Source organism: Strongylocentrotus purpuratus, unplaced genomic scaffold, assembly GCF_000002235.5.
Source record: "Strongylocentrotus purpuratus isolate Spur 01 unplaced genomic scaffold, Spur_5.0 spur5_scaffold_20, whole genome shotgun sequence".
In the NCBI taxonomy this organism is placed as follows: Eukaryota; Metazoa; Echinodermata; class Echinoidea; order Camarodonta; family Strongylocentrotidae; genus Strongylocentrotus; species Strongylocentrotus purpuratus.
The window spans coordinates 22,673,213-22,805,094 of NW_022145606.1; the positions used below are offsets into that span (position 1 = coordinate 22,673,213).

Consider the following 131,882-nt stretch of genomic DNA (forward strand, 5'->3'; position numbering starts at 1 on the left):
ACTGCATTTGAAAGATAATACTAATTTAGAACTTCCCTAAAAAAGGTGGGGCTTGAAAATGTCTTCGAGTGGGAAAATAACGACTATTAGTTGTCAAATCGACTTTAGGGCTATAGAGCCCAAAAGTAATAGTCTTGATTTTCAGACAATTATAATGAATGGTCATACGTTTTATGCTGCGCAAAGATTCAATCAGTTTAATCTTGGCCATCACAAGAAGTGGGTTATTGATGTACCCTTTACATGTACAACTCTTTTCATGTATGTTATTACCAAAGAAGAAAAAAGCCAGTCAGTCACTCAATAGTGTCTGACAGTGAAGTCTAGCAAGTAAACGGGTTTCCTTGCATAATTTGAATATGAGGACACTGCTAACGTTTAAATTTCACAGATAGGACATACATGACATATTCACAATTCCTGCAAAGTTCTACAGAATTTGAGGTTGGCTGCAAAAGGGACATAGTACCTTTAAATAGTGGGGATGATATATAACTTGAATCTTTGCATAAGGGAACATATTTAGGTGATACGTACGTAGACGTATCACCTTTTGATTTCGTCAAGATTTTTATTATTTATTTATTTATTATTATTTATTATTATTCTTCCTCGAATTTGTTCGCAGGATATCTCAAGACTGAATAAAGCTATTATCATGAAACTTGTAATGATGATAGATATTAGTCTAACTTAGAACTGCGTGACTTTTCAGAGACTCAAGATCATCATGACGTCATCCAGGCGCCATTTTGTGAAAATCAACTTATGATCATATCTTCATAACGGAAAGTAATTTATCATTCATATTTACCATGATTAAGATCAATATCCGTCCGGTCAATTTCAGGTCAAAAAATGCGCGCAAAAATGCGCGTACGCTTTTGTCCGCGCGTTTACGCGCGCGAAATTTTTTTAAATGCTCCAAATCATCCCAAATTTTTTTTACATACGTTTCAGGACATATGGAGCATTTGATAAAAAAAATACGCACACGCGCATGCGCGCGCGTTTTCGCGCGTACTGGCATTTTGCAACATAGAATCGCCGATTTTTTTCTGTCATCATATTTGGTACATTTTTCCAAGCGTTTTGATAACTTGTTCACTTTTTAATAACGCAATGAGCGTCCGTCAAAGTTGACAGCACGCGCGGATTTGCGTTATCTTTATCCACAATACATGGGCAAAAACATGCCTATATAAAATTCATTATAACTCTTCAGAAAAGATAGAAACTCCTAATATTTTTTCATATTTGGATAGATTATGAGTCGGAGATATGATTTCATGTCTCATTTGATCCTCAATTAACTCATGACGTCATCATAATGGCCTCCAAACTCAAAAATTCAATTTGCATATTATGACGTCAGCATATTTTTGGAAATTTGATTGTATCTCTGTAAATATGGATCAATTTTTTTTCGAATTTTGATATGTTCTAGCTGAGACAATTTATTACAAATGCAGTATCCACAATTTTCCAGTTTGACAAAGGTATCATGGCATATTTCTGCGATTAAAGGAGGCATGTCAATTTTTCACATTTTGCGTGTATTCTCTATGGGACATGACTATTTCTCAAAACTGGATTCTACATTTCCCTCTTTCGCGAGCAATATCTCTGTTGTTTTATCTTTGTTTACGCTGAGCTTCAAGTATGTTGTAGCGGAGACAATAAGCTATCTCAAATGTGTATTTTATTTTTTGATCAGATGCCGGGATCATGCTCATATTGCACTTGCAAAGTGGAATTTGAGAATCCCATTTTCCGTTTACGTGTAATCGCTATGTGAATTGTTTTGGTATATCGTTAACGCACTTGAATTCTATCCTCGAGGTCCCTGGTTCGAGTCTGGGCGTCTCCAACCACTTGTTTTCCTTTACTTTTTTTTTTCTTTTTGACCTTTTACTGTACCATCTCCTTTGATTATTAAAACACGTACATCTGCGAATAAACTATTTGCTTTATTATTACCCTATTTTCACTTAAACGATTACTTTTTGTGTCTAATCCCTATGGGAGATGACTTTTCCTCAAATCTGGATTCTACATTTCTGTCTTTTGCGAGCAATATCGCCGTTATTCCAGCTTGGATTTTGTTGATATTTGAGGATGTTGTAGCTGAGACTATATGCTATCTAAATCACCCCTCATTTTTTCAATAAGATATCAGGATCACGCTCATGATCATGACCATCTTCATTATCATAATGATGGTAATCGTTTATCAATTACATTTTCATTTCTTTGAATAAGATAAAAATCGTCAAAAGGTGTTCTTTATGATGTAAATTGAAGTCAAATGTGTAACTGGTTACTGCACAGGGTCAAAGGTCATATATTGTTTTAATCTATCTTCCCTAGATCCATGATGATAAAGGAGACACAATTTAATCTTGACATATGGATAGATCATAATGGGAGAAGCATATAAATGGGAGAAGCATTTTATAAAATAATATATCGTGTAATGCATTATTCGTTATGTAAACCATTATCATACGTATCACCTAATTCGTCTAAGTGACGAATTAAAGTCTAGTTGTAATTTGTTTATATATGATAACTTAAGTGTACCTAATTTCTTTAATAGTGGGGATGATATATAACTTGAATTAGTACACATACGTATTGCTTTTTTCTGTAATATAGTTTAATTCTTGTGAGTGAGTACAAGAAGTATTTCTCCAAAAAGTATTGCAGTAAGAAAAAGTGGATAAAATAAACGTTTTGTGAATATTAAATAAGACATATGCAGTTAAAATATTTTTCAATGGTTTCGAATGGTTTCGAATGGTTTTGAACCCGTATCGCCAGAATACGAGACCATTGCTCTACCAACTGAGCTATCACTCTCGACTAGTTGATCTTTAAAATGTCCAACAACAAAAACTGTTTTTGCAGCTGGGCCGAGTTGTCTTTGAGCCGAGTTAGCCCGGATTCCCTCAGAGAGCTCTAAAGAGGGCGTTGTTGTACATGTAGTTCTTCTAGTACAGTATGGCTTAAATGCACACATTTCACTCTCGACTAGTTGATCTTTTTGATGAGGGCGAAGGAGAAAATCAAGATCAAAATTGCGGCATCCATACAGGCCAGGACCTGGAAGCGACAGCAAATGAACCCGTTAACTCGAAGATGAGTCCTGTAGAGAAAGTCAATATAGAATGATCATAAATGTTATAACTAATGTTCTTTTTCCTACTTCTTCTTCTTCTTCTTCTTGTCATTCATTTTCTTCTTTGTCGTCTTCATCTTCTTCTTTTCTTCTTCTCCTCTCTCTATCCATCAGCTTTTTTTTCGTCTTCTTCCTCTTCATTCTACTTTATTTCTTCTTTCTTCTTCTTCCTGCTCCTCTTGCTCCTTCTTCTAGTTCATCTTCTTTTTGTTCTTCTGCCTCCTGCATGCTCCTCCCCCTTTCTTCTTTTTTTTTTGGTTTTCAAGTGATATTTAATTTGGTACTAAATACAATATAATATGATAAAATATAATACAGAGTTGTGACATGATTAATAAAAAAAATATATCATTTAGACATTCTATAACAACTTTTAAAATTAAACAGAGGAAATCAATATTAAATTCTTCTTCTTAGTATTATTATTATTATCGTTGATATTGCTCCCTTTCTTCATTATTTTGTCTTCTCTTTTATGTATCGAAACAAGGCGTTTTTCATTTGTACGAGTATTTGATTCCCGTGCATATTTTTACATATTATGCACTTAAGTTTACATGGACGTTTCAATATGCAAACATTGGGTCCTTAAACAATTTTGTATTCACTTAAATAATCCACTTAATTGGTAAATTATTTAATTTCAAATGAGATCAGGTCAATCTGTATTTCATTGCAGAACTGATTTGTAGATTAGAAAATTTCCATTTTAAAGCGTTATAATAGAAATTTATGCCGCAACTTAGAAAGAGAGAGAGAAGGGGTGTAAATTTAGGTCAAATAATGGATTGTAAGTATAATATTTAAAAACGAAGAGATATTCCAGTTCTATTGATGCTCTTTCTTTTTTTTTGTTCCTTATATTTTTAATTATTCTTTCTTTTACTTTTTCTTCATTTTGTTTTTTACTTTCGGCTTTTTTCTTTTCTTTTTTGTTGTTTCTGTTGGGTTTTCTCTTTTGTATGTCTCTTGTGTTTTTTTTAATGTTTTTTTTATTTTATTTAATTTTTTTGAGGGGGAGTTGATTTTTCATAGTTTCGTTTTTCTTTTTCGATTAAACAATCATGAATAATACTGACCTGTTGCATAGCCTCCGGTAGCCACACCGAACCCCCTAATAAACGACGTGAAAGCGATGATCCCAGAAAAGTTCTCTTTCGCAACCGAGTCATGAAGGATAGCGTAAAAAGACGTGAAGGTCGCAAAGAGACCAAAACCAGCGAAGAAAGTAGAGATAAACTGTGATATGTGACTGTGGAGTAGTCCGAATATTAGTAGCCCAACCGAGGAGATGATGGTACCGGATACCAGAGTCCGTTTTCCCCATTTGGGGCGGAGGTAGAGGACGCCGCCAGCGGTCAATCGCCCAAAGAGACCACCGATAGCTCCAGTGACTGGCAGGTATGCTTCACGAGAGGGAGACATCCCGAACGAATGGACATAAGGGACCATGAAGAGCGCCCATCCGATATAGGCAATTTGATGTAAGAATACGGAGGGGAGAATTAAAGTACAGTATACTTTCTCAGCTCTCAATGTCTGAAAGTATGTCACATCTGCAAGCCAGCTTCCGGTTCGCAAAAGGTACCCTTTAATCAACCCCTTATGTTTCGGGCCAGCTGTCTCGTCTCGCGTTTGAATGTTTATATTGCGAGAGGGATGATTATCGACCGGACACGACGTATCTACTGCTATGGCGTCTTCTTCAACCCCGGTTACACGCACCTTAATCGGTCTTAGCAATGATGCAATCACAACAAAGTTCAGGAATATGACGCCTAGGCAGAGCAGAGCGCCCTCTACGCCATATGCAATTAGTACGTGTGACGTCACAATAGGGAGAACGATGCCTCCAGCCTGTGCTCCAGTAGAGGCTAGGGCGTTGGCGGCGGCATACCTATGATTAAAGTATTCGTGTAGTAGAACATGCGATGTTTGAAACACCGGTGATGAAAGAGCACCTAAAACAAGCAGAAAAATTGCAAAAAATACATTAATGACATAGGGATGATGTTAGCACAACAAATTATGTTACAATACATACAGTTAGCAAGTGAACTATTCATACCCCTCGTTAATTTGATTTTTTTTGTGCACTTTTCGTAACTGTAGAATCAAAGATGGACCGGTCGAATGTGGACCTTTTTCGGACATCTTTAGATAAAAGCTTGAATATGACAATGACAATACCTTCGGGTTTGGTAATTCGTATGGGGACAAATTCATCTGTTAACTGTACATACATACATATACATACATTTTTTATCAATTTTCTCCATTAGTAATTGAAATTGTATCATTATTAAAATTAATATTACTATTTCCATTGTCATTGCTTTTTTATCGTTATTCTCTTAATTATTGTTATTTTTTTCTTCTAATTATAGGTATCGTCAATATTAATTTAATTTTGTATTGTTCTTATTATTTTTATGATTATTAATTTCAATATTATTATTAGTGTTTTTATTATAATAATTATCCCATTATCATTATTATCATTATTGTCATGATTATTATTATCATTATTACTATTATAATTATCGTTATTATTTGTATCGTTATTATCTTTATCATTATTGTTATCATTAATACTATTATTATTATTATCATTATAATCATTAATATTATTATTATTATTCTTATGACCTGCTGCCATAAATAAAGCACCGATGACCCAGACTGATCGCACAGCAGAGGTGAGCATCATGCACACCGAGGATAGGAGGGCGCCCACAACGGCTAGGGATCGGGGTTCGAACCTCTGCGACAGTAGATGAACAAATGGACCTAGGGATAGCAATGTATGAAGAATATAAACACGGGTAAGTATGTGTGTGTGTGTGTGTGTGTGCGCGTGCGTGTGTGTTTGTGTGTTTGTGTGTTTGTGTGTGTGTGTGTGTGTGTGTGTAAATATATATATATATATATATATATATATATATATATAATCACATGTGTGTATATGTCTATCAACCAAACGAATCCGAGCTGACTCGGCCCTGGGGACAACTCGGCCCAGCTGCCAAAACGATCATTTTTTTGGTCATTCTACCCTAACCCTAACCCTAACCCTAACTCTAACCCTAACTCTCCCCTACCCCTAACTCTAACCCTAATCCTACCCCTAAACCTAACACCAACCCTAACCCTAAACCTGAAAAACTGCCGTTTTTTGCAGCTGGGCCGAGTTGTCTTTGGTCAGAGTAAGCCCGACTCCATATATATATATATATATACGAGGTAAAAGAAAACCCACGCGTTGGAAGATGAATAAAATAAAGCAAAGAATTCTTGCTAGTTTTATGCTTATATTATTGAATTGGTTATTATTCAAGCAAAATTTTGTTTGGATGACTTCTACCTTCTCAATACAATATACGCGGAACAATAGAACAATGAGGCAGAGAGAGAGGGTTGTGGTGGTGGAGGGGTGAAAAAGAAAGATGAATTTTAATTCCATGTCGACATTTTCTTATCCCACGTTTCACTCGGTCACCAAATAGATTCTATTTTTTCTCTGTGGATGTAAAACCCTATGGTAAATGATTCACATAGCTCTTAGTGTAAAGGTTGGAGATTTGCCAGATCCCAGCCTATGCATTAACGCCATATATGGAAAGACATTAGTCAACATTTGCCCTTCTCTACTCAGGTGCCAAATGTGCCATATGGGTACCCGATCATGTCGGTAAAATACGGTAGTCATTGTAGCTATCAAATGGTGGCTGGCTTGAAGTGAAGAACGTTCAAAAAATAGATATTGTTTGCGTGGAAAGCCTGGATCCGATAAACGGGTTATTAAAAGCGCTTAAAGACATCGTCGATGGATTAAGTGCCTTTTAAACCCAGAAATAGTGTATTTTTGCTATTTATATCATTATTATTATAATGACGATGATGATGACGATGAAAAGGAATATTATCACTTTAATTAGTATCATTGTGTTTGTTATCATTGATACTATTTTTACTGTTAGCATGTAGAGGTGTTGTGGTCGAGTGGATACGTCACCGGACTAACGATCACAAGGTCCGCGGTTCGAGTCCCACCACGGCACTAATGTCCTTTGGCAAGACATTGATCTACATTTGCCACTCTCCACCCAGGTGTTAAATGGGTACCCGGTAGGATGCGAAAGCCAATGCGGTATGCTTAGCAATTCGAGCCTAGTAGCTCTTGTTGGAATGCTCCCCAGGGAGTGGAGAAAGTGCATACATTGTGTGCGGGCGAGCCAGAATCCGATGACCGGGGGTAATAATGTAAAGCGCTTAGAAACTCGTACATTCCCGACGTATTAAGCGCTATATAAGCAATATTATTATTATTTATTATTATTATTATCATTGTCACCATTATTATCTGTATTTGCGTTTATGATGTGATGATAAAAAAAGATGACTTTTAAAAAAACATTGACAGTTTTCGTACTCACTCGTCATCATGAAAGCGACATACTCCATGGACAGAAACTATCTTTCTTGATATCATATTCATTATCATAGCCACCATTATTATCTGTATTTGCGTTTGTGATGTGATGATAAAAACAGATGGAATATTGACAGTTCTCGTACTCACTCGTCATCATGAAAACGACATACTCCATGGACAGAAACTATCTTTACTGTTATCATAATCATTATCATAGTCACCATTATTATCTGTATTTGCGTTTATGATGTGATGATAGAAACATTGACGGTTCTCGTACTCACTCGTCATCATGAAAACAGCATACTCCATGGACAGAATAAATCCAACCGTCTGGTAATGAGAATCTAATCTAAGGACGAGAGACGGCATGAGAACACCGAACGATTTCACCGCGCCTTGCTGAAGCGCAGACAGGGTAAACCTCGACAGAAGAATCACGAAACGCCACGGATCGGTCGCTTTGTCGCCGGGGTGGATCCCAGAAACCGCCATGCTAGGAGCTAACTAGTTAACAATAAGGTCGGTAGCTTCACAGTAAAGCTCGTGGTGTTAAACTCTCAGGTTGTTTTGTAGTTAAGGATCGCGGGGACACGTTGGAGTATGTACTTAAAGTAATAAAAACAACGTGTTATGATTATCACAATAACTTCAATGCTGACTACAGACGGTCTTCCTTTGAAGTTGATGTGCTGCGCGGACGCAATTAACTTCGGAGTTTCGCAAGGCCTATGTTACAATTAGTGACCGTTTGATTAGCTTCATTGAAGGTTAAAACTTTGAATATTCTTCGTTGGGATCCCTATGTGAACTTGCGTAGTTGTTCATATATCGTTAGAGCTTTCAAAAATTAGTTAACGAGTACGACGTTCACTTGGTCAGCTCAAACTGGCTCAGATGACACCGGTTCGAAGATAAGTCACCCATTTCGTTAAAGGTCGGTCCCCAGACTTAAATAATCATATCTGGTTGATTCACTTCCACAAAAACCCAATTACATACACAGACACACGCGCACACACGCGCACACACACACGCACACACAATCTATCGTAGGAGCCTAGCTGCTTGACGTCAATCAGCTCCTTACCTGTCTGTTGGTGTCATTGGAAACGGCATGTCAAGTGGAGACCTTTATACGAAACCGTGTTGACCTCTTAAGACGGTCACTCTTGACCCATGCATTGACATCTAATCTTCATGTGGGGGAGACACTGGACGTTGGTAAGTTTAATAGAGAAATAAACTCCTTGACCTTGGAGGAAAAAGTACTTCAGTTTCACAGTAAACGATAATCCTCATTTCGTTTTCCTATTTTTTTCTTTAGTTTAATTACCTTGATGAAATACGATACAAAACGTTCTGAAAGGATATTTCGATGCGGGCAATTCAGGGATGCCCTTGAATTATTCTTAAAATAGTCTTCAAGCCTGGACGACAGGAACCTTTTTGACAAATTAGTCTAGGATACAACAGCATTATAATTATAATAATAACTGTGATTTATATAGCGCATAATAATCATCGATGACAATCGTCTATGCGCTTTAGATTATTACATTCATACAAATTACATTATTACATACATTAGGCCTACATTATTACGTACAAACTATAGATAATTGTATTATCACGTACAAATTACAAATTAAATTATATCAAATGGTATTCCACTACAACAAATAATAGTTACTTTTAAAATAGATAAGTTTTGACAGCAGTCTAAAACATTGCAAATTAGTTAATTTTTCTTATTTATATAGGTAGAGAATTCCAGAGTACAGGAGCTGAGACTGAAAAGGATCTGTTGCCATGTGTCTGTGTGTTAGTAAGCATATCAGCGCCTGTTATGAGCCTTGCTTCTGTTCTCTGGATTCTCTGAACACGATTCAATTGCTTTTGGGTAGACCATAGAATAGAGCATTTTAATTATCAACTTGGGATATGATTAAGGAGTAAAGAAAGATTGCAAAAGATTTAAGATTAAGATCATCCCTAATTTGTCAAATTTTGTGAATAGCGGAGACAGCGGATTGACAAGTCTGGGTGATGTGATCTGACATTGACAGATGCATGTCCATGATCACACCAAGGTTGCGGGCTGTTGGGACTGCTAACTCCATCAACATTGACAATTAGAGCATGTAGTGTATTAGGAAACAAGTCTAGACATAACATGTATCGCCTCAGTCTTAGAAGCATTGACAAGTCACATGTTTTTAGTGGACCGTAAAACTATTATTTCTGTAATGCAGGTATTGATGCGACAAACAGCTATCTTTCTACAACTTGAAGGGAAAGAGAGATAAACCTAAATATCACCTGCTTATACCATGGAGAAAAGACCAAGTGCCTTGATGACTTCATACATTGGAACACTATACAAGTTGAACTAAATGGGCTCCATAACTGAACCCTGAGGGACACCTGCATGAATCATCTCTTACGTTATGAGAATAGTCATTTCCAATCTTTACTACACATGTGATATTTCCAAAAGGTACGAATACAACCATTTGTTAACAGAACCCTCAAATCCGTATCGTTCATTAAACCTCTTCAGCATTATGGAATGGTAAATGATGTCGAAGGCCGAAGTGAAATCCAATAACACCAAGAGGCTGTTCACACCGCAATGAGATAGCGCGATCTATAGCACCCCCCTTTTTCTAGCGCGCGCTAGACCGCGCTATCTCTCGTGGACCACCCCCAAGAGGTGCTCCAGTGGCACGCCGTTTTTGGCTCGCCGTGGCTCGCTGTTGGGCGGACCGAAACGACGTTGTACCTTCCACATCGCAGAGATAGCGCAGTCTAGAGCGTGCTATCTCTGCAGTTGTGAACAGCCTCCAAGAGGGTTTCCTTCCGCTGGTCAAGGGGAAGTGCGGTATCATTCTGCCCTCCGATGAGAGTAGTCTGAACACTATGTTGTTTTGGTATGCTGACTGAGAGTAGGAACAAGCAAATTGTTTTCTATTAGATAATCCCAAATTTGTGTTGTTTACACTTTCTCTGTCACCTTACTCTTCCTGTAAAGACCCAGTTTCCTTTATAAGAGGAGTAACAATAGCTATTGTTGACATGGCACAATTCCTGAAGATAAACTCGCATTCACCATAGCAGTTATAACTGGGAGTAGTTTACTGACACATTGTATTATGAGACTTCCCTCGGCTAAACTAAATTAGGAGTACATGTAGTAGTAGTAGTAGTAGTAGAAGTAGTAGTAGTAGTAGTAGCAGCAGTAGTAGTAGTAGTAGTAGTAGTAATAGTAGAAGTAGTAGTAGAAGTAGTAGTAGCAGTAGTAGTAGTAGTAGAAGTGGTAGTAGTAGTAGTAGCAGTAGTAGTAGTAGTAGTAGAAGTAGTAGTAGTAGTAGCAGTAGTAGTAGAAGTACTAGTAGTAGTAGTAGCAGTAGTAGTAGTAGTAGTAGAAGTAGTAGTAGTAGTAGTAGAAGTAGTAGTAGAAGTAGTAGTACTAGTAGTAGGAGTAGAAGTAGTAGTATATGTAGTAGTAGTAGTATACACCCACAACAAAAAGTGAGTCATTTGACACATTTAAGCATAATTTTCGTGAGTCAGGTGTAAATTGACTCATTAGTAACAACCAATGAGTCTCTATTGACTCATTTATATTTCACCAGTGTGTCAATCATGAGCTGACGCATTTGCAAAATGCTTCGACTGACTCACATGGTCGTAAAAAATGAGTCAAGATCGACATAAGAGCATTTTAGAAGAAAAAAGTGAGTCAACTTGAAAGTGAGGCTGTATGCATGCGCGCGCATGCTTTCGTGACGTCATCCAAAATGCGCATTCTCGAGCCATATTTGAATTCCCGATCGACGACGCGACGTCGCCATCTTATATCTTGGATTCAGAAGAGTTTTGACTGCAGCTAGTGAAAAATTGGTACGCATAATTATTCATATGGTTTTAAACGATGATTTTTATGACTGGATTCGTGGGCTGAATCTTCTGATTATTATACAAATGATGCATGCGTTCATTTTACGATATCCGCACTCGAGTTGATGAGGCTGTGTGTAACTTAACTATCACTATGAACATGACTGACAATGAGAGCGGACAAAATATACAGTTCCTCAGGTAGACAAAGGAACATCCCTTACTGCTATTATGTAAAAATGTGTAGAACAGGTGTCACATGCATATTCACCTTTTTACATAATAGCTGTGAAGGGATGTTTCTTTGTCTACCTGAGGAACTGTATATTTTGTCCGCTCTCATTGTCAGTCATGTTCATAGTGTATAGATTCTACTGTATCGCACGAAGCCGTGTCGAATGAAAACATGCATGATCTTGCATCATTGTTTTATACAACGAAACTCCTAGATCCTTGTTATTTGATGTAAAACGAATTAATTCAAGATTGTTTCGTGACAGTATGGGTGACAAATAAATCTCAAGTTAAGGCTTAATTTAGTGCGAACAAAGTAGATTTTTCAGATTCGGGTAGCGGGACCACCGATTACATCGCTAAAATGTGATATTTTAGGATATATTTTCCATTGCAAATGTGGACAGTGACTCTGGCATGGTATGGTATGTGTGTGATAGGCCTAGGGAGTAGGGGGTCTATGTCATGATGCACCCACAACAAAAAGTGAGTCACCCTTACTCAAATTGATGAGTCACTGGTTTGTCCGTACAGCGAAACACTTGAAGGATCATGTGAGTCACTATGACTCGATACAAATGAGTCTCTTAGATAAATAAGACTCATTTGTATCGAGTCATAGTGACTCACATGATCCTTCAAGTGTTTCGCTGTACGGACAAACCAGTGACTCATCAATTTGAGTAAGGGTGACTCACTTTTTGTTGTGGGTGTAGTAGTAGAAGAAGTAGTAGTAGTAGTAGTAGCAGCAGCAGTAAAAGTATCATAATAGAGTGGTAATAGTGGTGGTGATGGTAGCAGTATAATTAGTAGTAGCAGTAGTAGTAGTATAGTAGCAGTAGCAGCAGCAGAAGTATCATAATAGAGTGGTAATACTGGTGGTGATGGTAGTAGTATAAGTAGTAGTAGTAGTAGCAGTAGCAGTAGTAGTCGTCGTCGTTGTCGCTGTAATAGTGGTATTATCACTAAAAGTAGCCATTTAATTTTGATTGTGGCGGTGGTGATAGTAGTAGTAGTGGTGGTAGTAGAAAATCATAATTATTAATTGTAGTATTATAGTGGTGATGGTAGTGTTAGAAGTAGAAGAGTCCTAAAAGTAGTGGTGGTGGTGGTGATAGTAGTAGTAGCAGTAGTAGTAGTAGTAGTAGTAGTAGTGGTAATAGTGGAAGTATCATAACAGTAGTGGTAGTAGTGGTGGTGATGGTAGTAGTAGTAGTAGTAGTAGGCCTAGTAGTAGTAGTAGATTAGAAGTATATTATTATTAGTGGTAATATAGTGATGAATGTAGCAGGAAAAGTAGAAGAAGTATTAGTAGTAGTTGTTACTGCATTAAAAATCCGTGTCAATCATCGATGTACCTTTATCTCCAAAACGAACTAGCTAGAGATCATTAAAATTGTTACAGAATTAAAGGTAAGTTATAGTACATGCTTTGATGGTATATTATAGTTCTTTTGTATTATAAGCGTTTATCCATTCCATTGTAACCCCTTTATTCTATACATTTTAATGTATCATTATATTCTCAATTTGGGCCAGTGTTCTCGAAGACAATTGAGACATAGTAACAGGCTACGTGAAATCAAGTGTAGGACAGAAAAGGTGCTTTACCTTAATATCTAGTAATGCTTTTGAACCAGCCATGATGTGGCATCCGGTTTGTTCAACTCTGTTGATAGCATAATATTGCCAAACTTTTGGAATTACATGTATTTTTTTCCAAACTTCAATTTCTTCAAAGTATCAAGATAAAAAATTAGGTCATTTTCAGTAACCTCATTTCATTCCCACGATTTTTCTTTCTTTATATGAATTATTGCCAGTTATCTAAAGCCTCTTTTAAATCACAATTTATTCATTATAATTCATTTTAAAATTGAAATTTGTCTGAACACATCTACAATTTGCCAAATCTGAATGCATTATATTTCAGATTCAATTAACTATCTTGAATTGAGCAATTATATTATTGCTAAATGTAGAAACATAATGTAAATATTTACGATACGCTTTACCTCAATTTATCAGTTTTATTATCTTTACTCTTGGTACTGTAAACTATGTATGTCATAATTACATCTGATTATTGAATTGCCTTAGGTTGCTCGTTATTTTATCTTAACACTATTTTACGCAGGTCTGCAATTTCTCTTTTTGAATATTGCTTCGCTGCTATATCCGCCTGTATTTAATTTTGTTTTAAAGAGGTTGTTATCATACCATTTTTAATTTTTCTACTCCCATCTGCGTTAAAAAAGAAAAAGAAAAATCATTTTTAAATTTTTATATAACGTACTAAAGACTTTTTGGTGCGCCATACTATGTTAACGATGTATTTTTGTTCATCTTATTATTAATACTATTCGTAATGTTGCAATGCATACTTTTATCTTTTTATCGTCAATTTGTATGTAATTTGTCATTGTTGGCAAGATCCCCCTTCTCTCGTCCCCGTTCTTTACCTTTTGTCGCTCTCTCTCTCTCTCTCTCTCTCTTTCTCTCTCTCTCTCTCTCTCTCCTTCCTCTCTATCTTTCCTGCTCTTTCTCTCTCTTCACTATATCTCTCGGTCTCTTATCCTTTCTTTCTCTTTTTCTCACTTTCCTTCCCTCTACCCTCCTCTTCCTCTCTCCTCTCTCTTTCTCTCTCTCTCTTTCTCTTTCCCTTTTAAACCTCTTTTCTCTCCATATTTCCTTCTCTCTTCCTCAGTTTGAATTCATATTTTGTTTAGGTACATGTTCCCATTTTCCTTCTTGTTCGTATCTTTGCTTTTGTTTTACATTTGGTACAAAATAGGATAAACATGTGAAATATTCGTGTACTTATAATTATGTAAATGATACTGTTTTTAATTGTACACTTGTTTTTAAAATGCAATGTATCCATGTGCAATTCAGTATATGTAACTGCGATGCATGATTCAATAAATTCCATACCATACCATAATATATAAATAGAAATTTACATTTTTGTCAATAAACGGGACCAAAATGACCACATTGTTGTTGATGGGGATTAATTTGACCCCCTTTTCTAGCATCCGGGCACATTTTTACATAAAATAAGCCCATCACATCTTCTTTGCCTACAATACCGCCCGGGAAATTTACCCCTATCCAAAAGTGACCATAATGGTTAGTTGGGGAAAAAAAGTGGCCAGAATTACCAAAGTGATGTGAAGAGGGTCATAATATGATCGATATTTTTGGAAAAAGCGCAAAGTTGTACTCATTATAAGCTCAATAAACAAACACACCAAAAATTATAATTAAAGTCCATTATCTCAAAGGGCATCAAACAATCACACAGCTGGTATAAATAGACCAGTTCACGGTTATAGTCCGGCAGCCATCTCGATATACCTTGTTTTAGGGTCTATAGTTTTTTTTTCTTCGGATTATAGTTCCTTAGACCATCAATTTGAAGAATTCGATTGCTGACACTCTGTCAGCATTGAGCAATTTGAGATATGTGACGTCATACAAAATGGCCGCCAAAATCCCCCTTTTAACCAAAATTAATGATATAAAAAGTTTTAACAGCATTTTACTACATTAAATGGCAGTCAAATATCTTAATTTTTTTCTAGAATCATCACTAAATAAAAATTGCGATGCTGTATGATCACAAATGATATGCAAATTTGCATAATTCGGAATGGCGCCCTCTATAGACACATTAACTTGAATAGTTGTGGCGTGCGCCTGTAATCCAGCTAACAGTGGAAGTTACAAACTGATTTAGCCGAGGACGCAGGTTCGAAACTGAGTCACGTCTTTCGGATGGTGACGTTAAAGGTCGGTCCCCAGACGTAAATAATCATATCTGATTGATACACGTCTGTAAAAACCCAATCACACACACACACACACTCAAAATGATGGCCAAATACCAATTTCTAACTTGAGATTATCATATGTCATGAGTCAGATGCACTGGATACATTGAGTAAAAATTGTGCTGCACATTTATTTTTATTTTGTAATTTTATACTCGAAGAAAACATGGTTGAATTTTATGCTCTCTGTCCCATAGATATGAGGTGGCATATGGTGATAAATGCCCATTTTCAGTGACAGCGTTAAGAAACTAGATTTGTATTCTAAGGTACTAGATTCTTTTAAATTAACCTACAAATTACGAACTACCGATACGATACAGGACTATATCCGTTTATAAGTTTGCTTCAAAATCTTGAAATTTGTTTAAAAGCCCTCTAAAGTGTTGGGAGCCCTAAAATATTCCATGCGGAAGAGGGTGTCATTTAACACTTAATTCTGCAAAGTGAGGTCGTGACTGTAATGCGTGCTTCCACACGCATGTTTACAAATGAGCTCTCTTTTAATAACATTTTCTACAAACGCTTGAGGTAGTTTGAGGTAGTGAGGCAAGGTTTGGGGGTATTTGGAGCTCCTAGTCTTCGGACCCTTGATAGCCACACGTTGATACGAGCCTCTGACATTCAGTTGGTTGTTGACTGTCCATAACATGAAGTAAAGCATTGAGTAGGTTGAGTGATGACATATGACCATGCTGCATCAACATTGCCAACTGAGTCCTAAGGGAGTCGAATCTTCTGCTTCATCACTTTCAGCATTGTACCCTATCCAATGCCAAAGTATGCCCCAAGAGTGTCGCATCCCGTCAACGCATGTCCTGCCAACATCGATGGAATGATATCTCCTAACTTGTCTACATTAGCAGGAACATCAATAACAGTTCAATTTGTGAAGGGGCGTCTCCATGGTCATTGGCGTTTTATAAGTCCGTCATGTAGATAATGATCGATGCAAAAGTAGTACGTAGACGTCTGTGTCATCCACTAGGACCCTAACATACATCTTCTCATTAGCATCAATTCAAATCGCTTGCTGTACTTCGATGCTGCCTGCTTCATCATAACTATGATGTGGACAGACCTTTCCTTGCCATGACATCACTGCCTGGAATCACTTCAACAGGAACCTCATCTTGACGGTAAAGGCCTGCTTGTGCTTTTGCCTATTTCTGAGCACCCAATCATCCTGCAGACTCGCGCATATAATTACGATGTCGATCAACTTTAGTTTGTTGTCATGAAAAGATAGTGAAGTTAGCAACACTAGAGACACGTTTCAACAACTTCTCTCCCTAGCTTTATTGATCTTTCCAAAGCTTTTGACTGCGTACAACATAAACGCCTATGGAAGATTATGAGCTGGATGGGCTTTCCAGCATATATAATTCAACTCATCCAGTCGCTCTACCAATACCTAGAAGCAACAGTAAGAACAGAGAATGGCTACACCGAAAGGTTCACTATTGGTCAAGTTGTCCGTCAAGGCTGCATCCTATCACCATCTATGCTGTATTCATTATGAGAAAGGCATTTTATGGTCAAGTTTCTGTTGGTGGACGAACGATCACCAACCTAAGATACGCCGACAATACAACACTCTCTGGCGTATTGATGGGGAAGGGTTGGGGGGGGGGGGGTTGGGGACAGTTAAACCCCCAAACAAAATTCAAACTGTTTTTTCTATATATTCGATACCAGTGATTTACAAATGTTGCTGAAATGACATGATTTTCCTGGGTTTTTTCTCACTTTTTAGTAAATTATTATTTGTTAAGCGTATGTTGGAAAATGACAAATCCTAAATTCACAGTCAAGCAAAAAATATGCTTATTTAAAAGCCTACATGTCAGGGTCCGCAGAACAGCGGGGCTCAGGGGACTCGAGCCCCCTCACTTTTTGTATAAAGTATGTTGAAGAGAACTAGAAAGAAAGAAAGAAAGTGACCCGAGGTGAAATGAGGTATCAAAATATGTTCATCTTACAGATAATAAATGCCTGAAACCCTTGAGCTTCCAGGGGCTGTGCCCCTTGAACACCACGCCAATTTGCGCTCCTCTCTTCCTGATCGTAAATACTTCACCCCCCCCCCCCCCACCCCGATTTTAAAAAAGTTCTGCGGGGCCTGCATGTAACATGTATGAGTGGTGGTGATGCAGATTGTTTTTCTGCCCCTCTAAGTGTTTTTGCTCAGTATGCCACTGACAACACTTATAACAAGAACATCAGAATAACTACTAGAACTCTTTAAAAAAGAGTGAAGGATGCAAGTGAATAATTTGGACCCTACCTCAATGGGAAAAAGACCTAGATCATGATTGGTGGAAATTAACTACATGCAACAGAGCATGGTGGTTGATGGAGAAGAAGTTGATCAAGTGGACAAGTTTATATAATGTTCTTGGGTCAATGATTGTCAAGGAGGGTGGAAGCTCGGCAATATCTGCCTTTGAAATGTGGTGTTGGAGGAAGCTACTTGGGATATCATGAAGAGATTACAACACCAATGGACACAATTAATGTCCATCATCGGAGATGAACCGCCACTTGCTACCAGGATTGACGGTACAAGCTACAATAGTTTGGTCACGTTAGCAGAAGATCAGGAGACAACCTTGACAAATTATCATTCAAGGTACCTTTGAAGGAACACGTAACAAAGGAAGACTCAAGCTCAGATGGACTGACGACCTTCGGGAAATCACTAGCCACCCTCTAAATACTAAAGACACTCTACCGGATTGCAGGAGACAGATGCCGATCAAAAGGTCTCATCAAACGGGTCACAATGGTGAGCCATGATCTATATGACGACGACGACGACGACGAATAGTAAGAGATAGTTTCTTGGAGGGCAGCAGTGACGCGGGACTCAGTTGGAAGACTCTCGACCCGTTATGACCTCTAGATACTCTCGGATCTGTCAAACACCAAGCAAAAATCATCAGATTTTCATCCACAGCAGAGCACAACCATCAATGACTGTACAAGGTTGTTCCAGTGTCTCATGCCTGGCTGACATCTCAACTTTTGTCAAATTCTATAAGTCCGTCTTTGACATGGGAGTGCTCGTTTCCAGAATCATCAAAAAGTGCTGTTGGGACTGGTGAAAGCTCTTATGACAAAATGTCCTTGATATTGACCTCTCTTGAACTTGTCTGCAGTCCTATTACTCTGGAGTAGATCAACTTTTCATAGATTTTCGTATCCCAACATTGACTTCTTCATGGCAGCCATGGTTTGAACTTTCTTGGAAATTGTGTCATAGAATCCACCAGGTAATATCTTTTGAAATTCATGCATCTGTCTAGTATAGATGTCAACTGCTTTATCCACATTCACTGACGTTGGAGCAATGCTGGTCTAAATAAAGCCTATCAATTGAATAATAATGTGTGCCGTAAAACCACTTCTCACCGATTTGATGAAAAATGAATTCTTTCATAGCCATTTTTTTTCTTGACATATGTAGGGTAGGTGTAGGGAATTGGAGACCACCAAGCTTGAACCCATCACTGTCTGTCCGTGTTGGCTCCAATATTGATATAGCGACAAATGTGGCCTTAAACAACACTTCTGCATATATCCAATTCATTTCGAAGACTACAATGCGTTCTCTCTCCGAGAAAATTGGCAAAATTGACCAAGATATTAGCAATTTTGATCGTAAAAATTTGCTCTGATATAAAAACACAATATTCACTGAATGTTGTGGTGTATGCAGATATTTAGGGGTGGCTCTTAAAAATTAGTTTTAAAAGGAAGTTTATGAAATGTGCCAACCATCACAGAAAGCTTATGGCCATTGTATGTTGTGAATGGGTGTTGCAATTCACATTATGAATGGTGTCTGATCAGAAATGTGTGTAGGTTATTGGGGACACCAGGTCCAAGATGGGGGCCTACTTCTCCCCAGTTGTCCATTTCATGTTGAAAGGCACTATCATGAAACACATTTTGTCGTACGTGTCACCATTCTAATTTGAATGCATTCAATTTTAAGAAGTTGTTTCTATGCTGTGAGTTTGATCAATGTAAAAGTCATATTGCCAGAACATTATTCTGAAAGTATTTTAACATAATTGAGAACACCTTTATTACTGTAAACAAAAACTACAGAAATATTTTGGGCCACATTGTTTTGAAATCGTTTCAAAATTTCAGTAAGTTCATTGGCTCCATATATCTCTTTCAAAAAATGTTTGAACTAACTATAACAATCCCATTTTCATTCAAATTGTATTTAAAATGTCTTGATTTGTAACTGTCCCTTATTACCTACACATGTAGGTAATGAGAGACCTTTGGTGATGACGTCATTAATCATTGTTATCTTATTAATCAGTTACATCATGACCATAATTTCGTTACAAAATAAAGAGAAAAAATACTAAAGGGAATACAAAAATGTCTGTATGTGTAACATTGTTCATGTTTATGTAAATTATGCAAATGTGCTTAAGGGTCTTCCATTCCCCACACCTACCCTATCTAAATTTGTACCAAACACGATGAAAGATTATGCAGCACAACTGCAATTGTTGTCCCCAAAAAGCATTTAATATGATTTCAACGTGACATAGATTTAAGAAATTGGCATTTGGCTGGCACATATATTTTATTCAAATTAATATGTTTATAGAGGGCGCTATTTCAAAATATGCAAATAAGCTGGTCATCTTTGGCCATGCAACATCACAAAACATTTTTTTAGTGATGGTCCTAGAGAAATACAGACATTTGGCTGCCAAAAATTGTAGAAAAATCCTTATTATATATTTATTATTCATTTTTAAAGGAAAATCATGTACTTTGGCGGCCATTTTGTATGACGTCATATATCTTAAATTGCTCAAGGCTGACAGAGTGTCAGCAATCGGATTCTTGAAAAAGAAGGTCTAGGCAATCAAAATCCATTGAAAAAAAAACTATAGACCCTAAAACAAGGTTAGGCCAATAATCTGCATTTGGCTGCCGGACTATTAGCACATTACGGCAATGACCCCGAATATCCACAGATCTTCAAAACATGAAGAGGTCTCACTTGCTACATTTTGAAATAATCACTACAACAGCGATGGAGGTGTTTAGTATATATAAATATTAAAATAGCCTTTGCTTCCCCTTTTCAGAGAATACTTCCACCTGTGTATTATGCAGTTCACTGCTTGTGCATGAATGAATAATGATGACATAACTAATTTCATGAGCACGTAACCAGGATTTCGTCTCCGTGTATTTCAAAATTTGTTCTGCAATTACCTTTATCTGCTCATCATGCTCAGACTGCAACCGTGAACTGGTTGTCGACTTTTTCCCATAACGAATCACGTAAAAACAACTAAACACTGGTGGTCGCTAGATGGCGCTGTGAATTGTGAACCCACTGTAGTGGATGTTTCATTACAAACCACGAAGTCCAAATACCAATGCACACACTACATAATTACAAACAATTCTTTGAATAGTAACATCATAGCGATAAGAATTTTATTTTACTTTTCGTTTCTCATGATCTTGATTATACAAATTTATCTTAATGAATATTACATGATGCTGCTCTCTATTTCACCTATTCTAAGCATAATATTTAAACTTTTAGAAAAGTTGCACAATGACATAATAAGTAGACATGATTATACACGATCATCCGAATCATTGGCGCAATACACACACGTCCCGTTTACATTAATTGTATAGACTTACAATAACATCAGTATTATGGTTAGTTTAATATTGTAGGTCCTCTAAAGAGAAAAGCTCATCCCCGTCATACATTGTTTTAATGGAACAAATGTGAATGTTTTTCGGCACTATATCACAGTGACATTAACGATACTGCCAATTTGAAGCTTGAATGTGTACAATGATCACAGCTTTCAAAATTTCGTAACGTTTTAATTTTTGGTCCGATTCCCTACAAACTCTAACCAGTCTTCTTTTTTTATCTTCCTCCTATATTTTAGAGTAATTTGCTATTAAGGATGCATTTCCTTTTAACGCTTCAAATTGTATAGTAATTATAGAGGTTTTACATTAAAAATATAAATTTGATCCCCAGTTGAACTATCTCTCCTCGGTATAGGATTTTTGGTCAGTAGGTAAAAAGTGAAGAGCTGGGATTTCATTATAAAAGCAACTAAAACGCGAGTGGGGGTTGGCAACAAGACAAAACAAAAAGTCCAAAACAAAATTTAAGGGGAAATGTTATGTTAGTATTTACTAATGTTATCTATCTATTTGTTATTTTATCTCTTCTGCATAGAGGGTGACTATTTTAATAACGAGTAGGCCTATATACTGCCCTCAAAGGGGCCGTGTCTGTTCTTACCCACACAAACAAACACAATCTGTTAGGGCCAAGACCACTCAAAGAAGACAATAGCTGCTGCATTCATGTTAATGAATGGACGAATAAATGAAATAACAGTTAATCACAAACTAATTAAAAGTAACTTAAAATATTAATCCTAAATGGCCCGTATTCTACTAAAATTTTAAACCGACGCTGCGTTTGCCTAAAATTGGTTTGTAATTTAAAAAATAAAATAAAAGGAACTTTGAGGTCTAAGTTATCCTTTTGTTAAACATGATCGTAGACACGGGGTCGGTTTTATTCAAATGAATTAGAAGAATATACGGGTCATTATGTCTTTGACCACAAACGCCTTTGTAAAATTTCACCCTGGACATATTCTATTTTATATTTATTATTATTATGTTTAAATGTCCCGTGACATTAATCCCCCCCCCCCCCACTCTTCGATTCAAGATCAACTGCTCATCTACCAGAAATGGCTGACAAAGACGGCTAGGAAGCTGCCGCACATCGTAGCTAGAAGACTGACGGTGTAGATAGCCCCGACGCCATTACAAAAATCGCCGGTACAGCAGTGTACGCAGGCCGTCACACCGTCTGCACTAACACATGTGTTATAACACTGAGATGATGGTAATGTATTGCAATCACGGGCCCAGGTCTCGCTGCCACCATCGTTGAGTAACGATGTTTTCTGTTTAAAAAAAAAAGGTCAGATAGAGTAATAAAAACGATTAAAACAAATAAACAAAGTTAGATACAGAAGTAAGAAGCCACTCACAAGAAAAACTGAAACCAAACTGACAACGACCAATAAAAAAAAAAGGTAGTATTCATTCTAATTATCAGCCTTTGAATTGCACACTTTCATACCGTGGGGCAGGACAAATTCTGACCCTTGGATGGATTCTCAAAGTAATTGTGTAAAACAAAGGGAGAGAGAGGAGAAGAGAGAGAGAGAGGAAGAGAGAGAGAGAGGGAGAGGGGATTAGATACAAATGCATAACAAAAAATAACTCTATTCTCATCACAAATTGTTCAAAGTCATATTCATTTCAACTTTTGTTATGTTGATATTGCATTTAGAACTCGCGTTTGGATTGTGATTTTTATGTCATTGTACTCCGTCCAAAGCGAGCGAGAGAAGAAAAATAAATCATGAGACGCTTCATCGAAGTAAAGATAAAAATATACTCCGGCCGAATAGGGGGATTTTCTGGTATTGGTTGCCAAAGTTCATCCTTTTTATATGAATTCGTGAGCAAGTGACGCCAGCGAGCAAAAATGAACACTTTGATAATTTTGAAATGTTATTTCATCATAAAAATTCACAAGCTTGGGTATACAAATAGTATACTCGGGCATCTTCATTTAAACTGATATTTTAGCCACCCTAATATGTCGTTGCCCAAATAATGTGCTTTAATTAAACTGATATTTTAGGCACCCTAATATGTCGTTGCCCAAATAATGTGCTTTAATTAAACTGATATTTTAGGCACCCTAATATGTTGTTGCCCAAATAATGTGCTTTAATTAAACTGATATTTTAGGCACCCTAATATGTCGTTGCCCAAATAATGTGATGATTGCTCGAAAATCGAGACTCTAAAAATCCCGGGGGGAAGCGCGAGCCTCTCGTACGTCTTTGACAGTAGCATAGCAGTGGAGTTGCAAATTTTTGGCATAAACGGCTTTCTGTTCACTTCTTCTTCAACTGATGCTGAAATTAACGCACTTTGGAGGAATATAGTCAAAGAATTTAGCCAGGTTACAGAAGGTTAAGAACTCTTTCTAATGTTGAACCTTTAAAAACAAAACCTTGCATTATATTGCCTACATAAGCATTATAATCAACCGTATCCAATTCCTTCCCCCTAAAAAATCATGTGATAGTGTAATCATACTTATGACAGTGAATCAGCTTTATCATAAACGGATAAGGCCAAACATACTTGATCCCTAGATTTTCACAAATGAAGAGAGCCTAGGTTCCATGTTTTGTTTTTATTTACATAGAAGAGCTATTGGGTAAATTTCAACACACATTTTTGTTAAATAAAATGGCATTTGAACAGGCACTAGAGAGGCTTAAAACTTAATTAATTCATAAAAAAAATTGTTAGATAACAAATGAAAATAAATTAAAGCGGGCCTTAAAAAAGGATAGAGGACAGAAAGAAAAACTGGACTTACAACACAACCATTTTCGCAAGTGGTGACGTTGGTTACTCCTGAGCTTCTGTCAAATGGGTCCACGCACCTCGCGTCATTCGAATTTCCACCGCCAGTGATGTACACACATTGGTAGCATGATGTCGCAGCTTCGCCGACATGAGCTGGGAGTAATAATAACAATAGTAATAATGATAATGATATCAATAGAAATCATTATAATACTAATTTTGTTTACCCAGAAAAGCAATTACAAGTTACCCATTGACACCTTGGTGGAGAGCAGGCGCGGATCCGGGATTTATTAGGGGGAGGGGGGGGGGGGAGGCCCACCTTTGAAATCAGTTTGAAATTTAGTGTGTTGAAATTTGAAAATCGTGCCGGCCGATATTTCGCTCATTTGGATTGGTGGGGGGGGGGGGTAGTGAGTACTATTTTTTCTTCTTTTTTGCCCCCGGAAATTTGAAAATCGTGCCGGTCGCTATTTCGCTCAACACCCCACACCCCACATCCCACCCAGCCCCCCCCCCCTTGAGCCCGCTGCCCCCCCCCCCCCCCCCCCTGTATCCGCGCCTTGTGGAGAGTAACAAATGTGACTTGAGAATTGCACCCAAAACTGTTAAAATTATTTCAAGGAGTGGAAGTATCTTACCGAAAGAAAAGACTGCTGCCAGTAAAAAGATCAACGAAATCTTATCCATTCTGTAGCGTTTTTACCTTGTCTCAGCAAAAACAGTAGAGATTTCTGAAAAGACAACATGTGCAAATGATTAGTTTTTAAGGATCATTTCTAAGATCTATATTTTTTTCATTTAGTTTACTCTTCTAGTACATGGTTCTTTTATAACACAATATCAAACATAATGATACACTCCATATCTTTATGATGTGATTGACGTCATGCAGAACTTTATATTGACATCTTCCCCCCCCCCCCCCCAACCCGGCCCTCAAAAAAGTAAAGCAAAAGCCAAATATGTATAGAAAAAGAAATCAGTCATATTCTGTGTTCTATTCAAATTGTTATGAATTTATATGACAGAAGATGATTCTAAAAAGAAATTAAACAACATCAATACCAAAGGTACCACATTTTTACCATAGTTTTACAATGGCTTCCATGGTAATTTTTCTAATGAGGGATAAACATAAACACACACAAAACTGATGAAATAAAAACACATTTTCTCGAACTTGCTGAATTGTCTTCCACTTAGATTCGTTTCAGCAAGATATGTTTCCATTTCATATGAAACCATTTATAGCTCATTCAATATTGCCAAACAATGGTAAACAGACAGTGCACTTAGCAGAAAAAAAGAACATGTTCTTATCAACATCATAATACAAATGAGAGCACCATCATTACGTCAATGAAAAAACGAACAATTTCTTTTGATTTTTGAGCTTAGTCAGCTTGAACAAGATAACCCACGAAAGCTCGAGAGCTTGCTATCATTATAGAAAAGTAGCTCAGTACCATAGAACTCAGTGGGGGGGGGGGGGGGGGGTAGTGAGCATCATTTTTTTGGTATATGACCCCGAAAATGTGAAAATCGAGCCTACCAACATTTCGCTCAGTGGGGGGGGGGGGTAGTATGCATAATTCATTTTTTGTATTTGACCCCGAAAGCTTTTTTTTTTTTTTTTTTTTTAATGAAGAAGGGTTATTTGTACGTCATATTTGCATCCCTGAATTTGAGAGAAATGATCATTCACATTAAAAAATATATTTCACAAAGCGTGGTGTTCACATTATTAAATTCTTATTTTCTTTTTCGATCATAAAACGTACTCATTAAAGTTATTTTCGTTTCACTTTAGATATATCGAACTCCTTTTTATTCATTGCAATCATAAACTTGTATTTCAAATACAAATATAAAAGCATCGAGCTTTGAAGCCATGCGTGGCACCGAAAAATTAGGTTATGTTCAGTGAAGATGTATTTAGTTATAACATATAAAAAAACAGAATTCACAACATATGACTAATGCAATTTTGGTTAGTTATTAATTGCTTTTTCCGTCCTCGGATAGCTCTACTGAGCCATTTCAACCAGCGAAATCAACCAAGGAAATTGTGAGTTAGAGCAAATGAAAGGTGTTCATCATCATGATTTTCTCATCTAATTATTGACATTTTCCGAAAATTTCCGAAATTTGTGCATAGCTAGGAAGGTAGTCCAAAGGTTTATCTTCGTGAAGAACTAAATGAAATTGTATTATATGTTTGCGCATTTATTGATTGAGGGCTAGAAGTTGTCAAGTTATCACCACTATTCACCCCCAAGTACGGACCGGCAAAGCAAAAGCCGCCGTGCTCGCTGGGCTCGGCTGTGTGTGGAAAGGGAGGACTTAGTGCTACTAGGGAGCTGTGCGTTTTCGGAGGGGGATTAAGGGGATTATGGTAGGGGAAACAAAAGACGCGCGGTGTCACGGATGACTTCAACGGGGCCTCTTGGACGGGATCTCCATTCATTACAGCTTCCTGGTTCTACATACTTTGGTGTCGGCTGCAAAAGGGACAAAATATCTTTAAAGCATTCCTCTCGACTGTCTAGAGTTGCATATTATTGGGGCCCTAAAGGGGCTTTCACACCGGGCCTTGCGTAGAGTTGCGTAGAGTTGCGTAGAGTTGCGTAGCGACTACGCCGATCGTACGCAACCCTACGCCGATCGTACGCAACCCTACGCCGATCGTACGCAACCCTACGCAACTGTACGCGGAGGGACGCGAATGGGTACGCGAGATGAACGCAAAAAATTAAACATGTTTAATTTTTTTCGCGTACCTTCGGCGTAGACTTTACTACGCAACTGTACGCCAAGCCTACGCAACTGTACGCCAAGCCTACGCAAATGTACGCCAAGCCTACGCAACAATACGCTACCCTACGCCAGTCCGACGAAGCATTAAAAACGTATGGCATAAAGATTTTTTTGGGAACCTGGATGTAAACTTGGCAGATATTGATCATTGATCATTCTTGCTTGTTATTCTGTTTGTACCACTACAAGGTATTTCAGACTGACATGTTTTGTTTTGTTATGGTTTATTAAATTTGTGATAATTGACATCTCAGGCTGTTGATATAATAAACAGAGATAAGATTCATAAGCTGATGCCTCACGCGAAAATTTTATTATGTTTTGTGGAAATCTGTATGTATTTGTGTCGGTTTGTTTGCTTGTGTGTACGTTTGTGGTCCTGTTTGTATGTTTGTAATATAATTTTGTTTAATTGAAATGAGCAAAGAAATATTTTTTTCTCACTCTGTTAATGAGACTGAGTGAGTGTGTATGTCAAAAGTATTTCTTTAAATTTAATAAATGACTAACATTTATATCATTACATTGATACACACAAATACGCTACGGACCAAGGATAACAGATATCGTCTTCAAACTTTCAGGAAACTGTTATGGAATGATATATTACAAATGAGTGAAAAAAAGAGATATGGTCAACAAATATCAGACTTCTGTCCACATTTATTCACAAATCAAAATAAGCGCTCTCTTTTGTTGGCGTTTTGAGTTATCAAATCACATCACGTGACCTTGCAATGTTTATCAAAAGAAAGTTCATGTAGTACCCTTTTCAATGATACATAGTACAATAATGTAGTACATCAACAAAAATGTCTGCATTTTTTGGAAAATAAAATCTTGAACAAATTAACATTACTGCAAAATAACCTCAGCAGTTGCTAATACCTACTAAAAAAAACTGAAAATTTAACGGTCAAAAACGTGTACCAAATGCCACTTTTTACTAGTAAAACTTATGGCAGGTTTATAAATGTTATTTTCTGCACTCACTATTTTACGCAAATTGGCGTTTCAGTCCTATTTCACACATGCAAAAGAGACCCACTGCCCCTTGGATGTCACAGTTTGTCAGAATGTTATGATTATACTAAGATCAAGTTATCTTCACATGTAATAACATGTACAATTCTTTGTACACTGCACAGTTCATTTATACAATAAATTGAACTGTCTTTTTAACATATATTTTTATTATATATGTTTATAAAGCGCCAATAGCTATACTCGCGGCTCCTACGAGCGTCTATTGCATTTTTACTTGGCATTTTCTCCCAAAGTAAACAACCGTACGCAACCGTAAGCAACCCTACGCCAGGCCTACGCAACCGTAAGCAACCCTACGCCAGGCCTACGCAACCGTACGTAACCCTACGCCAATTGCCTACGCCGAAGGTACGCGGTGCCTACGCACAGGGTACGTAACTATACGCCGATCGTACGCAAGCCTACGCATAACCTACGCAGGGACTACGCCGAAGCATCAATTTATTCATGAGTACGCAGCTTAACTTCGGCGTAGTCGGTACGCAACACTACGCAACTCTACGCATATCCGGTGTGAAAGGGGCTTAAAGGGGCTTTCACACCGGGCCTTGCGTAGAGTTGCGTAGAGTTGCGTAGCGACTACGCCGATCGTACGCAACCCTACGCCGATCGTACGCAACCCTACGCAACTGTAAGCGGAGGGACGCAAATGGGTACGCGAGATGAACGCAAAAAATTAAACATGTTTAATTTTTTTCGCGTACCTTCGGCGTAGACTTTTTACGCAGAAACTACGCAACTTTACGCCAAGCGTACGCAACTGTACGCCACGCCTACGCAACTGTACGCCAAGCCTACGCAACTGTACGCCAAGCCTACGCAACAATACGCTACCCTACGCCAGTCCGACGAAGTATTAAAAACGTATAAAGATTTGTTGTTGTATATACCTGGATGTAAACTTGGCAGGTATTGATCATTATTTTGATTGGAAATGCTATTTTTGTTTACATGTGTGCGTTCTCACATTTATTCTGTTCATGAAGAAATAGTGTTTCTTTGACTTTATTTTGTATTCTTGCTTGTAATTCTGTTTGTACTACTACAAGAATGTTCAGACTGACATGTTTTGCTTGTTATGGTTTATTCAATTTGTGATGTTGACATCTCAGGCTGTTGATATAATAAACAGAGATAAGACTCACAAACTGATGCCTCTTCAATTCAATTCAATTTCAATTTATTATTTCATAAAAAATCACATACAATATATATACATTGAGAATTGTGCTGGATCATTTACACCCGATAAAGCCGATGGCTTGAGAGAAGTGGGTGGACCCATAACATAAATGACAGATGTGGAAAATACAAAACATTAAAATTCACAATAAAACAAAATGCAAGACGTACACAGGACATTACAAACTAAAACACAATAATAATAATAATACAGAACGACAGAATACAGAATCATAGGAAGTCATATTATATGTGGTAAGAAGACGCAACTTAAATTTGGACTTGAAAGAACTAAGAGTGGTTACATGTTTGATAGAGTTTTCAATATTATTCCATAATTTCCCCCCTTTTTGTTGAATAGAATTTACCTTTCGTAACTTTAAACGTGCATATGGCAAGAAAATGTTATTTTTTTGTGTTGTGTTAACATTATGTTTCTTGTCAACTGTAACAAAGTAATTATCAAACACGGGTGGTAACAAAAAATTTGAATAACGGTACATAAAAACTCCTGTTTTAATTGTTATATTATCAGAGAAATTTAGCATATTCAGTTTCTTAAACAACGGCGGGGTATGGGCAAGATAATGGGAGTTTGAGCATAGACGAATGGCTTTCTTTTGTAAAGTATGTAGCCTGTTTAAATGACACGGGCTGGCCCCTCCCCATACAAGACTACAATAATCTTGCGAAATGTTATTATGTTTTGTGGAAATCTGTATGTATTTGTGTCGGTTTGTTTGATTGTGTGTACGTTTATGGCCCTGTTTGTATGCTTGTAAAATAATTGTGTTTAATTTAAATGAGCAAAGAAATAATTTTGTCTCACTCTGTTAGTGAGACTGAGTGAGTGTGTATGTCAGGAGTAATAAATGACTAACATTTATATCATTACATTGTCACACACATATACGCTACGGACAAAGGACAACAGCTATCGTCTTCAAACTTTCAGGAAACTGTTATGGAATGATATTTACAAATGAGTGAAAAAAAGGGATATGGTCAACAAATATCAGACTTCTGTCCACATTTATTCACAAATCAAAATAAGCGCTCTTTTGTTGGCGTTTTGAGGTATCGAATCACATCACGTGACCTTGCAATGTACATTCAACAGAAAGTTCATTTATTACCCTTGTGAATGAGTATAAAAATGTAGTACATCCACAAAAATGTCTGCATTTTTTGGAAAATAATATCTTGAACAAATTAACATTACTGCAAAATAGCCTCAGCAGTTGTTAATACCTACTAAAAAATTGAACATATAACGGTCAAAACCGTGAACCAAATGCCACTTTTGGCAACCCTACGCCAGGCCTACGCAAGCGTACGTAACCCTACGCCAATTGCCTACGCCGTGGGTACGCGGTGCCTACGCACAGGGTACGTAACTATACGCAAGCCTACGCAAAACCTACGCAGGGACTACGCCGAAGCATCAATTTATTCATGAGTACGCAGCTTAACTTCGGCGTAGTCGGTACGCAACACTACGCAACTCTACGCAGATCCGGTGTGAAAGGGGCTTATGGAGTAACTTATAGGGTCCCTAGCCTGTAGTCTTCGGAGGGCCTATACCATAGTTCGTTGTATCGTTCATTGTGGGTTTTCTGCACCAAACGGAATTTTCAGCCAAATGTTTTGTTCTGAAATGCATAAAAACACTGGCGGGCCCCTAAAAGAAAAACAAAATGGGAGCTTTGGGCACTAATTTTCAAAATTCCATCGGTGACGCTCTTTTGGGCATTACATTTTTACTTATTATTCCGCATTTAAAAAAAAAGATGAACACCATTTCCCTGTCGAAGCCATATGTGTACCTAGCCAGACAGCTAGGTTCGAAACAATAATGTATACGTAATCTACTATTAACATATTAAAATGAACTTTTTCCTCTAATGTCTAAATTTCCTTCACGTTTTCTCCCCATAATACTGTATTTCTCTTTATACAATCGTTATATCAAGAAACGTAGGCATTAATCTTAAAGTCACGTGTCTCTATGTCCAATGGAGCGCTCGAAACACACGCCTCGCTTTTCGGGTTTTCAGCTCGTTCTACTTTCTGTTATCATTAACTGTGCGGGCCTACAGCTACTGATATCTCTGTTGCGGGGCGCCAAGAGTGACATGAGCGGTGCACAAGAACCCATTATCATTAACCACAATTGTAAAAGTAATGGAAAAGTAAAACAATTTGAATACATTTTCCAAATAAATTAGATTTAAAACAAATAATCTAGAATTCCTTACCTGGTTATGTAAGTTTGCAATGAAGAAGAGGACAGACAGACTGAAGCTTATTTCCTTCAAAACGAAAGGTTCCACCAAGACTGAACGCGCTCTATTGAGATGTTACATATCCATATTTTAATAGACTGCACGCAATATGATTTATGCAAATTCAGAATAGATCTCTTCGCCATGATTGGTTGGCAAGAAGGAGCTGTGGAGTGTATGTCATCACAAAGGCGAAGCGTAGGCCTACGTGATCCATTCATGAAAAGGGCAGTGGATCAAAAGGGGTGCCTGGGGCACCGATCTACCTCGGAAAATGAGGTATCCGGCGGGGAGGTGATCGATGCGTCTATCCTTTTTTTGTCTCCCCCCTCTCCTTCTTCCTTTCCATTTCTCTCTTTTCTCGCTTTTACCTTTATTTCATTTTGTCTACCCGTCGATCCGGGAGGGGGCACGTCCCTCTTTGCCACTCTATCTAGCTGTGCCACCATTGATATGAAATGATTGTGATTGGCTCGCTTACAGGCTAGGCCACGCCTCCATAAGACTATATTCGTAATGATTGTTTACCTCTTTTTTTAGCGATGGAGTAATATTTGTAAAGAAATTTTACTGATTTTATCATCTGTAGATTTAGCGCCTTTTGAAATAAAATTCCGTCGACCGTCCGTTTTGTACGTTCAACAAATTAAAATTGAAAGCAAAATACATAGAACTTAATAGCACAGCATGTGTTTTTTCATCTTTGTGGAACAAATTTGTGGAACAAAAAATGATTGAGTAATACAATAAAGAATGATCCCTAATGATTCCAAAAGTCGCTAACAAAAAACTGAAAAAAAATTAAAATGAATTTTTGGAAAGCTAAATACAAGCAATTTATGTTACATTTATTACAATTTTGCATTGATCATCATTTTAGGCTGGTAACTGTAATATATCTATCAAAATAATAATACATTGCCTGAGGAAAAATGTTTTTAATTAGCAAATTTGTAATCGCCTTAGAGAATGTAGTGCCTTTTGGAATGAAACATAAATTTGTAACCAATTGTCTTTTTACCTTTCGAAGAAGTGTTTAGTAACATGCAATATAACGATTTTGATTCCCATGTTTCAGATCCCCATATTTTTCTTTTTGAAAGTTATTTCTATCGAACTCGGAATAGCTCCTTTTTGGAATTCAGCTCTTCATATGTTGACCAAGATACAGATGAAATCATGGATAATAATAGCCTATCGGTAAACACGGATATATGATTATTAAAGCATACACCCCAACCTTTGTTTACCATCATATCATAATTCTCGCTATATTGTGTGTGTCTATAACAAGACGAACGGGGATCTCTGGGGGTATTATATAGAGTATCAAAAGTAATAGAAGAACGATTAACATTATTTTATTTGTTCGAGACATTTTTAATTCAATGTGTTTTACGCCCATTATATTAATTTATTTATCATTTCTTTCTCACAATGGTACCGTATGAATTTACTCAGTGTTATTATTATTATAATTGATGATTTCATACTTAAATTTAAATATTACATTTAATATTTCAATTCTCATTAATATTATCACTACTATTATTATAGTTTTTGTTGTTATTATTATTATTATTATTAGCATCATCACTTTTATTATTATTATTATCATTATTTGTTCCTTTCTTTCTTTCTCTTTGTTTCTTTCATGCAGAATGAGTAATGACCCTTTTCCAATTCTTAGGGAGGCCTAGGAGGATTCTGCCGTTTTACCCCGAATTTCCCCAAATATATGTTTTAAAAGCGTTGTTTTATTAAATAGAAAACTCAAGATTACTCAAAACTTGTTTTCCTTAAGAAGAGATAATGGATCGATATTCTCTGATTTTTTCAAAGATTTTAGAGGACCCTGATGAGAAATAAAGCCTTTTGAATAACAAGGAGGTAATCAGTTTTTTAAAGATTTTATTGGATTGGAGCTCTTTTATCCATGCGCGGTCGCCGAAAGTACCTCTGTCATTTCTGAAAAAATATGCCAATATTTGAAATAAATTACAAATTTAAACGTGCAATCGTGTTCTCATTAGGCCTAAAAATGAAAGTTGTATTGCCCTTTGCGACCGACCCCAAAATCTTGAAATCTAATTTTTTTTTTTTACCGTTTTAAAAAAAAATGTATTAGAGCATTCAAAACTGAAAAGTAATATCAGCCCAAAATGGAAAAAATAAATAAAAAATCCGACCGACCAACCCATGTTTTGGCGCCTGAAGGGCAATACAACATTTTTTTTGGCCCTATATAGAACCAGCAGAATTTTTGGTTTGAAGACACGCATGCTGACTGAAGTGGAAAATGAAGACGATGTATCTCACTATTTCTTTGTATTTAACTTTACCAAATGTTTCATATTGGGTTTTCCTATCACATTTCCCGCCTTCATTGTCAAACTACAAATAGGACATTTTTGACAAGACACGTGAACATATTGACACGGTTGAAAAGTGTATTTATAAAAAGGCACCCTCCAGGCGCGCCGAAAGCAGTTTGGGATTGGGGGGGGGGGGCAAACATTCCAGGGGGCTCACCTTCCGGAGCAGTGACGTAATGAGCAAAAAACGTTTGGAAGGGCTGGGGGGAAGAAAAATATGCATCACCACCACTCTTACACGTTACATGCAGGCTCCGCGGAACGTTTTTTCAAAGTGGAGTATTATACGATCAGGAAGAGCGTAAATTGAAGTAGGGCCCAGGGGGGCGGAGCCCCCGGAAGCTGAGGGGTTTTGAGCAATAAGTTAAGGTCAGATTAGCATATTATGATACCTTATTTGTGACAATGGCAGGTTACGAAGTGGCGTGGGGTCCACAGGGGCTAAGGGGTTTTAGGCAATAAATTACGGTCAGATGAGCAATCAGGGGTCCGCCTTAGGGCCTTTGGTTGGGTTCAGGGAGCAGAGCCCAGGAAGCTCAGGGGTTTAGGCATTTAATAACGGTCAGATGAGCAAATTTTGACACCTCATTATTTTGTGACAAAGGCAGGTTACTTTTTTATATCTTTATTCAGGAATTTGCCATTTTTCCAACAAACGCATACAAAAGTATTACTTAACTAAAGATTGAGGAAAGATCTCGAAAAATTATGTCATTTCAGCAACATTTGCATCGAAATAGAAATAAACCACGTTTGAATTATATTTGGGTAACATCTGCCCCCACCCCAAACCCTCCCCCCTCCCCCTATATGCTTCTTTTGTCTTAAATCCTTTTAAAAGGTTAAGTTGTGCCGCGTGCTATGCTAACTTCTTGTTACATGTTATAGTTCTCTCTGCTCATGTGTCCACTGCACCATTTCACACGCGTAAGGAGCATAAAGTGTGTTTATCTCAAATAGCGAGCAAAAACTCAAACACCACTTAACCCAAATGCAAGAAAGAATTTTTATTACGATAAATATATCGACAGCAGATTGTTATAAAAAAGTTAACATCCCTATACAACATAATTGTATTCATGAAGTATTCATGAAGTAAATGAAAACCCTGATACGTTGATATACAACAACGTTTACATAATTAGCTATAGTATGCTATACTTGAACCTAAGAGGGAATTTAACCATTAAGCTGATGTTGAATACATTGAGAAAACCTTATGTTTACGGATCTTTTGTTTGTTTGACAGGATTCTACATTGCTAAAAGAATAACAGAACTAGATAAAGTATCTCAAAAGCCCCCATCACACCAAACTAGTTTTCACTACGTTCTCGAAAATGTTGCCAAACGGGCTCAAACTGTGTGCGAACGGAGTTGAACGTAATAACAACTGTTTGCGACCTGTTTAAGGACTTTATGGAAAGGCTCGGACTGGACTAATGTCTCTAATACGATCCTAGTTCGTTCATTAACAGTCCACAATACGTCCAACTCGTCTGTACCCCGTCCACAGTCAGTTCATATCAAGTTCAAATCGGATAAATTTGATATTTCCAAGCAGTCCAAACCATTTTTACTAGTTCGGAACTTGTTCTAACGAGTTTATAACCCAACCACCCCGTTCAGAGACAGTTCAACTCGTCCTCATCTTGTTCTTAGTGCGTTCGAACGCGCTTTTATCGTGCTTTGCAATCCCGTCCTGGTTCGAGGGCTATACAAACCCAGCGCGTTCTTCCTCATTGATGCTCGACCACATCACGTGGTAACACGTTCCTAGTAGGATCGAAGTACGGCAATTCCGTTCATAGTACGGCATTTCCGTTCGTTGTACGTCCATCTCGTTTTAAGTACGTTGTCACTCCGTCCAATTGCAGGACGGGGATAATTTTGAACAGGCTCAAAGTTCTAGACCACCCTTCCCGTCCAAGCCAGTCCGAGCCCGTCCTGAAGTCCTTAAAAAGATCGTAAATAGTTGCTAATACGTTCACTCCGTTCACACACAGTTTGAGCCCGTTTGGCAACATTTTCCAGAACGTAGTGAGAAACTATTTTGGTGTGATAGGTGCTTTACTTGGACGTCTTGATCTGCAAAGCCGAAAGCGTTGAAGTTAAACGGGAATGAGGAATGGCGAGAACGCTCTGGGTTTTTATAACTCCCGAGTCAGGACGGGATTGCACACGCTCTAGGAGCGCGTGCGAACGCACTCAGAACGAGATGAGGAAGAGTTGAACTGCCTTTGAAATGGATGGTCGGGTTAAAACTAGTTAAAACAAGTGGCGAACTAGTTAGAATGGGTTTGGACGTATTGGGAACGAGGTATAACTAGTTAATAATGGGTTTAAACTGACTACGGACTGGCTTGGACTGCCTAATCTAATCCACCCGATCTGAACTTAATATGAACTGGCTGTGGACGGGGAACAAACGAGATGGACGTATTAAGGACTGTTTACGAACGAACTAGGATCGTATTATATACATTTTTACCCATTCTGCCCCGACCACAACCCGTTTTACGATTGTCTGCGACGGTTCCAGAACGTAGTTAGAACTAGTTTGGTGTGATGGGGGCTTAAGCATACATATCATCTATATGAAGAGAAAAACATGGGTCCGTATTTGAATTATGAATGTAAGGTGGGTGCGTGTGTAGTTTAAACGGGACATTTGTGTTTGCTGTTCCAAACACAAAGCAAACAATCAGCGAATTCAGACGTCCTTTGGCATTCTGATGGTCATTTTTTAAAACTCTTATGGGGAGGGTCAATCAACTAAATATTGTGCATAAAGAAGATCATTGCTATAAACAACATGGTAGGATTGACTATGTTGACGTGCAAGAGGGAGTATAGTAATATTCTTCAAAATTACTATAGCCACTGAACGATTATGTCATTATCTGACCATGTAGGTAGGAGGCTCTATGTGTTGAGTTGAAGACAAAATAAACACCCTACATTTGACAATTTTACAAGTAACCTTGCTCGCAGCCCAACTAATTCCATTCTCTAAATTAAAAACATTGTTTCTTCTTATTCTTAGTGTATATCATGTAAACGGTATAGGTTTACTCATGGACCCTGGATTTCTTCAGACAAAGAGAGAAAGAAGGAGAGAGACAAAAGAGTGACTTTGCTTGGAAACCACACAAATCAATGTTCGATCCCCATTCTTAGTCATACCATGATATACGGACTGGCACACCTTTTTATCATGTCACAGTGACTCGTAGGTAGATATTGCATACGAATGGGCTTGTAACACGGTAAACAGAAGAAGGAAAAACACACATGAAAGGAAGTTTCTGAAAGGAAACGTACCTTGATTGAAATCATTTGTAATGATGTTCGCGTTGGTAGATTTTACACCAAAAGAAAAAAAATCATTTTGCAATATTTTATTGTCACCGGAGGAGCGTGGGTGATTAGAAGCTCAAAAACATTATTGTCCAATACAACCTTTTGAATAAAATTACAATGGAAAATTATTTGAAGTGTAAGCATGTCTATATTCGGGTATTACTTCGTTTCGTTTTGATAGAAACATTCCTCGCTAATACAAATAACGAGAAAACTCAGACCGACATGATACTGAAGTGAAAAATGGAAACAACATTTTGGTTTTTGTTCATGACACTTTGCATAATATTAAGGTTCTTCTTTAACAAGATTTAACATAAATATATGGAACATAATGTCATTAATGACATAAGTGAAAACCCTAAAATCTAAATACCAAAGTACATTTATGCATTTTGCCATAGTATGCTATACTTCAATCATAAAGGAAATTAAATCGTTAAGCTGAAGTTGAATAGATCGAGAAAACCTGAATTTTACAAAGACAATTTTGAAGTGGAACGCATTGCTGTGGAGGGTGCCAGTGTGTGTGTGTTGTGTGTACGCGCTTGTGCGTGTGTGTGTTCTTTACCACGTGTATGGTGGTGTGTTGTTATGGTTTGAGTAGTAAGGAAATGGGTCATAATTTCATAATATAACTGATTTCATTTTTAAAATGATCGATAGTAACTTGTGAGTTGTAAAAAAAAAAAAAAAAAATTACGGAAAGCAAAGAGAAGAATGTATGGGTGTGTGCGTGTCGAGTTTATACGGGAAATGTGTTATGTTTGCTGTTCTAAACACACCTAGCAAACAATCACCGAATTCAGACGTCATTTGCCCTTTTTTCAAGATGGGAATTCCTTCAAGACTCATGATATTTTGATCGGTCAATAACATTGTGGGCAATTACTTCTTTCACTTGAAGCGGAAGGGTAAATCAACTCAATATTATTCTTAAAGTAGATCATTGATATGAAGGAGATGGAAATATTATCCATATTGACGTTTAAGAATGATTATTTTAATAGTCTTTAAGATTATTATAGCCAGTATATGATCGTTTCATTATTAGGTCATGTCGAAAGGAGGCTCCCTGTGAAAATCTGAATAGAAATTTGACGATTCTACAAGTAACCTTACTTCCATCCGAACTATTTTTTAAACCTCAAATTAAAACATTGTGTTATGAAACTGATTGTATTTTTGTTTCCTTCTTTTTAGTTGATATCATGTAAACGATATGGGTTTCATCGACCCTGGATTTGTTCAGACAAAGAGGGATAGGGAGAGAGACAGAAAGAGAGAGAGAGAGAGACACACACACACACACACACATACACACACACACACAAAAAAAGTGACTTTGCCTGGAAACCACACAAATCAATGTTCGATCCCCATTAGTCATACGGACTGGCAGGCACTATTTAATTCATGTCACAGTCTGATAGGTAAATAAGATATTTCATACGGCTAGGCTTGTAACAAGGTTAACAGAAGAAAGAAAAAACACATTTGAAAGGAAACGTACCTTGATTGAAATCATTTGTAATGATGTTCACGCTGGTTGATTTTAGACAAACACATATTTTGTTATTGTAATCTATGATCGTAACCTGATGAGCGTGGGTGCTTACAAGCTCAAAAACATGTTTGTCGAATAAATTCTTTCTGGTAAAGATACAATGGCACACTATTTGAGGAGTAAGCATGTCCAAATTTGGATATTAATTCGTTCCGCTTTGACACCAACATTCTTTGCTATACAAATATACGAGAAAACTCAGACAGACATAAAACTGAAGTGAAAAATGGAAACAAACATTATGGATTTTGCTAATAGGACCCTTTACCTGATAATAAAGTCCATGATCCTTAACAAGATTTCAGATGTTTATGAAACATAATGCAATTCATGAAATAGGTGAAAACCCTACAACTACATACATGTATGCATTAATACATGGTATGCTATACTTGAACTAAGAGGGAATGTAACCGTTAACTAAGCTGATGTTAAATAAACTGAGAAAACCTGCATTTTACACAACAATTGTTTGGCGGCGTCCTACATTTAGTAAAAGTAAACCAGAACTAGAGAAATATAAATACAGGGCGAGTCAGAAAAAATGTCCCACTTTTTAAAAGTTTTATTGTTTGAAGTTTGACTATCTAATCAGGGGCGTCATGATATGTCTTGATAGAGTTATCCTCCCAGGACATTTAGATACCATTTTCATTTGCATCCCTTCACGCATGACTGAACATCAGACAATCTTTACAAGACTGCCATATTTCACTTGCGCCAACTTACTGGGTGAGGAATATAACAGTGCATTGAACAAAGACAGTCATACAGACAGACACGCAGACACACACACACACACTCATACACACAAACACACACGCACACACGCACATACACACACAAATACACATGCACAAACACAGACAACACACACGGTTACAATTGTCTCATAATTTTCCCCTTTTTTTTTTATTAAGCATTGCTTTTTATCAAGATCCCTGAATGTTTAAGTGGCATTTCCCTGACAATCTTTCCCTTTAATACACATTCACTACCACCATCATATCATCATCTTAGTCTTAATCATCATCATCATCATCATCATCATCATGAAGTGCACATGAATCCTCTCGACTTCTTCTTGTGGGGGCACTTGAAGTCAAGGATCTTCAGCAGCCCACATGTGAACATCGAGGAGCTTCGGAGGAGAATCGTGGACGAGACAGACGTGGTATGCCAAGATGGGGACATGATCCGGCGAGCTTTTCAAGGAATGCCTCACCGTGCACAACTGTGCATCAGGAGGAATGGCGGCCATGTCGAGGATTGAGTACGGAGGATAGAGAACTTTGGGGAAACAGATTCATTGTTGTACCACAATAAAATAGCTCAACAAATACAAAAATTGTTTGTATTTTTGTTCACCGACGTTTGCGGTATTTGTGTGCGAGTGTGTGCCAGTGTGCGTGTGCGTGGGTGTGAAAGTGCGCGTGTTTGAGTTTGGGTGCGTGTGTGTGGGTGCGTGTGTGTGTGCGTGTGTGTCTGTCTGTCTGACTGTCTTTGTTCAATGCACTGTTTTATTTCTCACCCAGTAAGTTGGCGCAAGTGAAATCTGGCAGTCTCGTAGAGATTGTCTGATGTGCAGTCATGCATGACCTTAATGCCAATATTAATCAAGATGAATGTGACTAGATCAGACTGGGGTAAAGTGATCCATCATTACTCTCTATTTAATGCATACATTACAGACGCAACCCTTCAACGTAAGACCTGTCAATACAGCAAATCACTAATAATTAACACAATTTTGATCTATGAATATCTGCTGAACTCCAAATATTAAATGGAAGAACATTCGGTGATACAATGGAAAGCAGTGGCGAATCCAGGTTTGGGAAACGGGGGGCCCGCTCCCCCACCCCTGGAATAAAAAAATAAAAAAAATAGAAAAGAAGTAAAAAAAAAATTAAAAAAAAACTACGATTAATCTCTCGCCTTCTCTCTCTCTCTCTCTCTCTTTCTCTCGCTCTCTTTTCCATTCAGGTTTGCATAAAAGAGGTGTCTCAATCGATGATTACTGTATATGTACCACCTTACTACTTAATCAAGTTATAGCTTTCTAAGTTTGAGAATTCTGTCCTCTACTATCCGATCTTTGCCATATAACGCTTACCCTTCAATCATTTGTATTCGCAATTGATGACAAGGAATTACATGACATACAGACATTTAAATGGACTCGAACAATTGAAATAAATTCATAACAACATTAAAGAAACACAGTTTTTAAACTTATCAGATTAGATTTTTCTAAAATTTGAAAAATTATTTAAAAAGAAAAGAAAAACGAAACAGTAGACACCTTTACTCAAAGCGTTAGTCAAAATACGAGAGTTAAGGTCAAGAAAAAATACAAACCATAGTCTAATTCGATATGTAGATCCAAACTAAGACTGATAAAGAAACTATGTAGAGATCTGAGAAAAACACCGTGGAATTACGTAATTCGGTTAAAAGTTGTATGTTAACAAAAACACCTTCGGGGAATAACACGTACAAATCACAGAGCTTACAAGAACCACATTTTTGATAAATTACTCTTGCTAGATAACAGAGACTCTTCCTCTTTTGGAGACTTGTTGACAGAATGAAAGAAAAAGACACAGATTATACGTCAGTAAATATAACAGCGACAGAATAGGACGATCACTTCATAAAGCTAATGAACAAAGATTACAAACTTAACTTTGATACTGAAGAAAAAAATCTTAACACACAACCTTTGTTACACAAAATCTTAATTCTACTAACACAATTTAGAAGCTTTAAATGCAATTAGTACTCTCAAAAGAAGGAAATCGGCTTGTATTCATAATAAGATGATTATATCCTCAGAGAATTTCCACGTTAAAACATATGTATATATATTTCCAGCTATTTAAAACAGGGGTATCTACCCAAACATTTGGAGGGATAATATCACTAAAACCAATATTCAAAAGAGAAGACAGTAAAAACCTCTCCAATTAAAGAGTGATATCCCTAACAAGCCCCCTCACAAAACTATTTTAAAAAATAATGTATGATATACATTCATTGAAGAATACAACATAACAACCACGAATCAGATAGGTTTAAGAAGCAATGACCATATTCAATCTCAAAACACTGGTAAATAACTATGAGGCGCCGTTTGTAAAACAATTATATAGACAAATTATATGTTATATAATCATTATTTAACAAATAATAACCATTATTTACATATAATGCAAGAAAATGTACATTTTTATTTGTATATAATTCTTAACACATTTTTATTATTTATAAATAATTACAATTCATACTTCATTATTTATAAATAATGACAAAGTACGTTTCATTATTTATAAATAATTACAATTCACACTTTCATTATTTATATATAATGAAAAGCGTATTTCCATTATTTATATATAATTGACATTATTCATAAATAATTACAATTCACACTTTCATTATTTATATATAATGAAAAGCGTATTTCCATTATATAATATATAATGAAAAGCACATTTCCATTATATAATATATAATGAAAAGCCATTTCCATTATATAATATATAATGAAAAGTGTATTTCCATTATATAATATATAATGAAAAGCACATTTCCATTATATAATATATAATGAAGAGCCATTTCCATTATATAATATATAATGAAAAGCGTATTTCCATTATATAATATATAATGAAAAGCACATTTCCATTATTTAATATATAATGAAAAGCGTATTTTCATTATATAATATATAATGAAAAGCACATTTCAATTATATAATATATAATGAAAGGCGTATTTCCATTATATAATATATAATGAAGAGCACCTTTCCATTATATAATATATAATGAAAAACGCATTTCCATTATATAATATATAATGAAAAGCGCATTTCCATTATATATTAAATAATGATTGTGTATGCAAATGTCAATGGTTGGTAACGCCCATAATATGAATATTCATGAGCTTGACTGCCCATATTATCCTCTATTCCAGGCACCTTTCCATTTTGTGTTCTTTGTGCATTCTTATCAGAAATCCTACGTGCGGTAAATAAGTCTCTGTATCACTACTCTCCTTCTTATTTGTATGCAGATTTAGGTATAATGATTGATAACTGTAATCATCCTCATTATTTTAATAAGAAATTATTCTATCTGTGATGGAAGTTTTTATGTACGATTGCCTGAGCTGAAGACAAGACTTTCGCTGTATGCATATTTAAAATATGACGTCACCCACACAGAGTGAGAGTTTTAGTTTTTCTTTGAAAGTTTGATGGTGAGTACAGCTGTAATTACGTTAAAATCTCGTAAATTGAATCATATTTATAAACATATCTGCTGTAGGTATGAATCTGCTGATTTGTCTGTACATTATGAAGTGGTTTAAAATGGTTATATCTGATGAATTTAGGAGTAATCTACACTCGAAATTTTGATTCCTTATTTATCGTCGAGAGAAATATTTCAGCTCGATTGCCAGTCACTCCTTAATCCTTGGCCCAAACTTTCGGGCGAGACCCTCTCTGAAAATTAGATACGCGAGTAGACCTATAGCCATTCTATAGGCAGTAGGCAGCTGGCAGATCACTTCACTAGAGCTAGCTGCATCAATGATCCAAGCTTTTTGTTACTTTTAGGTCCAACTGTTGAATAACTACTTTCATAGTTGGGTCAGAAGAAAGTTAAGAGCTAACAGTAAAAAGCATGGTCACAGTTGACATGAGTTGTGAACAAGCGCCAAAATTTGGACCAGATACCGAGATAGACGAGTACGAGAGTAGAAAATTTGAGGCCTAGGCCTACAGACCAGTAAATAATTGGACTACCTGTGAACAGGCGCGGATCCAGGATTTCTTAGGGGGGGGGGGCCCAAATTTGAAATTATGCAAGCCAAATATTGGTACGTGATAGTGACACCGGCAGTGGCGGAATGAGCAAAAACAGGGGGGGGGTTCAAAAAAATCTGCACCACCCCACTCTTACATGCAGGCCCCACTAAACGTTTCTCAAAGTAGGAGGGGGGGGGAGGTATTTACGATCAGGTAGAGCGTTGTGAAATTGGCGTGGTGTCTAAGGGCGAAGAACCTGCGGGGGTCAAGTGGTGGAACCCCCCAGAAGCTCAGGGGTATAGGCATTTAATTACGGTCAGATGAGCATATAAAGGCAAGGGCCTTTGCCCCCCCCCCCCCGAACTACAACTTGTTGGCAGGAAAATTGCAACTGATATCCCCCTTCTTTTCTTCTTCCTCTTTTTTCCTTCCCTTTATTCCCTCTTTACTTTTTTTCTTTCCCTTTCCTTCCTTTTCTTTTATTTTTTGATGGGGGGGAGGGGGAGAGGTTACAGCTGGGAGGCAAGGCCCTTTCGGCCCCCGATCTCCTTCTTTTCCCCCTTTTCTTTTCTTCTTCCTCATCTTTCTTTCCCTTTCTCTCCTTTTTCCCTTCTTTTCCTTCTTTCTCTCTCTCTCTTTTTTTTTAAATATTTTTTTTTAAAAGCCCCCCTGGGATCCGTGCCTGCCTGTGAATGTGATACTCGTAGTCGTACAGAGTCTTGTAGCTATCTAACATATTAAAACACGATCCCCCCCCCCCCCAAATTATTCAGTCTAGACTACATCGTATAGTATGCAGGGGTACGTATAGTGGTGCCTGTGTGTTGCTTAAACTCTTTGTTGGCTTAGTCTAATTTGCCTCTACTCTAGGCTCTATCTTTGAATTCTTGTTTGCTGTAAACACGATCAAGTTTTCTCTGTCATATATAGATCTAGGTCCATATCTATTTTGCGTTTTTTCAAATTGATAGAATGAACAGTTACGAGACATGGATCTAGATCATCTAGAGACTGTAGATCAACTAGATCTGGATTAAGAAATTGAATATAAATTTCAATGTTAGGGTTAAGGAGGGTTTTTTTGGTAAAGAGAAAATCCCAATTAAAATAGAACAGTTTATTCTGCAAATGATCATCAATGTTTAAATGATCATGCTCATTTCCTTTTATTCTAAGAATTAAATCCCCCCCCCCTCTCTTTTACAGGAAAATGTACAGCGAGACTTGTCGCAGTTAATGTAGTACCAAATGCTTGCTTTCTTGGAGTATGTGCTTGAAACAAGAATGTCCTGGAGAAAACAGACCACTACAAGATAAGGTAAACATATTTACTTTTGATCTAACTTGATCTGTTTAGTTTTTTCAGGTAAAACAAAATTTGAAATGAGTGAGGTCAAGGCCAAGCTGGAGGGGATGCGAAGGGCTGGTTTGAGAAGTATGTATTCATGGGATGGCTATGTATGATTCCACATGAGAAAATTTGAGGCCTAGGCCCATGCCATGGGTGTTGATCCCGGGGGGATGGGGGGATATATCCCCCCAATATTTCAGGTGGGGGGGATGGCCTGTACAATCATCCCCCCCCCCCAATAATTCACCATCCAAAAAAAATATTTAAAAAATTAATTAATGATGAGAGCCCGATGAGAGTAGTTAACGGTTATTACTCGCAAGATGACCATCAATATACACATTTTGCTATCTCATTTTCATAATACATACCTAACATAAATAGAAAAGGAAGTAAATGAGACAACCGTATATGAGACAAGAATAAATTGAATTCTGGTTAACCCAGATTTTCCCCATGTGTTACCCATATCGGCATATTCATATTCTACCCAACAACTACAACACTTGTATTTCTCGAAGTTTCTATTTCCTATAATATCAGAGGTTTAAAATTTTCAGTGAAACTAGATTCAAACACAGATTAAGAGTCAACAACGATACGACGAATCGTCTTCCCTTCTCTATATTTCGATAAAACGCCGAAAAGCGCGGTAGGGGAAAACTGAATTCAGATAAGGATTAAGAGTCGAGAAAGGCACAACGAATCGTCTGCTTTCTCTAATAATATAAGGAAACGTCAAAGCTTTCGCGCGGGAGGAGAGAAACTGATTTCAGACAAGTTAGGTTTAAGAGTCGCGAACGGTACAACGAATCGTCTTCTTTCTATAATAGTTAAATCAATCGTCTAAACTTTTTGCGCTTCTCGCGGAAAGGGGGAAACTGAATTCAGACAAGGATTATGAGTCGAAAAACGGTACAACGAATCGTCTGCTTTCTCTAATAATTAAATGAAACGCAAGACTTCCGCGCGGGAGGGGGAGAACTGAATTCAGACAAGGATTAACAGTCGAGAACGGTACAGCAAATTGTCTTCTTTTTATAATAATTTACTGAAATGTCAAAGCTTTCGCGCTTTGCGCGGGAGGGGGGAAACTTCATTCAGACAAGGATTAACAGTCGAGAACGGTACAGCAAATCGTCTTCTTTTCTTAATAATTTAAGGAAACGTACGTCTATGAGCTTCACCCACAACCCCCTAATGAGCGCACTTCGCGCGCTCTTTAAGTGATTCGCTTACTCACTACCGCCCCTCCCTAAAATAAGATCCTAGCTCCGCGCCTGCATTAAAATATATAGCTATGAGGCTGATTAAGTTGACGAAATAATTTCTATTATTATGTCGTCGAGGAAAATGACCATTTGAGCATATGCAAGTACTATAGAAAGTCCATAGGAAAAAAAAATAGCCTTCGGCCGCGGGTTTATAGGGTTAAATTTGTAGATATTGGGACATTTAATTTTGTCGCTAATTGGTGGCTAGTTTTGTCGGTAATCGTTGGCCTCTACACCCCCCCCCCCCCCACCAACTGAAAAAAGTCTAGCGACGCCCCTGGGTAGGCCTACACTGCAGGCAAGAGTCAGGACTAACATTTAGCATGTTATTAATTTTATTACCACTCTTATATTCTCTGAAATGTTATCTTTATTGAGGGTGAATTGAAAAGGTTAATAACTTGGAAGGGAGGGGTTGCAACCTCCCACACGCTTCTACCTCTTGGGTGCTTTGATCCATTGCCGAAAATATTTTGGCACCTATCATCCCCCCAATAACGGATACAAATCGACACCCCTGCCTAGGCCTACAATGTACATGTAAGACATTTTTTATGTTACAACAGAGATACATGTATGATGTAGGTATCAATGTTTTACTTTCATTCTCTTCTCTTTTCATTCAACAGACATACATGTACAGTATGGACTATGAAGTTCTACTTAGCCTCTTCAATGAACTGCTGGAGCTGCGACTGGGTATCAAAACCATGGTATCATAAACCTCATAACCAGTGGCGGAGATATGTTGTTAGCCAGGGGGGAGGGGTCAGTGCCCCCCCCCCCCACTTTTTCAAGTACCCCCTAAATGCCCCTTTTATGGCCTTTTCACATATGGCCCCTTTTCACTTTTGATAAGTGCCCCCTTCATCTCCGATATTCGCCCCTATTCAAATCTGAGAGATACTCATTTTACTTTGATAAGTGCCCCTCCTTTTCCTGATCAGTGCTCTTTTCATCTCTGATGAGTGTCCCATTTTGTCTCTAATAACTGTCACTTTTATTTGACACGTCCCCTTTTCCTTCCTAATAAATGCTCTTTTTTCTGATCATAATTGCCCCTTAACCTTCTCATAATTACCCCTTTTCATCTCTGATAAGTGCCTTGTTTACTTTAACATGTGCCTCTTTTTCTTTTTAATAAGAGCCACTTCCCCATTCTCATAATAGCTCCCTTTCACCTCCAATAAATGCCCCTATTAAAATCTGATCTGCACCTCCCTTTTTGTCTCACCTACGAGCAAAAAGCGAGACATAGGCGCCGCTTTTCCGGTGACGGTGGCGGCGACGGCGTCAAAAACTTCAAAAACATCCAAAACTTAACCAAAGTTTAAGTTTTTAGTCAATTAATCTTGAACTATAGGGTTATCAAGTATCCCCAATCATGTGAGTAGAATGTCAGGTCACTAAGTTAAGGGCAAAGGTCATTTTAGGTCAAAAAACTTAGACTTTGTTGTGGCATCAACATCAAGATTTTGAATTTTTAGCATATTTTCAAAATTGTTTGTTCCATGATATTCCATGAAACTTGTACCCAAGGGTTATCAAGTATCACAAATCATATGACACAAATTCCAGGTCACAAGGTCAAAGCTCATTTTAGGTCAAAAAACTTAGACTTTGTTGTGGCATCAACATCAAGATTTTGAATTTTTAGCATATTTTCAAAATTGTTTGTTCCATGATATTCCATGAAACTTGTACCCAAGGGTTATCAAGTATCACAAATCATATGACACAAATTCCAGGTCACAAGGTCAAAGCTCATTTTAGGTCAGTAGACTTGTATTATGTTTTCACAACTTAATTAATATGAGAATTAATAAATCAATTTTTAAAATTAATTTGTTCATATTTCATTCAAGTTATCGATCGTGGTACAATTAATAGTAAATAATTCTTCTGATGATTCTTAGTCAATATTTACTTCAAAGTGATGATTATATTCAGAGGATTTCATTTTGGGGGGCCTGCTAATGGGCCACCCTGCCTATAAATAATGTTCAGACCTCAATTTTTCATCATTTCGAATTGCATAATGCAGGCGAGACCGCCGAGAGCGTTTCCCTTGTTTTAAAAGTATTGCAATTTTCCTTTTTTTTAAGTGCCCCTTTTCATATCTATTATCTGATCAGTGCCCCTTTTCAGGCGCAATAAGACTAGTACCTCTTTTCACCTTTTGATAAATTCCCTTTTAACAATGATACGTGCCTCTTTTCTTTTCCAATACCAAAGGGACCTATCCCCTTTTCATAAATGCCCCTATCAAAATCTATTCCATTGAAAAATGCCATTTCCCATTCTCATAAGTGCCTTTTTTCATTCCTGGTGAGTGCATCTTTCTGTAGGTCTAAGAAGTGCCCCATTTTCACCTCCGATAATTACCCTTTTTACATGACCCGTGCTCCTTTTCCTCTTATCCCTTTAGTGTCCGCTTTTCCTCTCATCATTAAACGCACCCCTAATTTCAAGCGTAACTTCCCCCAAAGCTCGCTCGCATTTATAGATGACATAATAACGTTACTTATTAAAGGTTTTTCCAGTCTTCCATTGTGAGAATGTGCTTATAATCCCATCAGGATTGGGTTTTTCCCTCTTAATAAGATGCAATTTTTTGTACTGCGACCTCACAAAACTTAAAATTTTCCTCGCTCGCAAATCAATTTTCAGACCATCACACCAAACTGATACTTAAGCAATATCTTGTATGGTTTATAAAGAGAAACAAATGTTGAAATCGTCCCTGATAATGTAATCACAATGTAGGGGTATATACCATTGTCTAAAAAAATTGATATTTTCGCTTTGAGATTCCCTTTGTAGGTGCCCTTTTTTTCTCCAGAAAGTGCCTATTTTGTTGGTGCCCCCCCCCCCCCACTTTGGAAGACGCTCCGCCACTCCTGGGGGACACATAAGTCAATTGCGCGCACCGGGGGCGGGGGGGGGATGAGGGGTAATGTGCCCCTCAAAGCTGAAATTTTTGTAACTGGATTTGGTCAAACTCCCAATAGATAAATATCATTCACAATTCTCTTCAAGCAGTACGTGTAACTTCACCTTGCAAGCAGTATGTTTAATTTTTTAATCACCTTGTATATTAGGCCCTGTATTTCAGCTCAAATTGTTTAGTGATTGTGGACAGGCGAAGCAGGAAAATAGAAAATTTGGCCTTCATACACACAACCACACCAGTGACACTATGAAACGGAAACACTACTACAATGATTACCGGTACTGAAACATAGTTTCAAACCAGGAACCAAGGTATAATACAATGATGCAATTTTACCCATGTTGTAGTAGTACATGGTAGTAGTATGGATATCCAGCCTCTTCTTTTATGCACATCCTTTCCACTGCTATCGCAAGTTTTAAAAAAAGTGCCCAATGTCTGCATAACTAAGCAAGGTAGGATTTCATTAAAAACATGATGTAAAACATTAAGTATATCACACCAAAGCATCTCAATCTGACAGCACGATGTGGAGAAAAGTTAATGGTGTAGATAAATACACAAGAAATATGTTCATCGGCAGTCTAAGTCAAGCAATCATTTATAAAACTGAGGCTTTGCCAAGGCATCCATTTTAAGTATGCGTCTATAGGGCAAATAAGATGTAGTCAAGTACTCAAGTTACCACCTGTCAGCCAAGATCAAACTTTTGGAATATAAGAGTTTTTGGGAGGGGTCATCTTTTATCAATTTCTGTTTATTGATAATAATTATAACATTTGGGAATGGGCCTATGAGTATGATTTATATATTGTATATAACGAGCAACTTTTAATAAAAGGTCTGATATACCTTGATGCGTGTGTGGACCACGGAGTAACCATCACACTAAAGGATGTTGTATACTATCGTACAGTATTATTGTTTCTCTGGAAAAAATTGCAATCATTGAGTCATAGGTAATTTTTTTTTTTTTTTAAAGAAATCAGCATGTTTTTATTATAAGGGTGCAGGTCATGATACAATACATTCACTGGAGAAAAAAAATAGTGCTCAGATTTAGCATAAGTATGCTTTGTTGAATTTTTAAAGAAAAAAATAATCTACAAATGGAAGTAGCAGATGAGGTAATTTGTGTTTAATATTTGACCATCAATGTTATAATCTGTAAACATATTAGTTTGTTGTAAGAAAATGAATAAATTAAACATGTTTATCATCTTATATATACAGTATTCCCTTCATATATTTTCTTTTTAGTGTGCATATATGGTTGGATCAATGGAATCATATGTGGAAAAAATCTGGAAACGGAACGTGAGAGTTCAGAGAGAGAGAGAGAGAGAGAGAGCAAAAGAGAAAGGAAAGGAAATGAGAGAACTGTTTAATGGTGAGAGATGTTGATGTTGGTGTGAAAATGAGAAATTTATAATGCAGTGAGATAGCGAGACAGAGAGAAAAAAAAGAAAATCCATCTTATAAATGCGTTAATCGCCTCACCGCTATGCGGCTCGTGGGCGATAATCTGCATCGTCATAGGGTCAACCCCCTCCCCTCAGCAAAAAGCTCGATCTGCCCTCTGATAGGCCCTGACAATGAAATCTGGAGAACATACAGATTCACAAGGGCTGGACTACTCGGTGTCGTGGATCAAATAATATTAATGGAAGTTATTATAAAAGTATGTTTTTCTCTCTTGTTATGATAATTGGAATAAAAAAACTGTTAATTAGATTATATTAGTTTTAGCTTCAACTGCTTGATATTAATATGCATGTGGGCACAAATAGCAGCAACTGCGGTAAGTGATATCTACGGTACTCCTTGAGCTGCGGTAAATGATCTTATTGTATATGCCACCTACTGGTTTTCCATAGACCTGTGCACAAATGCTGTTTTAAAAAATTCAATAGGATGGTGTACAAATTGAATATATTATGCCATTCTTTCCACTTAACTTCATGTTATTCAATATCCATGTCATTCAAACAATACAGGCAAACATTCGCTGATGTCATTAAGTTTACATCAATCTATCTTGCTTTTCTCCTTATAAACAAGCCATCTTCATTGGAATTCACATCCTGAAAATATCTGACCTATACCCCTGAGCTTCTGGGGGTTCCACCCCTTGACCCCCGCAGGTTCTTCGCGCTTAGACACCACGCCAATTTTACAATGCTCTACCTGATCGTAAATACCTCCCCCCCCCCCCCACCTACTTTGAGAAACGTTTAGTGGGGCCTGCATGTAAGAGTGGGGTGGTGCAGATTTTTTTTTAACCCCCCCCCCCTGTTTTTGCTCATTCCGCCACTGCCGGTGTCACTATCACGTACCAATATTTGGCTTGCATAATTTCAAATTTGGGCCCCACCCCCCCCCCTAAGAAATCCTGGATCCGCGCCTGTTCACAGGTAGTCCAATTATTTACTGGTCTGTAGGCCTAGGCCTCAAATTTTCTACTCTCGTACTCGTCTAACTATCTCGGTATCTGGTCCAAATCTTGGCGCTTGTTCACTACTCATGTCAACTGTGACCATGCTTTTTACTGTTAGCTCTTAACTTTCTTCTGACCCAACTTTGAAAGTAGTTATTCAACAGTTGGACCTAAAAGTAACAAAAAGCTTGGATCATTGATGCAGCTTGCTCTAGTGAAGTGATCTGCCAGCTGCCTACTGCCTACAGAACCTATAGGTCTACTCGCGTATCTAATTTTCAGAGAGGGTCTCGCCCGAAAGTTTGGGCCAAGGATCAAAGAGTGACTGGCAATCGAGCTGAAATATTTCTCACGACGATAAATAAGGAATCAAAATTTCGAGTGTAGATTACTCCTAAATTCATCAGATATAACCATTTTAAACCACTTCATAATGTACAGACAAATCAGCAGATTCATACTATCGTTAGATATGTTTATAAATATGATTCAATTTACGAGATTTTAACGTAATTACAGCTGTACTCACCATCACACTTTCAAAGAAAAACTAAAACTCTCACTCTGTGTGGGTGACGTCATATATTAAATATGCATACAGCGAAAGTCTTGTCTTCAGATCAGGCAATCGTACATAAAAATTTCTATCACAGATAGAATAATTTCTTATTGAAATAATGTGGATAATTACAGTTATCTGTCATTATACCCAAATCTGCAAACAAATAACAAGGAGAATAGTGATACAGAGACTTATTTACCGCACGTAGGATTTCTGATAAGAAAGTACAAAGAACACAAAATGGAAAGGTGCCTGGAATAGAGGATAATATGGGCAGTCAAGCTCATGAATATTCATATTATGGGCGTTAACAACCATTGACATTTGCATACACAACCATTATTTAATGTATAATGGAAATGCGTTTTTCATTATATATTATATAATGGAAATACGTTTTTCATTATATATTATATAAGTGAAATGTGCTTTTCATTATATATTATATAATGGAAATGTGCTTTTCATTATATATTATATGAGTGGAATGTGCTTTTCATTATATATTATATAATGGAAATGTGCTTTTCATTATATATCATATGATGGAAATACGATTTTCATTATATATTATATAATGGAAATGTGCTTTTCAATATATAATATATAATGGAAATGTGTTTTTCATTATATATTATATAATGGAAATACGCTTTTCATTATATATAAATAATGGAAATGTGCTTTTCATTATATATTATATAATGGAAATGTGGTTTTCATTATATATAATGGAAATACGCTTTTCATTATATATAAATAATAAAAGTGTGAATTGTAATTATTTATAAATAATGAAACATACTTTTTCATTATTTATAAATAATGGAAATGTGAATTGTAATTGTTTATAAATAATGAAGTCTGAATTGTAATTATTTATAAATAATGAAAATGCGTTAAGAATTATATACAAATAAAAATGTACATTTTCTTGCATTATATGTAAATAATGGTTATTATTTGTTAAATAATGGTTATATAACATATAATTTGTCTAAATAATAGGTTTACAAACGGCGCCTCATAGATAACATGTTCAAACATATTTGTACGTGTGCTTTGTGGAAATCTGCAAAGCGTATGATTTTGTGAACAGAAACGCTACGCTCTTTAATTGTGAGTGAGAGGAAAGGGGAGAAAGAGAATCACTAAAATGGGAAATGATAATGTTCAGTGTGTGTGTGTGTGTGAGAGAGAGAGAGAGAGAAAGAGAGATAGAGAGAGAGAGAGAGAGAGAACGACTAAATGGATGGATGAAGGAGGGACAGACAGATTGTTATTGTGTACGAGTTATTTTTTATGCCAAAAACGAATGAAATTGAAATACGTCATGTCTCGAATAGTTGTGAAAAAGAGTGTCAATATCAACATGTTATCACTACCCAACTACACTACACAAGGACCCAATTATGCTTGAACAATTTGAAGAACTATTATTCAAGAGACATCGGTGCTTTCGTTTTCTTCCACACTAAGGCCAAGTAAACATTATTCCTAGTTTTCTCGTCCCTGAAAGCATTCTTTATGCGCCAGCCTCCTGTTTGATTATCTTCTTTTGTGCTATTTGCTATTTTTGATATAAAAATAATTCGGTAATATCTTTAATGAACATCTAAATGAAAGTAAAGGAAAAAAGGCATAGTATTAATAGTTTATAAGCTAAAATATAATTGTTAAATTTATGTATCAAAGTACCAATTTAAAACTTAATTAAAAGGTCTCAAAACACGCATAAAGTTCATGAATACACAAGAGTGGTCAATCCCATCTGTGTCTAAAGGTGTAGTGCCAAGTAGATCTCCTGAAATTACTAGCGGTTTCCAAACTGAATCCTTTTTTTTGGGGGGGGGGAGTTTTGGTATCGATTGTCTTTATCTCAAACAGAAAGTGATAAAAACTACGTATATGAACTAAATTTGCCTTAATATCCTATTGATTAGTCTTAAAGCGTGGTAGAATATCGCCAGTTTAAATGCAGCGCGTTGCCGACGACTCTCCAACTGCTTTAGCTGTAAGGTGTGCGCAAGAAGGCATTAGGGACTTTTAGATTTGCGTGTACTGATACGTGTGACGTCAATTCAAGGCAGTGCATTAAAAGGACGTCGACCGTAGCAATCTACATTGTCTTCGTGTGAATCTAAAAGTCTCTCTCCATCAAAAAGTATGCTTAATTTATCGAGAGAAATTGTGAGCAAAAACGTAGACGATGAGATATTTCATATTGTATATTTTAATCCCCTCAAAGGGGTGTCCTCAAAAGAAGGTATTTGTCCGTAGTCCTCAGGAGACACGAGTCATACACGTACAGAAAAAGTGGTACAGTTTGGCTTGCAGGCCTTGATATTACTCCTTCTGTAGTGTCCGTAACACTGGCTCCTACTCTTTTCTACCCTCGATATTGAAACTAAAACACAATGATGCATTTAATTTGATACTTAATTTCATCTAACTAATATTATTTAAATAAAATATTGATATGGAATTAGTCGTAAGTCATTTTTTTAAAATATTTTAAATTCAATATATGGAAAATAGCTTATTTGTTTGCGTAATATCATATATAGGAGAAAACCTTCCAGGAAAAGAGAATTTGTGTTATTCATTCAGAAGAGCAACTGTTTCAAATCAAATTTGAATTACAAATTCGTAGTATTTAGTTATCAAGCTGTATTTTTAGACCACCACACACTTGTGTAAGTTGTGTTACGGACACTACATACGTTACGGACACTACAATTGCCATTTATTAAATTGCAAAAAAACAAACTGTAATGCTTAGCTGAATTTTATTATACCTCAGCTAGTCCCCGGAGGTAGCTACACAAAGCAAAGTATATAAGAACTTTGAAAACATGTTCACATAACAGGAATTACACTGCTACGGACACTACAGGAAATTCCGGACAAAATTTAATGATCGGAATGTGGGCATATATTTTTGTAGCACTTGTATCTGTGTTTAATTTTTTGTTCCTGATTAAAGGACAACATGTTACTCAGAAAATATATCCAATTACCAATTGATATAATGCTAAAATATATTAATTATAGAGACAAAATTATACACAAAGCTGTTTTTCAAAAAAGCGTTACGCTTGTCTCTCTTCACAGAAATAACCACTGTATCACAATTTTTGGGTCAATTCTCAAGCCGTAAACAAATACTGAGTGGAGATAAAAAGAACTACAAGCTGGCATGAAAATATATGGCATATCTTGTGTAAATCCATGGTAACACCTAATGAAAAAAGACACATTTTCGAAGTGCAAATGCGTAACAGCCAAAAAGTGGTATTTCTTGCCCTCTATTACCATTCTTACACAGCCAACACAAAATAAATTCAAACAAAAGTTGCTGCCTGATGAAGAACTCATATGGTCCAACATTTCAGGCCACAAGACATTTGATTAAACGACTTTGTGTTCCAGGAGAGATGCGTAACACTGTAGGTAAAATAGTTGCACCCTGATTGTGGCTATACCGAGTATATGTAAGATTTAGCTTCGTTGATTGTTAATTATTAAATGAAATATGATCTTTGTTGTGTAGGTTGATGGAAGAGATAACAAATGTTTAGATATTTTTCAATCTTAAACACGGGTATATACCCATACATATTTTGAAGGAATAATCTCATGAAACCATTATACAAAGGAAGAGACAGTAAAAACCCCTCCCTCCCAAAAAAGAATAGCCCTTACAAATTCCCTTTAAAAAAAATTCAAAAATAGTCTATGAATTAAAATCTTTGAAGTAAACAACATAAAAACCACTAATTGAGTTAACCTTTAAAGGGAAAGTCCACCCCCAAAATAAGTTAGTTTCGATAGAGGCAGAATAATAAGAAAATCAGGTGAGTGAAAGTTTAACAAATTCTGAATGAAAATAAGAAAGTTATGAATTATTAAAGTTATGATCAATCAAATACAAATTGGCAACTCTGTGACTTATTATACGAGCTCTCCTTCATTTGCTTTGTGCATAATATTCCATAAAATCATGTTTTCTTCGTTATTGATGACGGAATATATATTTGTTCCTTGCAGGGGGAGAATAGAAACATATTTGCAATTATTATATTTAGGGTGCATGTATGGTTGAAATTTTTCTTGAGGGAAAATGAAAATTTTAGATTTTTTTAGTACTGAGCAAATGGAAGTTGAGCTCGCATGATACGTCATAGAGTTGCCAATTTGTGTTTGATTAATCACAACTTCAAAAATCCTAACTTCCTTATTTTTAATCGGAATTTGCTCAAACTTTCACTGACTTGTTTCTCTCATTTTTCTACTCCTATTAAAACTAACTTAATTTCAGGGTGGACTTCCCCTTTAAGAACTAACGACCATCTATTCACTCTCAAAACACTGGTATATTTGTACGTGTGCTTTGTGAAAATCTGCAAAGCGTTTGATTTTGTGAACAGAAACGTGTGTGTGTGAGAGAGAGAGAGAGAGAGAACGACTAAATGGATGGATGAAGGAGGGACAGACAGATTGTTATTGTGTACGAGTTATTTTTTTATGCCAAAAACGAATGAAATTGAAATACGTCATGTCTCGAATAGTTGTGAAAAAGAGTGTCAATATCAACATGTTATCACTACCCAACTACACTACACAAGGACCCAATTATGCTTGAACAATTTGAAGAACTATTATTCAAGAGACATCGGTGCTTTCGTTTTCTTCCACACTAAGGCCAAGTAAACATTATTCCTAGTTTTCTCGTCCCTGAAAGCATTCTTTTTACGCCAGCCTCCTGTTTGATTATCTTCTTTTGTGCTATTTGCTATTTTAGATATAAAAATAATTCGGTGATATCTTTAATGAACATCTAAATGAAAGTAAAGGGAAAAAGGCATAGTATTGATAGTTTATAAGCTAAAATATAATTGTTAAATTTATGTATCAAAGTACCATTTTAAAACTTAATTAAAAGGTCTCAAAACACGCATGAAGTTTATGAATATACATGAGGGGTCAGTCCCATCTGTGTCAAAAGGTGTAGTGCCAAGTAGATCTTCTGAAATTACTAGCGGTTTCCAAACTGAATCCTTTTTTTTTGGGGGGGGGGGGGGAGTTTTGGTATCGATTGTCTTTATCTCAAACAGAAAGTGATAAAAACTACGTATATGAACTAAATTTGCCTTAATATCCTATTGATTAGTCTTAAAGCGTGGTAGAATATCGCCAGTTTAAATGCAGCGCGTTGCCGACGACTCTCCAACTGCTTTAGCTGTAAGGTGTGCGCAAGAAGGCATTAGGGACTTTTAGATTTGCGTGTACTGATACGTGTGACGTCAATTCAAGGCAGTGCATTAAAAGGACGTCGACCGTAGCAATCTACATTGTCTTCGTGTAAATCTAAAAGTCTCTCTCCATCAAAAAGTATGCTTAATTTATCGAGAGAAATTGTGAGCAAAAACGTAGACGATGAGATATTTCATATTGTATATGTTAATCCCCTCAAAGGGGTGTCCTCAAAAGAAGGTATTTTTCCATAGTCCTCAGGAGACACGAGTCATACACGTACTGGTGTGTGCCCAGGTGTTTATGTGTGTGTGGACATAAAATACAATGAAGTGACTTATACATTTTGTAGGTAGGCAATTAAATCATTAAAATGTTGTATTTTCTCATGCATCATACATATTCGATGACATAGACAGCTTTTACAATGTTAACATTTATTTTAGAACACAGTCATCCAGAAAAAGAGGTACAGTTTGGCTTGCAGGCCTTGATATTACTCCTTCTGTAGTGTCCGTAACACTGGCTCCTACTCTTTTCTACCCTCGATATTGAAACTAAAACACAATGATGCATTTAATTTGATACTTAATTTCATCTAACTAATATTATTTAAATAAAATATTGATATGGAATTAGTCGTAAGTCATTTTTTTTAAAATATTTTAAATTCAATTTATGGAAAATAGCTTATTTGTTTGCGTAATATCATATCTAGGAGAAAACCTTCCATGAAAAGAGAATCTGTGTTATTCATTCAGAAGAGCAACTGTATCAAATCAAATTTGAATTACAAATTCGTAGTATTTAGTTATCAAGCTGTATTTTTAGACCACCACACACTTGTGTAAGTTGTGTTACGGACACTACATACGTTACGGACACTACAATTGCCATTTATTAAATTGCAAAAAAACAAACTGTAATGCTTAGCTGAATTTTATTATACCTCAGCTAGTCCCCGGAGGTAGCTACACAAAGCAAAGTATATAAGAACTTTGAAAACATGTTCACATAACAGGAATTACACTGCTACGGACACTACAGGAAATTCCGGACAAAATTTAATGATCGGAATGTGGGCATATATTTTTGTAGCACTTGTATCTGTGTTTAATTTTTTGTTCCTGATTAAAGGACAACATGTTACTCAGAAAATATATCCAATTACCAATTGATATAATGCTAAAATATATAAATTATAGAGGCAAAATTATACACAAAGCTGTTTTTCAAAAAAGCGTTAAGCTTGTCTCTCTTCACAGAAATAACCACTTTATCACAATTCTTGTGTCAATTTTCAAGCCGTAAACAAATACTGAGTGGAGATAAAAAGAACTACAAGCTGGCATGAAAATATATGGCATATCTTGTGTAAATCCATGGTAACACCTAATGAAAAAAGACACATTTTTCGAAGTGCCACGTCACCACAGTCTCTGATCGAGTATGACATCTATGATGCAAATTGCCCAACATTGCCTGAATGTTGAATTTGGTCTCTTACGACATTAGATCTTAAATCATCACCATAATCATCAACAGCAACGACAAATCTTCAACGGGAAGACCATGTTTAGGTACATTAAATGCAAAGTGGAATATCCTACTGAGGATTTTGGGGGAACCGCTTCGAACGAGATGATGTTCCATCCATTCGTTACCAGAGCCAAAATTCCTTATCTTTGCCCAGGTATAGATTCAAGAAACTTCAGACATGCCAATGTGTGTATATTCCACCTTCTCGTCATTCTCACCATACCAATAACAATTAGTCAAATTGAAATGGAATTTACTAAGGATTAGGGTTTCTGCAATATATACGTATAAACTCTATTCCGATGAGCTTATAGAGTGGCTATCGCTTGGAATAACAAGTTTTAGAGGCAACCCGTCAGAATTATATATAATACTCACTGTTTGTCTAGATCCTACTAAATACGAAATGAATCATGAATTCAGGCGTCGAGTCCTCCGCTCGAAGATATTTATCCAATTTCAACTCGGTTAAAAGGATTCACACTTAACCTTACACAGTTTGAATAAAAGTAACTGGCAACAACTGGTCATGAATCCGGTTTGACAGATGCCGAAACATTCAGTGTGTCGAAGGAATTGACCTAGCAATCAATCGAATGGAGATTTCCTTGCATAAGCATGATTCGATCCATCAGATTTTCATGTAGAATTTACGGATAATCCGCATGGAATGAACGACACGAGCTTCGTGGGTCTTAACCTGATGCATGCAGTTGGATCATGTGAACGAAACCAGATGGAAATACATATAACCAGAGCTAACCAATCAAATACAAGAAGGCCATTTCTAACTGAGAGTCGCTGCTGATGGACATTGTGATGCAAATAATATCACGTGATGAAGTGGCCTTGGAAGTCCGATCCCCTCAACACGTGGAAACCTTAGTCTTTTTCCAGACAAAAAAGAGAGAAAGACGCTACTTTAGATGATAACAGGTGGGAGGGGGTGAGAGGGGACTTCAATACATATACACTGCCATTGCATCTGAGTACTTTTCCAACTATTCAATCACTTACATCTACTAAACTAGCTAATCTAGACAATTTCAAATATACTGTTGCAAATGTAAACATCTTTTTTTTTTTTGGAGGGGAGGAGGGGGGGGGGGGGGGGCTTGTGCCAGGGTTTGTTTCGTGTTATTATAATTGTTATACATATGGTTATTTATTATAACCTAAATCTAAGGAAATTTCTCCTAAAGTTAGGAATTCAAACTCGATGATAATTGCCCAACAATGTTTGAGAAAGCATTTATGAAGTTCAAATGAAGGAGAAAAAACTAGAAGCCTGGTGTAAGCCCTAGCCTTACTTTGTCTTTTCTTTGTCATGTCTGTCCTCAGCCATGCTGATTGTAGGTGTGCATGAAGAGGAATGCATTGCTATGGTGTGTGTGTGTGTGTGTGTGTGTCTATGTTTATATGTGTGTTATGTGCCTGTGTGTGGGAAGAGTTAGAAGGTTGTAGGACAATCATCTAATTATTTTTAACAATAACAATTTCTTATTACAAAAGAAAATTATTTTTGATGAGGAGTTGTTTAAAGCAATATAATATCAGTTCAAGATATTTCTGCTGAAAATGGCATGCGGTCGATATCTCATTTTTCAACATTTGGGGTTAAAAGGAAACAAAATTGTTGATACATGGAATATTGGGGAAGGTATTTTGAGAAGCGGAAAAAAAGGATAACTGGAGTTTAGTGGATGTAAAAGAGTATGATATTTTAATGCAGTTTAACAGTACTGTTAAAGTCCTTAGATATGTATTATCAAGGAAGGTATTTGAATATCTTTTTAGAGAAGTTACAAAATGTATTTGTTTTGAAGATTCAAGATGGACGGGAATTTTCAGATTTTTCAAATGAGATATGTAGGTAGATATTTAATAGGCTTATGAAAGTTACTCTTGTTAACAGACCAAGAGAAATTCAGTATAAAAAACGGCTTCATGGAGCAATATACAACAGAGAACACTTATTCAGAATCGGATTTGTTGAAGATAACTTGTGCTTATTTTGTAGGCAAAATATTGAAACATATTTACACTTGTTCTGACAGTGTGTACAAGTTCAAAGGTTATGGCAGAATGTAGAAGCTAAGTTTGAGCTAAGGGAATTAAGGTCTATGGACTGGGTAGACATTCATTTAGGGTTGTCCGGCAATTCCCCACGAATAAAGATATTTAATACAATTGTTTTTGCAATGACATATTGGATATATAGATGCAAGGGAAAGTCCGTAATATTTTCTTTGGGTGAGTTTAAAAAAGGACTGTTGGAATTTAGGGAAGAAGAAAAGATTATCGAATGGAGGGCGGGTAAATTAGCCTTACACGTATAAATGTGGGAACAAGTGAAGTTTTCATGAACTTTTAACACCGGGCTATTGTAGCCTCGTTTAATTTGTTGTTTTATGGTTGTAATAGAATATTTCTGTCGCTCAAATTTGGGGTATTCTGAGGAAGCTAGGAACAGTGTGTGGTATATTTGTGGAAGTGTGGTCGGGTGGTGTGTTCGTGGCATGGAGGGGGCAATAGTGTGTTTAGTTGTATTGGGTTATTTGTTTTATGTTACAACTGATTTCATTTTTGTTTTCTTCAATCGTACAATCTATTTAATGCAAATATTTTGAACTCATGTCAAGATAAAAAAACAACTGTATTTTATTTCTAAGATTGATTTGTATTTTTTGATATCAATGAAAAAAATATTGAAGAAACAAAAGGGTGTGTTTGTAATTTGCGTGTGTGTAATTTGCATGGTAAAGGTAGTAAGGGAAGAGGTATAGTTAGTCATACCATGAATACCATGATATACGGACTGGCAGACTCTTTATATCATGTCACAGTATCGTAGCTGAATAACATAGTTAATACGGCTGGGCTCGTTACAAGGTTAACAGAAGAAAGAAAACACATATGAAAGGAAAATTCCGAAGGAAACGTACCTTGATTGAAATCTGTTGTAATGATGTTCACGCTGGAAGGTATTACACAAACAAATAATCATATTATAATCTCTGATTGTAACAGGAGGAGCCTGGGTGCTTAGAAGCTCAAAGACATGTTTTCGAATAGATTCTTAAGAGTAAAATTACAATGGAAAACTATTTGAAGAGTAAGCATGTCCAAATTTGCGTATTACTTCGTTCCATTTTAATAGAAACATTCCTCGCTAATACAAAATACGAGAAAACTCAGACCTACATGAAACTGGAGTGAAAAATGAAAACAACATTTTGGTTTTTGTTCATGACACTTTACATGATATTCAGGTTCAACTTCTTTAAAGGTACTATGTCCCTTTTGCAGGCCAAAAAAATGAAAAACTTAAATTCCAACTGCATTTGGAAGATAATACTAATTTAGAACTTCCCTAAAAAAAGGTTGGGCTTGAAAATGTCTTCAAGTGGGAAAATAATGACTATTAGTTGTCAAATTAACTTTAGGGCTATATAGCCCAAAAGTAATAGTCTTAATTTTCAGACAGTTGTACCGAATGGTCATACGTTTTATGCTGCGCAAAGATTCAATCAGTTTAATATTGGCCATCACAAGAAGTGGGTTATTGATGTAGACAAATGCTCATGTACCCTTTACAACTATTTTCCTATACACTGTCGCTCCTAAAGATGGAATAATTTTTTTTTAAATCCCAATTTATGGAATTATTTTAAAAATAATTTAAAAATAAAAGATCTAGATAATAGTATACATTCTCAGTTTTTATTGAATCGTAATTTGCCAATGTGTGTTTTGCGTGACTGCTAAAGTATGTATATGCTTCTATGTTTATCAACTAGGGGACATATGCCCTTAAGTCATAAATGACAGTAATGAGGATTCATGCCCCCACAAAAAGGCACTAATACAGCACATCGACACGGTGTTGATCCTGGCCGTTACGAGGCCATTACTTTGTCACTGAACCATGACTGTACGCAGCGGGGGCTAGGGTAGGGGGCAGTTTCCATAAATTAAAAAAAACACAGAAAATGCAATATGAGGATTCATGCCCCCACAAAAAGGCACTAATACAGCACATCGACACGGTGTTGATCCTGACCGTTACGAGGCCATTACTTTGTCACTGAACCATGACTGTACGCAGCGGGGGCTAGGGTAGGGGCAGTTTCCATAAATTAAAAAAAACACAGAAAATGCAATAAATTTTCAATAATTTATTGCATTTTACCCCGGTCCCCAACATAAAAAAAATCCTCTGGACGGCCATGCATTATGGCTCAAGGCATGGGCACACAGAGGATTATGTTATGGTGTGGGTAGTAAGGGAGGGGTTATAATGTGCCTCATAATATAAATGATTTGTTTTTGTTTTTGTGTGTGTGTTGAGCGTCATATGTGAATTGTATATGTACACAATTAACGAATAATGACATTATGATATGTAAGAATAATTTGTTGAAGAATTATTAGTACTGTTCTTATATTGAATTCAGATAAAAATGAAGTAACGGAAAGCTAAGAGGAGAATGTATGGGTGTGTGCGTATATAGTTTATACGGGAAATGTGTTATGTTTGCTGGTCCAAACACACCAAGCAAACAATGATTGAACTCAGACGTCCTTAGGCATTCTGATGGGCAATTATTTTCTTGACTTGTATGGGGAGGGTTAATCAACTAAATATTCTGCATAAAGAAGATCATTGCTACGAATGACATGGTAAGATTGACCATGTTCACGTGTAAGAGGCATTATTTTAATATTCTTTCAAATTATTGTAGCCATACCACGAATACCATGAATGATATGGGTTTAATCATGGACCCAGGATTTCTTAAAGAAAAGAGAGAAAAGACAGATTGAGTCAAAAGAGTGACTTTGCCAGGAAACCACACTTATCAATGTTCGATCCCCATTTTTAGTCATACCATGAAATACGGACTGGCACCACTTTTTATCATGTCACAGTATCGTAGGTGAATAAGATATTTCATACGACTGGGCTTGTAACAAGGTAAACAGAAGAAGGAAAAACACATATGAAAGAAAAATTCTGAAAGGAAACGTACCTCGATTGAAATCATTTGTAATGATGTTCACGCTGGTAGATTTGACTTAGAAAAAAGAAAATCTGTAATCCCTTATTGTACCCGGAGGAGCGTGGGTGCTTAGAAGCTCAAAAACATATTTGACGAATAGAATCTTTAGAGTAGAATTACAATGGAAAACTATTTGAAGTGTCAGCATGTCCATATTTGGGTATTACTTCGTTCCGCTTTGATACAAGCATCCCTCGCTAATATAATATACGAGTGAACCCAGATACTTGAACCTCGGAGGGAATTTAACCATTAAGCTGATGTTAAATAGACTGAGTGAGTCATGTGTGTATGTATGTGTGTGTGTGCGTGTGGGTGGGTGTGTGTGTGTGTGTGTGAGTGAGTGTGTTTTTAATAATATTTGTTCGTATTATAAGTGAATAATAAGTAAATTGACTTATAACTTATGTTTATGTACTTAAAGTTTATTTTCAATTATTGCTCAGTTATATATATTGCATATGAGTTTTTGTTTAAGTATGTTTGTATTACACAATTGGAGATATAAAACAAAATTACTTTTAAAAAAACTGAGGGTGTGTGGGGGCAGGGAGGAGCAGGACTTTGTACCAGTAAAATAACCTCCAGATTCTGTTTAAAATATAAGTGAATAACATGTAATAATTGACTTATAAAGTATGTGTATGTACTTTAAAGCCCCTCTGCATTATTTTGGCATGGAGGAATTAGACTTTCCTGCAAGGTCACTGGCAGGTGGTTACTTATGAAATCAGCTCTCGAATAACATAAACAAAAATACATCATGGGAATAAACGGATACCGCTGAGGCATTGTTAGCTGTATAAAGGGCGCAAGTAGCTATAAGTAGTGCAGTGGGGCTTTAAGTTTATTTTGTTGCTCAGTTATATATACTGCAAGTTAGTTTTTGTTTAATTATGTTTATGCATAAGTAGTAAATATTAAAACCTTTTTTTTTTAATTCAAAGTATGTTGTTGTTTGTATTACATATTTGGAGGAACACAACAAAACTACAGAAAGAAAACAAGTGTGTGTGTTTGTGCGTGTGTTTCTGTGTGTGTTTCCGCGCAGCCCACATGGGCGATGAAGGTGTACGCATGCGCCGTGAACAATATGCTGGATGGGGTAAATGAAGACAGGGATTAACTGAGTGTGTGCGTCGATGGAGGAGAGAGAGAACGGGGGGGGGGGGTGAGTATTAATTGTGAGTGAATGGGTGAGAGAGAGAGAGAGAGAGAGAGAGGGAGTATTAGAGAGAGAGAGTGAGAGAGAAAGAGGGAGAAACGTTGGTGAGTTAGTTGAATTAGTAGATGTGAAACCAAGAAAGAAATCAATAAGAAACAAGAGAAAATAAATCAAATGAATGATCGAGCAAGAGATTAAAGAGAAAATCCATGGTTTTGCGAAATATTGAGTGAGTGGATTTTGTAAACAATATATGGTTGGATGCTGTTTGTAAGTGTTGGCTTGCATGGTGATGTAGATATAGGCTTGCGGGTGCATCCCGCCACTCATCCTCTCCAAGCGCCATAGTCCTCCTTAGAACTATAAGCTAAGAAAGATAACCAACAGTCTTTTTTCAAGACTATACCAACAGTCCTTTTCAGGACTACAAAAACCTCAAGAAAGATTACCGAGGGTCCTTTTCAGCACTCCTCAATCCTCTCTCTCTCACATGGTGCACCCGCAATTAGCCTACGATATAATATATGGTTGTATTGTGAACTGCTTCTATCTTTACGGATGAGGTCCATGGGAACGCCTTATGGTCCCCCTAGGGTCACTGAGACAGAGCCCCTCGCTGGAAGTCTAGACCGGGGGCAGGAACCCCCTAATGCACTCCACTGTTTCTAATTCATAACCTTCACTATAGCGGTCTTGAGCGATAGAAACTGTAAATATATTCCTTGATATTTGCACTGCCTCTATGATAATATCTTGTTGGAAATCATATCTGTCTATCACATGTTGTTTCTCTCGCTTTCTCCCTCTCTCCCTCTCTCTCTCTCTATCTATCTATCTGCATGATTTTGTTTCAGAATCTGAGACACAGTTACCCAATCGCTTTAATGCAGTGAGAAGTTTCATAATTTTGAAATTATATACACAAAGTATACTGTTTCAGGAAGAGCTAAATACTGAAAGTCCATCATGCTGACCAGTAATATATTAAATGAGCTCTAGCTTAAAATATGACCATGTGATATTTTCGTGGTTTTCTGGTGTCTGGTCACATGTCTCTTCTTATCTTAAATCTAATCGTAGCCTAATCTTTATAAAGCCTAGGACATAGTAAGAGGGCGCTCGACAACAATCCTTTCCAATGTTGTTGACTATAGGACAGTTTGGCCAACCCGGATCGAGCGCGACCAAATGTACTGTTTTGATGGGCTAGCTCATGTGGTGTATTACTAAATCAGTCACAAGGTGGCGCTAGAACAACTCGCCCCTTCATACTGATTGACTCATCAAATGTTTGGACATCTGTGATGAAATTCATGTTTGCTTTTACCACAATCTCGGTAATCAAGTACCAAATAGATCACTTGCCATATACAGCTTCATAATATGTTGTTTATATATCTTCTTGTACAGATGCCATACATGTACGTTTTTACAGTCGTAGATTTGAAACAAAGTAAATTTGCATCATTTCCTATGTACCTTTATGTGTGTGTTATGTATATACACTGTCGCTCATAAAGGTGGAATATTTTAGTTTTACCCCAATTTATGGAATTATTTTACAAATTATTTAAAAATAATAGATATAGATAATAGTATACATTCTCAGATTGTATTGAATAATAACTTGCCAATGTGTGTTTTGCGGAACTGCTAAAGCATGTGTATGCTACTATGCTTTTTAATTAGGGGCCCTACGCTCTCAAGTCATAAATGACAGTAATGAGGATTAATGCCCCACAAAAGGGCACTAATATAGCACATCGACACGGTTTTGATCCTGGGGCCTCACAGTTACGAGGCCATTGTTTTGTCACTGAACCATGACTGTACGCAGCGGGGGCTAGGGTAGGGGCAGTTTCCATAAATTAAAAAAAAAAGAAAATGCAATAAATTTTCAATAATTTATTGCATTTTACCCCGGTCCCCAACATAAAACAATCCTCTGGACGGCCATGCATAATGGCTCAAGGCATGGGCACACAGATTTTTTTTTAATGTTAGGCACCGGGGTTAAATGCAATAAATTATTGAAAATGTATTGCATTTTCTGACAATGAAACAATTTCTGCGATAGTTTATAGACTGACTGTGCTACAGACCCACAAAACACACAAAAGGAGAGATCACACTATGAAAACACATACACCAACTACCTCTCTCTCACACACACACACACATACACACCATCATATGTGCATTATCCCAAGTGTGAATAGGAACAGCTAAAAATTTAGTTCTATCCCTTATTTGGCATATAGTAATCTTAGTAACACAATGTAGTTTTTTCTCCTTATCTACATCTTTGTCCAACTTTTATCTTAGTTGTACCCCTTTTCTCTCTTCTAATTGCACATCATCCTCATCTTGGTCCCTTCTTCATTCGTTCCTTCTCTCTCTCTTTCCCTGTCACCCTTCTTTTTATATGTGTAAGTAAGTTTGTTAAGGGGACCTAAATTATCACAAGCTTCGCTTCTCTAATTGAATTCTTAATTGCATAGTACATACTATGACTGTAAACGTTACATGATAGAACCATGATAAAGCGATGGTACTAATGTTTTCATAGTTAACGGTATTGTTCAATACAACGGTTAAATGGTGACCATGGTGCATGTGTCCCTTTCCTGTTACCATGAGAAACAACACGTTTAATCATTTGCGGGTTTTTGTTATTTTAATGAAGTATACAGTCGTATATCCATAAAGCAGTAATATTCGAAATCAATCGAAATATCAAACTTGAATGCACTCCTAAAATCTTCAGGAGTGTCTTTCATAAATATTATTGTCGCAATCCACAAGCTATATAGTTATTATATTTATATCAATAACATATAAACTGTTCATCATATTGTATTAAAGTACTGTTTATTAAAATATACTTCTTGTTTTTAACCTGAAGAAGGAAGATGCCTTCCGAAAATATGTGTACTTGAAAAACTTGAATACTAAACAATTGGAAAATGGTAGCATGAAACTTGCAATATTTATATTAACACACATATAACACACATATAACACACACATATATATGTATATATATACATATATGTGCGTTAATATACACATATATTATCTATATAGCTAACAACCACATATCCAATATACATCATTGAGGCAACACGTACTTGTAACATGTTAATATTATATTTGTTTAGTACAGGCAGTAAGTTACACAAGTTATAGAAAGAAAATATCATGAATAATCCGAACTGTTATACATGACTAATGACAAAATAACGCAAAAATATATTATTTTCGTCCGAAGGGTACCCTCATTGGGAGAGTCTCAACAAAAGTAAACAAAGCAATTGAAATGTTGAACAAATAAAACAATTAGTCTCTCTATGTAAATCAGACATTTATTACTACCTCTGCTACAACCTTTTTGTCTTCATTTTTCTTTCTCTTTCTTCTTCTTCCTCTTCTTCTTAACATTATATTACATTAAGTTTTAAGTTTTTCTACTTCTACTACTTTAACTCCTAAAATTGCTACTACTATTTACCAACGTTTCTGTGGTGGTACTATATTAATCATACTAAACGATAATGCCATAAGACTGGGTTTGAAAGTCAATTCCGCTTGAGTCCTACTCTGCTTTCCATGAACAAACTGTTAAGGTATCACACGTTCCATCACTTTTACTACAGGAAGAGAAAGGAAAATATTCCTGTGGATCTCACGTCTCCTAACTTTGTAATTTTAGCAGTCTTATATTTTCAAATTAATTTTGTTGTTGAAAATTATGTGGCCAGTTCTAATAACACTGATTAAAACAAATCTGCTTATTTCTACAAGCTTATTTTAACAACCTCATTCGACCAAATTGAACATTATTATACATGTTAACTTTAGTTAAATAGTTCGTCTCGCTAGTTTTTTCTTCCTTTTCATATATTACTACACAGCCGGCGAAATGAGAGTTGTTCTCGAACATTCCCAATGTATGTATCACACATAGTGATTACCTCAATAGACATTCCCCTAAAGGTTTCCTTTAAATGTAGTTTTCTTACAATAGCTCCGGTTCGCCTATATTATCAATGAATTATAAATCATATTGCGTTCTACAATCATATCTTTATGTTTAATACACAATTGATTATCAGTTCACTTGATTTCACGAGAGCATTCATGAGATTTTACATTATTGTTTCCATAACTTTTCATGCAAGAAGAGTTTTGAATTTGAAGGGAAGGAATTATTCATACAAATGCTCGTGAAAATGATAGCCTATTGATGAAATCAAACTTAAAACAATGTTTTTTATCTGAATTTCTTGGATTGTCAGTCATGAGTTTACCCCGTTTAGTTACAGGGTGGAGTTAGCTTATATGGTGTACTTTTACGCTATTGAATTGAATTGAATTGAGTTGAATTTATTTATTCACCACCATTGAAACATTGAAACATAAGACGAGTTTTGAATTTGAAGGGAATAAATACTCGTGAAAATGATAGCCTATTGATGAATTCAAACTTAAAACAATGTTTTTTGTTATCTGTATTTATTGGATTGACATTCATGTGATCACTCCGTTTAGTTACAGGGTGGAGTTAGCTTATATGATATACGTTTACGTTATTGAATTGAATTGAATTGAGTTGAATATTTATTCACCACCATTGAAACATTGAAACATAAGATATATATATATATATATATAAATGTACAATGACAATGTCAATATAACATAAATACATGACATGAATTTAAAAAATACATGTTCTACAGCGATATACATGTACATTAGACAAATATTAAAAAACAGTTATAAGTATAATTTTAGTTTCAAGAGTAAAACAATAAATGACTATTTACAATGAGTTTGTGATCGATGGTAAAATAGAGTAAACAATAGCACATGTGCTAGTCGAGTCTGACTCTCGTTATCTAAAACCTGAAATAAAGTTCATTGACAAATACACAATGTGTTTCCAAATCCTAAAAATAAGATTTGTGTATAATATTACAATTTAAAAAACAAGACTGGTTGCTATTTACATTTACGGTATATAATTACAAGGTTATAATTCTTGGTTTTCACACAAGAGTAATTTTGTAAGTTTGTTACGAAAAAGGGTTCTTGATCTCTCAATTCTTAGATCAGTAGGAAGCATATTCCAAAAATTACTTCCAACAAACGAAACACAAAACTTTCTTTGGTCTGTTCAGAATAAAGGAAGACGTACTTATCGACCCGTTTTTTGTCTTTTGGAATATTCATGTTGTATCATACTGCTGTAATGTTTTAAGGAATGAGGTAATCGTTCATTTATCAAATCAAACACAAAAGTACAAATAGATAATTTATGCAATTTAAAAACATTCAACAATTTGAGGTCATGAAACAGTGCATTAGTATGAGAACGATGTGGCTTGAAAGTTATAGCACGTATAGCCATCTTTTTAGTATAAAATATACAATTCAAGTGTGATTCAAGTGCCATATGTAATATGTGGCTGTATCAGAGCAGTATACAACAGTATCAATATATGTTAAGGGACAATTTTAATTTTAATTTTAATAAAGAGGATACCCAGCATTTATCTCATTACGTATAAATCCTATGACAAGAAATCACAGGAGTAATAACAGGAGTAATATAAAATTGCACTTAAATGGCATAAGATATATACACACCAGAACTGTTGCATAGACTTAAATATGAAATCTAACCTTTAATCAATTTGACCGAAGCATTGATGAAAACTTTTCTGATTCATTCATTACGTAATATACGAGTGTTTTATGTTTATTATCATGGTACTTAACATCATGAACCATAGTGAAACCAATGAAAACAGGCAAACTAAAGCTTTTCGTTTTGGTCTCATCGGAGTAAATCGCATTAACTAATAAAAAGCCGAAACTTGACAGCATAAGTGGAAGCTAAAGGAAAAAGCGCGCGTTCGTTCTTGCGATTTATTCTGAGCAGGGTGAGACGAAAAGAAATTAGTATGTCTGCTTTCTTTTCTATTTTTTCAATTTTACAATAAAGATCGTCCCTTTAAACATAGTGACGTATATCCGCTTGATCGTAGTTATTAGTGTAACTTAGTCAATATAAGACATGATGTATGAGGTCCTTCAACGAGCATAGTGGTGTTTGTCAGGTAGAAGGCAATGGTACAGGTCAGCTTGACCGGTAGTGTGTAGCCATCGCTGAAACTCAACGAGTGTGAGTAATGATATAAGATTTGTCATCCTGAAAATTACCATCCTGAGAAATAAGAAAAGTGATATCATAATAAGGACAACGTATACCATAATTACATAAGTTGTTTTGGAGAAAGAAATTAATGCTGACGGAAACAATTACATTAACAAATGAGCGAATTGATATTTTCAAATTCCTTATTCCATTAGGATAATTGGTAATTGATCTAGGTTATATGACAGGCTTGCTTCATATAGAAACACAAGGTCTTTCTCAGGTAGCATTGCATGCGACTAGGCATTAATATTGGCATCATCGGGGGACTTAAACACCACTCATACGAGTACTGTTTTCACACTGGCAAAATTTTGCTTAACCCCGTACTATAGGTGGGGTTAGGGGGGGGGGTCTTAGCCCCACCTATAGTCCGGGGTTAAGCTCATTCCACTTTTTGTTCAGGCTCGTATTTACCAAATTGGGCTAGCCCCAAATACAGTATGGGATTAGTTAGCCATGCAAAATAGCAGGGCTAACCCCGCAATTGTGTTGCTAACTCCGCAATTGCGGTGCCAAGAAAATGAAATAGAACAGAAACGAAAAATAGTCCGAAACTACGCAATGGAGCGTATCGCAGCTGGCCGGATGCGAAGTAAGGAGCCCACTGTCCAATCAGAGACGACGTATTCATGAATAAGGATTTTACCGTAAAGCACTACCGGTGCGAAAGGTCATGTGAAGCGCGCTTATTGTGCTTATTGTGCAATGTTATTAAAAGGCCCATGACATCGAAATACAAGTGTATTCATGTTGGTGTGCAGTCCTGCATACATCTCATATTTTGATATGTAAATTTTTGAATTTGTTTCATAGATTTTTAAATATTTTTGGATTTTTTCTTTTCTTTCAAACTTGCTAAGCTCCACCCCAAAAACCTCCAGATCTCATTCCCCTTGTGACATCATCTGTCAGTCATCAATGAGTCAACTTGAGAAAGTTGCATGTAACTTTGCCAAAGTTGACCACCTGTTACAATACCACAGACAATAGCAACATAATTTGTATAAGTTCCTATGTCGGACATGTCAGACTAAACTTATATTCTAGAATAGACAATGGTGTGTAATTTCCCCCAGCTTAGCACACGTTCATAATTTAATTGCATGCTTCGATACATTATTATGTACGATACATCATCATGTCTTTGTTTTCCTGGTGATGCTACAGCATGTATGACATAGCAACTTGTATGTTGCTATTGTATTACGTATTGTAACAGGTTGTCGACTTCGGCAAAGATACATACCACTTTCTCAAGTTAGCTCATTGATGACTGACAGATGATGTCACAAGGGGAATGAGATCTGGAGGTTTTGGGGTGGACCTTTAATAGCAAGTTTGAAGAAAAAAATATTTAAAAAAATATTAAAAAATCTATGAAACAAATTCAGAAGTTTACATATCAAAATATGAGATTTATGCAGGACTGCACACCAACAGGAATACGCTTGTATTTCGGTGTCATGGGCCCTTTAAGCGCAGCTGCAGAAAATGCCCTAATGAATATTCATGATATGGAGCTAATCCGGGGCAGTGAGAACAGCGAGAATTTTCTTATTCCGGAATAGGCGCTACTACGGGACTAAAACAGCGTGTGTGAAAAGCCAAACAAAGTTAGTCCGGGGTAAATGATATAGTACGGGGCTATAAAGCAAAGTACAGGGTTAAGCAAAACCAGCGTGAAGGTAGTGTTTGTGGATGAAACGCAAGTTAAAAGGGAAGTCCACCCTGATATTGAGTTGTTTTTAATATAAGCAGAAACATTGAGAGAAATAAATTATTGAAAGTTTGAAAAATAGGAGAGTTATGAATTTGTTAAGTTGCCATTAGTGAAACACAAATTTGCAATACCGTGACGTATCATGCAAGCTCCTTTCTAAGTTTCTCTCTTTAGAAAATGTTATAAACTTTTATTTTCTTAGTTATATATGACGGAATAGATATGTTTCATACAGGGTTGTATATAAACATAATTGCATTATTTATATTTAACTACATTTTCTTGTAGAAAACATAGATTTGTTCCATGAAAATGGCCTCTCTAACATGTGCTCTTCATTTAAAATGACTGAGAGCAATTCTGAAGCTGTCCATATGTGTTGGAAAAGGGGCACCTACAAAGATTTACATTAAAGCGGAAACAATACAATTTTTGTGAAAAGGCATTGTTATATATCCCGGCCTACTTTGTAATTATTGATTTTTGTTTCTCTATGTTGTCCAAGATACTACCCCATACTTTGCAGTTGCATTTTTGGAGGTCTGAACATTACTTTGAGAGAGATCGAAGCGATTTCAAGAGTAGTGAATAATAATAATAATATTCGGTTCTTGTACTTATAGCGCATATCACATTACATATTCCTTTTAAAGCGTTTCCAAACAGCTTTAGGAATTATCATTCTAGCTTTAGTTCCGGCAGCTGTTATAAGCGCACAGTGCGTTTTAAGTTCAAATCATAACAGGTACTTATTTAGGTCATCTGGGTCGATTGCGGCAAATGTAGATTAATGTCTTGCCAAAGGACATTTGTGCCGCGGCTTGACTCGAACCTCAGACCTTGTGATCCACTGTCTGGTGACATATCCACTCGACCACGACAATCTCCACAGGAAGTCGTATTTCGACTGATTAGATCAAATAATTAGATGAAATAACCAATCCTGGTAGAGTTTTAAGCACGAGCTTATGGTAAACTAGATGGAACTTCGACATACATGTCTTGAGTTTGATGGTAATCCGTCCGTCGGTTCTAATGATAATGCGATTACAAGCTATTTTGCATATATAATGAGCCAAATGACCGTTGACCTTTGACCTCATGACCCCAACATCTAATCAGTTCATTGGCTAAGCATGATACAAATGTCCATCGGTTCTAATGATGTGATCATAAGCTATCTATGCATACATAATGAAACCTGTGACATTTTACCTCGTGACCCCCAAATCTAATCAATTCATTGGCTCTGCAAGATACATCCATGACTTAGGTTTGACAGGAATCCATCAATTGTTTCTTGAGATAACGCGATCACAAGCTATTTGTGCATACATAATGAGCACTGTGACCTTTGGCCTTTGACCTCGTGACCCCAAAATCTGTTCAATTCATTGTCTCTACAAGATACATCCATGACTTAGGTTTGGCAGGAATACATCAATCGGTTCTTGAGATAACGCGATCACGAGAACGGGACGTACGGACGGACGGACAACCCGAAAACATAATGCCACCGGCTACTTCGTAACGGAGGCATAATAAAAGAATTGATGAGACATTTAATATATAATATTACATGTTCGTGATAAGATAAAAAGCATAAAATGTTGGATAAAATTCTAGATCAAAGAAATGCTCTCAGTTGTTTTAAAAAGGGGGTACATAGGAAGTCTAGGTTTCGGGTAAACAAGGAGTGATAAAAAGAGTTTTGAAAACCTCTTCATTATCTAAAATGTAATATTCGTGAACATATGGCAATTTATTGCTTTAATAGTCTACGGAGTTCCAAAGGGCGTGATTTAGAAACGAGGATATGTTCGAAGACGCCTTGATAGCAGTTAAGTAGAATATGTCATGGTACCTTTTAGGGACAAAACAAAAGTGTAGAAAGGGCACACTATAAAAACAGCGAGCTGGAGAAGGGACATTTGGTGGCGTTAAAATGAGAACGTGGGAATTCGGGGCATTGCCTGGGATTCACTGCCTTTCACTGTGCAAACTATGCAAACTATGCAACCTATACCATAGCACTATACCATGGATGACGTCATATATATGCGATCGATCAAGATCAATGTGCTGTCGGTCGTGGTCGCGGTACTGTCGTCTGCGCTGCTCTCACTGCACTCTACACTTCTTCAGTGACAGTTAACATAACTATTATTAGTATGAAGGTTGGTTTGAAAAATATAAAACAAATATATCATGCACTTTTTCAATCCACTAGTTAAAATGATGGTTTCCTCGGCGACAGTGCTATTCCTGCCACCTCGATCCATAATTTTAACTAGAGCCTCTCAGTGCATGGTATATTTGTTTATTATACATACGAAATTAAGAAATAGTGAAAGTGTACAATGGACACAACGTGGATCAATACTTACATGATAAACATGCACATTGAGGTCGCCGCGTGGAGATGTGTGAAGACCTTTAAGATGAGATTCTAGTTTGCCGCCCTTTTTAGTACCACACAAGTAGAACCTTTGTCCAGAAAACAGAGTGATGGCGGGAAGGTGTGTTGGGTGTTAGAGTAAAAAAGAAAGAAGCCGAGAGAGATAAAGACAGGGGGAATATATAGAGAAAGAGACAGGAATATATATATTCAATTTCAATTCAATTTCAATTTATTTATGTTTACAACAAAACAATACAAATCAATTTTAAACATTTACAACAAATGTAGAAACACATATTGGAAACAGAGGAGTCAACTAAAAAACAATGCTTGTACAAGTGTTAAAACCTCAAATGATACTTAGGAATAATGAGTAATTAAATTAACTACCAAAGGAACTACAAAAGGAACTACAAAATAGGGGGAAAAGAGAATGCCAGCAGAGACGAGGAGGTCCTAGTTCAAACTTGTATTTACTACTGGTTTGCATCTGGTATTACAGCTGAGACCAGTAATCTACTAGTCCTAGTAACAAGTGGTATTCTATTTTTTCGACTTCAAACTGGTATTTATACTGGTTTACAAATTGTATCAAATATGGTCTTAACTGGTACCAGTTGAGACCTGTTCAAACCAGAATATACCAGTTGGAAATCCTTACTGGTTTCAACTGGTATCAACTGGAATTTCGACCTGGGAATGATAGAAGAACACGGTTAAAATACAAAGAGTAGACGATGCTAAAAAGGAAGTGAGAGATCGTGGGTACAAAAAATAATACAAAATGATGAGATGCATGTGGGGTTGAGAAGAAGATGAGGAAAGAGAAATGCGCATTAGAAAGGAGTTAAGCATGAGAAGGCACAATATAATATATCAAATTACATTTTGAGTAAACGAGTAAAGAATGATCTTTTATTCAACAACAAATAAAGAGATAGACAAAGAACAGAAAAAATAAGAAAGAGAAACATACAGAGAATTCGTAAGATACTCTTAACTGTTTTTCATGTCGGGATTTGTATACGAGATGTTGTTTTCGTTTCCATTAACGATTCGACGTTGTAAGCTTCAATTAATAAAGCTACAAACTCCGGGAGAGGGAGGGGGAAGGGGAGGGGAGGGGAGGGGGAGGAAGAATGATCAAGGTGGGGGGGGGGGGGGGTACCAAGCCTTAACAATGATATTGAAATTCACTGATCAGATAATAGGGACTTTTAGATTTGCCCGTCGATAGCTTTGACTGCAACGTGTGACGTCATTTTAAGGCACTGCGCATGCGTCATGTCGTCTCAGTCGGCAAAAGAGAATGCGTCAACCTTGATTTTCCTAAATCTAGTCCGGTACTAGTATATGCCGCGTGCGCATAAAATATACAGTTCCTCAGGTAGACAAAGGAACGTCCTTTCCCTGCTATTGTGTAAAAATGTGAAGAACAGGTGTCACATGCATATTCACCTGTTCTACAATTTTTACATAATGGCAGTGAAGGGATGTTCTACCACAGCAATAGGCCAGTTTCGTAATGTAACCAAATTTAATGCATACGTCTTTGTTAAGTGCCTCAATACAAATTATTTCATTCACCTGATAAGAATAATAGTATTTCAATAGTCAGAATGCAACTGCATATATTAAGTGTTGCTAGGTAGGTCAAGTCATAATGTTTGTCCAACCTGGCAACAACTGATGTATGCAGTTCGGATTCTGACTACTGAAATACTATCATGAATACTAGTATGCATTGAATTTGGTTACAAATACGAATTAAAATGGCCTATTGTTGAGGGTAGAATGAGGAACTGTATATTTTGTCCTCTTTCTTTGTTCGTCATGTTCATAGTGTTACTTCCTGCATGCATGTTTATCGTCAGTGCAATCTAAAAGATTTCTGATTGTAGTCAACATGGGCAGTTGAGTACGTTGACACGCATGATCAGTCGGCGTTCGTCGTGTTCTCGTCCACTCAATCTAAAAGTCCCTATTATGAAGATGCGGACTAGTTAGAATGGTTTGGACGTATTGGGAACGAGGTAGAACTAGTTAAGAACCGTTTTAAACTGAGTACGGACGGGCTTGGACTGCCTGGAACTTATAACAAATAAACCCGATCTAAACTTGATATGAACTGACTGTTGACGGGGTACAGACAAGATGGACGTATTGGAGACTGTTTATGAACGATCTAGGATCGTATTATATACATTTTTTGTTTTACACATTCTACCCCGACCATGACCCGTTTTAACGATTTTCTAGGACGGTTTCAGAACAAGTGAGAACTATTATAGTATGATAGGGGCGCATACTGCTGATAATAACTCGACCACAGCACGTTGTAACACGTTCCTAGTAGGATCGAAGTAAGGCAATTCCGTTCATAGTATGGCAATCAGTCTGTTTGTAGTACAACCTCCTCGTTTTAGGTACGTTGTCACTCCGTCTAAATGGAGGACGGGGAATACGTTGAACAGGCTCAAAGTTCTAAAGCACTCTCCCGTACTCGCCAGTCAGAGCCCGTCCATGAAGTTATTAAACAGATAGTAAACAGTTGCTACTACGTTCAACTCCGTTCGCACACAGTTTGAGCCCGTTTAGCAATATTTTCCAGAACGTAGTGAGAACTAGTTCCGTGTGATGGGGGGCTTAAGATTTAAAAAAAAATACCGATTACCGCTCTGCACTACGTTTTAAATCCGCAAACGGGGTGCGTATAATTTGTAATTAATGTCTATAATACGACCCTCGTTCGTTCATACACAGTCCTCAATACGTCCTTCTCGTCTGTACCCCGTCTACAGTCAGTTCATTTCAAGTTTAGATTGGCCAAATTTGCCATTTCCAGGCAGTTCCAGCCAGTCCGTAGTCCGTGTATACCCGTTATTAACTAGTTCTACCTCGTTCTCACTACGACAGCTCGTCCCCAATTCGTTCTAATTGCGTTCGAACGCGCTGCAACAGCGTGTGGAATCACGTCCTGGCTCAAGGGTGTTAAAACCCCAGCGCGTTCTTGCTATTTCTTATTCCCGTTCAACTTCAAAGATTCAAGCTGTGCAAATCAAGACATTCTAGTGAAGCCCCCATCACACCAAACTAGTTCTCAATACGTTCTGTAAATGTTTTCCAAACGTGCTCAAACTGTGTGCGACCGAAGTGAACGTAGAAGTAACTGTTTTTCAAAGTAGGAAGGGGGAGGGGGGGGGGCTAAAGTATAAATGATCACGTAGAGCGTAGCGAGCGATGCGAGTGGGGGTAAATGTGCGTAGGGTCCAGGAGCAAAGCACCCCGGAAGCTCAGTGGTTTCATGCATTTAAATACGGTCAGATTAGCATATTTTGAGACCTTATTTGTGACACTGGCAGGCAAGTAATTGGCTTTGAGTCCGGGGGCGGAGCCTCTTGAAGCTCAGGGGTATAAGGCATTAATAACGGTCAGATAAGCATCCAGGGGACAGCTTAAGGGCCCCGGTGGGTCCTGGGGGCAGAGTTCCCGGAAGCTCGGGGTTTAGGTATTCAACAACGGTCAGATGAGCATATTTTAATTCCTTATTTGTGACACTGGCAGGTCACTAATTGACATTGGGTACAGGGGCGGAGCCCTCTCGACTAAGGGGTTCTAGTCATTTAATTACGGTCAGATGAGCATCCTGGGCCAAGCGTTAGGACACTTGATTGGGCCAAGGGGGAAGCCCATGGGGTTTAGGCATTCAATTACGGTCAGATGAGCATCCAAGGGGACAGAGCCCCCGGAACTTCAGGGGTTTTAGGCATTTCATTACAGTTAGATGTGTATCGAAAAGGGCGGAGCCCCCGGAAGCTCAGGGTTTTTAAGCCTTTCAATTACGGTCAGATAAGAATATTTTGATACCTTATTTGTGACACTGGCAGGTCACTAGTTGGCGTTGGGTCCTTGACTAAGGGGTTTCAGGCATTACATTAAGGTCAGGTGAGCACAAGGGGCCCGCTTTAGGGTCCTTTGTAGGGTTCTGGGGGCAGAGCCCCCGGAAACCCAGGGGTTTCATGCATTTAATTATGGTCAGATGAGCATCCAAGGGGACGGAGCCCCCGAAACTTCAGGGGTCCTGCAAGTTCAGGCGTTTTGAGCATTTGTTTACCGTCAGATGAGTACCCAGGGGTCCGCCTTAGCTTAAAGGTTTTAGGTTTTTGATAACGGTCAGGTGAGCATATTTTGATACCTCATTCGTGACACTTGCAGGTCACTATTTTCTTTTTCTTTCTTTCTTTCTTTCTATTTCTCTTCAACATACTTTAAGTAAGGAGGCCAAAGGGGCGGGGTCGAGCCCAGGGGCGTCGCTAGAGATGGCTGTGGGGGTGTGACGCCCCCTCTCAACTATCAGGATATTGTTGGTAAAATTGCGCTGTCGTCTGCAAAAATGAGAAAAGGGGGAGGGAAAATAGAAAGGGAAGGATGAAAAAGAAAGAAAAGAAAGGAAGGAGAAGGAAAGAGAGAAAGATTTTTATAAAAAGACAGAAAAGAAAGATAAGAAAGAAAAGAAAGAAAAAGAAGGAAAAGGAGAAAAGGGAAAAAATGAAGAACAAATAAGAGTAAATGAAACAAATAATGAAAGAAAGGTGAGAGAGGGGGTTAAGAGCATGACAAAGGAGGTGTGTGAGTTAGAGAGAGAGAGAGATAGAGAGAGAGAGGGGAGGGAGGGGGTTGTTGGGTGGAGTAAACTCGTCGAGGATACAATAAAGATCCGCATAGATAATTATGTTGCTGTGTCGGCTCAGCTGTGTCGGTATTTTCGCTCTATCCATGTGTACTATATCAATACAAAAAGTTTGAACATGGTGAGATGTATAATGTCGGTCGGCCGGCGAAAGAAAAGAAAGGAACGGAGAAAATGAAGGGAAAAAAAGAAGAAAAACAAGAGAAATAAAACAAAAGAAACAAGGGAGGGGGGGGGGGGGGGAGAAAGAAAGGAATGAGAGAGGATGTGTGGGAGTAAGAGGGAAAGAGAGGGGGTGGGTTGTTGGTTGGAGTCAGCTGTGTCGTAGTTTGAATTTGGGAGATGTATAATGTCGGTCGGCCGGCGAGTTATTTTCTTCATACGAACTGTGACTTTGTATCCGCTATGACGACTTCGAGAGAGACTACAACTATAAAACTTGTATGTTCTCGAGGTTTTACCAGCAATCATTAAAAATAATTGTCAATTGTCATTGTCAACTTTAGTAATACTATAACATAGGATTTCCCGGCCAAATTCGCGTGTTTGTCATTCGAATTCATTTAGTTTGCATTTAAAGTTGCACAGATCGGCTTTACCATGCCAATTGTCATTCAATTTTCCAGTTTTTGTATTTAATTTAGGTTTTTGGTCGAAGGGTTTCATAGATCTGTCATTCAATTTAGAAACTGCTCAACTAGCATTCAAATTAATATTCACTTGGCGAAGCGTAAGTTGTATAATTCAAATTAACACCTGTCATTCGTATTCGTAAGATTTTTATTCAAGTTAGGAATGTAAAGGGAAGAATTGCAACAAACTTTTACAGTTTTTAAATAATGCAGTTAAAATGCATGATTTGCCATTGGGGTCTAAGCTGTTATTCCAGTTATTCATTTTCAGGACAATGCAGATGGGTGTAGTCATACATAAAGTAAAGAAGGGGCGAAATCAAGGGAAATGGCATTTCTGCACGGACATGTTCATATACCCGGGAAAGGTGGGGGTACCCTCAATCGCCCCTTTTTACTACAGACTCGGAATTTTACAAAAAGTAATTCACATCGTCTCTTATACCCAGCACACCCCTCTGTTTTTCTTAAAGAGTTTCATAGTTTACTTGCCCGCCAGCAGATCGATGGCTAAAGACTTGGCTAAATAATGAATCATGTTCAAATTGTTGACTCTAGTCCCTACTCCAGTCACAGTATTGTACCCTTCTTCCATAATGAAATTATGATGAAATTATGATAAATTTATGATGAAACATAAGACAAACAACTTCCCTACATGAACATTTACAAATATATTGAGACCATCAGGTCCGTAGATGCAAGTCGTTTTTTTCTTCTTAACAATCAAACTTGAATGCTGATGAATATCAGATAAATTTAATATGTATAAGTGTATAAATGCAATAAAATGAAATATGATGAAATACACATAAAAAAACAATCTTGAAAGAAAAAGAATGAGCTATAAAAAGTGTGTAATAAACGAGAAATGTATATCGACCATCAATTCAAGTGCACAAAGTGCTAATTTGAATGCTACAAATAAATTAGAATGCTAGAAGTACACCGTCGCGTTGTCAGAAAATCGTGTTGCGCCAAATCGAATGACCTAATAGCGAAGAAGCACAGTATTCATTGAATGAAACATACGTAGATTCTAACGAAAATTCCATAGATTTGAAAACTAGAAAAAGGAATATAAACCCGAGATATACCTGACTGCACTAAAACCGTCGAATTTGAACCCAAGACAAATTAATTTAAATGATAAACCCGCGAATTTGGCCGGGAAATCCTATATCATCAAAAGAAAGAAAAGGTTGGCAGCTGTGAGCTTTGAAACGCTCTTGCCGATCATCCCTTATGGAACAATCACAGTGTTGCCACACTATGTTCACATAGTCAACTATGTGTAAACTGTGTGGACATTATGTGTTCACATTGTTGTCACAGTGTGGAGTTTCAGTCCATGTGGTTTACCACATAATATCCAAATAAACTGACATACGTGACACAGAGAGCCGCATACTACCACAGTGGTACATGTATTGAACTATGTGTTAACTCTGTGGTCACAGTATTGTCACAGTGTGGGGTTCAGATCATGTGGTTTTCCACATAGCTGTACATATTTAACACAGAGTGACATACATGTACCACAGTGTGGTATCTACTGAACTATGTGAAAACTGTGTGTTTACAGTATTGTCATAGTATGTGGTCTAAATCATGTGGTTTACCACATAGTCCACATAGTCGTACATATTTAACACAGAATGACACATATGTACCACAATGTGGTATGTACTGAACTATGTGTAAACTCTGTGTACACAGTATTGTCACAGTGTGGTGTTCAAATCATGTGTTTTACCACATAGTCGTACATATTCAACACAGAATGACACATATTTACCACAGTGTGGTATGTACTGAACTATGTGTAAATTCTGTGTTCACAGTATTGTCACAGTGTGGTGTTCAAAGCATGTGTTTTACCACACAGTCGTACATATTTAACACAGAATGACACATATTTACCACAGTGTGGTATGTACTGAACTATGTGTAAATTCTGTGTTCACAGTACTGTCACAGTGTGGTGTTCAAATCATGTGTTATACCACATATTCATACATATTTAGCACAGAGTGACACATATTTACCACAGTGTGGTATTTACTGAACTATGTGTAAACTCTGTGATCACAGTATTTTCACAGTGTGGACTTCAAATCATGTGGTTTACCACATAGTCGTTCATATTAAACACAGAGTGACACATATTTATTACAGTATGGTTTGTACTGAACTATGTGTAAACTCTGTGATCACAGTATAGTCACAGTGTTGGTTTCAAATCATGTGGTTTACGACATATTCGTACATATTTAACACAGATTGACACATATTTACCACTGTGGGGTTTGATTTACCACATAATCGGTCATATTTCACACACAATGACACATATTTGCAACAGCGTGGTATGTATTTAACTACGTGCAAACTCCGCCAAACTTGCCAAATTAATTAGTACAATTGCTACTTATAGCGTAAAGTACTAATTAATTGTATCATCTGGGATTGATGCCACAGTTTACCAGACTATGTGGTGCATACCACAGTGTGGTAACGCTGTGGTATACTATGTGGTTTATACCACAGTGTGGGCCACATGTAAATTTGGGACATGTGGTATTAAACGCTGTGGTGTACTATGTGGTTGATACCACAGTGTGGGCCACATGTGATTTTGGGACATGTGGTAACGCTGTGGTGTACTATGTGGTTGGTACCACAGTGTGGGCCACATGTGATGGTAATGCTGTGGTGTACTATGTGGTTGATACCACAGTGTGGGCCACATGTGATTTTGGGACATGTGGTAACACTGTGGTGTACTATGTGGTGCGTACCACAGTGTGGGCCACATGTGATTTTGGGACATGTGGTAACGCTGTGGTGTACTATGTGTATTGGTATTGGTATTAATGTAGTTGTTGGTAATTGGGGGCTAGTTTTGTCGGTAATCGGTGGCCTCTAAAAAATGCCAACAAAATGAACAGTTTGACTTTCCTATTTATATATAATTAGCTGAAATGACCTAATATGCATATTTGATGAATATTCATGATTTTTTTAAAATTTGAAATAAAATATATTTCCATACCTGTCTGATATACATAGGTTTCACTGATGTATCATGTTCGGTTTTGATTTGATTACATATGCGCATATTATTTAGGCTGACTTGGTTATTTTCACAACTTTCTCATATCTGCAGATTCGCAAAAATGGCAAAAATTACTTATATATCTATTACCGTTTTGGAAACAGAAGCCAACAAAATAAGTCAATTTTTCCATTTTTGCGAATCTGCAGATATGAAACTACATAGAATTGTAATTAAAGAGAAGGTTAAGTTCTGGGAAGAGGTGAAAAATAATTTGTGAGCGTTATCATTCTTATTATGCAAGTGTGGAAGAACATCAGATAAGACATGTTCCCTGAAAAGCATGGCTCTTCAAATGCCTTCATATTCTAAATATGTCATGTAACATCGTAAAACTCGGGGGTAGGATTTTTACGCCACGTGTTCGTGTAGTCCCATATACATCTTTCTGTGTACAGTGTTTGTAACTTTACCAAGACTTGGCCAAATTTCTTATCATTTTGATGATTCCAGAACCTTGCAATACACACAAATACTTATATGCTAGATGATAAACCCTTCCTGGTCGATTCCACACCGTTTCTTTCACAATGCAATCGCATGACCAGAACTCAACTTCATCTTTAAAGGTATGCTTAAAACATGTGTGAAATAACATTATTATTTTTTTTTTTTTATAATAAATTTACCAAAATTGCTATTTCTACCAACTGACTGGTGTTGTGTGTGTGTGTGTGTGTGTGTGTTCGCGGGGCAGACTGTGTGCAAAGTCAGTATGATCACCCTATTATTAGTCTAAACGCTGCATCCTTTGGCCTTCCAAAGCCCTAAAGTGTGCTGCAATCTTTAGTCAGTATTTGCTATAAATTGGTTTGTGAGCACTTTTTCGAATTTCCGGGGGGGGGGGGGGAGAGAAGGTCCCCCTATAAGAAGTGATGTGTGGGTACGTGTCAGCCCCCCCCCCCTTTTACATTAAAGCCTAAATAATCGAAATCAATTTGATTTGATTAGACAGCTCACGAGCATAAGTTTAAAGCTAAAACTAATTCCTCCTTAAAAATTATTTTAAAAATCCAAATAAATTTTAGTTGCTGAAACAGCCCCAAGGGGAATACCCCTGACAAAATAAGTAATTGTTTAAGCTTCGAAAATGCACGAATTCCAAATTAAAAGAGGTAAAGCTGACGGGTAGACATACATGTACCTGTCACCGCATATAGAACATGATGTTTTTTTGATAGACGATGCACGCGTAAAATGATGCGCGCAGTCAAAAGTGATGCCTCCGCAAAGTCATAAAGCGGTTTTACAAACCATAACATAAGGAATTTGTAAAAACTTATTCAAGTGTGATTGTAATCCATTAACAGGTTTTCATAATATCATGATTGAAAGCTTCATTTCATATACATGTATGATCTTTTGATCTATGACCTCATGACCCTAAAATATTATGGGTTCGTTGGCTCTGCAGGATACAAACGTGTCCTGAGTCTGATAGAAATCCATCCGTCGGTTCTAATGATAATGCGATCACAAGCTGTTTTTGCATACATGAAGAGCCTATTGAGTCAGTCTTCCGTGGTAAAACATTAGGGTACGAATGCATGAAAGGAGGAAACGGTTTAGACGTGGGTACAGCCTCCTATTTTTCAAATTTAATACTGTAATTATGGATCAGATTTAATGTATATCTCTCCTGATAAGTTATTTTAGAATCGTCTAGTATGATTGTAACCTATTTTAAACACGGTTCTAACAAGAACCTACCACACATCTGACACCGTCTTCACGCGTCTGCAACACTCGATGAGGTCAACCAGGCTTTCTTCATCCAAGGACTCCACCCCAGCCAGATGTAGACGCTGCAGGTTCTTGGTTTGTTCTTCGATCAGAAGACCCAATCCTCTCATCGTCTCTCTCGAAGCACTCTTCTTCTCTGATGGGAGTGATGACAGTGCTTTAAGCCTGATGTGTTTGAGGGGCTGTCCTCTGGTCCGACGAAGACCAGCATTGATCTGAGGTATGTCTCTCTCCGCATCATCGATAGTGATATCGATCGCTCTCAAGCGAGGTAGCGATGAGAGCAGACCTGTGTAGCTTTGTGACGTCAATCTCTCAGCCGATAACTTTGTAACGGATGGAAGCTCAGAAGGAGATGAAGGGAAACTGAAAGAGGAGTCTGAGATGCTGAGATGTTTCAGTGAGGTGAAGGATCTGAGACAGGACCACAATTTGACGGTCATTTCGGTAGATAGCTGACAGTCCTTGATTGTCCATATTTTAATCTATGATGACATACAGAAAGAATAAGTCGCCATTGTTACACAACATAACAAATACAAATTGTATAAAAGGGAGGAGAGTACGAATACATTTCTTTAAAAAAAGGTATCGATCGTTTGGAGAGGAAAGGAAAATATAAAAACATCATCAATACAAATCCTCGAATTATTTGAACTCAACCTGATATATTGATCGACACGCGTTTATGACTATATCTTAATTAATTTCCTAGCTACAATTTCCTGTCAAAATCGTTATACCGATATAATTTATTTGTAATTAAAGATAGGCAAAATGTACATTATAAAAAGAAAATTATAATTTTGAATGCGTTTTTAACCGTTCTTTGTTCGTCCCCACAACTTTTACTCGCCGTACGGGCCCCGGAGTGTATATGTTATGCCTGGATTACATTTCGCCGGCGATTAGTCTACGGAGCCCGTATCCTGCCCGTATCCCCTTTTGCGTGCGGTCTCTATGCGGAGGCAGGAGGCGGTCGTGAGATTTTCGTACGGATTCACGGGCTCCGCAGCCTTTACGATTTTGTTTCGCGAGAAGTTAAACAAATTTGAAAAAATCCGTAAGCCCGTAGCCCGTATACATGTCGTAGGTGGCACTGCACAATCCCCGCACGGGCATCGATGCTCGTAGATAATGTAAACACAAACATCGTAGCCCGTAGCCTCCTACGATGTCTACGAAAAATCGTAAACTAATTTATCGTACGGCGCCCGGGACAAATGTAATCCAGGCATTAAAGTCCCATTAGGACTAGAATGATTTTCCCATATTATTATTAAGTTATTATAATAATAAATAATAATAACAATTTACTTATAAAGCGCTATTTCCTTTCATTAAACCATTATCATGTATTTGTAATAGAAGATAGGCTGTACATTATACAAAGAAAATGATTCTTTTTAATGCATTTTTTTTAACCTTTCTTTGTTCGTTCCAACAACTGTGTTTTAGACTTGTGATTATGTAATGCTGCGGGGCGTACAGCAAACGAGGTATGTTTTTACCTTAGGTCCTGTAGAAATCCCCATGTCCAATTTTCAATTTGATTCTGAATTCACAATAACTACCAGCAGACCAAAGTCATTTAATACATTGTATATGCTAATGTTCGTTGCAAATACATGTAAACTACTAGTATATTTATATTTCTGGCATGAACGAAAATATATATGTGTTACGTAAAATATGTTTTATAAACATAGACCGAACTGAACTGAAGTCATTGCATTTTTTTCAAAGAAGTGTTATTTCTGATAATTTAATTACCCATTCGGTAGGAAGTGCGATTTTTTAAAATTTTTAATATTACGATACAAATAAGGTGTACGGGCATTAACAATTAGAGCATACTTACATTTTTATCGGAGTCTAGATACATAGGAATCCTACATTATTTCAAAAAGAGATGACAAAATAAGGATAACATGTTACCACTTTAATCGTTTGTGAATAACAAATTACGACTTACATGTTAAAAGTTGAGGACAAATCTAGACTTATTCAACATATTAATATGGCTCATTGTACGTGTGACCTAAAATATTCTTAAAGCGAATATTTGTTGATACCAATATTATTAGTAAAATTTTTGAAATATTTTGATCTGCCAAAAATAATGTGAAACCCGCTTTTTTCTTTGAAATTATATCAATTCACTGAAAGACTTCTATTTTTGTCAAGATTCAATCAATTTTTCTCTTAGGCTAAATCTATGAATGATCAAATCGATATCATTTTGTAAAGAGCATTTTTATATTTCCTGTTTAGATAACGTCAAGAGGATATATATGTATATATACACTGTTAGTCATACAAGTGGATTTTTTCTTTAATGGCATTATTTTTACAATCATTTATTCCTAATAGATCTAGATAATAGTATACAGTCTCATATTTTATTGAATAATAATTGGCGAGTGTTTGTTTTGCGTGACTCCTACAGTTAGTGTTAGCTACTATGCGTATCAACTAGGGGGCCTGCGTCATCAAGTCATAACTGACAGTAATGAAAATTAATGCCTCACAAAATGGCAGTAATATAGCACATCGACATGGTTTTGATCCTGGGGCCTCACAGTTACAAGGCCATTGCTTTGCCACTGAATCATGACTGTATGCAGCGGGGGCTAGGGTATGGGGCAGCCCCCACAAATAAAGAAGAAAAAAAGAAAATACAATAAATTATCAATAAATCATTGCATTTCACCCCCGGTCCCCAACAGGAAATATTCATACATTATGGTTCAAGGCATGGCCACACAGAGGAATTTGTCCTGTTGGGGACTGGGGGAAAATGCAAGGAATTATTGATAATTTATTGCATTTTATTTTCTTATTTTAATATTTGTGGGGGCTGCCCCCTACCCCACGCCCCGCTGCGTACAGTCATGATTCAGTGGCAAAGCATTGGCCTTGTATCTGTAAGGCCCCAGGATTAAAACAGTGTCTATCATCTATATTAGTGCCCTTTTGTGAGGCATTAATCCTCATTACCGTCAGTTATGATTTAAGGACATAGGTCCCCTATAGTTGATAAACAGAGTAGCATACACGTGCTTCATCAGTCACGCAACACAAACACTCGCAAGTTATTATTCATTAACATTTCAGAATGTTTACTATTATTTAGATCTATTAGGATTAAATCATTGTCAAAATCATTCCATTCAGGTTGATATTTTGGTAATTAACATGAATATTTGAGGACTGGTTTAACGCATCACCCTAGCGAATGGAATAAAATGCACGGTGATGCCCATATCAATAACAATTAAAGAGAAAACGGGAGGGAATAGAAAACTTTAATCAATAAACTTAGCTTAAAGGCACTATGTCCCTTTTGCAGCCAACCTCAAATTATGTAGAACTTTGCAGGAATTATGAATATGTCATGTATGTCCTATCTGTGAAATGTAAACGTTAGCAGTGTCCTAATATTCAAATTACGCAAGGAAACCCGTTTACTTGCTAGACTTCACTGTCAGACACTTTTGAGTGACTGACTGGCTTTTTTTTTCTTCTTTGGTAATAACATACATAAAATGAGCTGTAAAGGGTACATAAGCATTTGTCTACATCAATAACCCACTTCTTGTGATGGCCAAAATTAAACTGCTTGAATCTTTGCGCAGCATAAAACGTATGACCATTCGGTACAATGGTCTGGAAATCAAGACTATTACTTATTGGCTTTATAGCTCCTAAGTCGATTTGACAACTAATAGTCGTTATTTTTCCACTTGAAGATATTTTCAAGCACCACTTTTTTTAGGGAAGTTCTAAATTAGTATTATCTTTCAAATGCCGTTGGAATTTAACCTTTTCAATTGTTTGGCCTGCAAATGGGACATAGTACCTTTAACAGTTACTCACTGTTCTACATACAGGCTAGCTGACATTAAACGTGTTAAAGACTGGACAAGATTGATCACTGTTTCCTTGGGTCCGAAAACTACTCCGGATAATATCGCCTGACATTCTGTGATGACAAGACCCAGTCCTCTCATCCTCTTTATCGACTTGCTTGATACATTCCCCTCTGAAGTAATGGATTGGGGGTCGATGCGCGTGAGGTCCTGTCCCGTCAGATGTCGACGTAGACTAGTCTCGATCTGAGATATGTCTTCTGTATTTGCATATCCGATAGTGAAATCGACCTCTTTCAAGCAAGGTAGCGATGAGAGCAGACCTGTGTAGTTTTGTGACGTCAATCTCTCAGCCGATAACTTTGTAACGGATGGAAGCTCAGAAGGAGATGCAGGGAAACTGAAAGAGGAGTCTGAGATGCTGAGATGTTTCAGTGAGGTGAAGGATCTGAGACAGGACCACAATTTGACGGTCATTTCGGTAGATAGCTGACAGTCCTTGATTGTCCATATTTTAATCTATGATGACATACAGAAAGAATAAGTCGCCATTGTTACACAACATAACAAATACAAATTGTATAAAAGGGAGGAGAGTACGAATACATTTCTTACTGAAAAGAAAGGTATCGATCGTTTGGAGAGGAAAGGAAAAGTTAAAAACATCATCAATACAAATCCTCGAATTATTTGAACTCAACCTGATATATCGATCGACACGCGTTTATGACTATATCTTAATTAATTTCCTAGCTACAATTTCCTATCAAAATCGTTATACCGATATAATTTATTTGTAATTAAAGATAGGCAAAATGTACATTATAAAAAGAAAATTATCATTTTGAATGCGTTTTTAACCGTTCTTTGTTCGTCCCCACAACTGTGTTTAGACTTATGATTGTGTTATGCTACGGGGCAAAGGTTTCTTACCTTAGGCCCTGTAATATCCTAATTTTTTTTTTTTTTAATTTAGTTCTCTACTCACAATAACTATAAGCAGACCAACTCGGAAGTCATGTTCATTGCAAATACCCGTGTACTGCTAGTATAATTATATTACTGGCATGCACGAAATTATATAATGTGTGACGTGAAATATGATTAATGAATAAAGACCGAACTAAACTAAAAATTCCCTTTTTTTCTTCAGAGAAATGCTATTTGTGATACTTTAATCACCTTTTCGTAAGGAATTGCTTTCTTAAATATTACGAAACAAATGAGGCGTACCTAACAGGTATGAACAATAAAGTATACTTACAGGCAATGCATCTTGATCGGAGTTCAGTGACTTAGAAAACCTACATTAAATTCAAAGAGAGATGTAGAAGTAAGGATAACATGCAACCACTTTAAACGTTTGTGAATAACAAATTACGACTAACATGTTGACAACATCTAGTCTTATTCAACATATTTCTATGGCTCGTCGTACGTGTGTCCTAGAATAATCTTACAGCGAATATTGTACGGTTCATGTACTAATATTATTGAGTAAAAAGTTTTAAATATTTGGATCTGAATAATAATAATGTGAAAGCCAGTTTTGCCCTTCAAATTATATCCATTCACAGAGAGCGGTCCTAACAATGGCTTGTTTTTAAGAATTTCCCAGCCGAGTGTTCCTGAACTTTACTGACCCAGGAAATATTAGTTACACAACCTATATTTTTTTCTCGAAATTCAACAAATTTTTCTCTAAGGCTAAATCCATTAATGATCAGATGGTAAATGTTTTTTTTTGAGAGCATTATTATATTAATTATTGTTTAGGAATCTGCTTTAAAACATTGGGATGATATATTATATGACCTTTGTCTAAACAAAAACTCAATGATTTTACTTCAGGTTGATACTTAGGTAATTAACACTGGTGCACGGTAATGCGAATATCAGTACAAAATTGAGGAGAAAACAGTAGGGAATAGAAAACTTTAATCAAAACAGTAACTCACTGTTCTGCATACATGCTAGCTGACATTAAACGCGTTGAAGATTGGACAAGATCGATCACTGTTTCCTTGGGGCCGAAAACTACTCCCGACATCATTGCCTGACCTTCTGCGATGAGAAGACCCAGTCCTCTGATCCTCTTTCTCGACATGCTTGATACACCCCCCTCTGATGTACTGGAATTGAGGTTGTTACATGTGAGTTCCTGTCCCGTCATATATCGACGTAGACTAGTCCGGATTTGAGATATGTCTTCTGCATTTGCATCTCCGATAGTGATATCGACCTCTTCCAAGCCAGGAAGCGAGGAGAGCAGACCTTCGTAGCTTTGTGATGTCACTCTCTCCGCTGATAACTTTGTGACGGATGGAAGGTCAGGAGGAGATGGAGGGAAACTGAGAGAGGAGTCCGAAATGCTGAGCTGGTTCAGTGAGGTGAGGGATCTGAGATAGGACCACAACTTCTCGGTCATCTTAGTAGATAGCTGGCACTGCTGTATATTAAGCCTAGTATTCTACAATGAAATGCACACATAAATATTGATAATTAATGTAGGCAGATATAATTCAACACCAGTGAAGTTGAAAATGCAATTACTATTGAACCATCTAAATTCACAATGCGATAATTGATTGTATTTTTTCAAAAACAAACAAACAATGTTACTTTGTTGCAATTGTCTTAGTTTAGTGCAAAGAACATCCCTTTCTCGAATTTTTCAAAGCGAAATGCATGCACCCGTTTTACAAAATTCTACTCACCTGGATGGCGTCTGTGTCGCTAAGAGAACCACATCCACTCCTACAAGGAATATTTATCACAAGAACGAGGGAAAGAATATGATTCAATCCATTATTGAGACATTATTTCACATTTATAAAGAATAAAAGAGGCTATAAAGACAATTTTGAAAACAACAATACTAGCAATAACAATTATGATAATAATCTTCTTATAAAAGTGATAGTAATAGCAATGATAAAACGAACATCAATAATTATAAATGTTAATATAATAGTTTGTGTTCATGTCATTTTAAAAAGCAACATGAATACAAATATCTGTACACGAATTAAGATCTAGGTCTACATACCCCGAATTCAAGGACGTTAGTTGTTGAGTCCTAACAAACAAGTCAACCAAGGCCTCTTCGTCTCTGCCTTTCATCCCGGACACATGCAGCCGCTGTTGCTCTTTGGTTTGATCTCGAAATAGAAGACTAAGTCCTCCATTTGACTCGCCTGAATCAATATTCATGTCTGTGGTGAGTGCTGGCCAGGCGTGCAGTCTGATATGAACGAAGGACTGTTCATCCGTAATCCCGGTCTGACCAATAGGTCTGGAGGTCGACGCGGTGGTGATCTGAAAGGTGTTGCTCGTCTCTGCAACCCCGATAGAGACATCGATATCTCTCACACCAGGTACCGATGAGAGCACTCCTTCGAAGCTTTGTGACGTCACTCTCTCGGCTGAAAGCTTTGTGACTGATAGAAGCTCCGGGTGAGATGGATGGAAACTGAGAGAGGAATCTGAGATGCTGAGCTGTGTCAGTGAGGTGAAGGATCTGAGACAGGACCACAACTTATCAGTCATCTCAGTAGATAGCTGGCAATCCTTGATTTTCAATGTGTCAATCTATGATGACATACAAAAAGAACAGGTCGTCATTGTTACATCATTACATTAGAGAGCCGCACGAAATCCGTTCTCTCTCAGAAATAGAGTTAAAATTTATCCTGTAAACCTATCATCACCCATAATTATTGAGATTTTTTTGAAATTTCATCTCAAAAGCAATCAAAAAAATTTAAAAAATCCACATTGTTAATAATTAGAAAAATTCAATTAGGAATAATTTTCATTAAATAAAGATATCGATGGTTTTGAGAGGAAAGGAGAAAAAGAAACAGCATTGACCAAAACTTCCTAGAATCCTACAGATCATTTGAACTCATCGATCGGCACGCGCTAAGAACCTACATGATTATTTTGTCAATCTTAATTCCTTTCGAAGCTATACAATTTTCTATCTTAATCGTTTGGCACATTTCATTTCTTTTCTAATTTTTAATATAAAATAGCTAAAATATACGCTATAATAGCGAAATGATACCTACCGTATACATTTTTCAACTGCATTTAGTTCCTTCCCACAACTTTGTTAGAATTATAATTTGTAATATGCTACATGGCCTTTAGCCAACATGCTAGACTTTTACTTTAGACCCCTCAATATTCCTATTTCCCAATCCTCATTTTTTAAACTAATTTTCAATAAACAAATAACTACAAGCGAACCAAAGTCATTCAACAAATTTAATGTACTAATGTTTATTGCAAATTAAATGTGCATCGTCAATATAATTATATTTCTAGTATAACGAAATCTGACAATGTATATTGTAAAGAGTGGTATATGTATACAGACCAAACTGAAGTAAATTCATTGTTTCAAAGAAATACTATTTCTGATACTCCAATTCCTATTCAGTAGGAAGTGTGAAATGCTTTCTCAAATGGATGAGGCGTATGGACATGTAAAATTAGAGCGTACTTACATTTAATGCTAGTTCATCGGATTTTAGCGTCCTGGAAAACCTTTATAATTTGAAAGAGAATGAAAAGTGTGAGGGGGGGGGGGACAAGTAGCCAATTAATAAATATATGTAAATAACATTACATAATTGAACCGATTTACATTTTTCCGAAGTCAACTGACTTTCTTCTAAGGCTAAACATCATTATTCGTTTATCTTTCTGAGAGCATATTTTTTTATATTATCTGCTTTGAAATATTCTTCAAGACGTTGAGAATACTCTGTATTCATTAGTGATGATATTTTGTTTAGCCTTGCGACTGAGCGCCGGTTCTTTTTATCGTCGTATTGAAAAAAGAGAAGAGAAAAACATGACCTCTGTCTTAACATAACACCAGTATCATTGTTGATACTCAAGGACTCTTTTATCCAAGTTGAATTGGCTTCAGGTGGATACTTTGGAGAATAATGGACTGGTTTAACACATCAAATTAGCCGATGAAATAAAAGGCCCTTATCAATGCCAAATGAGGGAAAAACTAGGAGGGGGGGTGATGAAAAACATTCAATCAATTTTACTTGACATAACATATACTCACTGTTCAAAATACAGACTAGATGACATTAAACGCGTTGAAGACTGGACAACATCGATCAGTGCACCCCCGAGTCCGAAAGCAACTCCGGACAATATCGCCTGACATTCTGTGATAAGAAAACCCAGTCCTCTCATCTTCTGTCTTGACATGCTTAATACATTCCCCTCTGGTGGGAAGGAATGGGGGTTGATGCGTGTGAGATCCTGTTCCGTGAGATGTCGACGTAGACTAATCTGGATCTGAGATATGTTTTCCCTCTGTTCATCTCCGATAGTGATATCGACCCTTTTCAAGCCAGGAAGCGATGAGAGTAGACCTTCATAGCTTTGTGACGTCACTCTTTCGGCTGAAAGCTCTGTGATGGATGGAAGCTCAGGGGGAGATGTAGGGAAACTGAGAGAGGAGTCGGAGATGCTGAGCTGGATCAGTGAAGTAAAGGATCTGAGGCAGGACCATAGTCCACTCGTCACGTCGATACTTAAAGTAGAACCCTCGAACTTTAGTGTCGTAACCTAGTGTTAAGATAGAGAAAGAGATATACAGAGGAGGGAGGAGAGAGAGAATGAAAGATTTGGGGAGTAAAATAGCTATAATATAGTTAATGGAGATAAGGCGATCGAGATTGTAGTCTGATTTTATTTAAGAATATTAAAGAGAAGGTTCATTGATTTTGAATTTGACTGAATTTGGTATCATTGCATTCGAAAACTTACACTGAGTAAGAATATCACATTTGTTTAACTTGTAATTCGAGCGAAAATTTTAAAAGTTGATTAAACTTTACGAAATAACCCAAGACCCCGAAAACGATCGTAATACAGCTGAATTGTCAATAGCGTCACCGAATTAACAACGAATACGAGGGACTTGATGCGTGATCGTCAACGAAATGGAGTTCAGTCTTTTGTCAACTATGTTTATCGCTACGGCAGGCAGCCAGTGAAAACGAATTCGTTTAATCAAATTATGGAAATGCAAGCACTACTTTAAACAAATAGAACTTTGTTATTCCTAGCTCATTTTTCCTGATTGAGGTGTCATACGAAAGGGCAACAAAAAAAGAACTTTCTAGAAATGTGATTTTCCTATTGAAATTCAGATACCGCCCGACATAGGACTTTTTGGTTTCCTCTCTTCAAATTGTTGTAATCACCCATGTGTGAAATATGCAGCATATAGATTGCATTAGATGAAAAGGGAGGATCTAAGCTTTACAAATACGTGTCATTTATTAATCATCACTGTGATTAAGTCATGATAAAACATGTTATTATAATTCTCGGTTTCGTTTTTTTCTCGGACGCACTGTATACCTGACGATGTCCAATGATTGAACGATATTCGTCCGCGAGTGGACTGATGCGGCTCTTATCTGATGCTCCTATCTATAAATTGTTTTGTTTTCCTAACCTAGCCATCCTAGCGCTGCATATTGATATTTGGATATGTGCGCTGGTACGATGTGGTGGAGATCGCAAAATAAATCTGCTGGATTCTGGACTAACCAGTTTGTCGCAATGATTATGGACAAGTTACGACATTGGCAGTCATTGGTTTACGGTATAAGCCTCCCGATGTTCTCGCAATGTCATTTATTTTAAGTAAACATAGCTGTGCACTTGTAATTTGTGTATGAAATATCATTATTTGATAAATTATCGAATCAGATTCTGTGTGCGTGCGTATCATGAATATTTATGACTAGCACATGACGTATTAGTTCTTTTGAGCCAATCAAATGCAGCGGTAGAATGGCTAGGTAAGGGAATACAAAGAACCGGCCAGATTCAGGACTACTCTTGCACGAACGTTCGTGAAGTGAGAGGAATCGGCAGGTAAGATCATGCTTGTGGTCGAGCATTATTTGGAGCACTATAAGTCCCCATCAAACCAAAACTAGTTCACACAACGTTTTTAAACCGTCCTAGAAAATCTTTAAAAAAGGGTAATGGTCAGGGAAGAATGTGTAAATAATGTCTACTGTACGATCCTAGATCGTTCATAAACAGTCCTCAATACGCCCATCTCGTCTGTACCCCGTCCACATTCAGTTGTGTCAAGTTCATATCGGGTGAATTGGCCATTGCCAGGTAGCCCAAGCCCGTCTGTATTCAGTTTAAACCAGTTCTTTACTAGTTCTACCTCGTTCCCAATACGTCCAAATCATTCTAACTAGTTCGCAACTTGTTCTAACTAGCTTGTAACCCGACCACCCCGTTCAGGGACAGTTCATCTCGTCCCCGTCTCGTCCTTAGTGCGTTCGAACGCGCCCCTATAGGCACGAGGGCTGTACAAACCCAGCGCGTTCTTGCCATTCCTCATTTCCGTTCAATTATATTACTGCTAATTGATGCTCGACCAAGTCATGTTGTAATACGTAGTAGGACCAAAGTACGGCGATTCCGTTCGTAGTACGTCCATCTCGTTTTAAGTACGTTGTCACTCAGTCTAATTGTCGGACGGGGAAAATTTTGAACAGGCTCAAAGTTCTAGAGCACCCTTCCCGTCCAAGCCAGTCCGAGGCCGTCCATAAAGTGCTTAAACAGATCTTAAACAGTTTCTACTTTGTTCATTCCGTCCGCGCATGGTTTGAGCACGTTTGACAACATTTTACCGAACGTAGTAAAAACTAGTTTGGTGTGATGGGGCTTCACTTGAATGTCTTGCGCAGCACACCTTGAATCGTTGAAGTTGAACGGGAATAAGGAATGGAAAGAACGCGCTCGGGTTTTATGACCCTTGAGCGAGGACGTGATTGCACACCCTAGAAGCGCGTTAGAACGCACTGAGAACGAGATGAGAACGAGCCGAACTGTCTCTAAACTAGTTAGAATGGGTTCGTTTGTTTTGAAACGAGGTATAACTAGTTGATAACGGGTTTCAATTGACTACGGGTTGGCTTGGACTGCCTGGAATGGCAAATTTACCAGATCTGAACTTGATATGAACTGACTGTGGACGGGGTACAGACGAGATGGACTGTTTATGAACAAACTAGTATCATATTTTAGTCATTTTTACACATTCTACCCCGACCACAACCCGTTAAACTATTTTCTAGGACGGTTCCAGAACGAAGTGAGAACTAGTTTGGTGTGATGGGGGCTTTAAGTAACTCTTTTTCTCATATTTATTTACATTTTATGAGTAATTTATTAATACATTTATTTTTGTCCATGCCTTTGATTATAAATGATGAATGATTTTTAAATAGATGCTTCTTCGACTTATGAATATGGCAAAGAAATGAAAATTAAAACAAGATTTCTGAAATGATCAGTGTTAAAATGCTTATCAAATGAAAATGCGCATACCTCACGCTTCAGTTGCTTCGGAAGATTTTGCATCCCAACGACAGTGTACACGGTGGGTGACTTTAGAACAATACTCCGCGCATTCACGCATCTTTGAACCAATGATGACACATTTCCTTCAGTACCGCTGGTCTCTGATGAGCAGTCAAGGAGAATTCGATATCGCTCACTCTCATCCAAAAAGCTGTTGGAAAGGAGCGCCTCCATTATTCGTATACAAAGTCTATTATCCGTGCCGGCAGCGAATCGGATGAGATTCTCATAGTCACCGATGTTTGCTTTGATTTTCTGTAGAAGTCTGTCCAACTTTGAAATCTTCAGTCGTAACATATATTTCTTTGTTTTAGCAGCGAGGTATTTCCCAGCTGAGTGTTCCTGAGCGAGTTTGTGATAAAACTCAATGGTATTGAAAGTTGTCTCGTTGGGCTGAGGAAGGCCTGTGACCGAAACAGTTGTCTTGGATACTATCCCAAGCTCACATGCCCTATCAAGGATTGCGGGAGCTCTACGAAAATCATGATGCGTGAAGACTAGTTTCTTAGCATCGTCGAGCAGACCAGTAAGGGCAACTTTGCCTAAATGAGATATTATCTCCCTTAACTCATCGGGTGTGATTTTTACTCTTGACTTTGATCGGGTGTTTGCATGGTGCGCTAAGAAAACATTCACGCTGTCCAGTAATTCTGTTTGAGTAGTAGTATCACTGTCCAGTAGGCACTCACTCCATAAGTGACACACCATTAGACAAAATAACGGTGTTTTAACAAGTTCATTAATCAGTGGTTGGCCGTCAAGGTAAATCTTCAAATCATGTCCGCTATTATTAGGATTCGAGTTTGAAGCAAAGAATCTGTCGATGTACTCTCGTGAGCTCTCTTGTGAGAATCCTTCTATCCACATCTTTGTGTATACCCTTGGAAGTTCCGCTTGATCAAAGAAGTACTCTAGATGAGGGCGTGTTGTTACAAGGACTCGACACTCTGGAAATTCTTCCAAACGGATCACACGGAAAATGTTACTCTCTGAGATTCGCTGGGAAGAAGAAATACCCGCATATTCATCTAGTCCGTCTAGTATGATGTGGCAGATACCCTGATTCTCTCTAATGAAACTCTCCAGACCCTCTGGTGTGAGATCCTCAACATCACTCAAAAGCTGGGATTTGATGGCTTCTCCGATCGATGTGAGATGACCTGTGTTTCGAAACTTTACAACAAACAGAAGTGGCAGGTGTTCTAATGCTGACCCCTTTTCTTTGTGAACCCAGTCGTAAGCCATCTTAGCAACAGCCGTGGTCTTCCCTCGTCCAGCTGGTGCCGAAATGAGGATTCGAGCTGGAAGTCTTCCGTTTACTTTCGTTGAAAATATTTCAGCAACAGAACCCTGGAGTATTTCCTTCTTTTTCGTGTCTTGTCCGCTAGCGTCCTTCTTCACCATTGTGACAACCGTGTGCATGTCTTCGAACTCAGCATAATCACTTTGATCCCACGGTTTCATTTGAATTCTGCACAATTGATCTCGGTACTTATTCTCTAACTTTTCGCGACATCGCTGAACAGTCAGTGATGCCGAGATCGTCTTGCTGTAGATACCTGGAATGATACAAGCATATACAAAACTAAATGTCTTATTATACTCACTATGAACATGACTGACAAAGAAAGCGGACAAAATATACAGTTCCTCAGGTAGACAAAGGAACATCCCTTCACTGCTATTATGTAAAAATGTGTAGAACAGGTGAATATGCATGTGACACCTGTTCTACACATTTTTACACAATAGCAGTGAAGGGATGTTCCTTTGTCTACCTGAGGAACTGTATATTTTGTCCGCTTTCTTTGTCAGTCATGTTCATAGTGACTCTGATGATCTACTTACCTCTTTCCAAGGTTTTGGGGGGGGGGGGTAATCCTTTTTTATAATTTTCTTTGAATTACATGAATTATGGTGGTTTGCCTCTTTCAAATAAATTTAAGGCCTAGAAAGTTTTTAAACTATTTTGTTATGTTTTTTTCTTTGGCGTTGGAACAGTGTCATTCTCTACTCGCTGACTTAAAAATCTAGTTTGATATATTATGTTGTGCCCTCTCATGCACATCTTCTATCTAGTGCGTATTTCTTCTTCCTCTCTTCTTTTCAACCCCACATGCAAACCCATCCTGTATTATTTTCTGTACCCCCGATCTCTCACTTTCGATTTGCATTGTTTACTTTTTGTATTATGACCGTGTTCTCCTACCTTTGTCATGTAAAGTGCACTCTTGTCATGCTACAATCAAATTATCTTGAATCGCTATGTATTCAAGTTAATATATCTCATCAAAACCCTTTATTAAAATACTTATTCCATGCATATGGTATATGCCCCCCGATTCAAGTATTCTTGTTTTTTGATTTGCTTGAAATTGTCTTTAAAAATGTGGAAGCCACATCCTTGGACTATCTGTTGATTGGTGACTTAAACTGTGACTTGTTACAGAATAACCCCAGTTGTCATACTAAACGATTGTTACAAATTGCTCGTGGGTATAATTTTCATCAACAAGTTAAAACACCAACACGTGTTACCCAGTCTACGAGTACTTTAAATGATCGTTCATTTTCCTTAAATAAACACTTTGAAAAGGTTAGACAATATTTTTCCAACACTTTGCCCAACGTTGTGCCAATAGTCAACCCAACCCTATATTGGGCAATATTTTGCCCAGTGGTATTGGTAAACGTAAATAGCCTACTTCAAACATGCAGGATTGTTTCGTATTTTGACCAAACTTTGGGCAAAGATATTACCCTCCAACTGCCCGACTACTATGTTGGGAAAATCTTGACCGGTTAAAAAAAAAAGAGATATAATGCCAGTTAAACTGGCATTATATTCCTGTTTTTTTTAAATATGTATTGTTTTCTTATTTACATTTACTTATTTTAATATTATGTATTTGTTATTGTTTAAATATGTGTTTAGTCTGTTTATTCATATGTATTTTTAATGTACCATGTACGGACATGCTGAAAAACAGCTATGCTAAGCTGAAAGCATGTTTTTTTTAATCACTGTATTTAAATAAATAAACAAACAAACAAATAAACAAATAAACAAATGATTAGGACGTTAGGATGGTAGACGTAAATAATCATATTTGATTGATACACGTCTGTAAAACCCCAATTACACACACTCTACCATTAGTATACCCACCTGGATTACTTGGTGTCCCCCTGAGATATGTATCCGCAAGCATTACCAGCTTAGCGTCAATGAGAGCTTGTTTCAGCCTGGGATGCTGGTTGCAAGGCTTCACATTCTGTCTCCAGTCAAACAGCATATCACGTGTTCCCTTACAAGTCACCCTTCCTTCTATCCTATTGGTCTCTGTGTATCTATTGATTTCTGCGAACTTGAATCCCAGTGTTCGTCCTAAGGCCTCCATCTGCTCACCCGTCTCGATGTCCTCAGCCAGCTTGCAGATAAGGTCATTGGCAATACCTTCATGAGCCGCCATACCTATGGGGAACATACACAAAAGAAAAATAAGATTAATAAACTGATTATGAACATATAGGCCCGGATTCACAAAGGGGGTTTGTAGACAAACCTACGTTTATTGCGTCGTGTGACGCGTTTTAAAGCGTTTCAGACCAAGTTTTGTCTGAACCTTAGGCTGAAACGCATCGAAACGTCTCATATGACGCATATAAACCTAGGTTTGTCGACAAACCTCCTTTGTGAATCCGGGCCATAGCCTCTTTATAGTGTGACAGTAAATCAATTCAGTATTTCAGCAGGTCTGCATTCATCATTGTAAAGTACCAATTATTGTTCTCAGATTGTATGCTGGGGTAGGATAGAATGTTAGAGTATCTTTGTTGTGCTTAAGCAGAGAAGTAGGATCTTGACGATCGAAGTATAGGTAATTTGAAAACCTATTTACAAAGAAGTATAATAACAAAGAAAAGAAGAAAACCGGAGAAAACAAGACATTTCAAGAATACGGTCGAGGCAATGGCCTATGAACCTAGTTTTTGCCTGGCAATGCCGGTTTCATTTTTGCGATGCATTGCCAGAGGTAGTGCTCCGGGAGGGGGTGTACTGCCCCCACCTTTTCAAGTACCTGAAAATTATCCTTGCTACGAAAGACCCCTTTTATTTGTGATGAGTGCCCCCTTTTACTTTGTCAAGTGACCCATTTCATTTGTACTAATTGTCGCTTCCGACATGTGATTGGTGCCCCTTACTAATTGGTTTCATTACTAGTAAGTGCCCCTTATTCTTCTTATAAGTGGCCATTTGTACCCTGATGAGTGCTCCTATTCTAGAGTGATAATTGACGCTTTCCGTTTCCAATAAGTGCACTATTTACTTTTAAAAAATCCCCACATCTTCTTATACATGTACGTGCCCTTTCAGCTTCTGACAAGTGCCCCTTTTCTTCATTTTAATAGAGTCCCCTTTCACTTTGGGTGGATGCCCCTTTCCAAATCTAATAATTCTTCCTTTTTAAGTATGATAGGTTCTCCTTGCTGCTTTTGATAATAGCTCCATTTCCATTCTTTTCCATTCAAATATTTCCCCCTGATAGGTGCCTTTCATGTATATATTTAAATTGACGCTTAAATATTGGCCCGTTTGCATTCATTTAAAGAGCTCCGCCCAGCTTCAAGAAATCGGAGCAGCTATGTAAACAGGTACCTACTTGTTAGCCGGGGCAGGGGCCACAATGCCCGCAATATCATAGGAATGAAAAGCGCGCCTTATTTTACAATATGATCGTGCTTATTTTCATGAATTATAGTAACCCTTCTATTGATATAAGTCATTGTGCAAAATAGGGGTGCAATTGGGAAGCAGATTTGCACCCACCTACGTGTATTTTGGCAGAGGGTGTTGATCTGCTCATTTGAGTGTGCAGTATCTAAATGTGCACCCTTATTGGTGCGAGCAGTTGGAGGGTGCGCATTATGCACTAGGCGCAGCCTGCATCAAGGCCTAATTATTAATAAATAATAATTTAAAGTCGAAAATGTTCTCAGGTTTGTATCGATATCCCAACTACAAACTTAAATTACAAAATTAAACATGTTCAAAGCAAAAAAAAACATTTCCCGTTTTAATTATATAATTATACAAAAAGCAAAGAGCTCAATATCATTTAAAACAAAATGGAGTCAGGACATTTTCTATACCGACTATCAATCCGTCTCAATATTAGGGTTGAGGTTAAAATAATCATTCAAACTCTTCTTTCATCAACTCATCGTAGGCTTAAAGGTAACACAAAGTTTTGGGAAATTTTAAAAATTTGATGGATAGTGATTCTTTACAATTTTGATATATTTTGATGCCCCTGTGGATGTATTATAAGCACCAAAAAATTCAGCCCCTAAAACAGAAAAAATTGGAAATAAATATTTACCGGTGCTCCCGGTAAATTTTGATGAATTTCAAATAATAATAATAATTTTCAATGGTAGCTGCGACCATGAAAATCTCAGAAAATGTGTTTGATATATAATTTCCAAACGAGAATAGCTAATCTGTCGATTATAGTCAAGAAACATTGTTTTATAGCTTAATTAATATCTTGAACTCGAGAGGGAGCTATACAACAAAAATAATTTATTATTTTACTATTTCATTACTTTAGACACGATTTCAACCGCGACAACGGTCACTGATTATTGTATGATCGCATAAGCTTCCAATATGTTCATTTGAACCAAATTCATGACCCCATACCGAAACTTTGTATTACCTTTAATAGCTAAGGTCAGCGTGAGAGAATCCTAGGGTAGACAAAATCACAATTAGTTCCCAGCCATGTTGTTTTGCCACGATCCTCTACCTAAACAAATTATTTCCAATAACCCCGGCACATGTTCTTCTAATTCAAAGCAACTGAGGACATTTTTTCTCGACTTTCCCTGAAGCTATATGCCTCGCTACGCTCACTCGAAATTGATATGAGTGATATAACCTTAAAGGTATAGACCAATTTTGGAACGCCCCCTCTCAAAAAATAAAGTGAAAGCTCGTATTACCAATCATGTGAAAGAATATGTTTTGACTAATACGTGATGATACAAATTTGCCGGGAAACTGCCTACTAATTAATATATTTGGTAATTTATCATATCGATCCGACCTGGATAGATATCCCGAATGCACTTCAACATTATCGAATGGGTAGTTTGCACCCACAACCCTTGAACCACAATTTTCCCACTACCGGTCTTTACTTTTAAAGCTAATATTCCTTCTGTCATGAGGTGTTGTTCAAACCCCATTGATATCTATCTAATAAGATTCAATCACAAATGAATCATAATAGACAAATGCAAAGCGTACTAAGACAATCATAAAGATGATCCTTTTTACAATGTATTGATTAAAATATAGGGTTACATCAAATAATGTCTCATTTCATATTTTCCACATTTGGATTACCCTATTTGTTGCATGGTGTTTATAAGTGTGCAACAGTGCAGACAGGCAGAGAAGGCACCCAAAGTGTAAATCAAGGTTAATCTTTTACTCGTTATGCTTATCCAGAAGAAAGTAATAAGGAGCACAAAAAACGCAAATAATAAATTAGAATAAATATGGCAATATATCACAATCTTACCTGGGCTAGTCTGCACTGGAGTCTTCTCGTGGTCATGTGAGTCCTGCTGGTTGGGTATATATTTACCTGTATGGGATGTACAATGTATTATTTTATTTATTGTACCATAGGCTGGAACACTCTTGCAATAAGAACTGGTTTCCATAGGGGTCCAATATTAAAAATGAAGGAAAGAAGCAACTCAAACGATTGTGAAGGATGATGACAATCACTTCAAAAGAAACGATAGTTTTAAGTGATGTCAGTAATCGTTTCTCAAAATTTAAATTATTTAAACCCGGGGGGGGGGGGGGGGGGGGGTAAGCGGACACTTTTTTTTTTTTTTTGGTCTCGAAATTTGGAAATTTGACATTTTTCTTCGTTTGGGGGGGGGGGTGGGGGGTAAGGTCACCTTACGTTAGCCGTGGGTATATATATATATATTTTTTTTTATTAAAAAAAACAAACAAAGGGGGGGGGTTTAGTTTTTTAGGGGGGTTTACACACATAAAAATACCAAAGGGGGGGGTTTGAACCCCCAAAACCCCACCCCCCCCCCCCTGCGTACGCCCCTGGTAGTAGTAGTAGTAGTAGTGGAGGTAGTAGTAGTAGTAGTAGTAGTAGTAGATGAAGTAGAATAGAAGAAGTAGTAGTAGTATTAGAGTAGTAGTAATATCAGTCAGGCGTGGTATAGTAATGGTTAGAATGACAGCATTTTGAAATGATCATTAATGTATTTATAAATTAATGTTCCGGAGTAACGTGGCATGTCAAACCAATTATTTCCCCGACTTTTGCGAGTTTTAGGGAGTTTTCCCGGTCGAAATTTGGGCCCGATTTGTTGTATATGGGATGCAGCGTCTTACGCACATTTCCTATAACGGTTTATCATTGAAAATCACATAGGAAAGACGTTCACTTTGAAAAACTATGAGCAAGATAATAAACAGCTTGATTCAAAGCAAGGACCTATATAACTTTGAACCCAGTGTAATTCAAACAAAATTTTACCTTCTGATAGTCTTTCACCTAATTCAACAAGTCGTAATTCACGGAGCTTGCTTGCTAATATGGATCGAGTTTCGGTGCCGTCTCTTTGGTTGTAATTCCATTTGATGAGGAGTTCTACCAGAGCTTCATTGACGTTGTTGAGATGTTTGACGATGTGTGATTGGCTTACTGCATAGGAATACCCAAGACTGTTGCACAGTTTTGAGTATTTGCCCGGACCTATGTCTTCAGCTAGTGATATCAGCTCGATTTCCTGCAAAGGCTCCATAATGCTGTGGAAAATCATGATATAGAAAGAATACATCTGTGATATCAACTCCATTTCCTGCAACGTCTCCATTATCACGAAATATAAGCAATACATTATGTTTTCTTTCTAAAGCAAAGATTTATGTCACTAGATCCAAGCATCGGTACCTTTAAACCGCAGCGAACCTTATCACATTGAAACAAATACTTACAAAGAAAATATAACCATGACCAGAAATTAAAATGAAGATTAAAAGTAACATATAATGTTTATATCATGTGAGGAGCCTTTGGCGACCTCACCAGTTTATTGCGTTTATCAAACATTTATGATTACATAGCGGGGGTTCTAGGACAATTACCCCCTAGGCAATCACCCTCCCGGAAAATTACCCCCCCCCCCCGGAAGATTACCCCCCGGAGAATTACCACCGGAGAATTTCCCCCGAGGACAATTACCCCGAGGACGACTACCCCCCCCCCAGGACATTTACCCCCCGAGGACAACTACCCCAGAGGACAATTACCCCCCGAGGACAATTACCCACCGAAGACAATTACCCCCGAGGACTACTACCTCGAGGACAACCGCCCCCCCCCCCGAGGACAATTACGATCCCGAGGATAACTACCCCCCGTGGACAATTACCCCCGAGGCCGCCGAATGTACATGAATAAAAAGTGATGTATTCGGTCATGACCTTGATACACGAATATATTAGAATATTCGGGCCTCTCGTTGCCCTCGTTAATCATGTTCTTAAACGTAATGAGTGAGGTACCTTCAATATTTTTAGCGAGCGAGGAAGGCAGAGACTTCTTTTTTTTTTCTCATGTAATTACATACACTAACCATTTCTGATATTTGTTTTTCACAAAATCAACGTTTTCCAAATGTAACATTCTCTTGCGGCACCCCGCTTGAAAAATGCTGTGCTTGAGTTACCAAATCAAATGAGATGATTTACCAGAGAGCGGATATTTATTTTCTTTTGACATGGCAACGTACAAGAAAACATATTATACTTTAGCATGACAACAGAAATACATAGATACCGTAAAAAAACTTTAATTCTGGATCAAGGATGAGGGCCCATTATTCATACAAAGACAAATACACGATTAACTGATCGCAAAAATTACAGAGGATGCATAAATGAAATTTTACATCCTAATTTCTTTGTTGTGCCATTGTTGGCGGGAGAGGCTGTAACGCGAACTCATCTTCGCGCAATGTATTGTTAAATTTCTAAGAAATGTAATTTCTGTTCTTTACTCGATAGCAAAACTACGGGGGAATTGGGCAACCCCTCCCCCCCCCCCCCCACACACATCGAATTGAATTATTTGAAAAGACTGAAATGAACATCATAAATAACAAGGAAAATGAGAGTTTATAAAACTTTCTGCCATTAGCAATTTGGAGAAAAGCTCGCATTATACGTCACAGTGTTACAAATCCTCGGGGGGGGGGGGTAGTTGTCCTCGGGGGTAATTTTCCGGGGGGGGGGTAATTTTCTGGGGGAATATCGTCCTTGGGGTTCTTTTCGGGGGGGGGGGTAAGTTTCCGGGGGTGATTGCCCAGGGGGTAATTGTCCTGCTACGCATAGCGGGTGATAGTAATCACCATTATCACTCTGTTGTTGCAGTTGTTTTCATTTTTAGTTGTCAGATTTACCGTTTTGTGCCTTCTTCATGAAGACGTATACCTAGTGCGTTTCAAACGCATGTCCAGCGAACAAGCAGCGAATATGAGCGTGCTGAATGCGTGCTGAACGTGTCTCTAACGCGCCCAACGTTCTTTTTGCATGCACCCTTGAGTATACCTGGCGTGTACGTAGCTCATTGTGGTTCGGGGACGTTGGGTTAATTCTCTTGGGTGACATCTTGACACTATGAATATGACTGACAAAGAAAGCGGACAAAATATACAGTTCCTCAGGTAGACAAAGGAACATCCCTTCACTGCTATTATGTAAAATGTGTAGAACAGGTGTCACATACAAATTCGCCTTTTTACATAATAGCAGTGAAGGGATGTTCCTTTATTTACCTGAGGAACCGTATATTTTGTCCGCTTTCTTTGTCCGTCATATTCATAGTATAAAAAACTCAGTTGCACTGGCGTCTAGCACGCTCCGCGCATACGGTCTGACGTCCTTTTGGCGTTTACATTCATGCGTCGAGCTCCGCTCACATTTTTGAGCATGCTCAAAAACTCCCGGCGCACACAGCGAATGACGACGAATGCATAGCCTTGGTCCAGCGTCCTCGACGAACGAGTAACGAATGATGACGCACACCTAACGCACGACAACGCACTGGCAAATATTGCAAATTTTCAATGCGCGGGCCGTGTGTGACCGGGCCGCGCGCGACCGGGCCTTATTACATAGCTGACAGTTTCTTTCAAAATTCAAAATGAAGTGTGGATTTGGGGTAGTTCTGCTTTTACATGGCACGTGCCAATGTGATGAGTATAACTGCATACTTAAAGTAGGTCTACCGTTTGGTTCTGAATGGTATAGAATGTAGATTTAGTCAAGATAACTATTTCGATTATACATATTTTCAAACAACTTGGAGGGGGGATTTGGGGGTTGTATTTGTCTTCGGGTGGGGTTGTCCTTGTTTTTCCTTGGGACGGTGTATTTGTCATATAAATGGGATAATTGTCCTCCGGGGGGTGGGGATACTTGTCCACGGGAGATAATTGTCCTAGGGGGTAGTTTTCCCGGGGTAATTTTCCAGAGGTAATTGTTCTCGGGGGTTGGTTGTCCTTGGGGAGGGGGGATTTTTTTTTTCTTAAAGGTAATGTTCCAGGGGGTTATTGTCCTTAGTGGGTAGATTTCATGAAGGTAATCATCCGGGGCGGCATTGTCCAGGGGGTAATCGTCCATCATATGCAAATATTAATCACCTAATGTTAGTTGTTGTTATTGTATTTTGAAATACATGTACTATCAGAGGCGTAATACCGGTGTGTTGGCTCAGTCAGTAGAGCGAACCCCGGCCGCGTCATGGACGTTAAAAAACAGGGGTTGCTGCTACCTTGTTTGGCGTTCGACAATAAAGGATAGAGCAACGTCGATGTGGCGCTGCTCAGTGGCTGCCGGGCTCACGATCAATTTGGCAAAAAGAATTTCCATTTTTGGTTGAACTTAATCAAATTTGGAGTGGACTTTAAAAGATTATTATAATTATTATTAATTATCATTTTGATTTTCCTGGAGGAAAGTTGAGAGACTATCCTGTTCTACAAGCGCTTAATTTCAATTTCGGATTACCTTCATCAATAGGCTTTGACAAATAAAAGCAGATTAAATAACCAATATGGAAAGATAGTATCTGTATCCTGTATAGTGTATACATAAATAGTTGTAACGTTAACATGTCAAAAGAGGCAATGGACTGATAATATAAAAATGTTGGCGCTCCTGGACTATTTTCGTCAATCATTTGTACACAAATATATTTTTTCTAGCTGTATTAGGCGCAAACATAGCATGTTCAGCTTTTAAAGATCCGACTCTCCTTGAAGCACTTTGAATACACGTTACCGTTTGTGTGTATGTGTGTTTGTGTTTGTTATGATGGAATATTGTTATTATGGATAAAAAAATATTCCTGAACACGTCTCCAGCGGAGTATCCAAATTGCCTTCAGTGAGGAAGGTCCTGGTTTGCATTACCATGGGAAGAGGGGAGGGAGGGGAATCACCCCCCTAATGACTAGAAGATAAAGTTGAGTTCTGGTCATGCGTTTTCATTGTGGAATCGAGCAGAAAGGGTTTATCATCTAGCATATAAGTATTGGTGTGTACTGCAAGGTTCTGGAATCATCAAAATGATAAGAAGTTTTGCCCAGTCTTGGTAAAATTACAAGCACTGTACACAGAAAGATGTATATGGGACTACATTTGGCATACAAATCCGTCCTGATGTTAATGATCTTACATGCCATACTTAGAATATTAAGACATTTGAAGAGCCATGCTTTTCAGGGAACATTTTTTCTCTGATGTTCTTCCACACTTGTATAATAACATAAAAACGCTCACAAATTATTGATCACCTCTTCCCAAAACTCAACTTCTCTTTAACCGAGGAAGAAAGAGTTACCCTGTTAACCAATATCATGCCTACACTTCATGCGTTTATTAGCTTACAGTGATTCGCAGGGGCGTACGCAGGGGGAGGGGTTTCGGGGGTTAAACCCCCCTTTTTTTTCTTTTTTTTTTTAAATTATTATGCCCTTGGCTAACCTAAAAAAGGTGACCTTACCCCCCCCCCCCCCCAACAAAGAAAAATGTCAATTTTTCAAATTTCGAGACCCCCCTCCAAAAAATAAGTGTCCGCTTACCCCCTTCCCCACTGAACGACTTTTCGGCCGGCGCGATTTTCAAATTTTCGGGAGCAAAATATTTTGGGCCCGATTTTAAAACCGACCCCCTTGAAAAAATCCTGCGTATGCCCCTGGTGATTCGTGACCTGCATACTACCAGGCTATTTCCTGGTCGGAAACCTGTCGGACGAATTGCCCTCTTGCCCTCACTTCCTACGCCTGTTTATCCCGGAAATGAGCAAGGATGTACAAAGCATCAGAATTGAAACTAAAGTGAATTCTTAGGTTGTTCGTCTTATCTGAAAAGATATCTGTCACGAGGAAGGATGTCGATCACAGACGAGGAGGGACTGTAAGCTTCGTATTGCTAATATTTCACCTGATGTAAAGAGGATTCTTAAAAGCGATTAAGTTTTTCTTTCTTGTATAGCTTTTCCTTTTCTCTCTTTTTTCCTGGGTAATCAGGAACATTTTTTTTTATTGGTGATATTATCAATCATGTAGACCCAGTTCTATTTTCGTATAGCTATTATGAAATCTGTTGTTTGATTATATTAACATTTTATGCACATTGTTTTAATGGAAAATGTATAATACTGAATGAAAGAGCAAATATGAAAACATATTCCGTGTTTTAATTCATTATCATTGTTGCTTTTTAGTAACCTTTCAATTCGAAACGAATCAAATTGATGAAACGAAATTCGGTGAATGGGGTGGGTTAGATAGAAAAGACGGGTGTCATGAATAATATTTTGAATATGAAGGCTGAATATTTTGTTTCTTGGTCATATGTACTCTGTGTATACATGAGTCTCGGAGACGTGTTATTATATAGTTTATAGTATAGTATAGTATTTATGATAGGTTAAAGTGTAGGATTGTAAAATATTCAATGTTCTATTGCAGCTGCTTGCCACAGTCAAAGTATAGACCTTCAGGAAAAAAACATAAATACTAAAGGAAAACTAGCATTCTATTTGAGTTGCTGTCTTGCTAAAGAGATAAATAGATAGAATAGATAACATTCGAAAATATTCTGACAAAATTATGTCAAATAATTTGCATCAAGCAGAGGCGTCACACATTCTAAGTAGCAGCCCCAAAACATATTAATCTCTATGTACGTTTTTATAATTAGCATTTCAATGAATTAAGATTTTTAAAAGCAAATCTTTATTTATAATGGACTCATTTATCAGAGTTGCTTCTTTTTGTCATACACATGTAAATGATACGGCATACCTTAGGCCCTATCGACACATCTTTTTTTATGGGATGCCGTTGCTGCATTAGACACGAGTGCGGTTGCAAGTGTCAGAGTCTTATCTACGCGCAGGTAAGCACAAGGGCCCCCACTCACACACACACACACACACACACACACGCACACGCACACGCACATACAAAAAAGAAGGGCGCGGGCGTGTGTTCGTGTCAATGTGTATGTCAGGAATGCATTAGTAGCGAGTTTTCGCTCAGCAACATCCAGACCCAGGCGCGGATCCAGGATTTCTTAGGGGAGGGGGCCCAACTTTTTTTGTTTTTGCTCCCGAAAATTTGAAAATCGCGCCGGCCGAAAAGTCGCTCAGTAGGGGGGGGGGGGGGGGGGGTACAGAGCACAATTTTTTTTTCTTGCTCCCGAAAATTTGAAAAACGTGCCGGCCAAAAATTCGCTCAGGGGGGGGGGCCCAACCCCCAAAAAGGTAAAAATCACGTGATTTTACATGATTTTTTTTTCTCAAGGGGGGGGGGGGCCGGCCCCCCTGGATCCGCCACTGTCCAGACCTTCGCGGACGCAGAGCACTCAGGTTTACGGCCGTCGCACACAGTCCGCCCTCGATACAATACGTGGTTTCGCTTTTCGGTGAATGCGTTCGTATCTCTACGGAGGTATTGCATTTGCAATGCCATTAGGCAATTTTCGTAATGTAACCAAATTTAATGCATACGTCTTTGTGAAGTGCCTCGCTACAAAATATTTCTTCCACCTGATAAGGATAATAGTATTTCAATAACCAGAATCCAAACTTCATACATTAGTTGTTGCCAATTCGACAAACATTAGGGATATTTCGCAAGCTCATTGCGGACAGAGAATCTGCGGTTCGTGTGCAAAATCGAGAAGCTACTATAGTAACAGCAGGGTGATCGCTAAGGTACTAAAATCCAGAACGGGTTTTGGCTAAATCTACGGGCGTTCGCAATGTCGACGCCCCAAGTGAATAAACAGACAATCAGAGAGCTTGTACCAAAGATGGTTATGAGAATTTCGTCGTCTAATAACGAAGGATGACGAATTTTAACGGGCGGATCTAGCTTTTTTTCTATGGAGTGGGCGGGGGGGGGGGGTTGACATTTGAAAAATCGCGCCGACCAATATTTCGCTTAGTGGGGGGTAGCGAGCACTAAAATTTGTTTTCAATTTGAAAAAGTGCCAACCAATATATCGGGGGGGGGGATTAGAAAGCACCTTGGCCAGCCCAAGAGGGGATTTAAACCTCCTAACCCCCCCCCCCCCCCCCCTAGATCTGCCCCTGACACGAATGACTCTTTGGTGAGTTTTGTTCTCCCGATTATTGTTTCTGAACAATTACAACATGAATATGGATATAACATGAATTGTTTTAAAACTTGATGATAAATTATTGTTGACATTTGATAAAAAGCCGTTTTGTGGCTTGGTCGAGACAAGTTGTGCTAGTCGTGTAGTCCCGTCTGTACTGTATTGAGTGGAAGGGAACAGGCCATTTTTGTAATCAAATTTAATACATACGTCTTTGTGAAGTTCCTCAATACAAATTATTTCATTCACCTGTCTAGGATTCGCAATAGTCAGAATGCAAACTGCATGTATTAAGTGTGGCAACAACTAATGTGTGCACATTGGATTATGTCTATTTAAATACTATTATTATTATCAGGTGAATGAAATAGTTTGTATCGAGCACTTGATTCACTTGGGGCGTCATTGAGAACGCCCGTAGATTTGGCCAAAACCCATTCTAGATTTCAGGGCCTCAGCGGTCATCCATCTGTAGTATACTATAGTATACTGTAGTATACTATAGTATACTGTAAGATACTATAGTATCTTCTCGATTTTGCACACGAACCGCAGATTCTAATTCCGCAATGTGTATGTGAGGAATGCATTAATATTCTTTCTGGGCAGAACACATGGGCAAAACGCTGCCATTTCCGTAAATCATTTCTGCTGTATCCGAAACCAGGGTGAGTTTGTTGAATTAGTAGGTATGAATATCAAACCAAAATCGAACAATCGAAAGAGAGAGAGAGAGAGATAGAAAATGAATGAGCGAGTGGGAGAGCAAAACCAAAAATATAAATGTGTTAGTGGGTGAGAGCGAGAGGGTTATTAAGTTATATAGTGTTTAAATGAATGTGGGTGATAAAGAGAGAGAGAACGAGGGTTACTAAGAGGGAAATTGAAATTTTAGGTGAAAGAGAGAGAGAGAGAGAGAGAAGGTTCGGGAGACAGACAGAGAAAATAGAATGACAGATTTGATGGTTGAAAGAAGGAGTGAGAGAAAGATTCATTGTCATTGTTTACCAGTTATTTTGTAAAACAGCATTGCCTAACAAAAAATATAGAATGGAAAGTCTTACCCATAATTGATGATAATGGTGTCATTTTACTCTACCCAATAAAACATAAAAGAGTTTAAATTAAATGCCCAAATAAGAATAATGGTGCATTTATATGAGTTAAATTAGACTGCCAATGTAATTCCATCAAAATGGATGACATTTGCGTAAATGAGCATTTTCGAAAGGGAGGCTAATCTCGGATTTCGTGGCACCACATTTGGGGGGGGGGGTGGGTGGTAGAAAGCACCTTGGCCAGCCCAAGGGGGGATTTAAACCTCCTAACCCCCCTAGATCCGCCCCTGACACGAATGACTTTTCGGTGAGTTTTGTTTCTTCCGAGTATTGTTTCTGAACAATAACAACATGAATATGGATATAACATGAATTGTTTTAAAACTTGATGATAAATTATTGTTGAAATTTGATAAAAAAAAACGTTTGATGGCTTGGTCGAGACAAGTTGTGCTAGTCGTGTAGTCCCGTCTGTACTGTATTGCGTGGAAGGGAACAGGCCATTTTCGTAATGTAATCAAATGTAATACTTACGTCTTTGTGAAGTTCCTCAACACAAATTATTTAATTCACCTGTCTAGGATTCGCAATATTCAGAATGCAAACTGCATGTATTAAGTGTGGCAACAAATAAAGTATGCAGATTGGATTCTGTCTTTTTAAATACTATTATCATTATCAGGTGAATGAAATAGTTTGTATCGAGGCACTTGATTCACTTGGGGCGTCATTGAGAACGCCCGTAGATTTGGTCAAAACCCGTTCTAGACTTCAGGGCCTCAGCGGTCATCCAACTGTTACTAGAGTATCTTCTCGATTTTGCACACGAACCGCAGATTCTAATTCCGCAATGGGTTTGCCAAAATTGCCTAATATTCTTTCTGGGCAGAACACATGGGCAAAACGCTGCCATGACTGCCATTTCCGTAGATCATTTCCGGTGCATCCGAAATCAGAGTGTGTTTGTTGAATTAGTAAGTATGAATATAAAAAAAAAGAAAATTGAAAGAGAGAGAAAGAAAATGAATGAGCGAATGGGAGAGTAAAACAAAAAATAAAAATGTGTTGGTGGGTGAGAGCGAGGGAGTGATTAAGTTATATAGTGTTTGAGTGAATGTGAATGATAAAGAGAGGGAGAACGAGGGTTACTAATAGGGAAATTGAAATATTAAGTGAGCGGGAGGGAGAGAGAGAGAGAAAGTTCGGGAGACAGATACAGACAAATAGAATGACAGATTTGATGGTTGAAGGAAGGAGTGAGAGAAAGATTTATTGACATTGTTTACGAGTTATTTTGTACGCAAAAAGCGAAAGAAATTGAAATATGTAATGTCTCGAAAAGTAATTAAAGTGAGTGTCAATATCAATATTTTTGTATTAACTGACTACACAACACAAGGAATCCGTTGTGCGTGAACAATATGAAGTGCTATTCTTATCAGAGGACATTTCTGCTTTTCATATTCTTCCACACAATAGCCAAGTAATACAATTATTCATAGTTTCTCGTCTCGTAAGCACTGTATTTGTTCCCATCCTTTTTGTGTTTTGTTGTTGATACTTTTTAAGTAAAATATAGAAACCTATAAAACATTAGATGTAGATCTAAAATACATTTGAAAGAAAAAAGCGTAGTTTTCAAAACTTTACAAAAGAAGTTCATTTTATGTATCAAACAACCATTTTAAATAGTATTGAACATGGAAATTATTTAAAGTAAACAAACATGCTTGTAGCTTATGAAAATGTCATGAGTGGTCATTCCCATCAGTGTCAAATGGTGCAGTGTGCAGTAGATTGCTTGAAAAAAACCGCGGTTGCCAAGCTTTATTTGTATTCTTATTTTATTTTTATTTTTTTGGTGGAGTTGATTTTGGTCATGAGTGTTTTTATTTAAACCGGAAAATGATAGAAAACTAGGTATGTGAACTTAATTTATCCGAGTTTCCTACATAAGTAGTTTGACAGTGCAGCGCGTTGCCGACGACTCGCCAGCTGAATAAGCTGTATGTTGTGCGCAAGAGTGCAATACGGCCAGAACTTTGGAGCAGAACCCTACCATACAATAAACGGCCACCACCCCTCCCAGCTTAGGTGTTTGTTGCAGGGTTGCTTGGATACCATAGTTGCCGGAAGTGGGGTGGGCAAGGGGGGGGGGGGTGCAAAACGCAATTTTGCCCCCCCCCCCCAAAAAAAAAATAATAAAAATAAAAAAAAAAAAAAATAATAAATAAATAAATAAAAAAAAAAAATAAGGGGAAAAGTTAACAGGAATTAAATTTCCTAAACATTCCGCATGCCATCTAAATTTATCAATGGAGGTTTTTATAATAGCGATATCGTGTAAATATTGTGAGAGGATGGGAAAGCGTGTGTGTGTTTTGTTATAGGGGTGACCGTGAGAAGACATGAGCCCCTGAGCGCTGTTGTACTGATGGGGGAGGTGGTATTTCTTATTCGATACCAGTGATTTACAAATGTTGCTGAAATGATAAGATTTTCCGGTATTTTTTCTCATTTTTGTTTATAAGTCATACCTTTTTATGCGTTTGTAGGAAAATTAGAATTCCCAAGTTTAAATTCGGGCGAAAAATATGCTTATGTAGAGGCCTTCATGTCAGGGCCTGAAGAACGGCTGGGCTAGGGGGCTCGAACACCTCGTCTTTGCCTTCGGTCGTGTTTGCAAAAGAACTCTATATACAAGTTACAAATGAAGACGGGAGCATAGTGCAGCACGATCTCGGTTGAGTGGTTTCTCCCGTCGTCTTTGCCTTCCGTCGCGTTGCTAAAGCGCTCTAATAAATTACAGACGGATGGACAACGCCAAAATATAATGTTTTTGGTATTCGCTACGTGTGGCGGAGGCATAACAACAAACATACATGTACCGGAGTGTTGGCTATACCGGAGTGTTGGCTCAGTCAGTAGAGCGTCCGCCTCACAACCGGGAGGTCGTGGGTTCGAATCCCGGCCGCGTCATACCAAAAGACGTTAAAAGATGGGAGTTGTTGCTACCTTGTTTGGCGTTCAACAATAAGGGGATAGAGCAACGTCGATCTGGCGCTGCTGAGTGGCTGCCGGGCTCACGATCGATTGGGCAAAAAGAATTTCCGTTTCGGTTTAATAAAATTTGGAGTGGACTATTAGGCTATTATTATTATTATTATTATTATTATTATTATGATAAATGTACATACATAGCGATTCGACGTGGAAAAGACTTTTCGGAAATTAGTTCCGATTTGTTATGCTTTGATTCTCTCATATTCATTAAAACACAACCGCCTCCTAAAGCCACATGTACAAGCCCGCACACAACACACACACACACACACACACACACACCAATTATATTACAATAACAAAGCGCTCTAATCTTTTAATAGACAGTATGCATATACAAATACTCAATTGAGGTTTTGTTATTATGTTTAAGCTACTTTTTAACCTAGGAACTACTCAACAACATAATTATATCCTAATAACAAAAAAACAAATTATGTTTACTTCATTTTAGTATAAACTCTATAGATCTACTTAATTTTCAATTATTTTATTCAATGAGCCATCATTTCCTTCTTTATTTTTTGTTACCCCAAATACTTTGCTGCAGACAAGAAATATTAAATATGAGAAGTTAGAAGTACTTCCACAGAAACATAAATTAACAGGGAGCCCTGCCTAATATCACGTATATACTCGGCGGCCATCTTAGCAACTAGGAATTTGATTTACATAGCCTAATATTAATAGACTAGATGCTGGTGTTTTTTGTTTTATATTTCACCTTTGATAGAGTGTTTGCAAGCGTGCTCAGATAACGAATTCACCAGAAAAGAAGAAGGAGAAAAACGTCTATGTAGTCGCAACTTTCTCTTGAACATATAGCTATTCCTACTACTGTTGCTTCTACACTTCAATAATTATTATGCTATGAGTACATATGATTATTTTTCCTCCAAAATATGAAACAGTATGAACTACTCACGTTTTGTGTATAATCTATCAGTAGGCCATTACGTCCAGGTCAATCACGTCATTTAAAGCCTTTGGTGTAGGTGCACGATGAGTTATTTCGACGTAATGATAAGTGAATAATATATGAACTATAAAGAACTGGATAAGTTTGTGGTCCGTAATAATAATCCGTGAACTAAAACATTGCTCAACTAGTAAGACGTTCTATAAACGTCTCAAAGTGGTGTAAACTGTGAGAATGAAGAAAAATTAAACCAAAAACTTTCGAATCACGGTTCCAGCCAAATACTGAAGTGTCCGATTTTGCTTCTTTTGAAATCTCCTCGCTTGCCAAATGCGATGTAACTTGCTCGAGTTTAGAAAGTATGACAATTCTAAAAAGCCACTCCCTGAGACAGGCAGCAGCATACGAGGAAGTAATAACACAGAGCGTCAGCAAGTCTAGTTGAACGCGATGAAAGTCCAGGATATAAAATGAATGTAACCATGCCTTGCTCGCATGGAATAACATTACAGAGAAAGGTATTCGTGACGGGTTTCAATGTTGCACTGCAGGGGCTGTGGATGGATGGGATGCAACAATAAAAAAGAGGTACTTAAGGTACTATGTCCCATTTGCAGGCCCAAACAATGAAAAGGTTAAATTCCAACGGCGTTTGAAAGATAATAATAATGGGTTATTGATGTAGACAATTGCTATGGACCCTTTACAGCTCATTTTATGTATGTTATTACCAAAGAAGAAAAAAAGCCAGTCAGTCACTAAATAGTGTCTGACAGTGAAGTCTAGCAAGTAAACGGATTTCCTTGTTTAATATGAATATTAGGACACTACTAACATTTAAATTTCACAGATAGCACATACATGACATATTCATAATTCCTGCAAAGTTCTACAGAAGTTGAGGTTGGCTGCAAAAGGGACATAGTATCTTTAAGGGGCAATGAATCCTCATTATAGTAGTAAGCCCTAAATGTAAAACTTGAATATGTAACATAATTATTTTGTATTTTTTATGACCACTGATTTGGATCCATTACTAGTTTTGCAGTTATGATGCTTGCTTTTCTTGTTACCTTCAAGTGTCAGACAGGGATACATTGCCTTCGTTTTTTTATGTTTGTGTTTAGGTTTTGTTTTGGCAATTGTCCTTGCTATAAGCATATATAATTTTTAATCGACAATTACTTTTCCCAGAACTTAGGCATTATATTCTTCCCATGATGTGAATATTTCTGGTATTTGTGCATCAGGCCGAAAGTTCAGATCGATACGTAATTATTCTGACGATTTGAAAAAAACTGTTTAACACAGTTAAAGACACAATGTTTGTCTGTAAACAGTTCCCCGCAAAATATAAGTAACTTTTTGGAACTGGCGGGGGCACAGCCGCTACGTGCCCCTACCCTCCACCCCCTCCCTTTAAGCGGCTAACAAAAATCAAAACAAAATGGGGAAAATAATCATGCATATGGCACCTGTCGTGAAAATGTAATTGACTTTATCATTAACTATGTCTATCATGTGATATAAAGCGAACAAAATCCATACAGAAAAGTGGAGAAAAATAGAAAGATTCTGACGAAATCAATATGTGCTCTGCTACGCTAAGCGGCAGATCACCTACAAAGTTAGATTCTTACGAAATCAATAGGCGCTCTGCTACGCTATACTTACAAATGACAAAACGGCTGGTTCATTCTCATCGCTTCCCTTTCTTCTCTTTCTCATTCTGAACTCTTCTTTTTTGTTGTACCGCTCTTGTGTGTTTGTGTGTGATTGTGGGTGTATGTATATACATGCACGGTTGATTTACCTGCTGATAATTGATGGGCGCTCTTTTTCTGTCTTCGTCTTAATGAACATTTATTTACATAATAAGTTCGCTATTTAATTGAATAATGTATTTACCTTGGCAGGTACCTCATGTACAAGCGCAAGTTGCTTGTTAGTTCTGGCCTTTTATTTATTCTGTACTTATGATTCATAATGTGTTTTTTTATGATGTAAAATAAACTGAATTACCATAACACTCAATATTAAAGGAATATGACCAATATTAATTTGTTTTGACTACGTAGACTATGTCAGAGGCAATATTTCATTACTCTTTCTCTCCCCCCCCCTCTCTCTCTCTCTTTAAATATAATGTATAGCTCGCTAATAGTTCCCTGGGATTTTTGTAGACTTTGTTGATCCCTAGATCATCTAAGGTGACCTCTACTCCCGGATGAGGAAAGAAAGATCATGAGAGTTCAAATTAACAGGAAATAACACCCAGCTCTCATTTGGACTTTGCCTACTGTGTGGAAATATGGGGATAAGTCTCCAAACGTGATCTCGCAAACATATCATACTGTCTTTGCCGCAGACCTACTTGTACCAAGCAGATGTCCTGATAGTTTGCAGACAAAAAGCCTTGCCAGTCGCTGTGCGTAACAATATCTGCACAGTGAGACAAGGCTGAGGGCATACTGCAAAGGCTTTACTTAGTTGATATGATGCAGCAAGAGAATGGTAGAGCTTTATTATTTGTGGTTATGTTTCAAATCGGAGTCTGCGCGAGCAGACTGGTTTCCTTGAGTGGATTCCATGACCATAACGAAAGTAGGAAGGGCATTAATACTCCGTTTAAAGGTAAAGACCAGTTTTGGAAATGTCCCCCCCCCCCCCCCCTCTTAAAAATGAAATGGAAGCTCTTATTACCAATCATGTGAAAGAATATGTTTTGACTAATACGTGATGATACAAATTTTGCCGAGAAGCCGCTAACTAATTGATATATTGAGTAAATTAGTATATCTATTAGGACCTGATAGATATAACGCACGTGTCGCGCACGTGTGCGTAGTCCCTTATACATCTTTCTGTGTACGGTGCTTGTAACTTTACCAAAATTGGGTCAAATTTCTTATCATTTTGATGATTCCAGAACCTTGCAGTACACACCAATACTTATATGCTAGATGATCAACCTTTTCTGATCGATTCCGCAATGTTTTTTTCACAATGCAATCGCATGACAAGAACTGATCTTTATCTTTAAATACGCCTATATAAAGTTTTATTTTAATAGACTCTCACACTTTTCAGACCATCACACTCAACTGTAAAGTATGGTGGTGAAGCTGTATTTTGGACCTGGGCAATCACCCCTATATAGACAATTCATTGCATTGTGACGTTTTACATTCACCTGAAATGTAATCTTTCTGTGTACGGTGCTTGTAACTTTACCAAGATTGGGTCAAATTTCTTATCATTTTGATGATTCCAGAACCTTGCAGTACACACCAATACTTTTATGCTAGATGATCAACCTTTTCTGATCGATTCCGCAATGTTTTTTTCACAATGCAATCGCATGACAAGAACTGATCTTTATCTTTAAATACGCCTATATAAAGTTTTATTTTAATAGACTCTCACACTTTTCAGACCATCACACTCAACTGTAAAGTATGGTGGTGAAGCTGTATTTTGGACCTGGGCAATCACCCCTATATAGACAATTCATTGCATTGTGACGTTTTACATTCACCTGAAATGTAATTAAATTGTAATAATTTAGTTGGGAGAATTGAGGAATCGATCAGATTAGTTTTTCCCAATTCGTATCATTAATAATGGTATGTTTTCGCTCAAATTTTCAGATTATCTTCAATTGTACATCTACATCATTGTATGTCAAGTTCAGATCGAGTAAATTTGCCATTTCCAAGCAGTCCAAGCCAGTCCGTAGTCAGTTTAAAACCGTTATTAACTAGTTCTACTTCTTCCCTATACGACCAAACCCCGGGCCAAACCCATTCTAATTACTAGTTTGGGGACAGTTCAGCTCGCGTAGCGTAAGTTGACCGTGCCAATGCTCTCACTTGGCATTTAGAGTGCTTCTGACCTTTCTCAAGGGTTTAGTTGTTTGTTTACAATCTAAAATGAAAATTAGACTTCGCGCGGTTTAGATGAGGAAGCTGGGTTGATGTCTACTGGCGCGGGCGCAACGACTTCAGGAAATTGCGCTGAGTAAGACTGGGTCTTCTGTAAGTAAAATGTTTATCAAATATATAATGCATAAAGAATTAAAGCCCTCCTCGCCCCCTGTCCGCCCAAACGGTGTACACAGGTACTAGTGAACACACTTGGAGACCCGATAACTCAGTGGCGTACGCAGGATTTTTTTCAAGGAGGATGTTTTTTTTTTAAATTGGGGGGGGGGGGAGGAGCGTTAATTCATTTTTACTCAGCACACTCTGACTCTGGACTGATACATGTGATGTCCATTTAAGGCAGTACGTTAAAAGGACGTCGATCGTAGCAATCCCCATTGTCTTCGTGCGAATCTAAAAGTCCCTATTCCCACTTCGCAGAGGACTTGATGCGAGAACCAACAGATAGAACATGTAGCGACTAGGGCACATACTTCTACAGCTGTCCTCGGAGAGCTCTAGCAAGCACTTTGTGGTTCATGCAGTGCTTCTAGTATGTTTCGTTATGCTAATTCACAAATCCCCCTTCTTCAACATAGTCCATTATACCATGCATCAAAGCTTTTTAATACCGTGCCCAACGATCTCAGAATTATATATATTTTTTAATCTTACAACATTGAGATTAGTAAAATTCAAGATATTTGCTCATTTCTTCCATCTCGTAGATACTTTTGTTTCCTTTTTTTCTCCCTTTGTCACTATGATTCGATTTTGTACTTAAATTTATGTAAATATATTCATTTATTATAACTTGCATATTTGTTTGTAATTTGTATTTTCATTGTTTTATATTCTATTCGAATCTTATGTAATCACGGCCTCGCTGAAAACAGCTTTTGCTGAATGCGGGTACAATTGTTGTATGTGTTTTTAACCGTGAATGAATAACATATACCATACCATACAGTATGGCTTTAATCCACACTTTGCGGATTACTACAGTTATAATGTGTGTGGTAGTTATTTTACATGACTGCTAAGAAAGCAAAAATGCTTGTTAGTTGGGCAACAGAGGACCGACTGATTTAGGTCCTCTCAGACGGTCTTGGTGATGAGGATAAGTTACCACAGGGCACTAGCGCATCCAATTCAATTTAAATCATTTTTTTCCAAATTCCACATTTAAAACAATGTGTAAAAAAAAACAATTAATGGACAATAAAAACATAATAAAACTATGACAATTCAATCAATAACATTTAATGAGTATAAATTAATTCAGTATTAACAGACTACAAGATAAACAAAAGTGGATAATTGGAAAATGGTGAACACAATGAAAACCAGGTTTGTGGCTTGTTAGGGTGTGTTCACCTAGTTTATGTATTTTTTTGTCTTTACATGATTATTATAAAATTTAGACAATGAACATAAAAGATATTTAACAAATTGAAAGTTATTAATATGAACAAATTAAATGTTTCTTATATTGCCTCCTGAATGTGTTATTTAATGAAATATTAAATTGGATACATTTTACATTATTCCAAAGAAGCAGACCCGAATGTCTCAGTGAGTATCTTGAATAATCATTATTATATGTTATTTATTTGCATTTCCTGTAGGATAATTATGAATCTGGGGATTTAAAGGCCCACTGCACTACTTGTACCTTATTGCTCCCTCTATATAGAAAACAATGCCCAATCCGTGCCTGTTGGTACCCCATGATCCTCTTTTTCTTATGTTAATTGAGAGCTGAGTTGATGATTTAATTCCTCCTGTTCACACTAGTATAGCCGCGTTTTAAAATAAACATATTCATTAAATATAAAGGCAAAGTGTGAGTATTGGATCTTTGCATAAGGAAACATATGTGTAATTTGTTTATATAATAACTTAAGTGTACATAATTTCTTAAATAGTGGGGATGATATATAACTTGAATCTTTGCATAAGGGAACATATTTGTAGTTTGTTTATATATGATAACTTAAGTGTACCTAATTTCATTAATAGTGGGGATGATATATAACTTGAATTAGTACACATACGTATTGCTTTTTTCTGTAATATAGTTTAATTCTTGTGAGTGAGTACAAGAAGTATTTCCCCAAAAAGTATTGCAGTAAGAAAAAGTGGATAAAATAAACGTTTTGTGAATATTAAATAAGACATATGCAGTTAAAATATTTTTCAATGGTTTCGAATGGTTTCGAATGGTTTTGAACCCGTATCGCCAGAATACGAGACCATTGCTCTACCAACTGAGCTATCACTCTCGACTAGTTGATGTTTAAAATGACCAACAACAAAAACTGTTTTTGCAGCTGGGCCGAGTTGTCTTTGAGCCGAGTTAGCCCGGATTCCCTCAGAGAGCTCTAAAGAGGGCGTTGTTGTACATGTAGTTCTTCTAGTACAGTATGGCTTAAATGCACACATTTCACTCTCGACTAGTTGATCTTTTTGATGAGGGCGAAGGAGAAAATCAAGATCAAAATTGCGGCATCCATACAGGCCAGGACCCGGAAAGCGACAGCAAATGAACCCGTTAACTCGAAGATGAGTCCTGTAGAGAAAGTCATTATAGAATGATCATAAATGTTATAACTAATGTTCTTTTTCCTACTTCTTCTTCTTCTTCTTCTTCTTCTTCTTCTTCTTCTTGTCATTCATTTGCTTCTTTGTCGTCTTCATCTTCTTCTTTTCTTCTTCTCCTCTCTCTCTATCCATCAGCTTTTTTTTCGTCTTCTTCCTCTTCATTCTACTTTATTTCTTCTTTCTTCTTCTTCCTGCTCCCCTTGCTCCTTCTTCTAGTTCATCTTCTTTTTGTTCTTCTGCCTCCTGCATGCTCCTCTCCCTTTCTTCTTTTTTTTTGGTTTTCAAGTGATATTTAATTTGGTACTAAATACAATATAATATGATAAAATATAATACAGAATTGTGACATGATTAATAAAAAAAATATATCATTTAGACATTCTATAACATCTTTTAAAATTAAACAGAGGAAATCCATATTAAATTCTTCTTCTTAGTATTATTATTATTATCGTTGATATTGCTCCCTTTCTTCATTATTTTGTCTTCTCTTTTATGTATCGAAACAAGGCGTTTTTCATTAGTACGAGTATTTGATTCCCGTGCATATTTTTACATATCATGCACTTAAGTTTACATGGACGTTTCAATATGCAAACATTGGGTCCTTAAACGATTTTGTATTCACTTAAATAATCCACTTAATTGGTAAATTATTTAATTTCAAATGAGATCAGGTCAATCTGTATTTCATTGCAGAACTGATTTGTAGATTAGAAAATTTCCATTTTAAAGCGTTATAATAGAAATTTATGCCGCAACTTAGAAAGAGAGAGAGAAGGGGTGTAAATTTAGGTCAAATAATGGATTGTAAGTATAATATTGAAACGAAGAGATATTCCAGTTCTATTGATGCTCTTTCTTTTTTTTTGTTCCTTATATTTTTAATTATTCTTTCTTTTACTTTTTTTTCATTTTGTTTTTTACTTTCTTTTTTTTTTCTTCTTTTTTTTTCTTTTTTCTGTTGGGTTTTCTCTTTTGTATGTCTCTTGTGTTTTTTATTTTATTTTTTTTTATTTTTTATTTTTTTTTGAGGGGGGGGGTTGATTTTTCATAGTTTCGTTTTTCTTTTTCGATTAAAAAATCATGAATAATACTGACCTGTTGCATAGCCTCCGGTAGCCACACCGAACCCCCTAATAAACGACGTGAAAGCGATGATCCCAGAAAAGTTCTCTTTCGCAACCGAGTCATGAAGGATAGCGTAAAAAGACGTGAAGGTCGCAAAGAGACCAAAACCAGCGAAGAAAGTAGAGATAAACTGTGATATGTGACTGTGGAGTAGTCCGAATATTAAAAGCCCAACCGAGGAGATGATGGTACCGGATACCAGAGTCCGTTTTCCCCATTTGGGGCGGAGGTAGAGGACGCCGCCAGCGGTCAATCGCCCAAAGAGACCACCGATAGCTCCGGTGACTGGCAGGTATGCTTCACGAGAGGGAGACATCCCGAACGAATGGACATACGGGACCATGAAGAGCGCCCATCCGATATAGGCAATTTGATGTAAGAATACGGAGGGGAGAATTAAAGTACAGTATACTTTCTCAGCTCTCAATGTCTGAAAGTATGTCACATCTGCAAGCCAGCTTCCGGTTCGCAAAAGGTACCCTTTAATCAACCCCTTATGTTTCGGGCCAGCTGTCTCGTCTCGCGTTTGAATGTTTATATTGCGAGAGGGATGATTATCGACCGGACACGACGTATCTACTGCTATGGCGTCTTCTTCAACCCCGGTTACACGCACCTTAATCGGTCTTAGCAATGATGCAATCACAACAAAGTTCAGGAATATGACGCCTAGGCAGAGCAGAGCGCCCTCTACGCCATATGCAATTAGCACGTGTGACGTCACAATAGGGAGAACGATGCCTCCAGCCTGTGCTCCAGTAGAGGCTAGGGCGTTGGCGGCGGCATACCTATGATTAAAGTATTCGTGTAGTAGAACATGCGATGTTTGAAACACCGGTGATGAAAGAGCACCTAAAACAAGCAGAAAAATTGCGAAAAATACATTAATGACATAGGGATGATGTTAGCACAACAAATTATGTTACAATACATACAGTTAGCAAGTTAACTATTCATACCCCTCGTTAATTTGATTTTGTTTGTGCACTTTTCGTAACTGTAGAATCAAAGATGGACTGGTCGAATGTGGACCTTTTTCGGACATCTTTAGATAAAAGCTTGAATATGTCACCTAAAATGATAAAAGATATTGGGAAAATCGAATTTTCACATAGAAATGACAATACCTTCGGGTTTGATAATTCGTATGGGGACAAATTCATCTGTTAACTGTACATACATACACATACATACATTTTTATCAATTTTCTCCTTTAGTAATTCAAATTGTATCATTATTACTATTAATATTACTATTTCCATTGTCATTGCTTTTTTTTATCATTATTCTCTTAATTATTGTTATTTTTTTCTTCTAATTATAGGTATCGTCATTATTAATTTCATTTTGTATTATTCTTATTATTTTTATGATTATTAATTTCAAAATTACTATCATTGTTATTATTAGCAGTATAATCATTACTGTCATTATTAATAATATTATTATTAGTGTTTTTATTATTATAATTAGCCTATTATCATTATTATCATTATTGTCATGATTATTATTATCATTATTACTATCATAATTATCGTTATTATTTGTATCGTCATTATTATTATCATTATTGTTATCATTAATACTATTATTATTATTATCATTACAATCATTAATATTATTATTATAATTCTTATTACCTGCTGCCATAAATAAAGCACCGATGACCCAGACTGATCGCACAGCAGAGGTGAGCATCATGCACACCGAGGATAGGAGGGCGCCCACAACGGCTAGGGATCGGGGTTCGAACCTCTGCGACAGTAGATGAACAAATGGACCTAGGGATAGCAATGTATGAAGAATATAAACACGGGTAAGTATGTGTGTGTGTGCGTGTGTGGGTGTGTGTGTGCGTGTGTGTGTGTGTGTGTGTAAACATATATATATATATATATATATATATATATATAATCACATGTGTGTATATGTATATCAACCAAACGAATCCGAGCTGACTCGGCCCTGGGGACAACTCGGCCCAGCTGCCAAAAACGATCATTTTTGGTCATTTTTGGTCATTCTACCCTAACCCTAACCCTAACCCTAACTCTAACCCTAACTCTCCCCTACCCCTAACTCTAACCCTAATCCTGGGCCGAGTTGTCTTTGGTCAGAGTAAGCCCGACTCCATATATATATATATATACGAGGTAAAAGAAAACCCACGCGTTGGAAGATGAATAAAATGAAGCGAAGAATTCTTGCTAGTTTTATGCTTATATTATTGAATTGGTTATTATTCAAGCAAAATTTTGTTTGGATGACTTCTACCTTCTCAATACAATATACGCGGAACAATAGAACAATGAGACAGAGAGAGGGGTGTGGTGGTGGAGGGGTGAAAAAGAAAGATGAATTTTAATTCCATGTCGACATTTTCTTATCCCACGTTTCACTCGGTCACCAAATAGATTCTATTTTTTCTCTGTGGATGTAAAACCCTATGGTAAATGATCCACATAGCTCTTAGTGTAAAGGTTGGAGATTTGCCAGATCCCAGCCTATGCATTAACGTCATATATGGAAAGACATTAATCAACATTTGCCCTTCTCTACTCAGGTGCCAAATGTGCCATATGGGTACCCGATCATGTCGGTAAAATACGGTAGTCATTGTAGCTATCAAATGGTGGCTGGCTTGAAGTGGAAAACGTTCAAAAAATAGATATTGTTTGCGTGGAAAGCCTGGATCCGATAAACGGGTTATTAAAAGCGCTTAAAGACATCGTCGATGGATTAAGTGCCTTTTTTAAACCCAGAAATATTGTATTTTTGCTATTTATATCATTATTATTATAATGACGATGATGATGACGATGAAAACGAATATTATCACTTTAATTGGTATCATTGTGTTTATTATCATTGATACTATTCTCACCATTATTATCTGTATTTGCGTTAATGATGTGATGATAAAAACGGATGACATTCAAAGAAACATTGACAGTTCTCGTACTCACTCGTCATCATGAAAACGACATACTCCATGGACAGAAACTATCTTTACTGTTATCATAACAGTTCTCGTACTCACTTGTCATCATGAAAACGACATACTCCATGGACAGAACTATCTTTACTGTTATCATAATCATTATCATAGTCACCATTACTATCTGTATTTGCGTTTATGATGTGATGATAAAAACAGTTGACTTTCAAAGAAACATTGACGGTTCTCGTACTCACTCGTCATCATGAAAACAGCATACTCCATGGACAGAATAAAACCAACCGTCTGGTAATGAGAATCTAATCTAAGGACGAGAGACGGCATGAGAACACCGAACGATTTCACCGCGCCTTGCTGAAGCGCAGACAGGGTAAACCTCGACAGAAGAATCACGAAACGCCACGGATCGGTCGCTTTGTCGCCGGGGTGGATCCCAGAAACCGCCATGCTAGGAGCTAACTAGTTCACAATAAGGTCGGTAGCTTCACAGTAAAGCTCGTGGTGTTAAACTCTCAGGTTGTTTTGTAGTTAAGGATCGCGGGGACACGTTGGAGTATGTACTTAAAGTAATAAAAACAACGTGTTATGATTATCACAATAACTTCAATGCTGACTACAAACGGTCTTCCTTTGAAGTTGATGTGCTGCGCGGACGCAATAAACTTCGGAGTTTCGCAAGGCCTATGTTACAATTAGTGACCGTTTGATTAGCTTCATTGAAGGTTAAAACTTTGAATATTCTTCGTTGGGATCCCTATGTGAACTTGCGTAGTTGTTCATATATCGTTAGAGATTTCGGAAATTAGTTAACGAGTACGACGGTTCTACGCAAGATGTGCATTGGTCTAGCGGCACGTTCACTTGGTCAGCTCAAACTGGTTCAGATGACCCCGGTTCAAAAATAAGTCACCTATTTTAATAATGATATATCTGATCATTTCCTAATATTTCAAATAACACAAAAACAGTTTCCTATCTATAAAATGTCTATATATAATTCTCGTATTATCAATGATGTATCTCTCAATGTTTTCAAAGAGGAATTGTTACGTTAGGACTGGAATATTTTTAATTATACCGATGTAGTCGTAGCTTATGACAAGTTTTCGACAACTTTATCATTACTTTATAACAGAGCATTTGTAAGGAAAACTTTTAAATCTGTTCGTAAAAAGAGTAGAAAACCGTGGATTACATTTGACTTGTATAAAAAGATAAGGAATAAAAATAAAGTATATAGAAGGTATTGTCATTCACCAACAGAAAATGGCAAGAGGAAATACGTTCAAATACGGAACTACACTAATAAGTTATTAAACCTTGCACGTAAAGACTACTACAAGATGAAATGTTATGCAATAAAGGGAAATATGAAAAAACATGGCAATTAATCAATGGTATCCTGGGTAAATCTCACAATGCCTTACCTAATTTCATAAATGTAAATGGGAAACAAATATCTAATTCTAAAGATATTGCCAATCATTTTAACAATTTTTTTGTAAATATTGGTCTGTCTTTGAAAAATTCCTTATCCTTAGGCAATACTGACAAATTTGCCAAATTTTTACCAAAGCAAAATTCCAATTCTGTATATTTTAAAGCTGTATCTGAAAAAGGAAATTATTGATGTAGTAAAGAAATTGAATTGTACAGATAGTTGTGGCATTGATGAATTCAATCCTGATGTCATAAAGAATGTAATACACTATATTGTTACACCATTGTGTTATATTTTCAATTTATCGATTTCTACTGGAGTTGTTTCCTTTAGATTGAAAATTGCAAAAATTGTACCTGTTCATAAAAAAAGTGATATTCATAATGTTGATAATTATAGGCCTATATCTATACTTCCTTATTTTTCAAAAATCTTAGAAAGGCTCGTCTATAATCGTACATATAGCTATATATGTACAAATTCTATTTTGAATGATAGTCAGTATGGTTTTTTAAAGCATGTGTCGACACAAATGGCAGTTATTGATCTTCAAGATTATTTAATTAGTGTATTTAATAAAAAAAAAATGCATGCTATTGGTGTTTTCTTAGATTTAAGCAAGGCATTTGATACAATTGATTTTTCTATATTATTATCCAAACTTGCTTGTTATGGGATAAGAGGTTTACCACTCCTCTGGTTCAAAAGTTATTTACATAATAGAACTCAATGTGTGTCATTTAATGGTGTTTTATCTGATTATTCGTGAATCTCATGTGGTGTGCCACAGGGGTCAGTCCTGGGGCCCCTTCTGTTTTTACTTTATATTAATGACTTTCCATATTGTTCTGATAAATTGAAATTCATTCTTTTTGCTGATTACACCAATATCCTCTACACCTCAAATGACATTGGATCTTTATATAGCACGTTTAATATTGAATTGGTTTAAATGCAATAAATTAATCTTGAATGCTGGAAAGTCAAAATTTATATATTTTCATTCCAAATATAAACCGGTTTCTACAGAGCTCCTCAATTCATATCAAATAAAAATGGATGATAATGTTCTTAATCGTGTTGCTAATACCAAGTTTTGGGGTATTTTTATTGACGAAAGCTTATCCTGGATAACACATATATCCCATATTAATAAGATAATGTCAATGAATACTGGTGTCATCAGCAAACTCCGCCATACTTTGCCTCAATCTGTTCTTCTTATGTTATACAATACACTTATATTACCGTTTCTTAGTTATTGCAACATTGTTTGGGCAAACACATACCCAACCAAACTGCACCGTTTATATATTCTACAAAAGAGGGTTGTAAGAAATATAACGCTATCTCATTATCAATCTCATTCAAGACCACTTTTTAAACAACTTAATATATTGAATGTATACCAGTTAAATGAATATTAAGTTGTGCTATACTTATATTTAAGAACGAAAAAAGTCTGCTTCCTGAAAACTTATCCGATATGTTTATAACAAACAGTACAATACATAACCATAATACGAGAAATAAGAAGAAATATCACCGATGGTGTGTTAATACACATTTTGCATCATATTCTTGCAGACATCATGCACCTGAAATTTGGAACTTGCTTCCAACTAATATAACTTCAATCTCATTTTACAACAGTTTTAAACGTAATCTCAAAAGTTTCTTGATTGCGCATGACTCTCACTGAATGTATTTATCTAGCTTGTTACCCCTCTCTCTTTCTCTTTCTCTTTCTCTCTCTTTCTTTCTTCCCCTTTACTATCTTCTGACTTTTTCATCCTACCATGTTGTATATCATGTACTGGGTTTGTGCCGGTTGTTATGCAATTTCTGAATGATACTATTCGAAACTTTACTTGCTACTTGTTTTCTTACTATGTTTATTATATCTAATTTGATAGGAAGCTGTCCAGACAAAACCTTTTGTTGTTTTTTTACAGCTGTGCCTTATTCTGTTTTGTATTAATTCATTTCACATGTATATACTATCCCAATTTATGTATCATATTGTACATGAAATTGTATGTTTTT

At 37.2% G+C, this 131,882-nt stretch overlaps 2 protein-coding genes and 1 long non-coding RNA gene across 3 annotated transcripts; 1 reads left to right on the plus strand and 2 right to left on the minus strand.

The window, feature by feature from the left end:
- Positions 1-21,553: 21,553 nt before the first annotated feature.
- Positions 21,554-24,781, minus strand: LOC115927094. The gene is made up of 3 exons (XM_030992567.1): positions 24,733-24,781; positions 24,102-24,244; positions 21,554-22,599 (listed from the first exon to the last, which is right to left on the minus strand). The coding sequence occupies exons 1-3, from the start codon at positions 24,779-24,781 to the stop codon at positions 22,372-22,374; spliced, it is 420 nt and encodes a 139-aa protein (XP_030848427.1). The 3' UTR covers positions 21,554-22,371.
- Positions 24,782-42,888: 18,107 nt separating this feature from the next.
- On the plus strand, positions 42,889-46,997 carry LOC115927095. The gene is made up of 3 exons (XR_004065405.1): positions 42,889-43,001; positions 44,761-44,872; positions 46,809-46,997. It is a non-coding gene; the product is annotated as an uncharacterized LOC115927095 (long non-coding RNA).
- Positions 46,998-70,415: 23,418 nt separating this feature from the next.
- Positions 70,416-118,093, minus strand: LOC100893197. Its single transcript, XM_030993045.1, has 16 exons — positions 117,784-118,093; positions 105,579-105,850; positions 104,589-104,654; positions 101,165-101,470; positions 97,963-99,554; positions 94,649-95,160; positions 94,071-94,110; positions 92,606-93,147; positions 92,274-92,313; positions 91,515-92,026; positions 90,821-90,860; positions 89,564-90,075; positions 87,546-87,576; positions 85,652-86,169; positions 75,488-75,587; positions 70,416-71,386 (listed from the first exon to the last, which is right to left on the minus strand). Exons 2-16 carry the CDS (start codon positions 105,844-105,846, stop codon positions 71,336-71,338), a joined length of 5,130 nt encoding a protein of 1,709 aa, XP_030848905.1. The 5' UTR covers positions 105,847-105,850; positions 117,784-118,093; the 3' UTR covers positions 70,416-71,335.
- Positions 118,094-131,882: the final 13,789 nt, after the last annotated feature.

Bases quoted from the DNA above. Each gene is read 5' to 3' on its own strand.
- LOC115927094 (XM_030992567.1), bottom strand. From the start codon at position 24,781: ATGGATAAGATTTCGTTGATCTTTTTACTGGCAGCAGTCTTTTCTTTC. The intron at 24,245-24,732 runs GTAAGATACTTC...TATTACTCCCAG, and splicing joins GGCAGCAGTCTTTTCTTTCG to CTCATGTCGGCGAAGCTGCG. The intron at 22,600-24,101 runs GTAAGTCCAGTT...TTTTTTAAACAG, and splicing joins CTTGCGAAAATGGTTGTGTT to AAAACATCGTTACTCAACGA.
- LOC100893197 (XM_030993045.1), bottom strand. From the start codon at position 105,846: ATGGAGCCTTTGCAGGAAATCGAGCTGATATCACTAGCTGAAGACATA. The intron at 104,655-105,578 runs GTAAAATTTTGT...CATCCCATACAG, and splicing joins AGGTGAAAGACTATCAGAAG to GTAAATATATACCCAACCAG. The intron at 75,588-85,651 runs GTAGGTTCTTGT...TTCTGGACAAAG, and splicing joins AAGACGGTGTCAGATGTGTG to GTTCTACTTGTGTGGTACTA.